This window comes from Polypterus senegalus, chromosome 11 (assembly GCF_016835505.1).
Source record: "Polypterus senegalus isolate Bchr_013 chromosome 11, ASM1683550v1, whole genome shotgun sequence".
NCBI lineage: Eukaryota > Metazoa > Chordata > Cladistia > Polypteriformes > Polypteridae > Polypterus > Polypterus senegalus.
In genome coordinates, this window is record NC_053164.1 from 51,580,307 (window position 1) to 51,724,485 (window position 144,179).

At 37.1% G+C, this 144,179-nt stretch overlaps 4 protein-coding genes across 7 annotated transcripts; 1 reads left to right on the plus strand and 3 right to left on the minus strand.

Annotated features, from left to right (window-relative positions):
* The first annotated feature begins 380 nt into the window (after nt 1-380).
* On the plus strand, nt 381-75,747 carry aebp1a (AE binding protein 1a). 3 transcript variants are annotated; one of them, XM_039768609.1, is made up of 19 exons: nt 381-453; nt 32,654-32,971; nt 33,208-33,267; nt 41,674-41,754; nt 42,986-43,066; nt 43,667-43,735; nt 45,722-45,811; nt 54,542-54,654; nt 56,765-56,922; nt 57,393-57,477; nt 59,129-59,273; nt 60,683-60,768; nt 61,378-61,501; nt 61,638-61,834; nt 65,070-65,249; nt 65,903-66,266; nt 67,397-67,536; nt 67,657-67,756; nt 74,789-75,747. In XM_039768609.1, the coding sequence occupies exons 8-19, from the start codon at nt 54,607-54,609 to the stop codon at nt 75,313-75,315; spliced, it is 2,154 nt and encodes a 717-aa protein (XP_039624543.1). In that variant the 5' UTR covers nt 381-453; nt 32,654-32,971; nt 33,208-33,267; nt 41,674-41,754; nt 42,986-43,066; nt 43,667-43,735; nt 45,722-45,811; nt 54,542-54,606; the 3' UTR covers nt 75,316-75,747. The 3 variants fall into 3 exon arrangements, with proteins under 3 accessions (XP_039624543.1, XP_039624542.1, XP_039624541.1); XM_039768608.1 differs by having other exon boundaries at nt 436-457; XM_039768607.1 differs by lacking the exon at nt 381-453 and adding an exon at nt 584-1,737.
* A 3,027-nt stretch (nt 75,748-78,774) lies between these two features.
* On the minus strand, nt 78,775-95,540 carry pold2 (polymerase (DNA directed), delta 2, regulatory subunit). Its single transcript, XM_039768610.1, has 11 exons — nt 95,398-95,540; nt 94,071-94,300; nt 93,352-93,473; nt 93,121-93,244; nt 90,782-90,896; nt 90,473-90,671; nt 90,124-90,204; nt 86,674-86,831; nt 83,120-83,247; nt 82,646-82,747; nt 78,775-80,732 (listed from the first exon to the last, which is right to left on the minus strand). Exons 2-11 carry the CDS (start codon nt 94,288-94,290, stop codon nt 80,575-80,577), a joined length of 1,407 nt encoding a protein of 468 aa, XP_039624544.1. The 5' UTR covers nt 94,291-94,300; nt 95,398-95,540; the 3' UTR covers nt 78,775-80,574.
* Nucleotides 95,541-105,269: 9,729 nt separating this feature from the next.
* myl7 (myosin, light chain 7, regulatory) lies at nt 105,270-113,708 on the minus strand. 2 transcript variants are annotated; one of them, XM_039768611.1, is made up of 7 exons: nt 113,605-113,708; nt 111,865-111,972; nt 111,424-111,499; nt 109,165-109,269; nt 108,708-108,786; nt 107,895-107,943; nt 105,270-105,503 (listed from the first exon to the last, which is right to left on the minus strand). In XM_039768611.1, exons 1-7 carry the CDS (start codon nt 113,605-113,607, stop codon nt 105,399-105,401), a joined length of 525 nt encoding a protein of 174 aa, XP_039624545.1. In that variant the 5' UTR covers nt 113,608-113,708; the 3' UTR covers nt 105,270-105,398. The 2 variants fall into 2 exon arrangements, with proteins under 2 accessions (XP_039624545.1, XP_039624546.1); XM_039768612.1 differs by lacking the exon at nt 113,605-113,708 and adding an exon at nt 112,755-112,779.
* Nucleotides 113,709-117,859: 4,151 nt separating this feature from the next.
* gck (glucokinase (hexokinase 4)) lies at nt 117,860-135,070 on the minus strand. Its single transcript, XM_039768614.1, has 10 exons — nt 134,951-135,070; nt 133,632-133,794; nt 132,978-133,132; nt 132,675-132,794; nt 130,909-131,004; nt 128,603-128,702; nt 126,340-126,523; nt 124,035-124,190; nt 123,663-123,896; nt 117,860-121,146 (listed from the first exon to the last, which is right to left on the minus strand). Exons 1-10 carry the CDS (start codon nt 134,996-134,998, stop codon nt 121,002-121,004), a joined length of 1,401 nt encoding a protein of 466 aa, XP_039624548.1. The 5' UTR covers nt 134,999-135,070; the 3' UTR covers nt 117,860-121,001.
* Between the last annotated feature and the right edge of the window lie 9,109 nt (nt 135,071-144,179).

The window sequence follows — 144,179 nt, forward strand, 5'->3', positions numbered from 1 at the left end:
ATTTATCACGTATTATGGTCAGGTAGACAATCTCATTTAATCTGTGGGGGTGAGGTGTAAATGTAAATCCTTCTTTATCCTTTCAGGCAAGTGGATGTGCACATCCCTTTATTGTTGGAGGCTTAAGTGAACATTATTATCCTTGGGATGTGCAGGTGAACATCCTTTATCATTTGAGAAGTGGAGATATAAAGGTATGTGTCCTTTCCTCGTTTTTGCAAATCCGAATGGCTACCATCCATTAATTTTTATGGGGTAAACAATAGGCACTCTCTTTACAACCCTGGGGTTGTGTTGGGGGGTAGGGGTAGTGGCTGTGAGCAATCTTGTTTATATTCTAGGTATCTGATGTTCATTCAGAATAACTGCACACTCCTCTGCTGTTTGGAGAGCCTGAACTTTCGCGCACCAACGCAGCCAAGTTTAAGTCGACGTATTCCATTGATTTACATGGTTGGTAAGAAGCCAAATGCACACATTTTTTTTTGGTTATTATTATTGTTGTTTCTGCAGTGCTTGAAAATATGGGGGGCGGGCTTCAGGTTTCTTCCACGTTTTATAAGAAATGAGAGCAGCTGTCAAGTTTGCACAGACAAGAGTTGGAGAGAGAGCGGAGAAACCCGACACGACAGCCTTATCAGCTCCCGAGCACTTCCCATAAACGTCTTCACTCAACTGGAGGTTTTATTAATTTTTTTTCCCTCTCCTCAAACTTTTTGAAGCTTCGCTGGGGGGAAATGTAATTTTCCTTTCGAATCCGCTTAATAGATACATTGTGTGCAGCTCCGCTGTGTCTTTCTCTGCGGATAGCAACCCGTCCGCCTCTTCTTCAGAGCAGCACTCGGCACTAATTTCACTGGTGGATTTTTACAGTCTGTCCCCTTCCCCCTACCTCCTCCGCTGTGTGGGAATAGTGCAACCCAACGTTTTTGTTAGTTTTAAAGACAATCTGTGGATTGAATGTGCCGGACCCTCAGGATTATATCATTCCAGCGTTTTCCATTTCACATTTGCCAGGAAATCAGTGGCGCATAACCTTTAAATTATCGTCATTCCGTTACTTTTTATATTTTCCGTTGAATGGACAAACTCAAGCAAAGACGTCTCTCCAATTTTACCAGATATTTCGGTTCTTTAGTTTTGTCGACGAGTGATACGGAGGATTCAGATTTTAGATGAATACCGTCAGAGCTGGGCACTCGAAAGTAAAACGGTGTAAACTAAAGTAAATGATGATTTAAAGTATCATTCATTTATTCTTTTGCTGTGCTTTATTTTGTGTAGCAAACGCAACTGGTCATGTTAAACCTGATTATTTAGAATTGTACCTTTTATGAAATGCAACTTTTTAAAAAAAAATTTACTTTATAAAGTTTCATACAAACTGTGATACAGTTAATTGTTTTTCTTACACATTAATTCAAAACACCCAGTTGTTTTAGAAAAAGAAACTGTAAGCAAAGATGGATGGAAAAATGGTGGCGTACACCTGCACATTCCTTGTAGCAGTCTGCCTACTTTTATGGGTTGTCCCCAGCAGCTCTAAGGCATTGGCTTTGGAGGAGGATGTTAGCGATGTTCAGCAAAGTCTTCTTCAAGGCAGAAGGGCAATTTCTAAAAGACATGAAGAGACTAGAGAAGATCCAGCTGGCTTATTGCCTGAAGAAATTTCTGACACTAAGAAAAAATTGAAGGTGAAAGCCAAATCCAAAAAGTCAGTGGTTGAAAATGCAGAAGGTAAGGAGCAGAATTTCTCTCCATTTGACAAAGTAATGTGAGTCACTCACTTGAATTCTCGGTTATAAAATACTAGTTTTAAAATAAGTTTGACAATGCTTTTAAAATGAACATGGAAGACAAAAATGTATATTTTTGCAGTTTGGAGTCAAATATGCCAATAGCTCCATACAAACAAACAAAAAATAAATAAGTAATTATTTGAAACAGGTGATACAGCAGGTTAAAAGCAGTAATAAAATAGTCCACAGTGATGAGTGAAATGTATTGCCTGACAGTCTGATGTTCTTAGATTGTTGAGGTCAATGCTTTCTTGTTGCCTGCAGCATAGCAGCTTCTTTACAGGTAGTGCTTTAATACAGATCTATTAGGATGGAGTGGTGGGGAGGGCATCTTTCATTAACCTGTATGTCAGAGGGGTCAAGAACTTTTAAATCAATTCTTACAATTACTTGAGAAAATAATGGATAAGTCAAAAGAAAGAAAAATGCTCCAAGGAACTGTCAAAGCTGCAGCTTTCAGTTTATCAGTCTTGTATGTTAGAGAATTTGTGTTGATGTAAACTGAAATGTATGCATTTGAACATTTGTTTATCTGTGTATATTGACGCATCATAAATACACACCAATATGGAGTATTTGTAAGGTATGTTCATAAATAATTTTTGATCAAACCAGTATTTAGAATTGTTCCACTTTAATAAAATATTTATGAAAATGAGCAGTAATGTGTATTTTACATCCATGTGTGTAGATACTTGTGTATCTAAGACTCTGTAAAGTTTTTAATTCTGTCACGTAGATCAAAGGTATAAAGTAGCCTAACCTAAATTAACCTGTACCACTTGAACATGCATCTGAAGTACCATTATTTCCAGTTCACATTCACACGTTTCAAGTTTCAAGCAATATTATTAACAGTAGCCCTCATACAGTATCCAGAAGCAAGCTGATTGAGGTTTGAAGATGGCAAGGAACACTGGCAACAGCATTATCCTATAAGCCTGGTTCTCATTAAGCAGCAATGGCTTCTAGTTGATGTTGCTCAATTGATTAATGAATAATTTCTATAAGATAAACTAATTTGTTATTGTTTTGGTATAGATAGAGATAGAGCAGAGATAACCTTTCTAAGGAAACAGGAGATGGGTGAGACAAAAATTGTTGTTAAAGTTAAGGTCTAGCTATTTTCAAAGATATACCGAAAAATGACTTCTTATGTATTACTATAACAATGTTGAGATAAAAAACGTTTTTATTTTCAGTCCATAATCTTGGACAACATGCAAGTGCACAAAACTAGTCACATAAAGCATTCTGACTTCTGAATTTCTGTAGTTAAGAACTAGGCAAGCAGCTATAAATAAAAATGCTCTAAAATGTCAGTGTGTGTAAAACAAAATGATACTGTGATGTAATAAAAAGTCATAAAACTCAAAGTGAAGATGGATAAAAGAATCTAATTTTCCATACATCAAAACCCATAAATTTGGTGAGACAAGTAAATTTTACAAAAATAAACATAGAAAAAAAAAGCTTTGCCAATTCATAATAGCTATATTGGAACTATTAAATTTATTTAAATCATACATATGTATGAAAAACAAGTGAGAACACAATCTATTTTCAGGTAGATCAAGGTTAGGTTAGTCTGGTTAGCACAGCATTGGCTACTGCCCTTCACTCTTCTAAAGGATTTCTTCACACAGAGGTCTATAGTGTTAGTCCTGCCAACTACACTGATCTGTGGGGACATGATGTTCAAAACAGTGTCTAGTGCCCCTTGTCAAATGAATACATTTCGGATAATTATAAACTCTATTAAAATTATATGTGCTTTTTATATAATTAAAATTATATATGTTAAAATATATGCTTTTAGTCCTTTTTGCATATGTTGAACTTTCTCATACTGCTCTGCCCCCTGTTCTCTTGAAATAGCCACCTGTAGTTTCAGTGAGAGAATGTGAGTGTAGATATGGCTTCTAAATTTCTCAGACTTAAATGTGGACTTTAGGATACATCATTTAGTTTCTTGCTTTGGAGTCTTGTCAATTTGTTTTTAGGGTTTCCTAGATTGTGTAAATCTGTCATCTTACTGTTGGGTGAGGAATTGACCACTGGAAATATGAGGGAGGTCATTGTTCCTTTGCACGCAATGCAGCTGTTTGTTGGCATTACTAGAAATTCAAAAATGAACTTTCCCTTCAGCCATTCAATTTTCACTGCAATCTTTGACTGCTTTCCGGTGCAGTAACAGTAATTTACAGTTGAGTGCAACATACTGAGAAAAAAAGTCCCACATTCAGTGTTGGCAGAAGATGAAAAAAGTCAGAATATAAAACCATGTCATAAATATCAAAGCATTATGTTCTTGCATTGTGCTGAATATTATGGATTACGTTTCTCTGATCAGTGCACTTTGGTGAGTTTAAATTTTAGTTCTTATATTGTATAAGTTTAATCATTTATTACTTTTTCAAATAAAAATTATTGGTGGCCTATAGGCATTTTGGCATTGATTTAAGGCAAAATGCTGTTGCTTCAGTCTCCGCCACTGACTCACTGTACCACATTCAGTGAGTCATGTCACTTACCAGATGTTCAACCTGTAAGGCTATGTCATGCCATATCATGCCATTTTCTAACCCACTTAATCCAGACAAAGGTCAGGGTGTGTTGGGCTGGAGCCTCTTTCAGATAGCATAAGGCGCAAGGCAGGAACAAACCCTGGACAGGGCACCAGTCCATCCAAGGGTGAGCATACACACACACAAAGGTTTATATGTATCTCTACAAACTGCAAGTAAATTCCAGTAATATACAATTTTAATCAACAGCAAACAATTAAGCCACTCCAGTGCTGAGAGATAGAAACAAAAGGCTAAAAAACAAACACTAGGAACAATAAAACTGTTTCTTATATACAATTTGACCCTGCTTAAAGTTTCTGACACTACATCTGTGCAGCATGTTGTAGTGAAATTCAGTTTGGAAATATACTATAGCAGCATATTAAGAATGCTACTTTCTTCCCCAACACTGATTTATGATGTGATTATGAGTCAGCCATGTCATCTGCCAAATGCAATATTTGTAGTAATAGGGAAACAATTGGACCGTAATCCATTTCAGCATATGACTACACTAAAATCTTTATGTTGTTAGGACCTTCCCCATCATTGACTCTCTGGGTAACTTTGAAGATGTATTGTCACCTACTAATGCTTTAGCTAGATACAACTATACTTGTGCCTTGAAATGGGTTATACTTTGAAAAGTTATTGTATAAAACTATAAAGTTGCTGGTTTATTTCCCAGCTTTGACTCAGTTTATGACCCTAACTGACTAACATTACTCTCAAGAGACCTCTATGGTAGAAATATTATATCTGACATTGGGAGGCATTATGATTCATGCAGTTAAAGACCACTGTGTCACCTGAATGTTTTCGTACTAACTTCACATAAGGAAAAGCCAAGGAACCTCAGACACAGCGTGCAAATAACAGAGGGTGAACAGCAAAGCTACTTCCAGACGGTTACCTTAAGAAACACTGCTGTTAATGCTGTCAGTTCAACAGAAAATTAGTTACAAAAGGAGACCTGAGGTTGCCAAAAATGTTTACACTCCAAATGGGCTGCTTTCCTTTCTAAGGCAGATGTGACCCCCATAAAAATGTGAGACAAGGTTGTTTCTGACCTTCTCTAAGTAGGCCCAGCAGATATTTTCTTTTCTGGACAGATTATGAGCATGACGCCTTACTTGATTTCTTCATTTCCTGCTAAGGCTGGTCCTGCTTTCTTGTTCCTTTATCCTCATCTTTTAGTAACTCTTTACAGCTGTCTGCCAGTCTCTGCACTAGTTAAAAGATATCTATGACATTGAAATTAAGAGACTAAAGGAATTGTTCATCGGATTTCCTGCAGGCCCAACCAGGATACAAAAAGACAACAACAACAACAACAACAACAACAACATTTATTTATATAGCACATTTTCATACAAAAAAATGTAGCTCAAAGTGCTTTACATAATGAAGAATAGAAAAATAAGAGACACAGTAAGAAAATAAAATAAGTCAACATTAATTAACATAGAATAAGAGTAAGGTCCAATGGCCAGGGGACAGAAAAACAAAAAACTCCAGACGGCGGAGAAAAAAATAAAATCTGCAGGGATTCCAGGCCATAAGACCGCCCAGTCCCCTCTGGGCAATCTACCTAACATAAATGAAACAGTCCTCTTTGTATTTATGGTTTTCACAGAAGGATTTGATGATGATGATGATGATGATGATGATGATGATGATGATGATGATCATGTGGACTTCTGGCTTTTAGTCCATCAATGCTGGGGCACCATGGTGCTTTGAGTAGGTTGGTGGTGGCGCAGGCCGCCACCACAGAGAAACCAGAAAAAGAAACAGAAGAGAGAGTTGGGGTCAGTACGGATTTTAGAGCCACCATGAATAGTTATTATGATGAATTGAACATATAGAGTATCAGGATTAAGATAAAGTGAAGTTATAAAAAGGCCATGTTAAAGTAGTGTGTTTTTAGCAGTTTTTTAAAGTGCTCCACTGTATTAGCATGGCGAATTCCTATCGGCAGGCTATTCCAGATTTTAGATGCATAACAGCAGAAGGCCGCCTCACCACTTCTTTTAAGTTTAGCTTTTGGAATTCTAAGGAGACACTCATTTGATGATCTAAGATTACGATTTGAAATATAGGGTGTCAGACATTCCGATATATAAGATGGAGCGAGATTATTTAAGGCTTTGTAAACTATAAGCAGAATTTTAAAGTCAATTCTGAAAGACACAGGTAACCAGTGTAGCGACATCAAAACAGGAGAAATGTGTTCGGATTTTCTTTTCCTAGTTAGGATTCTAGCAGCTGCATTCTGCACTCGTTGCAAATGATTTATGTCTTTTTTGGGTAGTCCCGAGAGCAGTGCGTTACAGTAATCTAATCGACTAAAAACAAAAGCGTGAATTAATTTCTCAGCATCTTTCAATGATATAAGAGGTCTAACTTTTGCTATATTTCTTAAGTGAAAAAATGCTTTCCTAGTGGTCTGATGAATATGTGATTTAAAATTCAGTTTACAGTCAACGGTTACCCCTAAGTTTTTTACTTCCGTCTTAACTTCTAATCCTAATGCGTCAAGTTTATTTCTGATAACCTCACTGAATCCGTTTTGCCAATCAATACAATTTCAGTTTTCTCTTTATTTAACTTTAGAAAATTACTATTCATCCACTCAGAAATACCAGTAAGACATTGTGTTAGTGTATCGAAAGAGTCGGGGTCATCAGGTGCTACTGATAAGTACAGCTGTGTGTCATCAGCATAGCTGTGGTAGCTCACGTTGTAACTTGAGATAATCTGACCTAACGGGAGCATATAGATTGAGAAAAGAAGCGGACCTAGGATAGAGCCTTGTGGAACACCATATCGGATATCATGTGTCTTTGAGTTGTGATTACCACAACTAACAAAGAATTTTCTCCCTGCCAGGTAGGATTCAAACCAATTTAGGACATTGCCAGAGAGGCCCACCCATTGACTAAGGCGATTTCTAAGAATATTGTGATCAATGGTATCAAATGCGGCACTCAGATCGAGGAGGATGAGAACAGATAAATGGCCTCTGTCTGCATTTAATCGCAAGTCATTTACTACTTTAACAAGTGCAGTTTCTGTACTGTGATTAGTTCTAAAACCTGACTGAAATTTATCTAGAATAGCATGTTTACTTAAGTGGTCGTTTAACTTCATAATTACTGCCTTCTCTAGAATTTTACTTAAGAAGGGCAGGTTAGAGATGGGTCTAAAATTTTCAGAAGCAGAGGGGTCAAGATTATTTTTCTTGAGTAGGGGTTTAACTACAGCAGTCTTAAGACAGTCTGGGAAAACCCCCGTATCTAATGATGAGTTTACTATGTCAAGGATATTATCAATAAGCGCGTCTGATAATTCCTTGAAAAACCTTGTTTTCACAACTCTTTATAAAGTAAAAACAAATTTCTCTCCTTGGAATTTCTCTAGGTCACTCATGCCTTCTGGATTCCTGCTGCCTTACACTTGGAGTTTATGTTGTGTTGTGATAGTCTGTCCACTGCAGGGCACATTCATGCACACACTACACAGACATAACCAATTCAGGATCTGAACTTACTCTCATGATTCTGTGAAGTAACTTCAACAGCTATTACACCAACGTGATATGCAATGAGTGGATGAGTATGCATAGCTGTAAACTCTTTATAGAAAAAATGTGGTGCGAATGTGAACTCAAAAATTGTTTCCAGTATTCTTCCACATTCTAATCTGAAGTTGTCTTTAACACCTGGAAACAGCGTTGCTGTACGTACATGATGACACCAAGCTTATCATTACTGGTAATTTATTCCATTGATATTTATTAAGCATTTTGAAATTGTAAAAAAAAAGTGAAAAGATAACCCTGTTTCATGGAGCAATATTTTCCAATTTTATGAGCAGTGAAATTTTTAGGCTTCCGAATATTTGACTGTGGTGTAGTATGGAATAATTTGAACCTTAAACATTACAAGTGTCAAGCTGGTCTAAAACCATCATGTCCTAACCGATAATAAACCATGTAAGAAAAGTGTAATATGGAAGATGTATAAATAATTTTAGTGAAAAAGATACAAAAAAAGTGGCCAATTCAGTTTCGCAAACAAAACGTTACAAAGTAGCTGGGTCAGGTCAGGGTGAGTCAATGTAGGCTAAAAAAACTTTCCCTTTATTACACTTTTTATGTGTGGTGTGTGCATTGTAACCCTGAGCCTCATTATGAAATGATTTGTTTACATCGTCAGCGGCCATAGTGAGTATTCACTTTCTTTGAACTTCTTCATTTTTTATTATGTTAAATTCTGAAATTATATTTAATTTGGATTATTTTTATAAATTATCAACACAGAACAAACTGTCAAAGTGAAAGCAAAATGCTCCATCCACCTGTAAATTTCCATGCCTGCTTCATCCAGTTTTAGAGATGTGAAGAGCCACAGCCTATTTTGACAGGAAGGCTGGAACAAATCATAGGCCAGGTGCCTACCATAGCAGTGAACACTCATATATACCTCTGCCCTGACTTTGATACAAGGATGACTGCGTTAAAATAAATATTCTCCTAAATTAATTATTAATAACAAACGAAAATGTTTTAATGTTTCTATGACATCTCTAAATTGACTCTGGTGCAAAAAAAAAAAAACACCTGTGTCATAAGGGTGTGGAACCTGAGTTACATACCTATAAATAAGTACGTAAGTAAGTCCTATAGTCCTACAGTTGGGTATTATTTCGTCTGATAAAGTGGCAGAGCCAGTAGAAGGGTGGGGTGAGAAAATGCAGAAACGCAAAAATGAAATGAATGTAACAACATTCTCAAACATTCTAATATAATGGCTCATATAAATAATACATACAGAGTGTAGTTCTGAACTTAAAAACGCACATGATTGCATTACCACACCACATCACACGTGCATGCCATCATGGGTAAGCACTAGTTATGAATTTTAGGATTCACAAAAAAACAGCGAGAAAGGCTCTCTTTGTCTCTTTTGTTTTAATTTTAATTAAACTCATGCACTCTTTTGCTTGAAGCCAATGAACAACTTTATCTGGTCAAATCTGCAATGACAAAGTGCACAAAGAAGAGCAAAATTACAAATGGGAGAGAGACAAATCATCTTAATTAAGAAAATGACTGCGTAAAAAAAACAACCAAATATGTTAGAGGAAGATGGGCAGCTGAAATGATAAAGATTTAGTAAAAACAAGTAGCACTGAAAACAGTGCAACACATGCAGATGGTAACTTCAATAGCAAGAGAGGTGAATATTCTGGTGATGAAAATGATGGGGTCAGTGGCCCATCAAAATTTATCAGTACTAAAAATGTTAACTTAGAACTGTGAATGCTCAGAAAAGTTACTCAGATGATCTGAACTGCATTTCCAAAATCAGATGCTTACTTGTAATGTCGCAAAAGGTGTAAACCTCAGCTGGTACTACATTAGCATTACTTGTTAAGTGGCCAAAAGTCACTATCAGCAACTAACTATCAGCTGTGACAAATGATGCCAAAAGACATGATAAAGGTTAGGGGCAGCCACCCGTATATTGTATCCTGGCTTTTAAATTGCAAAAATTGAACAAAGATGTTCACACGACTGAGTCCAAAACAGAACTGATCACAGACAGTCAAGATGGCGGCTTTAAAGGCCAGTTGTGGAAGTGACGTCATCTTTGGGGCTGGAACCGTAAGTGATGTTGTTGGGGACAGGAAGTGATATCATCTCTATTACCGGGACTGGAAGTGACATTATTTCTGTGGGGCCAGAAAATCAAAAGTGATGTCATCCCGGGAATGGTCTGCAAGTAACTGAGAAAGACAGTTAGCACACCCCGCCACCCCCTGGTTGTAGGTGAAATTACCATTACTCAGGCCCTTTAGCTGCCTCCAACTCGTACGTGTGTAACAAGGCCCCGCCTCAGCCCAGAGCCATCAGGTCGGGCATCCTGCACCGAGAGATAGTGGGCAGGAGAGAACCCTTATGATGAATTAGCGAAAACTTGTACGGTTGAAGGTCAAGAAACTACCTAATGACCCCTGGATTTGACTCCTTGTGATGGGCCATCCACTGTAAAGAGTCATGGTCTGTCATCAGAGTGAACTCCTGGCCCAAGAGGTAGTACCTCAACTGTGTTATCACGAGTGCTTCCCTTTCCACTGCAGCATACATGGTCTCAACATCCAACAGTTTCCAACTTAGGTACATAACGGGGTGTTCAACACCATCAACAATTTGGCTCAGCATGGCCCCCAAGCGTGTGCCTGAAGCGTCTGTCTGGAGAAAAAAGGGAGAGAAAAATCAGGAGCTTTTAAAATTGGTGCTGAAGTAAGAGCCTGTTTCAAGTCACAAAATGCAGCGTCTGTCTTGTCAGTCCATACCAGATTGTTAGGAGCTCTCTAGTACCCGGCAAATCCGAGAAATGCTTGGACTTGCTGCTTGGTTTTGCGGACAGGATCATTTTAAATTGGCATCTATTTTTGAACACTATTATTTGGCATCTTTGGATTGATACAAAGCCCGGCTTCTCCTAGTATCCGCAATACCACTATGACCTGCTGTATGTGTTCCTTCCTTGTGCTGGAATAGATGACAACGGCATCCAGGTAGGCAGCACTATACGCATTACGGGGGTGGAGCACTTTGTCCACCAGACATTGGAAAGTCACAGTAGCCACGTGTAACCCGAATGGAAGGACATGATACTGCCAGTGTCAGCTAGGGGTGCTAAACACGGCTTTGACCTTTGTGGAATCCATTAAAGGAATCTGTCTGTACCTTGTAATGTCAAGCGTGGTCAGAAATTTTGCTTGGCCAAGCCTTTCGAGGAGGTAAAATTGGGAGACCTGGTTATGCTGACGGAAGTCATTGCAAAATCTCCAACTTCCATCAGGCTTACTAACGAAGACAATTGGACTAGACTAGGAACTACAACTTTCCCCTGTCACTTCTAGTTCCAGCATTCGCTTGATTTCCAATTCCACCTGCTTTCTTTGCCTCAGGAAATCTATAGGGATGCTCTCAGACTATAACCACCAGCTCAGTCACTATGTCGTCTGCAATCAGAGAGGTCCTTCCAGGATTTTCACTTACCACCTCCGCGACAGACAGGATAGCTGATTCCAGGTCCCGCCTCTGTCTAATAGTTAAATCCTTGCCGAAATTAAGGATGTCTGCATGAGCAAAGAATGAGAAAGGCTGATCAGGATCCCTCTCCTTCCACGGCTTCAGCAAGTTCACATGATAAATCTGCTCACTTGGTCAACAATTGGATTGTTTCACCAAATAGTCAACAAGTCCTTTCCTCTCCTTAATTTCATAATGACCTTACCAATGGGCGAGTAGTTTTGAATGGGAGGTGGGATCTAATACCATGACGCGATCTACCAGATGGAATTCTCAGAGCATTGTGCCATGGTCACAATAGCAGGCCTGTACTGATTTCCCTTCTTCCATATGACTTTTTAGAATAGGTCAGATCTTTTCAAATCTATTGCGGAATTGCGTGATATATTCCAATATATTTGTAGAGGGAAGAGTCTCTTCTTTCCAGCATTCTTTCAAAATATGTAATATCACCCAGGGCTGTCATCTGTATAACGAATCAAATGGTGAGAACCCTGTAGAGGCTTGTGGGACCTCCCGATAGGCAAAGAGAACGAGAGGAAGGAATTGATCAGCAAAAACCCCCACCAATTCTCGTGCGATTGCCTTAGATGCAGCTGAGCATAAAGGAACAGCTTCCGGGTATTGGGTCACATAATCTATGAGTACTAATATTTATTTGTGTCCTAACCAGGGTCCTACTATATCGACCCCAATTCTTTCGCAGGGGACATCAATTAAGGGAAGTGGAATGAGAGGAGCATAGTACCTACTAGGTATTTGCCGCAATTGACATTCTGGACAAGAATTACAAAAATGGTGAACCTCCTCGTTAATTCCCGGCCAATAAAATTGGAGCTTGATCCACTCTAATGTTTTGCTGGAGCCTAAGTGGCCTTCAAGGAGGTGGGCATGTGCTAACTCACAAACCTGCTGCCAGTAAGTTAGTAGAATTAACAGCAGTTTCCAGACCTCCCCCTAATACTCTGTGACCTGATATAATAGATCATTTTCTATTACAAAGTGAGGTCCCTGTGGTATAGGCTGTTGTGTGTGTTGGCCATTGACTAGAGCCACTGCATTTTTTGCAAATTTTAGGGAGTCATTGTTCCACTGCTCCTTGTTGACAGAAGCTGGCCTTTCTCTAAACTGAAAGTGTATTTTGGAGAGAGGATCCAGCCGGACCTCAAAGGGCAGAGATTCCTCCCAACTGGTCGAGGCACGGGTGGATGACGTGTTTGCTTGCGACAGACCAGGAGCCTCATGTATAACGCTGTGTAGAATTCACACTATAACATGGCGTACGGATGAAAGTGGAAATGTGCTTATGCACAAAAAAATCCAGATGCATAAATCTGTGTGTACACCAACTTCCACGTTCTTCCGCTACATAAATCCTAGTCAGCATGAAAAGTAACGCACGTGCACGCACCTGCTGTCCCGCCCCAACTCCTCCCAGAATTACACCTCTTTGAATATGCAAATCAATATAAATAGCCCTTAAGCTCAGCCTTTTGTGAAAAGGCAATGGCAAAAGCAAGAGGGAAAATAGAAGAATTTCAGCGAATACCAAGTGGAGGCAAAAAAAGTCCAACCATTTGTTGGTTTAAACAGTGACTTAGCGTGTCGGGGAAACTCGAAAGCTCATGTTCACAAAGTCGCACAGTGCCCGAAATAAAAAAGAAATTGTCAGATATCAAAGTCACCGTGAAAAGGCGAGTCATAGCCCACCGTCTGAGTGTCATATAAAAGCTTATTAGGGTACAGAGAAAAAAAGAGGCACACAGTGGGGAAAAAGCATAAAATGTCAACTTTAATCTCTAAATTTCCACTTTAATCACGTAGTTTATTTTGTCATTAAAGTAGAACATTATAAATTTAATCTTAAAATCATTTAATTTACTAGTTTCTCAATCCCATCGTAACTAAAGTAGCACGTTAAATGCTTTGTTTTGTATTTAATCTTCTATGTGCTCTATGTGTGTGAATTACTATGTGCTTCCGGGCTTTCTCTTCCTCCGACAGGAAACAGAATCCATTACATTCGTGATATTACAGCTCGCTGAATAATTAAAATATTGAGATGTATACGTGATATCATTTTCATGATGATAGGAGTTAAAGCATGTTATTAAACATGAGAACACGGTGGCGCAGTGATTGTTCACACATGCTTGCTGCACTGTGTGCTACCTTCGATGAAATACTTTATTGTAGCTGTATTGCCTCTTTCAAACGTACTAACCTCCAATTCCTGTCCTTATTTTTCTTTCTCCAAATACCCAATCGCCACACAATCAGCTCTTTAATAGACGTTAAGCCATCTGTAAGCGTAAAACGCCGATTCTTCAAAACTTTTAAGGAACATCGAAATATCTTCGTAGTACATGTTTAATTATTCTATCCATCTATCCTTCCAGTGTCGCGTCAGTACCAGCAAGAATACAGCGCGAGGCAGGAACAATCCGTGAACGGAGTGCCAGCGGCTCACGGCACCGTTTAGTTAAAGTTAAGTTTTATCTGTATAATATAGTAAACATATTTTGCTGCATTTCATCTTCAAAATGATATCATCATCATATGTAAATATGCGCTTTATAAAGTGGCTCAGGTTGTGCAATATTATAACTAGTGCAAGTTTACAGTGAGGTGATTGTACTAATAAGTACAAGCAGTTCTACAAGGAGCACTTGATGGACTGATTAAGTGTGTTTAGAGTTCTTGGGATGAAACTGTTTCTGAACTGCGAGGTCAGTACAGGAGAGGCTCTCAAGCGTTTGTCATATGAGAGCAGTTCAATAGACAGCATGGCTGAAGCAGCGTGTGCTTGATGCTTTAGGAAGTCACTGTGCACTGGAGAGATTCCAAAGGACTGGAAAATGGCAAATATCATCCCATTATATAAAAAGGGTGACAGGGCAGATCCAAGCAACTATAGGCCAGTAAGCTTAACAAGCATCACAGGAAAATTAATGGAAGGAATTATTAAGGATAAGATTGAGCAACACATGGCAAAGACAGGAGTTATTCTGAACAGTCAGCATGGGTTCAGAAGAGGGAGGTCGTGTTTTACTAACATGCTGGAATTCTATGAGGAGACAACAAAAGCATACGATCAAAGTGCAGCTTATGATATTATTTATCTGGACTTTCAGAAAGCATTTGATAAGGTGCCACATTAGAGGTTGGGCATCAAGTTAAAAGAAGTGGGAGTTCAGGGTGATGTTTTTAGATGGGTGCAGAATTGGCTCAAACACAGGAAGCAGAGGGTGATGGTGCGAGGAACCTCATCAGAACTGGCCGATGTTAAAAGTGGTGTTCCACAGGGGTCAGTGCTAGGGCCGCTGCTATTTTTAATATATATAAATGATTTAGATAGGAATATAAGTAACAAGCTGGTTAAGTTTGCAGATGATACCAAGATAGGTGGATTAGCAGATAATTTGGAATCCGTTATATCATTACAGAAGGACTTGGATAGCATACAGGCTTGGGCAGATTTGTGGCAGATGAAATTTAATGTCAGTAAATGTAAAGTATTACACATAGGAAGTAAAAATATTAGGTTTGAATACACAATGGGCGGTCGGAAAATCGAAAGTACACCTTATGAGAAGGATTTAGGAGTCATAGTGGACTCTAAGCTATCAACTTCCCAACAGTGTTTAGAAGCCATTAAGAAGGCTAACAGAATGTGGAGTACAAGTCCAAGGAGGTTATGCTCAACCTTTATAATGCACTGGTGAGGCCTCATCTTGAGTACTGTGTGCAGTTTTGGTCTCCAGGCTACAAAAAGGACATAGCAGCACTAGAAATGGTCCAGAGAAGAGCGACTAGGCTGATTCCAGGTCTACAGGGGTTGAATTATGAGGAAAGATTAAAAGAGCTGAGCCTTTACAGTTTAAGCAAACGAAGATTAAGAGGTGACATGATTGAAGTGTTTAAAATTATGAAGGGAATTAGTACAGTGGATCGAGATTTGTATTTTAAAATGAGCTCATCCAGAACACGGGGACACAGTTGGAAACTTGTTAAATTTCGCACAAACATTAGGAAGTTTTTCTTTACACAAAGAACGATAGACACTTGGAATAAGCTACCAAGTAGTGTGGTTGACAGTAAGACGTTAGGGACTTTCAAAACTCAACTTGATGTTTTCTTGGAGGAAACAAGTGGATAGGACTGGCGAGCTTTGTTGGGCTGAATGGCCTGTTCTCGTCTAGATTGTTCTAATGTTCTGTATACCGATAACTCTCATTCTGATCAGCTGCTGTACAACTGTGATTCACACTCAGATACAGTGATATAAATACTCCGAGAGTATACAGTGAGAGTAATATGGAAAAAGATGATCCAATGTGGGATCCGAGGTGCAGTGAGAGTACCACTAAAGCAGTTATGGTATTTGGAATAGTTTGACCATTCTGTGGACCATTATATTGTTACAGGTTAATTACAATTAGATGCATTAAACTAATAAACAATATGCGGTTAATTTCAATGTATTTATAAAGCCGCATCAGGGATGTGGATCTAAAAAAGAAAGGGAAACCACACAGGAACAGTAGCACTGCTTTGACGCTGGGTGCCGCCAGTCTGCAAAACCGAGCAGAGAACTTGCATATGACAGGATATGAGCTACCATGGAAATGTGCGTGGCTTTACAACAAATTTAGGTTTTATACATCGTGATTTGAACATGGAAATGCTCTTACGCAACATTTTTGTGCGTATGCACCGTTTATACATGAGGCCCCAGGAGTTTCCCCATCATCCTCGTGGGCTTCCATACCTCTCTCCGCCAACTGATTACACGGCATGGAGACAGCTTGAGACTGTTCATTTCCGTCTATCACTAGGCCTAAGCTTTGAACGGTCCTGCCCCAGAATTACTGGAAAAGCTGGATTGGGGAGGATCACTATAGGAAATTTTTTCAGCGATCCCCCCTGACTAACGAAACATAGGGCGGTTTTGTATTTGCAGGTTTCACCATGTACACATGTAATACTGGTCTTTATTTTAATCCATTGTTGCAGTAGGATATATAGGCAATCAACAATGGAAATGTTGCTGCTGGAGTCAAACAAGGCTTCAAGTTTATAACCATTAATGATTACAGGTCCCTTATGTGACACCTTCAGGAGGTTTTTAAGTGAGCATAAACCGCCTTTCCCCTTCCACCTGCATTCCTCCTTGCACCTGGGCTGATTGCATGCCAGCAGCTCAGACACTCTGGAACAGGCTCTGGTTTATGTGGAAGAGACTTACGTATTAGGACATAACCTCTTGAGAATCCACTAGAGGACCATTCTGCTCTCCTACATTTCAAGGCTGGCTGGTTTTATAAGCCTTACTAATTCATTAATTAAATGTAAAGTTCCCCACACCGGCTGAGAAAAGTTTCTGTGGAGGCACTGTAATAATAAGTAGCAGGCTACTTGCTGCACTATCTGGTCAGAGGTTAGCTCAGTTGGCCGTAGCCATAATGCCACCTGTTCCCACAGGGCCATAGCTTGCCCCTGGATCAACCCCTCTGGATCAAATTCCCACAGTTTCATTTTACTTGCCTTCTGGTCTGGGGACAGCCCATCTTTAGCTGGGATCTTAATCCCAATGGGCAGCTCAGCTCTCTCCTCAGAGAGAACATAAGAAGCCCTTTTCGTTTCATCCCCAGAAACCAGCCTACATTTGTATGTCTCTTCCACACTCTCCCTTTGGTTAATTACCAGCCCGGAGTTACTATATGGAAGCAAAACATGTCCCAAGTCGTTCCTGAACCCTGAATGAACTCCCCACCCAGGAACTCAGTCTCGGTACTTTCCCACCTAGTTAGATCTTTGTCCTGGTCCCGGTTTCTTCAGGGAACCCATCCTGCCGACTACAGCACTGTGACAAATAATGCCAAAAGACATGATAAAAGTTTGGGGCAGCCACCCATATATTGTATCCTGGCTACTAAAATTGTTATAATTGAACAGAGATGTTCACATGACCAAAAAGTCCAAAACAGAACTGATCACAGACAGTCAAGATGGCGGCTTTAAAAGCCTGTTGAGAAAGTGGCGTCATCTTTAGGGCTGGAACCGGAAGTGATGCTGTTGGGACCGAAAGTGACATCATTTCTGGGGCTGAACCGGAAGTGACATCGCCTCTGGGCCCGGAACCAGAAGTGACATCATCGAAGGTGCCGGAACCTGGTGGGATTCCCCGGAATGGTCTGCAAGTAACTGAGAAAGACAGTTAGCACCCCCACCATCCCCTGGTCGGGGGTGGAATTACCACTATCTCAGGCCCTTTAGCTGCCTCCTACTCGAAAGTGTGTGACACAGCATAAGATCTTGTGCTTTGTCACAGTGCCATTGACATCCCAGGCTGTGGTGCAGCATGCTTTCTACTGCTCACTTGTAGAAGTTTTGTTTCTTGGGACACGGATTGAACTTCATCAATATTCTCAATAAGAAATGTCATCTTGAGGGTTCTTGGCATTGATTTGATTATTTGGACTCCTTAGACTATAAACTTTCTTGCTCTTCATACAAGCATGCCCAGTGATGTCAACAAATAATATAACCTTTTCCAAGACATCATAAGTTGTCCCTGAGCTTCTTTGCTTTGCTGATGTTATATGAGGCATATTGTTGTGACTTTTTATTGTCAATGATAAGCAAGATTTTTGGCTCAGGCATCTTGAGGAAGCCTTTCTTACTGTGAGCTATGGTGGTCACAGCATCCTGGAGCAGAGGTGGTTCAATTCATTGGACCTTAAAGATCTGGGGATGTAAAAGACAAAATACATGTATTAAAGAAAACAGAAATCTTGGAGAAAACTCAACTAACTCTGACATTTTTAGAACTTTTGTGAAGATTAATCTTCCTGCAGGACAATGACCTAAATGAAACACCATTGCCACAAAAAAGTAGTTAAAAAATGAAAACATTAACATTCTGGAGTTAAATTATCAGATCATGGATGTCACCCCTGTCTACAATATAAAACACCACATAAGAACTGCTCTTCTTTAGTGGACTTTACGTAAATTCAAGGAGTTTCAGCAAAGCAGAACAGTCAGTGCAGAGTTAAAATGTACAAAGCTGATAGAGGCTAGTTTTAAACATTTTGCAACTATAATTTCTAATGAAAAGAAGAGGCCTGTGGCAAATCTTGAATAAAAGGGGCTGGATACCTTTGGAATATGTTATTTTCTTTTCAGTTAGAGAAGCATGATGGAATAATTGTTAACAGTGGGCTCTCACAGCATCAGCAACTTTCTTTCTAATCCTGGTTCGGTCACTGTGTTCACTTTGCACCTTTTTCTTGTGTTTGTGTGAGTTTTCTCTCTATACTCTGGTTTTCCTCTCACATCCCAAAAATGGGTGTATGGTGGTGGATGTGCTTTGTGATGAACTGGTGTCCCATTCAGTATTGGTTCCTACCTGATATCCCTGCAACTGGACAGAGTGGCTACGGAAGATGAATCACTGTTTTTAATTATATTTGACCAGTAATGGCGTACTGCGCGATAACATGCAGTAAATACACTTGACTTGAGCATTCCTAGTTTTCATACTCTTTCTCTGTATCTGTTTAGCATTCGTTTGCTCAGATGTTGATGTACTTGCTGCTTCCTGAGCAGCTCTTCTTTTCTCCACCCTAGCGGCCCGCTGCTTCTCTTCTTTCGTTGGCATCTTTTCGTGTTAAACCTTATTAAGTTAGTTTTTGTGTTGCAATTACATAGAAGGTTTTCTTTTAATTTTTCGCGTAAACTGGCACTTAAGTCTTCAATCTGCCTCAAGAATGATTAGCGAAGTTGGTAGGGAATGAGAACGGGGCCCATACGCATGCGCCGTACGGCCGCCGTGCTGTGCACTGCCGGGAGTTGATCTATACTAATAAAAGGCAAAGCCCTCACTCACTCACTCACTCACTCACTCACTCACTCACTCACTGACTCATCACTAATTCTCCAACTTCCCGTGTGGGTGGAAGGCTGAAATTTGGCAGGTTCATTCCTTACAGCTTCCTTACAAAAGTTGGGCAGGTTTTATATCGAAATTCTACGCGTAATGGTCATAACTGGAAGCAGTTTTTCTCCATTTACTGTAATGGAGATGAGCTTCAACGCCGTGGGGGGGAGTTTCGTGTGACATCATCACGCCTCTCACGTAATCACGCAGTACGTAGAAAATCAGGAAGACCTCAAAAGCGCTGAAGAAAACATGCATTATATAATTGAGAAGGCAGCGAAACAATAAGAAGCGAGCGAGTGACATATACAACCATATTGATGAGTTCTGCTACTTCGGAAACAAAGCACGATGTAAACCTACACTTTAAATTAAGTTCATAGACAGGCTGCCGCTGGCGTTTGTAATTTAGTGCCTGCCCATATAAGGCCGTCCGTCAGCGGCAATCCAATAGCAAACTCCCACTAAATATTCACGGGTTAAGGACTGTGCTTATGGAGAGGAAGATGAGATGGTCAGGGTGGTGTTTGACACAAACTCGAGAGAAAGTTTTAAGTGTCAGGACTAAGGTAACATTAAATACAGCCATGGACATAGCACGAGATGGCACCAGCACAGCTGGGAACTTCGCTGCATGTACACCGAGCGGCTCACGTGAACTGATGCAGTGCACAGATAAAAGGCAACAGTTCCAAAGAGCACTGAACAAAAACCGAATTACACAATTGAAAAGGCAGCAAAAAATATGAAGCGTCTGATAAGCATATTCATAAATCCAGCTACTGCGGAAACAAAGCACACGTTGGAAAAAGTCAATGTCCCGCTAAAGGAAGACAGTGTAAAAAACCCGTGCATGCAGTGTGTCAGGTCTCAGATAAAGAAGAAGACGAGCTGTTTATTGATGCAGTAAGAAACGAATCGATGAATGAAACCTGTTATCTTTACAACAATTGACAAACACGGAATGTAACTTGAACACAACACATCCTACAAATACGAACCTGATTGAAAGAAATAATGATAATCAAATCCTTGATGACAGCAACACTCAGTAACACTCACAAAACAAATACTGTATATTGACAGTCATGTTACGTTATTTTTTAAATGTTCCCTTTTCTTTTTCTAGCTTTTTAACACACTACTTCTCGCTGCGATACGCTGGTATATATATATGTATATATATATATATATATATATATATATATATATATATATATATATATATATAACCCGATCTACATACTCGAATAATGGATACTTTATTCGCCATCAGTGATTGTTTTGGTAAAGCCATACTCAGTGTATTCATTCGATGAGCGGTAAAAAGTAAGGGCAAGGGAGGATGACTTATTGAGGCATGCAGGCTGTAGTGCGCGTCAACTCTATCTGAATTGCATTTGAAAAAATATATCTTTTCAAGTTCTATTTAGTCCATATGTGTCAAACTCAAGGGCCAGGGCCACATCCGCCCGGCGTGTAATTATATCCGGCCCGAGATCATTTTATATACTGTATTATTGTTATTAAAGCCCGGGTATATGAAGCGCTGGTAACACAATAAACTACAGATCCCATAATGCAGCGCTTCAGCTGCCTTGCCGAACAGTTACTGCGTTAATCAAGTCTACCTTAAGATGCTGCAAGTTATTGCGAAGCTAGCTCACACGATGCTGAAGAGAAAAGTTGATTCTGAAAATAGAGCCTTTAAAACCGATGGGAGGCTGAGTATATGTTTACTGAACCCGTGTGTCTCATTTGTGGAGCTAATGTGGCTGTAATTACAGAATTTAATCTAAGACGGCACTATAAAACAAAACATCAGGGTAACCTGAAAGACCTGAATGCAATGCAGAAGATACAGAAAGCAGAAGAATTAAATAAGAATCTGACACTTCAGCGGACGTTTTTACCGTGCACAATCACAAAGTGATTTCAATTGAGGCTGCTTTTATGGGAGACACAACCACTTGCCCCACTTTCCCTGTTGCCAAGTAATGTTAAACCAAGTCGTCACTACGGTGTTCCCAAATCGCACTTTGCTGATAAACTGAGCGCACTGAGTTTGCACGGCGCTTTGGTGACTTTGAAGAACAAAAAAAGTCCGTCTACATGTGGCTCGAACCTTGTGCATGTTTGGTAGCACATATCTGTGTGAGAAGCTCTTCTCAGTGATAAAGACTAACAAAACAGCACACAGGAGTCGCCTCACTGATGAGCACCTGCAATCCATCCTGAGAATCTCCACAACACAGAACCTCACAGCAAACAGAAACGAACCTGTTGCCAAAAAGATGCCAGGCGTCCAGCTCTAAAATGACATATGAGCAAAGACAACTGAATGATTTGATTTGTTATTGCTGAAAGGAACACATTTTATTTATATTTCTAGGTTTTGTTATGCAGCATGTTCATATTTGAATTTGTATAATTTTGACAGGATATATTTTTATGGAGAGCAAAATCTTTTGGGATATTTAAAATCTAAGTTTATTTTTTATAAAATTTAAAATTACATAAGAGTAAAGAAATTTGAATGTTTGTTCTTTTAATGTTTACTTTATTTCTAACTTGTATAATTTAGACAGGATATATTTTTATGGAGAGCAAAATATTATAAGTTGTTTAAGGTTTGAGTTGATTTATTCAGGAATAATATTCCTGTCTGTTTTACCATTCCTACCAAAGATATTTCTGTCGACTAAATAAAAATTCCTTCTATTTAAAATTTAAATAGAACTTGAACAAATCGATAGTTCATAATATCCACGCAGACTTGCATGTAAGAGCGGTGTCATCCGTTTTAACAAACAGCGTATTGCACTGATACTGAAATAGCTGTGTGTGTATATATGTAGATATGTATGTATATGTATATATATGTTTATATATGTGTGTGTGTATGTATATATATATATATATATGTATTTGTGTGTGTATGTATGTGTGTATGTATATGTATGTGTATATGTATAGATATGTATATATATATGTTTGTGTGTGTGTGTAAATATATATATATATATATATATATATATATATATATATATATATATATATATATATATATGACAACAACACTCATCACTCACAACAGTGACAAAACAATAACATTGACAATCATGTTACGTTATTTTCAAAATGTTTCCTTTTCTTTTTCATTGCTTCTTTAACACACTACTTCTCCGCTGCGAAGCGCGGGTATTTTGCTAGTTCTACAATAAAATAAAATAAAAATAAAAAGAATAACAAAAATCATCACCCTGAACCCGGATAGTAGACGCCAAGTAGTAGGCCTATGTGTGTACCAAAATTTCAAGTCAATAGGTGAAACGGTTTGCAAGCTATAGGTGATTTAAAATCCTGGACAAAACAAACGAGAAGCCACAGTAAAGTATTATATAAGAAGGTTTGGATAATTTGCTTGCACTTTAATAGTATAGAGTTTTATGTGTTGATCACTGGCAAATGTCTGTATTCAGCACATTAAGATTCCATATTGTTTAACAAAACAAAATGTAGGAAAGTCTGAAGGGGGTGCTCACTCATTCCATGCAAACAGTCACTCATTGTGTTGTCAATTTCTCCAGAGGCTAAAGGAACATTTGGTTCCATTGTACACAGCTCTGGAGGCTAAAAGCACTCTGAGAAGGCTATGCAAGCACATCATAATTGTGAGCAAGGATGTCTTACTCTTCACTGACTTGTAATAGGGCATGGCTGGCATCCAGTCTGAAGGGGCCAAACCACTGAGCTGTTTTTTTTTTTTTTATAGTGTAGAAACAAAGGAACATCATATTTTCAAAACCGAGCATTTGGCGGCCTTCACTGAGTAAGAAGCAAATGTTTGCATTTAGGTCAGGACCACCACTGATTGTAATTATCAAAGGAATGATTGGTTTCAGAAGAAGAGAAGGGGGATAATTTCTGACAGATTGGCTTTCAGGTTGAGAAACTAATATACTGTTATTTTACTTATGTTTGCCACAACAAACAGTAAACACTCAGCACACTGATTAACCTCTGAAGGGACCATGATTTAGTTTCTGTGATCTTCCCTTTTTAAACACTTTAGAACACATGACACTAGGATCATAGATCCCATTAGAAAGTCAGCATTTTAGACTATTTATGTAACAGAAATATTATAAACAAGACAATAACAGTGAACATACTGTACAGTTTTACTGTAAGACAGAGGCAGAGGGCAAGGTATAGAGTGCAGTATTAGAGCAATTCAGACATTAGTGAATTGTCATGTACTGTATGCTGTCTTGTAGACAAGAATAGTCAGAGCTGTCTTGGGTGAAGTCTAGCTTATACTGTGCTCTTTTGCCATGCTTCCCCCGGGACCACCACTTGGGTACATCTATTACAGATGAATGGATGTATCTAAGAAAGTGATGCACACACAGAATTAAAAGATCCTAGAACTTGGCAAAATAAGTTTACTTTCCATGCATTAAGGTCTATCTTTATTTAGTGATTTCTGTTTGAGCAGCAGTTATTGCCATAAGTTCCAAGGACCTGGTTTTAAATGCTGATTCAGACACTGTCTGAGTGGAGTTAATTTGATCTCTTCAAGACTGCGTGGGTTTTCTCCAGTTGTTCCACTTTCCTCAATCCTGAGACATCAGTAAGACATTAGGTCCAGAAGGGTATATGTGTGAGTGGGCTTGATGTCTAGGGTTGGTTAATACTTTAAAGCCAATGCTTTTGGGATACGTATGTGACCTTGTAGTTGACAAAGCAGGTAAACAAAATGGATTGAAGTTTTTTTTACTTAAGATTTTTTTTTATGGATTATGTGTGTAATGAATATAATAATATAATATAATATAATATAATAATGTAGTTAATGGGAGGACTGAAGAATCTGTCATTTAGTATGGCACTAATTATTAGTCACCAACCTGGTAGAAAACAGTAGGTCTTTGGGCTGTTACTGTGCAGGTTACTTAGAATGTCAATCCCAAATACATCTGTAACAATTCTTTTTGTTTCATTAGGTTCTTTTTTTACTAGTTTAGGTAAGATTTGCTCATACAGGACTTCCAGCTGCACCCCTGTCTCCTTTACAAAAAAAAAATTAAAGAAAGTTCATTATTGCTAAAAGAAATGCAGTGAAGCATGTTCACATCAATCATTCATTTATTTATAGTGTACCATTTATAGTATGTTTTATCCCAAGGCACAATACTTTACATAACCAAATGAGTCATAGTAAATTATAGTCATTCTGTTGATTAGTAGATTTAATGTTTTTATAGCCGTAGGTTAATCTCTATGTAATTATGACTTGCAAGTAAATTTCAATAAATACATTTGCGATAAAGGTGATGGTGATGCAGTTGGTAGAATTTCCAGCAGTACTTGAGCCCATGTTTGGGTGGCACTCTGCCTCTATTACTGTGCATATATTAAAACACCTAATTTCCTGCAGAATTATAGCAGCCTCACGTACACTCCCACACTCACTCAACTGAACCAATTAAGACTCGCCGATGAATCCACCATGTACGTTATCATTGAAAAGCTTGGAATTACTGATAACGTTTCATGTTTTAATAGAAATTTAAATTGCTTTTTCAAGGTACCAATAAATTAGTTAAAATTATAGACAAGACATTTTTATTATGTTAAATTGCTATTACTGCTTGAAATGATAAATATATGATTATTATAAAGGTAATAAATAAATAAATAAATAAATAATAATAATAGTAATAATAATAATAATTTACAAAATGCTACAAACTACAAAGCCCCTCCCTTAGCTCACCCGTAACTAATCATGTTTAAATGTTAATTGACAAATAGAGAAACCTTTGTAATTGTGTTAACATAACAGAACCCTGTTATTCTGTTCCATAAAGCAACAAATTGTATTTCATCGGATTGTAAGGCATTGGCGTTTCTAAAGTTCAATTCTGGGTTCAAAAATGGCCAAAATGAAACAGCTTTCTCAAGAAACACATCATCCTTTTGCTATTTTTGTGAAATGGAAAGTATTACATGTGACAGACAGCCAGGAAATTGAAGTGTTCATACATTGGTGTCCACCACTGCCTTGAGAGAAGAGGGAAACTGGATTTAACCAGGACAAAATTGAAGCATAAGACCCAAGTGCCAAGTACCAATGTTATCTGCAGGGGCAAAAAGGAAAGTTAAAATGGCAAAGAACACAGACATTGAACAGTGGATTACTGGCTGATTCCAAGCTTTTGCTCATTTTAACCTTTTGTTTTTTTATTTGGCAGTCTCAGATTATGTCTTTTTCTTTAAAATTCTGGTTTTATGGCTTGTATGCCGGAGTCATCTCTTCACTGTTGCAGAAGACTCTGATATTTAGCATGTGGCTCTTACACTTCTTTTTCTGTTCTGGTTTGATATCCAAAGAAACTTAAGTACCCAGAGGAGACCATTGTGAAAATGGAGAGAATGTGCATTCTCCACACAGACATTGCCTGAAACAAAACTTGAAGTCGCTAGTTTTTTTTTTTTATTATTATTTCATCCATAACTATCATGAATGTGAATTCCAAATAATGTTTAGTTTGTATTACAAAAAGAAAGGAAAGATGAAATTCTAAAACTAGTTTTATATACTGATTTTTTTTTATTCTGCTATAACTGGAAAACTTACATTTTTCTTGTGAAGAGAGATCATCATGTTATGAATATGATTGAGACAGTTTTTTTTTTTAATTTCCTGCAATTAAACTGGAACAAGTGAGCAAAGCAGAAAGAGCAAACAGACAATTTTCATTAGAGTAAGTTTCTTTATTGTTCTTATGACTTCCATCACTACAAGAGCTAGCTTTGTAGTATTAGGAATACTAAAAAGAGACAATGGAAAGTATAGACACTCCATGATTTCATTTTATTTTCACATTCTGGATATGTACATTTCCAAAATATTTAAGCTGACAGGTGACATCATACCAAATAGCACCAGTGTCACATTTACAGATTATTCATGATATTCTACTTCATAATGCTTTCAGTTAGCCCTGTACCATCCTTTACTCAAGTGGTTACTCACAGTATAACTTAATTTCCAGCACCATTTTGTTTCCTGAAACGCAGAAAGCATATTTTATGAAACCTAAACCTTTTCTGCTTTGAAGTAAACGTCATTTCTGTTGGCTCCCGATTTACCACCATTGTATAATCGGGCTCAAGGTTTGATCCAGAGGATTAACTTATGGTTTTGTGCTTTCTTGTAGCCGTGTCTGGGATGCTCATTTTTGAAAAAATGAATCCTTGATTTATACTTCTTTTTTGGGCATGCGTTGCCTTGATATTTTGTGTATAATATATTTAATCTTTGGAGCAAAACAAAAGAGTATGTGCTGCTGCACATAAATCATTGGAATATTTTTTCTCCTTTTCTTTCTGCTTCCTGCAGGCATAACAGACACTTAATAAAAAACACAAGTCTACCACTTTATGTGAATAAACAGTAAGAGTTCATTGGGGTGATGTCTTTCTTATAGACTTCATCAGTCTGTGCTACTCCTCTGCTGCTTGCTTCTAATACCCAGATCAGGTTGTGAGAAATACATGGGAGTACAGGGTTGTTCTCTAGTGGTATGCTTTCATGGCATTTAATGTTAATTTGATACTTATTTGAGGTTAGTTGTTTTAGGTTTATGATTCTAAACACCTCTAATGTTTGGATTCCTGAATTTTTGCCTTCCCCGAGTGTTTTTGAATACCTTGGCATTGTAATCTTTGTCATTTTTTTACCTTCTACACATTTCTGACTTTAATTTTAAGTTTGCTTTCACTGTGGCTCCTCTTTCACAGTTTGCCCAGGTATCTTACTTGAATACAGCTGCTCGATACATTTTGTACAACCGATGAAGCATAGTTTGTCTGTCTTGTCTTTTATTTAGAGAGGTGCATCTCTCTTCTAACTTCCACAAAAGCATCAGTTTTTAATCTATTAGTAGCTAGTGCAGTTTAATTACTGTTATTTCCTTGAACATTCTGAGAATGCCTGTATCTCCCCTTTGTTAGTCATGAGGGAATGTCAGGGTTAAAAAAAGAAAATTTTTCATATCCTTTTACCATTTATATGCCATTTAATGAAAAAAAATACTAAGTCACTATAAAAAATTGTTGTTATATATTGCTTGTAGCATTTTTAGCAATTCACATAAATATATAAGAGGCTGTTTTATCACAAAATCTAACCTTCACTTAAACAGCAGTAGCTTGATTGGCAACAATTCAAAATTAAACCTTTAAACTACATTGTAAGGCAAAAGTGCTGAGTGTGCAAGTCAAAGATAAATCTCTCATCTAGTTTTCCATTTAGGTTTTACAATTTGAGAAATTACTTAATAGTCATTGGGTGGTTATGCAAGAATTCATTAGGGCGGAGACTGGAAAGTCTGCAGTTTTGTTTTTTTTTCACTCTCATCTTGATGCAGCACACACACTGAGGGAGGTGAAATGGAATAATTTTATACAGGCACAAGCATTTCCACTGAATGAAAACAAGATGAGCAATGTCTGCCAGTTATGAGTATAAGGAAACAAACCTTCATCTGGGTTATAAGTGACCCTTTTTTGGAGCTAGTTTATCTCTTATTCACTAGGTTTTTGACAATTTTGTGACAACGCTTGATGGAAAATTATTAGTTTCTTTACAGTTTAGTTTTATTAAGTCCTTCTTGAACTTGGTCTTGAATTTTTTTCTGGCATCATGTAATGCTGATTAAGAAGTGTTTGTATAGTTAGCGATATTCTGTTGGTAAGACAGACTTTAGTATCACCCCAGTACCTGCCAGTCATTAGTTCATGCTGTTCTATAATAAGCTGGCAGTGTCTTATTGGTTATATGTTTGTCTTTCATATCATGTACTTGCATCTGGACAGATTCCAATGTAATTATTTATAACTAAATTAACTTAGGTTAGATTATACGTAAATTTGCAGACTTTGTTATGTGTGCAGGTAATGGCAATGATCCTCCAAGAGCAATGTTTTCATCTAAGGCTCAGATGCTGTGGTATTTGACATTCCCTGTGGACTACGCAACTAGAACAGGAGATCAGTATTGAAAGAAGGAAAGTGGTTTTATATTTTGACATGTAATTCCACACATGCTCACATGAACCAGCAATAGCTAGGCATCTAATGTCTTCAAAGCCAAAAAACTTGTTGCATATTTCAAAAATGTGTAGAAGAGTCACACGCTGACTTGTATGATTCGAATGTTAGTGAAGAAATTTGTCTACTTTTTACTTTCTTGGGGTTACAGATCTTGTTATACTCTAAATGTGGAGACAATACTAAAGGACTTCTCCTTGCAGCAAGACTACTAACTGTCATAGATTTTTCTCATCATTACATTCCTGAATTTTTAGACAATTTCTGGTATTTCTATTTTGTGTATTTCAGATCTATAGAGGAAGATTGCCAGTACAGTGGCATGTTGTTATACTTAAAGTTTAAAATAATGTATTTTAATTTTATATGTTCGGCACTTAATTGAGATTGTAAATAACCCTACAGTAGCAATCCCTTCAAAACAAAGGCAGATGGAGTGGCACAGCAAGTGCCTTCCCAGACCCTGCAGCCAATTTTAATTCTCAGCTGTGCTTCTCCCTGGTAGATTTAATAGGTTGTTTCTCATGGGTTTCCTTTGGGACATTCATCTTGTCATTATTTTAACTGCACAATGGACCAGTATGTATTATTGTGATGAACAGATATCTGGGTTCTGCATGGTATATCCAGGATAAATCAGGCATAGAAAATGGATAGATGGACTATTTCGAAGTTTTATAGTGGATGCTTGGCTTTTTATTCATATAGACCCATCCTGTGTGTAAAAAGATAATTAATGTCTATCAAAACTATAACCTTTAACGTAAGCATTAGAGTTTACCTGGGGATAATATAGGGATTTTTTTTTTAATCATAGTTATTCTACTTCTCATCATTTTACTTTTCCTGGGGTCCTGGATATATAAGCTATTAATTACTAATGAGCACACTAGCTATAAATAGCTGAGCCTTTCACTATTCTTTCCCTTTGCTTGTTGTTAACTGTCAGATTACACGGTAGGAAGCAAAGTCTCTAAAAGGTAAAAAGTTGAATTAATGGGAGAATGACAAAAAGAGTTAAGCATGTAAAACTACGTCAAAAAATATTCCCAAATTCTATAATTTTCACTGATTGTGAAAATGGTTAAAACAATAAACTGCAGCCATAGTGGATTCCAGGATTTAAATAGTGGAAAACTGATCTTACTGGTCCCATGTACAACTGTGCGTGCTCATTGTAATTTGATATGGCTGAATCAAAGCACTAGGATGCCATAAGTATTAAGCAACAAGTTCCACTATCAGCAAATGTTGGATTCTAATTAAGTAATTGGGCTGAAACAATAATCTGCAGACCTTCAGTGCCCAACTTGAGCAACACTTTATTTCAGTAGTAACTTTTACTTCCATGGTGTTTCTTTATGTTCCAATCTTGTTTGCTCTTTGTGATTACCCCACAGCTTTCTCTCAATCAACATTTTTCGAAAGTCTGTCTCTCGACTCTCAAGCCTTTATTGGTCACTGTATAGGTCTTTCTTTTAAATTCACTTTGATGTCATACTAGATAACCCACCTTTGTCCATTGCAATCCTTTAATTTCTTGAATCTGGTCACGTGTGCCCACCACTGCTGTCATGTTGATTGCTGTTATGCTATCTTCATGGCCAAAGGGTTATTATGGATTATGGTTGAAATCTCTGGCTTAGAAAAGCAAACCCAGCTGCAATGTATTAGAATTTTAGCATTTTTCTTTCTCATAAATCCCTTTAGAAAAATAAATGTGTTAACTGTATAGCAGAATTACACTAACAGGTGCCTGTTGACCATGTGTAGACTGACATAATAAAACATTTTTACTTTAGGCTTTCACCTAAACAGTATATTTAACATAAAATGTTGTGCCCTACTATATATATATATATGTGTGTGTGTGTGGAGTAATTTTCATTTTGAAAATTATGCAAAATAAAATAGACTGGAATGTTAATAAAATGGTAAAAGTAAGGATTGACAGGCACAAATTCTGTTTACTGTGCAGCTGGATGGCCTGGTCAAACCTGCCTTTCATAATAAGAGTTCTAATTTTGGATTAGAATACAGCAACACCTGCACTATGAATGTTTAAAAAGAATGTTTAGTTTGACTAGAGTGTCACAGAAGCTATTAATTTACTCAAACAGTTTATAATGTATTACTCATGCATTCAATGTTCAATGGGAACACAGCCTTTTCAGGGGATATTTGCCTATACAATCACAGTCAATCATATTATTTTAGTGTTATCAATTAACCTACCATACACATCATTGTGATGTGAGAGGAAAACTTAAGTCTTGAGAGAAAACCCATGCAAACAAAGGGAGAACATAAAAATATAATACAGAAAGTTATCTGGCTCAGAATTCAGTCCCTACACTCTGGAACTGTGAGGAAGCAGCACAAACAACTGCCCAATTGTGCTGTTCAGTATTACTAAAAACATTATTATTTGTATTTTTGGCCGAAAACTTTTTTGGTACTTTTTTAGATCATGATAGGTAACACTTTTTAAAATAATTTGTTTACAGTCTGAGCAAAGGCAAGCAAGTGATTTGCTAAACTGAGTCTTTTGGGAGGGGAAACCTGGTGGTTTACATTCTTAGCTACTAGGACATATTGCTTGCCTATATAGTTTCATTTATTAGTTAATATGTTTTAGCAACATGATTTCCACAAGTGAATTGTACAAAAACCTAAGGTCTAAAAAAGTTGGAACAGTATGTGAAATACTTACAAAAACAAAGCAGTAATTTTTAAATCCTATTTGACTTGTATTAAATTGAAATGAGTAAAATGACAAATAGTATAATATTTATCACAGAAACATTTATTTGCTCATTGTCATGCGCATGTGTTACCACGGTGTTATATTCCCTTTCCTTTTTTCTTAATACTTACAAGACTAATTCAGTGGAAACTGAGGACATACATTTTTACGCAGCCACGCTGTTATGATCAATGTGGCTTTTCTTTGTCTTGTTAAAACAATGTGGGGGGGTGTCCCTGAAAAAGACATTGTCTAGGAGGCAGCATACATCGTATTGATCCAAAATGCATACATATTCTTCACCATTAACAGTAACTTTGTAGTTGTGCAAGTTATTAACACCATAGTTGCTTACACACCATTATATCACAGGTGGTGTTTTTTAACCGGGCATCAACAATAAATAGGGATGGCCTTTTTCCTCACAGGCCCATAGACCACAACTCCATTATTTCCATAAACAGTTTGAAAGGTTGAGGTGTCAGATCACAGTGCATATTTCCACTATGCTTAATTTATCTCAGATAAAATCAAATTCAGAGAAGTCTGCTGCATTTCTGGGTATTTATGACATTTGTTTTCTATTGTGCATAGTTTGGTCTTCACTTATACTATGTAGTAAGAAATGGCATTTATTGATAAAATCAATATTCCTGAGTCCATGTGCTTATATCTGTCACAGAAGCATGTTGGTTTTTAAAGCAAAGTCCTCTGAAGGATTGACGATCACAGGCACTCAGTATCCGCTTTTGACTTTGTCCTTTACAAACTGAGATTTCTTTTGATTCCTCTTTAACTGATAATATTTGGCACAGAGAAAGGTGAAAACCCTTAAATTCCTAGCAATTGTACATTGAGAAACATTTTCTTGAGCTGTTGAATTATTCGATATAGCAGTTGTTTTGCAGAGTGGTGAATCTCTACCTGCACTTGATCATAAATGACAAAGATATTCATGGATTTTTTTTATACTCACACATTACAGTGTCACCTCTTCAGGACATTTTTCAAACATTTCACAACATTTATGGGTCATTGGGGATTTAAACAGCATCTCTGTTTTTTTATTATGAATGTTCAGCATTTTGCATACTGGTAACATTTTTTTGGAATTGAGTATTGTATGTTTTTTCTTACTTTGGTTCTTCATGTCATGTTCTATGATAGCCTAACTGGTTTTTAGCCTTGTGAAGACACCAAATGTACATGGTGATCAAATTTCTTAACAGTAGTTATAGAGACTTGTTTTGTTCTAGAAATGAATGTATTTTGTATTTTCTCCCTGATTTCCTGAAAAATGCTACACTAAAATACCTATTTTTAGTGGCCGTATTTCTTTTTTTGTAATCCTTTCTGCAGCAAAGGAAAAGAAGAAGGAAAAGGAGAGCAAGCCCAAGAAAGAAAAGCCACCTAAGCCCACCAAGAAGCCCAAGCCCACAAAGAAGCCTAAGCCTCCCAAACCAACTAAGAAACCTAAACCATCCAAGAAACCAAAGGAGAAGGTAGACAAACCAGCCAAAAAACCTAAAGACAAAAAGACAAAAGAAACAAAGGCTGACACAGAAGAACCAGCTGAAAAGATCATTGAGGAAATCAAGCCTAAAGAAGATGAAGAGAAAACGACATCTCTGGATGAAGAAGAGGAGAGGATTCTGATTGAACTGGGATGGGGCAAATGTAGGTATTAGTGCTGATTAAACAGTTATATTGAAATATATTTGGTAGGAGTGGACACTTTGTGTCTCTCTCTCACGAACTCAAGAGACTGCTCATTCAACAAATCATTTCAGGGTTTCTGAGACTCTGCATACATAAAGCATTGTGAAAATTCTGATTTTTCAACAGCCTTGTTCTGCTGATATGCATCAATTATATTTTTATCTTGTATTGATTTTATGTTATGTTTCTTGTAGATGACTTCACACAGTCTCCCACAGAGCCACATAAAGAAAAAGAAATTTCAAAAGAAAATGGTAAGAGGAGCAATTTACAAATATGCTTTAGGTAGAGTTGAAATGTAAAAAATATTGCAGTTATGTTACTTGTCAATTATAAACTATTGGTATATTTTGTATAAATTGTAATAAGATAGGGCACTCTTATGTCATTTCTCCATGCACAGAATAAAGCCAAGGAAACCAAAGATATCAAAAGAATAGTGTTTATTTAATTCAATAAAAATACAATGGAAGGATAAATAGAAAGAAAACACAAGATAATTAAAAAACTTGTTTACCTCCTAAATACCAAACTAAAGGACTCCCTTCATCCCATCTGTCCAACTCTCTGCCATGTCACTGGGCTTTCTTTCTCCAAGAGTTGATTGTTCTCCTCACCTCTTCTCTAACTGTAGACAATACCAGTGGTTTGAAATAATTTTACTTCTGGGATCAGGAATTGCCACTCTTTGTCTACAGGTTTGCTTTTCTTTCAGTAGCGTATCTATTCAAATATGTAGTATGTCTTTAAGGGACGGGTCTCATGACCCTCTTTACATATACACTTTATAGGAACCACAAGCTCCTCCTTATCCTAGTCTGAGATACATATATATCACAAGGCAAAAGAGTGTGGGCATTATGCTCTTTGCCTTTTCTATGTCTCCCTTTAGTGGGCTCTGGGGAAAGTATTGCTGAAGACAGTAGAGGGCACTGCTCTCTAAGTCTGGTGCCCTGTCCGTTTGAATTATGGGGCAATACTCTTGACAGGATCTATACACGCTGGTATTAAAAGGGCTTTTCTTTTTGCCAATATGATGTTTGCTCTGTTGTTTGGGAGAGTTGCTACTGGATTTCTCTCCATCCTTTAACTCATCAGTTATACCTTAGCTAGTCAAGCACCCTCTCACAAAGTATATTCATATGATCATAAGATAGCAGTTTTGGTAATAACAATCCACGCAGCCAAACATTTGTTACCAGTCCTTTCTAAAACAATACTAACTTTATTTCAATGTTTTTGGTTTCTTGCCTGTATATAGTGTAACCACTACATTCTCTCAGCAATCTAAGAGATGGTATTTAAAATAATGAACTATTTCCCATATTTATTTCTTTTGTTTGGAATATTTGAATTTAAATTAACTTTAACTTAATTCAGTTTATTCTCATTAAACACACTTGTGTGTTCTATTGTACCATACAATTAGAAATATAAAAAATGGATAATGGATGAATGGAAATGCAACATAAACATAAAAACACAATGCTGAAACTGAAAAAGGAAAAGATATATATGTGCTGAATAGCCTTGTTGGAACTGTAATTGAAAGGATAGTAACATAGTACAGAATACGAGTCAGGCCGTAAGACATCCTGGTGGCAAGTTAAACAGTAATTGTAGAGTTATTAGTGAAAGGTCACCACCAATTGTGAGAATTATGGTGCAATATTTTGAATGGAGCCCGGAGATTGCTGCTCCAGGGGGACCAAAATAGGTCATGGGAAGTGGGGAATTCTGGGAATTATTTTAGGAGTTGCCCATATTGTTCGGTGGCAAGAGGAAGATTTAAGGTAATCTCACCAGCAATTCTAATAAGAACATGTTATCCTGAAGTAATGGTTCTTCTGCTTTGATTTAAAGGATGTGACTGATGAGGCTTTTCAAATATTTGTATGTAGATAATTAGTTTGCTTGCCCAAAAGCTGAAGTCTCTTGCCATTTTATTGTAGTTTTATAAACTTTGGAATTTTTAAGAGTCTTGCATGTTAAAATCACAGTGTACAATAAATGCTTAAATAAACTACTGTACAATAAGTTCATAGTATGGATAAATACAATACAGTTTGTTATCTGGCCAGGTTGTAGCCATAATTTACAAATGAGTACAATTACCAATAATCTTCAAACATCCTTTTAAACCAAGGATGGCCAGCTCTCATCCTGGAGAGCCACAGTGGCTGTAGGTTTTTGTCTCAACCCTGCTGCTTAATTAGCAGCCAATCCTCACCAATAACCAGTCTTATTACATTTCATGGATTGTTAGGGTTAGAATATTCCATGTCAGTTCATTTTTAAATCTTAGATTTTATTTCCTTTCTAATGATACGTGTATCATCCAAGTGATTTGAAGCCTAAAACGGTCGTCTTAAGTACTTTAATACTCTGAGTACTTAATTAAACCAAATACTAAATGATGAACACACATGGGTGGAAATGGAGACAAGCTAGATATAGATCTGATGGTTTCTTTGTTATTTGCATCTTACTACTAATAAGAAGCATACAGCTGTTTAAGACTAAAATAAGAAATTAAGGGTTCAAAATCTTAACAAGCAAAACAACTAAAATGAGCAGAAAAATGTCACTTGAGTAATAAGTGCTTCATCAGCAATGAATGATTTCTCATGGAGCAACTGGGTTGAAAAAAAAACCTGAAACCACTGTGGCCCTCTAGGACTGATGTTGCTCAGCCCTGATTTAAAGGGTTTGAGTCTTAAATAGCAAATAAATTAAATGGAGTTAGTAGCAAAAACTACTCACTAATAAGAAAATAGTTAGAATGAAAACCTGTAGCCACTGTGGCTGTCCTGGGACCATATGTATAAATGATGTATATGCAAAAAATGTTATGTTCGACTGTTTCCATGCTCACTTCGAGAGGTATAAAAACTAAACTTGGCGTAAAGCTATGCACACCATACGTACATACATTTCTGCTCAGTTTTGCAAATGGGTGGCAATCAGTATCAAAGTAGTGCTACTGTTTCCCTTTCTTTTTTAGATTTGCATCCATGATGTGGGCTTTATCAAATTTAAGCCACAGATTATAATCATTCTGTAACAATATAATGGTGCACAGAAAGATCAAACTATTCCAAATACCATAGCTGCTTCACTGTTGTTACTCCAAGTGCACCATTGAGAGTACTTTAACCCATTGTATCTGTGTGTGGTATCACAGCTGCACAGCAGCTGATCAGAAAGCCTCTTCAGTGGGTTGTGTCAACAGGGATACAGCTTCCAGACTTGGAGGACATTTGTAGCACATGCTGCCTCAGGAAAGCCCCCAGCATCTGCATAGATTCCACTTACCCATGCCACAGTCTATTTGAACTTATCCTATTCAACAAATGCTTCACAGCCTTGAGGCTCAGAAACATTTTCATCCCAAGAGCTATAAACGCACTCAATCTGTCCATTAAGTGCCCCTGGAAGAACCATTTGTATTTATAAATTCAATTACTTCACTGTAAACTTGCACTACAACTGTAATATTGAACAACCTGAGCTAGTTTATGAATCATTTGCACTATTTGAACTATATGTATGCGTATATTGTATCTATGCTTTCATATTATATATTTTTCATTTTTTTATCATATTATTACTATTATTTATCATTTTATAGTAAAATAAGTTTATACAGGAGTTTCATGTTTAGTCTCATTATACCATACAATGACAATAAAGGAATTAGATTAAATTCAGTTGAAGAGAGGGCATATTTACAGATGATTATGACTGGATTCTAAGTCGATCTAGATTTCCAACAGCTATCCTCTTGGAGCTGTGTGCTGTTAGAATACTAGGAGGTATACTTGATGTAATTTTTATGATGAAATGCATTAAAGTATGTATATTACATTTTACAAATAAATTGTTAATTTAAATAATGTATACTGTTGATAATTAAACATGTGGGGGCGCAGTGATGCAGTGGTATCAATGAGCTGCCATTCTGGCCAGGGATTGTTCCTACCTCGCACACAATGCTACCTGGGACTAGCACAACCCTTGATGGATGGATGGATGGAATAATTAAACATGTACAACACAGATTTTTCAATATTCCTTAAAAGTTTTGATGAATTGATGTTTTAATCTTACAGTTGGTTTACCATTTGTTACAGACACTAGTTGTGTGATGATTGTTTACGTGAAAAAAGAAAACAGAAGGACAGGAACTGGGGGTTGGTATGCTTGACAGAGACAGTACTGCTGCAATAAATTATTCCATCCAGGGTCACGCGTGCTCCAGCAAGCATCATTTGCAGCAAGAACAATCCCTGGACTGGGAGGCAGTTCATCGTTACTGTGTGGCAATCGCTGCCTGCACACTCCTGTCCGCGTAAGAGAAAGCCCAGTTAAGAAGCACATAGCGATTAAGGACTGGGTTGGGGAACACGTAGAATATGAAGCATTCCACATGCTGCTTTAGTTACAACGGGATGTGAGAAACCTTAGTAAATTAAAGTCAATTTTAAGATGAAGTGTGCGACATTCTACTTTAATGACAAAATTGACTAAGAGATTAAAATGGAAATTTCGAAACTAAAGTAAACATATTGACTTTAATCTTGACCTTTTTTTTTCACTGTGTCCCTATTTTTTTTCTCCTCTGTGGCCCTAATACGCTTCCATATGACACATTTGCCTTTTTACATCAACTTTGACATCTCACCAATTATTTTTTCTTTCGGGCACTGTGCGGCTTTCTGAACTTGAACATTTGAGTGCCACTCCATTGATTTCCTTTTTGTTGCTCATGTTACTGCCTAAGCCACCAAATAGTATATTTTTGCTTGCCTGCACTTTACTGAGTAGGACATCCGTTTTGCATTTAGTGAAATTCTATGTTTGTACATGTGCTTTTATCTTTGTCTTTCAATAAAATACTGAATGGAAGGAGCTATTTATATTGATTTGCATGTTCAAATAGGCAAAATTCTGAAAAGAGTTGGGTGGGATTTTAGGCATGTGCACATGCATTAAAATCACGTTAATTGGGGTTTATGAAAGGGAAGTGCGTGCAACTTTGCTTACACATAGTTTTATGCATCTGAATTTTTTTGTGCATATGGGCATTTCTCTTTTTGTCTGTAAGTCATGTTTTAGTGTGAATTCTACGCATGGTGTTATGCATGAAGCCCCAGGATCAGATTTGGCTAGTCCTGCTCTAAACAATTATTGAGCCCTTTTTGCTCCTGTAGCTTAGTATGTTTCAATATTGCATGCAAAAGCCTTTCCTTTTTCCAAAGTTTGTGTCTCAATCCTTCCAGATAGTGAATTAATGAGTTTTCCCAGCTCAGATTTTCCTATACTGTTAATTAGGCATGCTCTTTCTGAACAGACTACCTGTTTTTGAACAGATTTCTTGACCTTCTAGACTGTTTAGCCTAAGGTTGTAAAGAAAATAAATTCTTTGAGGCATCATTTGCTCTATGTGTCTCTCATGGCAAAAGACTCTGCATGGCAGTACCATCCTCAAGAGATACAGTAAGCAGGAAGACCCATGACAATATGTATAATATTTTGCACATCTTACCTCTACAGTGATTATGTATTCACTGTGTCCACACATTTTGCTTCTGATAATGTAATAAATATACCATATAGAGGAGGTATGCTCAGATTCAGCATCTTCTGAAACACTGAGCTGGAGCTTTTTGTATAAATTGTTGCCATGCTGGTCAGTTTCTCATGATCTCTATCTAGACTACTGAATATATTCATCACTTGTCTCTGTACTTGCATGTCACTTATCCTTGCCACATACTGTTTGTGCAGTGGCAGCTACCCGTTTCAATTTCTAGACAACATGGATAGAGAACACTTACCATCCTTGTTCCAAGGTGAGGTAAAAGTATTGTTTTTTTCTGCATGGTGGTCATTATTGTAAAATACTGCTGACAATGTAGGAGTTCAATCCATTCATTGAGCCACCAATGCAGCACCTGGAACTTACAAACTGCTGTGCAACTTGAAAATGATCTTGGCCTTTGGTGCCGACTGTGATGCTGCTGTGAATTATTCTTAGCCAATACTGAGTCTTCACCACCTCTTCAGCATTACATGTCTCCTTTACTTGGGAATTTAATTTTAAGTGTGTGCAGGGAACATACTTCAAGCGTGATTAGATTTGGTTTGACAAGGGCATTATTAAAAGCGTATTTGAAAATGTTGTCAGTTGTCTAAAGGTCAGTAAATAATTGGGTAAAAACTGAAATAAATTAGGAAGTAATGAATTTTTTAAAAATAGGTTATTCATCAAATGCAAAATGAAATATAGAAAGAAATAATATCAGAGATCATTATAATTAGTAAAAATGTCCAAATGTATTACTAAAGACTGTGACTCAAAATGTGACTCCTGAATAATAGAATAAACCTGCTTAATTAGTGTATAATTGGGCTCAGGTTATTGCAGAGTAAGTGTAGTTTCTAAGCTACAAGTGAGAGTTGTAGTTAAGGGTGTGAACAGACATGAGTCTTGACAGACATATCAGAATCTGTAGTTTTATAGACATAGAGAAATACCTGGGAGTTTACATATTTTTAAGTGCTGACCAATTGATTTACTAATGAATGTGATTATTTTTTATTTTGTTTATCCCCTAAAACAGAAGTTATCGAATTTAGTCCTGTGTTCCCATCTTGTTCTTCTATAGTTAATTAATCAAGCTGTTATTTCTCAGTTTTTATGTTTTCTTGTGTTACTTAAGAAATTCAAAACCGGACACACTGAAGAAAATGGCATGTCAGATTAAAATTAAAAAAACTATGTACACCTGTTGCACATAATAAAAATGTTTTTATCAAAAATAACTTATGCTTAATGCACTAAATGAATATATCCTGAAACAACACAGTGTTTTTTATATAAAATGAATGAAACTTTTTCATTCTCTCTTAGATTAATTATATTATGTCAAATGAACATGTCAATAAGGCATAATATTTTAACAATTGTTTTGTAAACTTTTTAAAAAATGCACCTCACCGAGTTACTTAGCTATAACCTTTTTAGGTTGTAAATTATTCTTGATCCAATATCATTTTGTAGTTCATGGTCAAAGTTATCAAAAGAAATAAACAGATTTGCTTATACCAAAACTAGTTTTATTTGGTGAAAACAATACAAACCAAAAAATACAGTTGTACAAGAACATTGCTTCTTTGGCTGTGCCAGAATGCCATGACTAATGTATAACTAAATATGAACACAAAATGCACCTTGGATAGAGTGTTATATTATAAAATACATTTATCTATATTTATGTAACTGTATATATTATAGAATAAATGTTAAATACAACTTCTTTCACAAAATATATATTTTTTTTATTTTCAAATGAGCAACTTCCGCAACTGCATTGTATTGTATTCGGGTATACAGTATTATTTATTTGTCTGTATTAATAGTGTTTCAATGGTTGAGCAATGTTATGATAATACTAATGAACAGCAATGCTGAAAGTAGTTGACCCCGTTTTCCCCCCCCAAGTATGTAAACGTTACCTGTACTGAGTAAATCTAGACATCTTAATAGTACATTTACTGACTTGTGACAGTAGTTAGTGAGCACAGTTTAATAAAACATTAAAAGAGAATACAAGGAACAATGCAAAACAGAGTAACATTAGTCTGTGTGATTATGTGTTTGAAATGAATATCTGAATTTTTCTCTTGTGTGTGTGTGTTTTTTTTTTTTACTTTTATTTCACTAATCTGTTGCTCTTAACCAGTGACAATAATTCAAACCCACAACCTGTTGCTTCTTTGAAAGTCATATGACTTTACCGCCAAGTTATCCAACCTTCTCTGATGATGAATCCACTTGGTTCTTATTAATTTCCGGTGAGGACTAAATATAACTATTTTGACATGCCTAAATGGGTGAAATTAGTATATTGTACATCCCACAAGATTCAATAAATTAAACACGATCGAGTTATGTTCAAAAGTGGAACATAAACAATACATGTAATATAAAGTAAATACATTTTTGTAAAGTAACAACCTGCCATTTCCCTTTTTTCAGTGTGTAATAAATGGTTACTGAATGAAGAAAGCATTTATGTGGGTTAGATGAATTCATTCTTTTTAATTTCCTATTTTAAATTGTGTTCTTTGTTAATGTTCCAGTTGTTTAAGTCATTAGTTTCTAATTAGCATACAAAATGGATAACACTGAAGTAACTACTGCCCTTTAATATTCAACAAAATTTGCTTCTGGATCCATTGATCATTAATTGTCAGTATTAGGTCACATTTAAGCAAGCAAACTCCATGGGAAAAAGGTATTTTAAAAAGTGGCAAAACAAACCTAAGAATTCAAAGCTATGGAAAGAAAAAAAATCTTACAAATGCAAATGTTACACTACTGTACTTATGAATGCAAATTTAGAAAAGGAAATTAAGGAAAAAAATAATTTTATTATAGAATGAGATTATATGAAATTAAAAAAGACTCACTGATTATGATATTGATTGGAACAAAGAACTTCAGCTACCAGGGGCCTTCAACTTGAGCTCCACAGCTTATCATACCCTAATTGCCACTCTCTGTATATGAGGCATAAAGGAGACACACTTAACACTTAATAGCTGACTTGTAAATGTTTGACATATTTTATGAATTGCCATCTTCATCTCAGGAACCAAGAGCCCACTAACACCCCTGACAGATATTGGACAAGATGTCAAAAAAGAAGATGAAGACTACTGGGATGTCAAATGTAAGTTTATTGGATTATACTGTTGAAAGCGTTCACCCTTATTATGCCAGCTGCTAGTTTTGTCTAGTTCTGATTTTTACTGCCATCTACTGATTTAGCAGTTGTTTATGATGTCATAAATGGAAGAAACGTCTAAGTAGTTGTCTTACATATAAGTATTGAGGGAAGTTAACTGCTGAAATGCTTTTATTTAATAGTGTTACAAAATCATTCTCCAGAGCAGTGTAGAGTATTGCTTGAATTCTAAATTCTGGTCATTGAATATTGCTGGTTCCCTTTACTGTGCTTCCCTTTGGATGAAGCACCAGCCAATCACAGCACACACTCACACAGTATATCAATTTATATTTGCTAGTCAAGCTGACCTGGACGTTTTGTGGATGCAGAAACAAAGTGGAGTACCTGGAGTAAAAGTCACACACATACACACAGATACTGTTACCAGGGTCCAAGTTAAGCCAGGGTTTCTGGAGCTGCAAAGCCACAACATTAATCACCCCATATTTTCTTATTGTTTCATGTTCAGTTTTATATATTGCTAGGTTGTGTAATGATGACTCAATTGAAAATGCATGATTCTCTTAAAATAAGAATGCTGTTCTTGAGAATGATCTAGGCAGAGAGCACTCCAAATATTTTGTATTACTACCTGAAAATTTTTGGATTTCATGTATCATGGAGCCATAATGGTGGTACTTTTTCACAGCTTTAAGGACCCTTTCTTCATTCATAGGTAATCCCTGGATTATCCCTATATGTTCATATACATATTTCTTTGATTACTCTGGTTTCCTCCCCCACCCCAAAGATATGCACAATATGCACAGTAGTAGGTGAATTGGATGAACTGTAAACTGATCACGTGTTGCTGTGTGTTTAGGCCTGGCTTATGCTGGACTGGTAACTAGTCATCTTGCCTGCATAGGCTTCATCTCCAAGCAACTCTATAATGGAAAAATTGGGTTGATTCCAATATTTAATAAAATAGTATTTATGGAATGGCATTTGCATAGGTTAATATGATTGTCTCAAATGTGTATTATTACTGAGACGATAATGTCTTCCATTTGATGAATCTAAAATTGAACTTTTATTTTTATTTCTTAATCTTGCAAATGATGCAATAGAATAGTATTCCAATCACAAGGTTCATATTGCAAATTCTTTTGGTTTGATGATGAATATTTATAATTGGCGCTCCTTTGAATTATGTGTTTTATATTCACATTAGATGAACTTCCAGAAACAACAACAGAAGAGAAAGAAGACTTTGGACAGCCAGTCACTGAGGACTGGAGGATATACCCTACAGGTACACTTGACTGACTTCAAATGAGTATTGAAAACAGCTGTTAATAATCCGTAACTGAGTGGATGTGCCACTCATACAAACTGTAATTTTTACTGTGCATAGGATTATGAGGGAGTAATTATAATAACAGATGTCATATAAAGTAATAATGTATTGCTTCCTAAATAAAAGTTTATTCATGCTTAAAGATGTTTTACTTAATTAATTCTGAAAGTTTTGCCTACATATTATGTTGTGTAGCGCTTGGAATTCATCAAAATACATGTGTGGATGCATTCATCTGTCTATTCATTTTTGAAACCATTTAATCATGTTCAAGAATTCAGAGGGCCATGGATAAAATCAAATTTCATTTAGCAGCCTCGGGTGAACACTGCATCAGTTGCTTGAAGTAGTATTTTTTAGAAATAGACATACAAATATTTCTACAAACGTTTGATAAATGAGGCTTATAAACACTGAATAGTCTTTTGATAGCTATAGTGTAAGACACATGTCCTTTTCAGAATGTTTCCATCCCAAATGAAGGAATAATTCATGCTAAACAATGTTATGCATGAAATGCTCATTACTCTTACTTTTATACTTGTTTGTTTTCAGTGGAAGAAGAGGGCCCGACTGCACCTCCAATTGAGGGAACATGGTTTGATGACTATGACTACCCATTCCGTATGTATTAAACTTAGGTCTTTACTTTTATTTTGTGCATATATTATAATAAATAACATTTATTCAGCAGTGAAGATGATGTTTCAGACCATCTTTCATGGCAGGTACTTTAGGTGAACTTAGCACTATCTGCCTGAGAAAAGATTTGAGGCAAGCAGGCTTATTGTAATTAGAGAGTGTGCTTCTGTATGGCCAAGCACCATGTAAAGTCATATACTGTACATATAAGAAACTGTAGGATAGATAAGAGTAGGCCAAACAAATTGTGGGCAGCTAGGGACTGAGGCCGATAAGAGAAACGATGGATAACAGAACAGCTACTGTAAGATATATATAGTAGAATAGTTTAGTGAATTGTCATATTTATTTACAAAAAAAAACAATTTTTATAAAATATAATATAGTATTAACAAAATTAATCAATTTATATAATATTGTAACAACCAGAATAATAAGAAAACACAACTCGGAGGTACTGGAGTTTTGTATGTTTTACTTACTCCGTTATCTGAGTTACGGAATACACCTCCAAAACAATTATAGAAAGATTTCCCTACCAATCAGTTTATCCTCTGCCACTCTGTCTTTCTGTCTTTCTATATACCACAAAAACTCCTGCTTATTGTCTCCTGACTCCCTACTCAAAAATTTCTTCACCTTCGTTTTTCTCCTAACTTCTCTTGTCACTCATCTCCTAAGAGGCATGTCCGACCCTTACAGAACAGAAGCCCTTCACCTAGTCCCATCACTTACCACATTCATTCCACCCTTTCTTTTCACCCACAGCACATCACAAGCTGCCTACACGTCACACTATATTAACAAACAATACAGAAGAGCGTTAACATTAATACAGAATAACAATTTCGTCATTGGTTTCCATTTTCGATAAGTTTCTCAATTTAATCAGCATCACACTTTATAGCATTCATTTATGTTCTTACTACTCCTTGAAGCACTTTAGCCATTTTGTAAATGTTTGATAATTTCAGTATTTTGCGACAATTCCAACACTACACTCTTAGGTTTATTGGCAATAACAATGTATAGCAGAATAATTATAACAAAATTGAAAAGTTATGAAACGCTGTTAAGACTGAAGGTGTGTAACTGACACTGTGATTTCAAACTGCGGCCTGACTCGTGGTGCTGGGGAAGAACACTACACGCTGGCACAAGGGAGAGTTGTTCCAGTGTTCATACCTCGTAGCGTACTACATGGCAGTAGTAGTACAATAATAAATAGGCACTTGTGTGCATAATTTTTTTTCTTTTTGGCCCTGACACTTATGCAGTGCTTCCTGTATGCAACCTTAAACACCCCATGCCTTTTAACTTTGTATTCATCCAAAGTAATCTAAAAGGTATAAATGCCAGGATGATCTCAATGATAACTGATGTACATTATTTAGGTGTGTTTAAGTGCACAAGATTTTTACTTGCTAAACTGGTATATAACTGTACTTACAACAAAAGAGTTTATGTGGTATGAAATAAAAACCCTAAAATGTAAAGACAAAGAAGTCAAAACATTTGTCAGGAAGCAATATTTCTGCCAAAATACCATCCTGCATCTCTTTCTTGGCTCACTATATGGTTGGCCATGTCTTTTATATGCTCAGTCAGGAAGGAAGATAGAGGTTTACTCAATAAGGATTCTTAAACTTGACGTAGCACTCCTAGTGACATAACTGAATAGGTCTCTACACCCAGGAATAAAACAGGAGACAGAGACAGAGACAGAGAGAGAGAGATACTTGCCTTTGTTTACACCTTGACAAGACATCGTGATAGCAAGTGTGTGTTAGCAAGACTTTTTAATATATTTATGTATATTTAATAGGAATGTTTTACATGACCCTTTAGTGTTAATTGTTATCCAAATGCTGTTTGCCCAGTGGTCAGTCTATGGTTAATTGTGCTTTTGGTCTCAGTATTGACATCTAGTAAAGCATGCTTAACTGGTCTATTTCCTTATTAAAATAGTCAAACCAACCAAACCAGCACCAAAGAAAAAGGAGGAAAAGGAACCTGAAGTGACAACCGTAGAATACAGCCCTCCTCCCAAGGTTAAAAGTAAGTTGATTTTTTATGTTGCTCTGTAAAGTGGCAAACTATGCCAAATCTTTGGGAGACATGAGGAAGTTTGTCAAGTAAGCACATGTGTGAATACCTACATATAAATCTATGGTCAGGCTGTATTAGATAAACATATCAATTTTACCTGTTCTCATTATGACAGAGATAGTCATTCTCAATGTTAACCTAATATTGCTACCCCTGTGCAGTTTGCATGTTCTCTTTGTGCTGTTTTTGGGCTTTGTCTTTTTTCCTTTTACAGTCCAAAGACATGCATTGTCTTCTGGTAATTTTCAGTAAATGTGTGTCCATTCTTGCTGCCTGTGAATGACTGGGCATCTTAAAGGCATTAATCTGTCACCCTTAATTTCATAATCAGTAAGTAGAAGATGTGCAAAACTTTGTTCATGGCAGAACAGCACTTAACTTCATTTTCATGGTGTTTATCCTTGTGAGGGCTGTGGTGGGTACTCTAGGTCATCCTCAAAAACTACTTCCAACTTCTCCTAAAGAGTTCCTAGATGCTTCAGGATAATAGAGGGGAGGCAACCCCTCTTTCAGGACAAAAGCAACAGTTATGCAACTAGATTTACATCCATTTATTTTAAACCAGCAAAGCCAGTTCAAGGTGGCAAGAACATGAACCATGTTTAAATGATGTTCTACTTTCAACACAGTGGACACTGCGATGCCCACACTCACTTATACAGATCCAATTTCGAGTCAGCAATCAATCTAATATGTAAGTCTTTGAAAAATTGAAAAAGGCCCACTGTCACATAAGGAAAATGCAATCTCCACTAGGATAGGGACTGGGCTGGGATTTGCACCTTTCTCTGTAGAGCTTTGAAAAGAGTCAAGTTCACCATTGGACCACCATGGTATCATTCTATGTTGGTGTCAAGACAAAAATCAAAAGAAAATGCTGGGGTCTAAGTGAGCTTCAAGGACTGTACTCTGAAGTTACTTAGGCTGGTAATTGGAGACCACTTGTGCTTGAAAAAATTAGGCAACTGACAATACAGAGACTAACACAACTGTAAATCTCAAAGTCAAAGAAACAACTTGTTACAGATTTTCTGATACCTCAGATCATAAACATGTGATTCATTATTCATAAGTAAGTTAGAAAGTATTAGGTGATAAACAAACCTGCTTGCATACATGACTTTATAAATTCACTTGTGTCACCTTCAAGCATTTTATATTCTTTACTTATTGTGACTTTCACAGAGAGGTGAATATCAGGCTTGTACAGCCTCTTGTCGACATTTAGACATGTATGTATTTTTCATACCCCTATCTATTCATAATTTTTCAAGCACATTTGTAGCTTCAACGTCTAAAGCAACAGGTCCAAGACAAGAGTGCTAGTCAGATATGCCTTCTGTTACCCACTTATACAGAGCCAATTTATAACCCTCAATTATTTTTTGTTGAATTTATTAAAGGCAAGTAACATTCCATACAAACAAGTCAAAACTGACACATCTAAATTAAATTCAACCCCTTCCCATTAGGAAGAGGGGAAGGCCAATAGCCAGAGCAAAACTTTAAGAGTAGAAAAGAGGAGAGAGAATCATTTTCCCCAATATAAATACTTGTTCTAAAATGTTATTAATTAGATCCTGCCAGGTTTTAAAAAAAATTTGAACAGATCCTCTAAGTGAGAATTAGATTTTCCAATTTAAAGCACTATATAACATCAGTTACCCACTGACTTAAAAGAGGTGGGCTAGCATTCTTCCAGTTGAGCAAGATAAGTCTACATGCTAATAGTGAAGTAAAGGCAATTACAGTTTGTTTGTACACCAAACACATTGTTAATGGATTAAGAGTGATTGTGACACCAAGGCTATCTGAAAGGCATTTAAAGATTTTGGTCCAGAATGATGTTAATTTGGTGCACACCCAAAACATATGATCCAATGAAGCTGGAGCTTGATTGCAACGTTCACAGGTTGGATCTTGCTGTGGAAACATTTTGGACAATTTTAAACAAGACAGATGTGCTCAATAAAAGATTTTAAGTTGAATAATTTTACAATTTGCACACATGGAGCTAGAGTGAATTCTGTGCATGGCTGCCTTCCACTCCTTTTCTGAAATGTTGAGTAGGAGATCCTTTTCCCACTGTACTCTGGGATCTTTAAAAGGAAGGGACTTTAACATTTTTTTATATATTATAGAAATGCTGTTTGAATCATTAAGACTGATCAATATTTCTTCCATAATAGAAGTAGGTGGGAAACAGTGGAAAAATTGTGTTGATGGGAAGCTAAATTTGGAGTATAAATTGTTTGTAGGATGCAAAGACTTTATCTATGTACAAATCTCTAAGTGATTTAATCCTGTACATTTTCCAAACATTAAAAACTGTGTAGGTGTGAGAAGGTGGAAAAAGGTTGTTATCATGCAGGGGTGCCACAGATTTTCTATCTTGAAATACTTCCTACATTGGTTCCATATTCTGAGTGAATGAAGCAGAGTTGGGTTGTTAATATATTGACGATAACCTGTATTTACTAGGGCACAAAGCAAGGAATGTAAAGAAGTACTGCAGGATTGAATTTCTATTGTGGACCAAGTCTGTGTGTGTTCATCTATTTGTGTCAATGTCCAGTAATAAAATTGAATGTTAGGTAGACCCATTCCACATTCTGTCATAGGTCTTTGTAGGGTTGTCCTTTGGATATGTGGATTTTTTTTAATTCCAAATAAATGAGGTTATAATAGAATGTAATTTCTTAAACATGATTTGTTAATGTATATGGGGATGCTTTGAAATAGAAAAAGAAGCTTAGGAAGGATATTCATCTTCACAGTGTTTTTTCTCCCTACTAAAGTGAGATGGAAATAGACCATCTATTCAAGTCTTGCTTACGTTTTTCCATGAGAACAGAAATATATTGTTGAAAAAGAGCTTTATGTTTACTTGTGTTGTTAAGTATTTAAATTTATCTGTGATGATTAAAGGGAAGGTGTCCAATCTAATATTGTGTGCTAGAGAGTTTACTGGAAAGAGCACACTTTTATTCAAATGAATTTTCAGTCCAGATATCTTTTAAAAAAGTCTACTAGTGCTGTTAGGACTGCAAGCACAGTATTTTGCGGATCTGAAATATATACTACCATATAATCTGCATATTTTCTGTTCAAGCCTTTCTCTAATAATCCCCTTTATGTCAAAAGCATTCTGAAAATGAACTGCAAATGATGATTGCAAATGCAGTAGTGACAAGGGGCATCCTTGTCTAGTACCACATTCTAGTCTGAAGTAGTATAAAATAATGTTAATACAAACTGAAGCTTCTGGACTGGTATACAGTAGTTTGATCCATCCACATATGCTCTGGGCAAACCCAAATTTGTGCAGTGTAGTGAATAGGCAGTCCCATTCAATCATATCAAATGCTTTTTCTGCATCCAATGATAATAAGATCACCGGATTGTTAGACTTTGTGAGTGAATATATTACATTAAATAAGATTGGAAGCTAAGTGTTTACCTTTAATAAATCGGGTTTGGTCTTGTGATATTACCGAAGGAAGCACTTTCTCAATGCTTCTAACTAGAACTTTGGAGAGAATCTTAACATCATTATTTAGAAGTGAGATTGGTCTGTATGATGCACATTATAATAAGTCCTTATTTTTCTGAGGAAAGATGGTAATTAATGCTTGGGGGAAAGTTTGAGGTAGAATTTTATTGTCTCTAGCTTCTATAAATGTTCTAATAAAAGGGGAGCTAACTTAATTGAAATTGTTTTATAACTTATGGCAGGGTAGCCATCAAGGCCTGCTGCTTTCCCACTCTGAATTGAGTATTTAGTATCTATTAATTCTGAAAGTGTCAGAGGTTTATCCAATTCCTCTGCACTGAGAGTATGTAGTCGTGGTATCTGTAATGCATCAAAAAATGCATTAGATTGTGCCTTATCTTCTTTAAAATGAGTAGATTATACGGACTTATAGTAGTCTCTAAATGTGTGCATTATATTTTTATGGTCAATGGTTTTGTCTCCATCTGTATTGGTAATTACTGGTATTGCTTTGCAAACTTCCTGCTTGTGAATTTGTCGAGCTAAGATCTTATTAGCTTTCTTTCCGTGTTTATAGTAATGATGTTGTGATTTAAAAATGAGTTGTTCCATTTCTTTTGTTGTCGAGAGGTTGAGTTCTGAATGCAAAGCCTGTCTTTTCCTATAAAGTACCTCATTTGGCAGCCTTGCGTGTTCTTAATCTATTCTGGTAATTTCACTGATTAGCTCTGAGGTCTTCTTGGTTTCCGATTTATTTTTGTGTGAGCGATATGAAATAATGTGTCCTCTTAAAAATGCCTTCAGTGTTTCCCATAGTATTCCTGCAGAGACCTTTGAGGATGTATTTGTCTCTAAAAAAATAATTTGCTTGGATATAAATTCAGTACAGTTCTTGTCAGTTAATAAAATTGGGTTGACACCAGCTATGAGATGAGTATGTGGGGCGTAATGATTTGAGCTCCAAGATCAAAGGGGCGTGGTTGGAGATAACAATAGCGTTGTACTTGCAAAATTTGATCGTGGGCAAAAACTTGTTATCTATAAAGAAATAATCAATTCTTGAGTAATGATGTACTGGTGAGATGAAGGAATATGCTCTTGAATTTGGATTTAGAAATCTCCAAGGGTCTGATAAATTGTGATCAATTACAAACCGTGTAATTGTTCTTGCAGTGTTAAATGTTATCGCCCCTGTGGCAGAAGATCTATCCACACAATTAAAGTCTATGGCCATTATAATGTTATGAGTGTTCACATTAGGAATGGATTTAAATACGTTCTGGATGAAGTCCCTGTCATCTGAATTGGGTGCGTAGATATTTAAAAAGTCACTTTACTACAAGTGATAATACAGGTGATTTTACTACTACTGATACTATAAATGAAATTGTTCTATTTATAAAAATTCCCACACCTCTAGTTTTCTTTGTATAGCTAGAGTGGACTATTTGCCCAGTCCATTCTCTTTGCAACTGAAACTAATCCTTGCTTAATAAGTGAGACTCCTGTAAATATAATAACTGTTATTTAATGTGCTCTCTTAGTGGAAGGTTGCATGAGTACCATTAAGAATACCTTGCCAACATGGAGAAGATGCAGATTTCTCACAGTTAATGGCCAGAACAGGATTTAAACTAGAAAGCTGCAAGCGATTTCTTATATGCGTGTTGATATGTTGATGCACTACAGTAACACCTGCGAAGGAGGGTGGTGTTGCTTGGATAAACTAAGGTGCCCCCAAGTCATAATGTTTCTATGCCATTGCCAACTCAGCCTATGCCTAGAGCTAGCCTTGCCTGTTACTATATGTTGCCTGGGGTAACAGCATTTGCCAATTAGGCAATAATAAGTGGTATCCAATCTCTGACCACAACTCAGAGCAGAATACCCAGGATGTTTTCTGTTTAATTTGTAAAATATTTTATTCAAGGCCAATCTGCAGGGAAAAGCCTGGGGGTTGGTGACAGGATTGGCACTCCAGCCACCATAAAAAACCTCACATTGGTTCCATTCTATTTGGACTAGTGTGGTGCTGAGGTGTCACCCGTTGCATGGCTGCACCGGTTCCTAATCTGGGATCCTGAATTGGTTTGTCACGTGGTGAGTGTGGCAATGCGTTGTATCAATGTGTGCTACTAACCTCTCTCTCTCTCTCAAGTGACTCTTCTGCAGTCACTATTTCTCTGCATGATTATCTGCATTCTTTTCTCCCTCATGGCTTTTTGTTTTAGTTCGCCATCTGCTGGCGTTGTATATCATTGCAGTCTGATAGTGAGCAACAGCAAGCTCCTTCCTGCCAAAAAGCACACAAGGCCAGCACTGAAAGAGTGAGTTGCAGTTGATGTGATCCAGCTGAGTCATTTATTTGAATATTTACAGCCAGCATCACAGGTGTATAACAGCTGCTATTGTGCACACAAAAGATCTTCTGTGACAGAATTCTGGCTTAAGCTCTGTCATGCTCAGTAGTGGAAGATGTTTCATTTCTTCAATGTGATGCCAAAAAAAAGCACAAACAAGGTCTGGCTTTTAAGGACACAGGGCTGTTGATTTTGGCATTGACTGCTGCCTTTTGGCAGTTCCAAAAGGAAATTGAGTCAGCTGCATTTGACTCCAATCAAGAAATGTCCAATAAAGTACATCTGCTATTGTTTGACAGTTGCCACTCCTCTTTTTGCACACAATGTTGCTGCAGGGCAGATTATTATTTGCCTCTTGTTGATCATTTTCATTGTTTTCAATCCTGGAGGCCTCCATTTTTTCATTCTCCATCTGATCAATAATAAATTGCCTGATTATAATTAGTGCAGTCTTCAGTATTGTTATAGTCTTGGTGTCGTGTCTCTCAAACAGTTCTGCTCTGCCTCAGCAATTTACTGTAGTCAGTTCAGTTTACAGGAGTAATGTAAGTCACTATGAACATTTTTGCCATCCAAATTCTTTATACTAAGGAAACGTAATTAAACAGACTGGTTATAATGTAACTCCAGCTGTGCCAAAATGTTTTTTGTGCTAAGCCACACATATAGCACGTGTTTCTAGACAATGGCTGGATATCAGACAGGACTGTTTGACATAGTTCTATAATACAGCTGTTCTTCATGATCATTTTATTGAGATAACCAGCAGTCCCCTGAGTTACTCCACAAGTAACATAGGGCAGGTACACTAGCCACTGTGGATTGATAAAACATCACCCGACGCTTGTCACATACATTCAATTTGCTGAGCCTCCTCAAAAGGAATAACTTGCTTTATTCTTTTTATGTAAAACGTGTCTGTATTATCTACTCAGTCCATTTATTGTTCAGATGAATTCCCAGGAAATTTTAAGACTGTAGCTCTTCACCCCCCAGTTTTGGTAATTAATCTCAGAGATACCTCGTCAAACAAAAAATTCACTTCCAGCTGCTTTTTAATTTTAATCTTCAATTGCTGATGGCTGATAATCACCTATCATCCCAATCATCCCAATGTATATGTCATTGGATTGTGGGAAGAAACCAAAATACCCCAAGAATGCCCACTTGGGTGCAGGGATAACACCATGTAGGAAATGGCAATTAAAATTCTACTGACATTACAGCCATCATCAACAAGGTTGGTCAACACCTTCAAATCTGTGGACATTTTAATAAAGCCTGTGTGTCTCAGTCTATGTTCACTAACTTCTCTAGGCACACGGTCAAGTCTATTTTCGCTTGCTGTTTCACATCCTGGCACAGCACCTGCTCAACTCAGCACCTCAAAGCACTGAAGAGGGTGGTGAACTCAGCATATAATATATGGGGTGCTATGTTAGGTTTATATATGTTGGGTGCTGTGGGCTCTACTGGGGGAGCTGTAGAGGAGAACTATCCAAACTTTGAGGGGCTTCTGTCTGACCTGACAGTGATTCAGCCACAAAATACTGAGGCACCTGAAATACTCCTGGGTCCTGCATAAAAAGGGCCACCTCACCTCAGGTGGTATGTCAGAGTGAGGAGGAGAATGACACATCTTGCCTATAGAGAGAGGAATAAAAGGAGAGAAGAAAGGAAGGATTACATTATACTCCATTGTGTTGTATTGTATTGTGTTGTACTCAACAGAGTGAGAAGAAACCTGTTAAATTACTTTTGAAACAATAGAACTTTATTTGAATTTGTGACTTTGCAGCTTCTGATGTGTGTGGGATTTGGGGCTTGGATGTGCCTCTTAGTGGCCACAACAGATTACATATATAGTATGTATGTATGACTTGGACATATGGTACATGTGTGTTTTGCTGGTATTATAGCATAATCCCTAGATTTTTGGAGATATGCAGGTAAGAATTTAATTGTACCAACTATATGTGACGGTAGACTTGAACTGTGTTAAATGTACCTGGTGCGAAGGTCACACAAGATTGCATTTTTGCTTCAGGAACGTTTACTGGACTGTACTTTAAAAGTGCACATAAGCCAAATGGGGTGAGAGCTTAGCTCCCCCAGTTAACTGTGGTAGCATTGTGCTGATTTTTTTTTAGGTTGTCATGACTGTTTATATAGCAACCTCAAAGTCTATGCTGTCATATATGACTTCTGCCACCAGCCTGTTCTTTCACATCTATAATTTGATCAATTAAAACCTGAAAATTTCATAGGAAAAAAAGTCTTCTTTTTGTATTTCAAAGGTAATTTATGCCATAATTCAGGGATTCATTTCTTACTGAGTCATTTTGTTTCACAGACCCTTTAAGGGATAGTTAGTTTACATCATACTGTATACTTCATTAACCATATCACTTTCTCAGTCCAGTCACTGCCAAAGACTTTATTTATTAATATTAACTTTTATTTCAAATTTTTTACCTGATAACCTTATCTTAGGAAACAATGCTCTAGCCTGGTGCCTATCAGCAGCAGGAGGCAACCACAATCCAGTCCTGGGCACATTCTCACACACCTAAACACACCTACACATCCAAACTCACACATCTCAAGCACATTTAGAGACATTAGTCAACATAATTTGCACGTCTTTCTGATGTAGGGAAAGATTGGAAAATCCAGAGAAAAAGACGAGAGCAGGCAAGCTCCATGGAGGCAGTATGCATGACAGGATGTTGTTTAAATATAGTTCTAAATATCCTAAACAATGTGAACAATCAACAAACACTTGGCCTGAGAGTCATTAACCTCTTCTGTTTTTTCTCTTCTTAGAAGAATGTCCTCCACTTGGCCTGGAATCCCATAAAGTGGACAATGACCAGTTGTTGGCTTCCTCCATGTTACGGTATGGGACAGGTCCCCATCGTGGCAGACTTAATATGCAGGTATGTATGTCACTGGGTAACAGCATTGTGACAAGATAACTTCTGAAGAGAGTGGAAAAGACATCTCATTAATTAAGAAATTGTATTTTTCTATATGCGATGTTTTTGTTGGACATACAGTATTGGGCATTCTGTTATGACTGTTTCCTTTTCCATTTACTACTGAGAGTGCAAGCCTCTTTACAGACTTACGATTTTGTGAGGGAGTGACACAAAGCATGTGTTTTTCAGTCCTTATCTCTAAGGAGAACAGAGAATAGAGAGAGATGAAAGAGGAGAGAACAGTTGTGTTTTCTCCCTTTTCTTGTAGTTTCAGACTTTTAAACATAGAAATCAATGGCATAAATAACACCATTATTTAAATTTGGCAAATGAAATTTGAATTGTAATGCTATTTTGTTATAAGCCCATCTATTTTTCTCTTTTTTATAAGTTTAAACAACACATGTTTTTGATCATGTGTATGTATTGTATACAGCAAAATACAGAACTTGTAAAATGTGCAACTTTCTGTTCTTTTGTGAGTAGGCCAGGTCCTCATTGTTAATTTAACACCTAACCATGCTGGTCAAAGTAAAGAGAAAGCATAGTGTCTTACAGTTTTCTGTCTCTTTTGTGTATTCTGATTAACTGCTTTCTAAAAATAAAAAACAAAAAAAATAAATGGCTTGTCAGAGATTGCAAGCCAATATTGAGAAACTGTATGTTTGAAAAGTTTAATGCTCCTTCTTTTATGACAACTAGGGGGCTTTGCTCGCCAAACAGGCAAGCTCTGCCACCTGCATTGTGAAGCAGGGGGTTGAATACACCCCAAGGAGACGTGGTCACTCCTCCAAAACCCCCTCTTAAACGGTGATACAATGGGAAACAAATACAGTTGTTTTTTTTTTTTACCTCCTCTTTGCTCGTTCAGCTGCTGGCTTGCTGCTGCTGCTGCCGTGCCTTGTGATCTGCATCTCACACGGCGCTTTGAACATTTAAAAACCTGTACAGCAGCTGTCCTTTTGTCTCACTGCCTCGTCTCTCTTCTCCACCAGACAAGCTCTGCTCCTGTTGGGGGTCCCACTCTCGAGTTACGCCCCTATGAAGAGGAAGATTTTCTATTCTTTTAATTGAGAGACGAAACTGTCCCCTCCAACTACACACGGAGCTCGATTCACTCCTGAAAGAGATTTATGTTTGTTATGAATTGTTTGAATAGCATTTCTGTCTCTAATATCTCCTGTGTAGCTGTGCAACTCTGCGACCCAAATGTAGTAGCGTATGTGGATTTCACTTTCACCAAACAATAAATCTTTTAATTCTTGAGGATACACCTCTTCATTGGGAAGAACGACTACTTTTCCCTGATGGCAACATGAATTAGATGATCTACAAGTCTCTGACTTAAAGTTTAAATCTAAACAATATATTTGATCTCTTTTCGCTATTCCGTTATTTCACCAAGTAATAATTTCCGTTTGTTTGCGCTAATGCAATCTTTACTATCATTTTTTTGAGACTTTTGAATTTTTGTACATCCATCATGTCTAACCTGCTCTGCATGTGTATCGCGCCAATGTTTTTGAATTCTTTACGATGTTCTACTTTGTCTTCTACTCTTTGTCTTTTATTATATTTAGTCTCATCTCATGGGACGTGAAAGTGTCTCTCTCCCCAAGATTTTTTTTATTTTAATAGAGAGATATAAATACTGTAGACCTGAAAATCTCCAGTGGAATGAGGACATAGATTACCAGTAGCCAGTACTGGCTAAGGATGCTGTTTCTAAAAAATTAGGTTTTGCCGGGTGCACCCCATTTGTGAATCGGGTTGCTTTACCTGTAGCTAAGTTTAATAACCTAGTTGGGAAGGGTAAGGGATGAAGTCCAGACTTAGTCAACACTGTTCTGTCAACTCCAGCTACACCTGACTCTGCAGCATAGAATTTCACTACTGGTTTTAATAGGAGGAAAGTGTTTCTTCGTCATTGAAGTTTAATATATCTCCTGCTTTCATGTTCTCCTGCATGGTCAGCAGAGTGAGCTGAATTGAGTGTAACTGTCTTCCTAACACCTTGCGTGTATCAAACTGATCTGAAGTCAGTGCTTATTACTGTATGTATCTTAAGTCTAATTACAAGGCAGACCAAGAGGAGGAGGATGATGACTTTTATGATGGTGCCTGGTGTGCAGACAATGAGGAGACCCAGCACTGGTATGAAGTAGATGCCAGGAGAGAAGTAGAATTCACTGCAGTGATCCTACAGGGTCGAGATTCACCAGTACAGTAAGTCTGCTTAAGCAAGAACATAAATAACTTGTCAGATGAGAGAAGCCTATTGTTTAGTTAAATCTTGCTCTTTAACTTCAAATGCACGTATTTCATCCAGCCACTTCATAGAAGGAAGCCAGGATATGAGGGATCTTACAGAAGTAAAAAGGTGTTTCTTTTTCAACTTCCCCTTAATTCCTACTAATATTCCTTGTGGGTCACGTGGAAGAAATCCATCACATTTTCAGTATGGTGTGGGACATGACCAGTCCTTACTGTGCATATAGTAGCATCTTGAAAGTGAATTTAGCGATAATGACATAAGAATGAATGGGGTACTAGAGAGCTGTTTGCGACTAATTGTGGGCTATGGTGTAAGACATTTACATTAAAATGAATCATTTGCCACTGACTTAATTGATTCACTGTCCTTTGCACAGAATGCCATCATAACCAAAAGTCTCTCTTTTTATTTTTCTTTTAAGTAATGATTTTGTCACTTCCTACTTTGTGGCCTTCAGCAATGATAGTCGTACTTGGACTGTGTACCATGATGGCTATGCTGAGTGGGTAAGTGTAAAAATAATATCTAGTCAATGCCATTGCTTTACATCTGCAGTTGAACCAAGCCCAAATCACTATTTTTGGCATACCTGTAATTATTTCAGGTATTGCTCTAGCTATTGAAAATTTTTGAATTATTTTAATAAGAATTCTCTAGTGAGCTTTAAGCCTGCCACACTGAAGTTATGTGATCTGATGAAACACTTTGAAATTCTCTGAGACAAATCTAGTCTTGGAGAGCAACAGCACCTGAAGGTTTTCATTTTAACTTTCTTCTTCTTCTGGCTTATGCAGAGAGTTCAGAAAAGTACACAGAATTACAATACAGGTATATATAGTTAAAGCTTCTTTAAGAAATGCTGTTGATCTCTGTGTTTGCCAGATGTCCATATGTCAGTAGATCTCCATATTTGATCTGATCACTTTACAACTGTATGTAGAAAGTACTAGTTTAAAGCTCTGTTATTACAGTATATATTTTTATGAACAAATTTGATGGCAGCTTCAGTGGCCACAAGACATCATATTCTGAGGCAAGTATTTAGAGAAACTGAAAGGTTTGTTTGTAAGAAATGACACATTTTGCCAATAAGAGAGGTAGAGCTAATATCAAAAATCACCAAATTTACGGCTGCTGTCTTTAATTTACTCTATAAGTATATAACTCTATTCAGATTTATGGACTCAGTTTGTTTCTGTAAATTTCTTGTAGGGTTCAGCCTAATTAGGTTGGTTAGAAAAGGGTGGAATATTACTATATAAAATATATAACACACATATAAAATATATACACATGCATAGCGGCAAAAAATGTTACACCAAGGAGAATTACTTAATTTTGTAATACAAATGTCAGCTTGATCAACATGTCCAAGTGTGCATGCTCATAACGTTAATGAACACTATTAGAGAGCAGGATATTGGGCTCACCATAAAAAGGGAGTATTTGAACAGTACAAAATCATGATAGCTATGAAACACATAAAACTGCTGATACTATACGCCAATAATCATCAGTAGAATAATAAAATAAACAGTTAACCCAGTTTGATAAGATATTACTCACTGCTGTTCATGAAGCTGGATGATGATGCACACTATTACACTGTTGATCTTAATGGGTTGTTTCATTATGCACATTCTTAGGTTTACCAAGCAATACCTTGGTAATTGTCTTGCCCATGTTGTACCAAATGTTTCTAAAAAATGTTTCATCACATAAATTAACAAGATATAGAGTAGTGATTTCTGAGTGGCAGCATAGTCTTTGTTCTGCATTCTTTATGAAAAACCGACTATACACCTTATCATATCTATAGCAATATATTTCACATTACCAGTAGTATACAGTATTTGTATGTAAATATTGTCAACTCTGAGTTTATTGAAACATTAATTTATTGAGCATGGTTTCTATCCCTGCGGTGGGCTGGCGCCCTGTCCGGGGTTTGTTTCCTGCCTTGCGCCCTGTGTTGGCTGGGATTGGCTCCAGCAGACCCCCGTGACCCTGTGGTTGGGATATAGCGGGTTGGATAATGGATGGATGGGTGAATGGATGTTTTCTATCCATATATTGTATCTGTAATTCTATTCACAGAAACATTTCCTTAGTGTAAATAAGAATCTTTTGTTTTCTTTTTTTTTTTAAATATGAAAGCTGTTTTTTGGCAATGTGGACAAAGACACCCCAGTCATGTCTGAATTTTCTGAGCCAGTTGTGGCTCGGTATATAAGGATTCTTCCACAGAGTTGGAATGGAAGTCTGTGCATGCGCCTGGAGATCATGGCCTGCCCTCTGTCATGTGAGTCTAATAAGAGTTTTGAAATAAATTGCCTGTTCTCCTAAAAACTGTTTTTATGTTGTGATTTTGGGAAACATCTAGCCAGTGAGAGACAGTAGGTATCCTCCTGTATCTAATTACTAAAGGACCAACTGGAACATTACATGCAGTATGTGAACTGTGCAAGAATCACTGTTCTGAATGTTGCTGATTATTCCAGAAATGAATTTTGATGTATTTAAATGCATGTTATTTATATTCAAAATAGCGTATGATACATGTTTTGTATTGTTTCCTAAATAAAACCACAATGTATAAATCAAACATCTGCACTATCATCTGTTCATGATTTGCTCCTTGAATTTTTCTCCCTCCACTTCTCTCCAAGTGTTTGTGAAGTTATATTGATTATTAAAATACACACATTCTCAAACCATTCCTTGTCTTGGGAACAATTTCCACCATCTCATACCTTCAGGATTGAAACAAAAACACTAACACTACCTCCTGGTTGTGCTGCTGAAACGCAAGCCTAAAGCAATATTTATAAAATATTTAAAGACAAACTCATATGTACAACCAGAGATGCTTGCTGATTACTTATATACAGGGCATGTGAATATTCTACAGATGCATGAAAAGCTCAATGATGTACTTAAGAAATGTCTGTTTACCCATCAAATTTGTGATCTGCATAATTCAATTTTCGATTGCAGTCAAAATATCAAAATTAGATTTCTCTGTCTCCATGTTCAGGATGCCATATTAATGAAATTGTTCCTAACACCCCTGTAAATTAATTATGATGAGTGCTTCTCATCAGGACTCAGCACAACTAAAAAATAAATTCTATTATATTTGACTCACTTGATTCAGACAAAAAAAAAATATGATAACAGGAAGTAACACTTTTGAAGCCACTGTAATAATATTTTCAAAAATTAAAGGCAACCTGTGAAGCAACAGCTGAAGAAATATTTTTGCAGTCACAAGAGAAAGAAAATATTGTTAGATTAGTGTTTCCATTCTAGAAAAAAATAATGCTGTCCTAGTAAATCAGCTGTTAATGCCAAACTACTTTAGAATCACCAGCCAGAACTTCCTTGGGTGGAAATTGAAGTATCAGGAGAAATTTCACGCAGACACCCCCATAATGTGCAAACACCAAAGAGGCAGTTGTTCGGCCAGAATGAGAATCCAGCACTGTGGAATTGTGTGGCAGTAGTGTCTTATTCCTTTAATGATGTCTAATATTTAATCTTTTCCTAAAATACAGTATACCTCTCAAGTTATTGTAGTCACTATTTGAAAAGCAGCTCTTGAATTGAGATTTGAAGATCACAGTGCATTTGTGATTTATTACACTTCTTTCATAAAATTATTCTGTAGCAATCAAAAGAAACATCCATGTAATTGGCCATCTCCTCTAGCCCTAAACAGCTATTCCTGGCAGAACGAGGTGACATCCGTGTACGATTTGGACTTTCGGCATCACAATTACAAGGACATGAGACAGGTCAGTGGGTTATATTTATAATGGAATTCAGATCATATAGCATTTGATGAAGTCAGCATCATCCCAAGCTGTTTTACAAAGTAAAGTAGCAACAGTAGGTAACAAGATACTGTAGACTTCACAATCATTTCAGTACAAGGTAAACATGAAGAAAATACTCAGATGCTGTAAATAGTGTGCAAATGTCTCAGGATCACATCTCATTTGTTCTGTGTAAATTAAAGGAAAAAGTGAGGTAAGAAGGTATGGTCCCAAGTAGGAAAAACTCTCAACTGAACAATGTAGGCGGTTGGTGATGGTGCATAAGCACAATACCAAGGTGGCGTTTACGCGTTATTTATCAAAGGTTGTTGTATTTCCCATCCAGATCCAAACAAAAGTGAGAATGTTAAGGGGTCTCTATTATAGATTGTATATTAAGTAGTATGATCTCCATAAGTCTACCAGAATGGTCACACCCTAGACAGCTGTTAAACAAACATTGTGAGTCCATTGCCCATTGGCTTACTGTTTTAACTTGTAAAGTCACATGGTTAGGTAAAGTGGTTTGGGAAGGTGGTTTGGATTCACGGCACTCAAGATATTTATTTCCTGTCTCTCAATCCCCAGATGATGAAAGTAATCAATGAGGATTGTCCATCTATTACACGCATCTACAACATTGGCAAGAGCTTTCGTGGACTAAAAATTTATGCTATGGAGTTTTCAGATAATCCAGGAGAACATGAGACAGGTAGGTGAGAGCTGAATTTAGAAATAGTGACATAAGGTATGTTGTTAAAATATTTTATTGTTTCCTTTCATTTTATTCCAGTTTAATCCATCTTGTCACCACATTTTGGTCTTTCTTGATGTCCATTTTATTGCAGGGGAACCAGAGTTCCGTTACACAGCTGGACTACATGGGAATGAGGTGCTGGGACGGGAAATGCTCCTTTTGCTTATGCAGTTTATGTGCAAAGAATATAATGATGGCAACCCACGGGTACGTCGCTTGATAGAAGACACTCGTATCCACCTGGTACCATCTGTAAACCCTGATGCCTATGAGCTTGCTTATGAAATGGTTAGTACATGTTTTACCTGAACTTTAGTTTTGTATTTAACCTATTAATCTTCTAGTGATCAGTTCATTAAAAATTAAACACATGAAAGATTGGCTAAAGAAAAATAAAGTCTATCAAAGTGAGAATCATAGGGTCTGAGTTGCTAAGTTGCCAAGTGCACTGTTCTGTTTAAATTAAAAACAAAATGAAGGATGAACAAAAGGAAAAGGATAATGTTTCAGATAAACATAAAGTAAACAAAAACATGATCTGACCAGGTCTGTGTAGTATAGATTGTGTTGTGTTATATAGGATAGTGTTACTACTTTACTGTCTCAAAGGTACTCCACAAAACCTCCTTTCTACCCAGCAATAAGGCTAGACTTGTCAAAGACAAGCTTTGCTCTTATGGCTGGGATATCTTCCGAGGTTTTCGGCCTCTCTCCTGCTCTTTTTTATCTCTTTGTTAGTTCTGATTTCTGTAATTCCTTGTAATAACCCAGTTTCCTCCAAACGTACATCTCAGCTCAGTAATTTTGTAACATGGAGTGGCCTTTTAAGTTATACATGGGGTTCCTTCTTTGTTTTTCCTGAAATCACTTTCAAGGTTGCTCCTGTCCCATAAAATTCAGGCTCTTACAGTTCACAGGGACTGCTATTAATCCCTAGATGAACTACAGTACTACCATGAACCATTTTTTAATTACAGGGCAAATATACACAATGAACTCTGGGCTGTTTGCCATCTACTGTAAGCATTTCTTTCCTCCTAGCCTCTTTTTGGCATCGACAGCCACTGTTTAGCATCTTGGCGGATTACTGTTAGGGTATTCCCAGTTCATCAGTCTTGTGGTTCTCATGGTGAACAATCATGCTTCAGGATATCCTTTATAATTGTTCATCCACAGCATTGTTAATCTCTAGCGTTGATATCCCCCACATCGTATGGCCTATATTTTCAATCTGTATTCCCTCTAGCCTGCCAGTTAATCATATACACATATCAGAAATATTAAAAACTGAAATGGGGGCTGCAGGGTCTCGTGGCCTTGGCACTCCTGCAGAGTTTGTTTTTTTTTCTTCAGCCCTCTGAGTTTTATTTTTTTTCTGTCCTGCAGGCCATCGGACCTTACTTTATTCTTTGTTACTTAGTATTGCTTAATCTTGTTTTTATATTTTTTTCTTCATCTTGTAAAGCACTTTGAGCTACATCATTTGTGTGAAAATGTACTATATAAATAAATGCTGTTGTTGTTGAAAGATTACTCATTTATCCACCCAACCATCCATTTTCACTATTTTCTTATTTCATTGCTCGGTTGTGGGTGCTGGAGAATGTCTGTAAAAGTCAAACAGCAGATTTACTTAGCACTACATTATACATTATTAAACATTATTACACTAGCACTGAATGTGCATTCACAAAATAATATAAATTGCAATAAGGAAATAATAACCTCAAAAGTTTAACATTTAATCACTCTTGAACCCTCAAAGTTGTTTTACTATAGGAGACTCTAGGTTTCTTAGATACATACCCAGCTGTTAAGGTTATATATTTCTTGTGAAACCCTGGAGCAACTGTTTAGAAGTGCAGTAGGACAATGTTGGAAAGATGATGGCCTTTAGAGTTCTGTATTGCATCTGTGCTCTTTTAAATACATATGTACTTGAGCGCATGCACAATGAGAATGTGCTCTCTTACGGTTACAAGCACTCTTAAAGTAAATAGTCCTCACCAGTAACTGAAAGGAGAAACATTAAGACAAGGAAGTATGGCATTCTAATAATGATTCATTTAATTTATTTTTACTGTGACTTACATTCCTAAATAGAAATAGCTATTAGGCTGACATCTTCATCCAAGGAAACTTACAATATTTGAAAAATACAGTTGGTTACTTTTCTTTACTTTTTCCAGTCGGGGCACAGGAAGATAAAGCGACTTGCTCATCGTTGCACAGTGTCAGTGCTAGAAATTGAATCCATAACCCCGGGATTTAAAGTCCAAAGCCTTAAACACCACACCACACTGACGACCTTGAATTTGACGAAGGTGCAAACTGAAGCAAGCCCATAAAACAGCATGATATCTAAAAATGTTTTAATGAGACCTGCAACAGTATACTAGGAAAAAGATTAATAAAACCATAGGGATAGGCTTTAGCTTCCTTATGACCCTTCTCAGGATAAATGGGTTTGAAAATGGATGGATGGACACTTTGAGAATAAACAAACCTCGGGCAATCTATAAAACACGGTCACTTTGACGTCATAGGCATTGGCAATGCTTAGCATCGTAACAAAAGTTTCTCAAAGTGGCACTGATGTCATTATATTTAACATTTTTTATATTTAAAATATACATGAAAAATAAGTTAAGAATTGAAAACCACTTAAAGACTGGCACATATACGATCTATACTTCAGATACAAGTGGACAAATGCCATTTGATTCCTCTGCTCCCTTGATCTTCTTTAGATATGTCCTCAAAAATAAAACTCAGCTTACTTGCAACATACCAACATCTCCTGCTCTGGATTTGAAAGGCAGAAATGATAAATCACAGCCTCTGCTCCCTCTTCTTGCCCAGTTAATATGGGAATCCCTAGCTTGATGACTATAGGGAAGAAGATATTTTTTATGTTATAGCTACTGGAAAACATTGGCTGAGAAAACAAATGGATTAGTGACTGCAATAGCAGGGTCTACTTGAAAATCCATGCTGTCTATTTATTTTGGTTTTTCTCTAGACAGAGGCACGTGTACAAATCAGAAAGATGGACATCTGTCTGAATCTACTTCTAAACGTTTAGGGTTGTGTGTAGTCAGAAACTATTCCACGGCATCAGGGGTATCAGTGTTCGATGGGGCACTAGTGCAACATCAAAATGGACATTTCTAATATGCCCAGAGGGGACTGGGTGGTCTCATGGTCTGGAATCCCTACGGATTTTATTTTTCCTCTCCAGCTGTCTGGAGTTTTTTTTTTCTGTCCTCCCTGGCCATCGGACCTTACTCTTATTCTATATTAATTAGTGTTGTCTTATTTTAATTCTTACTTTGTCTTTTATTTCTCTTTTCTTCATCATGTAAAGCACTTTGAACTACATTATTTGTATGAAAATCTGCTATATATATATAAATGTTGTTTTTGTTGTAATACACATGCAGCGTCATATTACAGCATGTCTGTTATAGCAAAGAAATTGAAATTTATTTCCTACTCATTACCTTATTTTTTTTTTTTTTAGGGGTCTGAAATGGGCAACTGGGCTTTAGGCCACTGGACTGAGGAAGGCTACGACCTCTTTATAAATTTTCCAGACTTGAACACCATATTGTGGGGTGCCCAGGAACGGGGGTGGGTCCCCAAACTAGTGCCCAATCATCATATCCCAATTCCAGAGAACTTCCTTTCAGAGAATGGCTCCGTGAGTTCATAAACTGTGAAAGTTTGATAGCACAGACAGAAAATGGCACTGGTTCCTAAATCGAGACATCTAATGAGATTTTGTGCATTAGGCAAGTTGCAATGCCTCATTGCACAAGCTATGTTTCTGGTCAGAAAGAATAAAACAAACTGACATTGTTTTGTGAAAATACATAAGTTATAACTATAAAAATGTTTCTTTTTTCCTTTTAATTTCGATGTATGTAATTTCTATATCTCATTTAATTAAGCCACCTGTATTTGCACATTTAAAGCTATCAGGGACCTCCATATTTATCTACCCAGAGTGTGAAAAACAATATTCATTTTAGTTAATGTAATTAGTTTATGCAAGGAATTTGTATTTTGAAAGCATTGTTCTTTTTTTTAAATGGTGTGCCATAAACTCTCACCAATAGTAATGACATTTCCTAAAACATGTTGCTCTATGTTGGTGAGACATTAGAATTAAGATCCAGGAAAAGAACAACATTTTCTGATCTCTGCATAAGTTGCCCTGATTTATTTCGAATGTAGGATGCCTTCCATGTGCATTTCAGTAGATTTTCAATTGTATTGGAAATCAAATCAGAAAGATGGACATGGAAAGAAACTGAAAACTTATGTCAACCTTATAAATGTTGCTCCTTTCAGGTTGCTATAGAAACCCGAGCAATAATTGCCTGGATGGAGAAGATTCCATTTGTGTTGGGGGCAAACATCCATGGTGGGGAGCAGATGGTAACATATCCCTTTGATATGGTGCCCACAACCAGTGAAGGTGCTGTAAGGCGTCAGGCAGAAAGTGAAGAAGACGAAGAGCAGCGGCACCACAGGCAAGAAAGTGTCCCAGAACCCCACCAGACTCCTGATGATTCAATCTTCCGGTGGTTGGCTATTGCTTATGCTTCAACCCACCAGACTATGACAGAGACTCATCGTGGAATGTGCCACACTGATGACTTCACTTCTGGACAGGGCATCATCAATGGAGGCTCTTGGAAGTCCACATCTGGCAGTAAATATCAATGTTCAAATTTTACCCAAGCCAGAAATAATGACCAGTGTATATGAACAATACTGCAGTTCCAAAATTTAAATCATACGCATGGCTATACAATTTCTGAATATCAAAATCCTCAAGGTAGAAAATACATTCATTCCTCAATTTTTTTAATTGTTGTTACTGTTAGGATCAAATGGCGCCCCAAAAGACACAAGTCAGAAATCACCTACCTGTCCACCAGAGGGTCCACTCACTCATCTTAGGGCAAAGGAACAGCCTATCTTTAGACTAGCAGAGGAGACCAAAATGAATGCTCGAAGATCATGTAGACTTAAGGCAAAGCTTTGAAATGCAGCCATTCTACTCTGTGTACATTATAAGCCATCTTAGATTACTCATATTATTGGTAAATATTTAGATAATTAAACATTCACTTCAGTCTGAATTGAGTGTACAAACTTTATTTTCCTATTGCTTTATCAGTGTGGCAGAGTTATTACTGCAGACTCTGATCTCTAACAGAATGGGTTAAAATCCTGAGTTTTCCTCCCATTTACTGAAGATGTGTGTGTTAGGCTCACTCAAAATGCTGCTTCTCAGCTAACAGTATAAGCTACAGCTAATGTGACCTTGAATTGGAATGGATGGATTTAGAAAATCAGTGGATTGTTACAAATTTATGAACTTGTCACATAGCTAAACACCATTCATTCTTTCATTTACTTACCTTTCTTTATTGGATTGTATAGTTTTGGGGAGAAGATACATATCCCAGCAGCATTACTCAGGACACATGAACCAACCCTGGGTGGAATGCTAGTTCACTTGTAAAACACTCTGACCCACAGCAGACTGATTTACTGAGGGCACATGATGTAAGGATTTGACAGGAAACCATAGTACCCTAGAAAAAAAATACATTTATATCGACATGCAAAACCCACTTTGACCAGGTCAATCGCAAGAGCTGTGAGACAGCAGAACTCACCAAAGTCAAGTATGAATTAAGAAATGAATTAATGAAACTCAACCGATGGAAGTATACATAGGATATGCAGTCGGTGCATTAATAACCTTCAGGCAGGATGAGCACAGCTTTCTTTTTGCTTCTTCCTAATGACATTCGCTTTTTCCTCCTCCAGGCATGAATGACTTCAGTTATCTCCATTCCAACTGCTTTGAGTTGTCGCTGTACTTGGGCTGCGATAAGTTTCCACACGAAAGTGAGCTGCCACAAGAATGGGAGAACAACCGAGAGGCCCTCTTAGTTTTCATGGAACAAGTAAGAAAACTGGATAAAAAGTGCCCAACTCCCAGAACTGATTTCTCAGGGTAGCATTCAAGTGTCCATTTTCCTCTGAAGACATTAAAATAGACAAATGTTCCTTGTTTTTTCCTGTAGGTGCATCGTGGAATTAAAGGAGTAGTCAAGGATCAGGAGGGTAACGGCCTTGCCAATGCTACTATTTCGGTTGAAGGGATAAACCATGACGTCAAAACAGGTAAGACATGGTCTTCAGTGGCTGGTCAGCCTAGCCTTGTTCTGTGGATACCTTATATGTATTTGTATATCTCGCAGAAACTCACAAAAGCAAACACCCATCTGAGCATACAAATATTAAGCCAAGGTCCAGATTTATGCTGCAAAACTATTTCTGTTGAGGTTTCTATTTTTTATGTGTTTTAAACCATCCATCCATAGTTAGAAGTGCTAAATTCAACATAACCAAATAAGAACGGGGCACAAGTACTTTAAACCTTGAGTGCTTATGCTTAGTCCACTGTACCCAGGGGTTTTGTGTAATTGTGTTTATTAGTTAAGGGCCAGCTCCTGCTTCTGTATTATTTAATTGTTTTAACATTTATTATTTTTAATGCAGTATATCCCAATCAGAGTTTACTTTAGTAGGGATGTTTGGGTTTTATTCATAGGCACTGTGACATTGCATGTTAACGTTTTACTGTTTTATTTCTTTGAGGACACCACAGTGGGTAGTGCTACCATCTCATTGATCCAGCATCCTAATTTGAACCCTGCACCCGGGTATTCTCCGTGTTGCACATTCTCTTCATGCCTGCATGGCTTTACCTCTCACAGCCCCAAAGACGTGTGTGTGTGAGTGGAATCCTGTCCAGGGCTGTTTACTACCATGTGCTCAGATCTGTAAAAATATACTAAGACAGTTTGATAATGTTATCACAATATCCTAGACTTGAACATTTTGGAATGAAGGCTTTAGTTATGGACACATCTTATTTCTCTTCTGTTTGCTCATGTTACTTCTAATTTAATTAATTTAGAGATCCTTAAATTTAGATTAAATCCGAATATCTTTGGGCCATAAGAAGAAAATGCATACAGATGGTGCATAAGCAGGATTTAAAATCCAGTTTGCTGGACCTTTGGGACAGCAAAATTAACCAGTGCACCATCTACCACAAACCTTACATAAATGGCATCCTACATTCGAAATAAATCAGGGCAACTTATGCAGAGATCAGAAAATGTTGTTCTTTTCCTGGATCTTAATTCTAATGTCTCACCAACATAGAGCAACATGTTTTAGGAAATGTCATCTAATGATACTGAACATGGCTGGGATATACAAACTTGTTTATTCAAGTAAATGTATGGCAGATATTACTGATAATTATAAAGGTTCTTCAGAATGTTTCTGTAGATCCAACTTCAGTCCTGCCTTGCAAAGTTTTAAGGTGGGTCATCTTTGTCCCAAAGTAATACATGCAAGTGTCAGTTGAGTGGTGCATAAACTCAATAAAACCTGCACCTGATGCCCTGCCAAAATGTCTTGATATCCCAAGCAGTAAAATTAACATTTTTAAGTCACTTTGTAAGTTTATTTGTTGCGAAAGATAGTTTAGTTTTAACTTTGACAGAAGTGCACAATGAGTGAACACTCAGAACAAAGGTGCTTGACTGCTATCTTTTTCATGATGGGTTGCATACTGTATTTTTCCCAAACCACCCACTGCTGAATCACTGCAGATCTCAAGTCTTTGCTACGAAGCAAGTTATGCTCCATTTCTTTCACCTGGTAATCCCCTACAAATTACACACCACTTACGAAATCCTTGAGGCAAGCAATCAGATGAAAAATCAAAAAGTATCAGGTCCAGACTGTAGGCTGGGTGGTCAAAAACTTCTCATTTCACATTTTGAAGGGCATTTGTGGTGTGCATAGTCATACGAGGGCAAGGATTGTACAACAGAACACCCTATGGTGAGGTTTAGCAGGTTATGTCATATGACACGTTTGCAATTGCAGCTAGTCAGAAACCTTCTTGCGCCCATGGATCGGCGTAGTTCTCTTATAATTCAACCTTCTGACTTGGAGGCCCATGGTACACAGCCAGCTTAACACTGTGACAACACAAAGCAGGCCTTGAGTAGTTTCCCGACAGTGACACATCCTTTAACAGTCTGTCTCACAGTCCCCGGCATACTCTGTTCATCAAATCTGTCCTACAGCTCTATCCACTTTTATAAAATTTCTGCAAGGTAAAACATTGTCACCAGTTTATGCATCATTAATACCTTTTTCCTACAATTCGGTGTAAACACACAATGAAGTTTACAACTTGGCAATAACTCACACTAGAAACACAGTAAACATCAGCAGGATATCAGCCCACCAGAGAGCAGTTAAAATTTTACGAAGCGTCAGTGAGCTGGGACACAAAATGTATAGAAAACCTTGTGAAACACCATTGCCTTACACAAAGTAACTTCCAAAATTATTTCTGTACTATTAGAATGAGTTCTGGTTTGTTAAGTGACCCATTTTGGGGCATACAATGAGTAAAACATAGGCTTCAACTAGCAGTCCAACAAATTAGCTACTAGGCCGCTTGACCAGTTTAATGAGCACCTGCATGCAATGTTCTATTACATATTTAAAATCCTCCTTACGAGTAAAATGGATTCTGTACATTGTGAATGGCAGTATGGTGTTAGCCAGCATCTCCAGAGACCTGGGCCCAGACGTTGGGGTGCTGTGTGTGCAGCTGTAACATTTGAGGTTTTCTTCTGTTACAGTTGCCCATTTTAATTTGCCCCTGCAATGGCATAGCATATCATCCTGGTTTGGCTCTCACTTTATGCTCAATGCTGCCAGGACAGACTCTGGCTTTCTACAGCCATAAAATGGCATAAGCAGGTTCAGAAAATAGACTGGTAGTATACTCTGCCTCACATGCCCAGAGATCTGCCATTGATGCACATCCCAGTGTGGTTGGCTTTGTGGAGATTATATGGACACACAAAAGGGTTTTTGACTTATTCTAGAAAAGGTTCAAATTAACTGAAAATTGCAAATTGAGCCAGTATGAGCATATGTGTGAATGTGCATACCTGACAACGCATCCAGTGATAATGGGTGAGGCTTCAGACCCATCTCAAAAAATGCATAAAACATGGTATTGTACAGTATATCCAGAGTAACCACTACGTCAGAAAAGTTAATAAAGCAGATTTATTCACTGTGATATTTTATATACATTGGAAGCACTAAAGTTTATGGCTCCGGTACTTTTTTAAAAACTGGAACAATAAAAACTTTTATAAATCACAAGTATTGTGGTTATATTGTGCTGCCTCTTGTGCAGTGCTCTAAATGCTTTTAGATATTGTTTTAAATTATATAGCAAAGATCTGTGTTTAAAATAATCCAAACAAGTACAGTTATACTGCACTTGTTTATATGTACTGTATTTTTAACAACTAGCACACAGCTAGGTTAAGCAACTAGGCACCTACGCTGTCATAGGTGTATTGTGAACCAACACAATTTGCGTTCATCGTCAAATCCCTTAGCTACGAGAGTCTATTAACTCACTTTATCTAATGCAGCACTGAATGCATGGCAAGAATATCAAACCTGGATACCTGCTCATTCTACTGCAGAGCATATGTGCACAAAAGGCCAATTTAGCATTGCCAAGGGACCTGCCAAAATTTCTTTGGAGTACGGAGAGAACTTACCGAGATACAAGTAGAACAAACATACATTACACAGAAGGCTACTCAGTACAGAATGAAAGCAGTCAGGTTCAATACAACAATGGAGCCCCTAAATCTAAGACTCATTTCAATATCAGTGTAATTGTTAAACTTATGAAATATTAATCTGTCCATCAATCTCAAAACTTACTAGACTGAATGTAAGGCAGGAACCGGTGCTGGATGGTGTGCCAGCCCATCACAGGGCATACTCATGCTGTGGGATAGATCTCTTGCTCATATCAAAACTAGGATGGCAGGAATATGCAGAGATATAGTTCAATTATATTGTCGATGGTAAACCCAAATATGTTCACTTTCTCAGTTCTATGGCTTGAATGTGCTGATAGACTACTTTTCAACAACTAACCCAAACATACCTGCGATAATAAAGAAAGAAAATGCACTGCTTTTTCGTAGCACATGGATAAAAGAAGATGGATACAGTATATAAAAGTAGATACAGATGCAGTTTTTTTTTTTAAATAAGGAGGAGCCATTCCTGTATGAATTAGGTTTCCCTTTTTGAATTCTGTTTAGGGAAACATTGTTTTGGGACTGGCTTTTAAACAGTTTTGTGTGATTTGTGGCCCATACGTCTATTCCTTACCTTCCTCTAGTTAGAAGATTTTTCAGCACCTTAGTGCTTTGAAACATTGGCACTGATCTTCTTCACAACTCTCTGAAGCGTGTTTTTTGTTAGAACTCTTTGAAGTGGCTGTGAGTTTTATTAGAAGGAGATTATACACTTGTGAAATCTGGTAGGAGAAATGTATAAAAGGTAAAATTTTACACAAAATACAGGTTGTTACTTTCAGCTACAGTAATTACCAGTAACCACAATTACACAACCACATGATAAACTGTTTGCTGCTTTTACTTATAGGTTATAAGCAACTTTAATTTCTTAAACAATTATGATGAGATTTTGTCCTGTAGTCTGCAGGGTTCACGGTGAGGGGTTTCACTGACACGTGAAATAATAAGGAGTGTGCTTTATGTTTCTTTGTCCAGATGGTTTGGAGGTCGGCTGTGAACTCCCATTGCTTTTATGCACAGTCTTTCCTGCTTGTGTACCTTGCTGTCCATTAGGCTGAACTCAATACAAGACCTGCGCCCAACTTTGTTAAAGATTTTCTTCCAGTCTTGTGATATGGCATTAGATTGCTGTTCACTGTAGAAAGCAACAGACGGTCTGCTCAGACAAGTAGTTGCTGACCCACACTAACCTGGCACAAAGAACAAGATGCTAGTGATAACACGGAGTTAAGAAAGAAAGAAAGCATTTTGACATTTGTTTTTTGGGCGACAAAGGCTCAATATTTTGAATGATAACAGGTGCCTAGGTTTGTTGAATCATTCCTGTTCATTTGATTAAAAGTCTGTTTTATGGTTTGCAAAGTGTCCTTTGGTTAGGACTGAACCAGTCTTATCAGATAGACATGCAGTGAAGCACACCGGAGGCTCAACCTCTTATTTCCACAAAGGAAACTCTTCCTTTGGCTTGCTGTGGTGGTGATTTTGATGTTAATTTTGCAGGGCTGTCTGTTTAGATCTGGAGATCAAGTGAAAGCCTCACCCTGCAAAGTTCAAATACAAAAATAGAGCATACAACACATAAACCCAAGTTCTGTGCCTTCAGAAAGTATTCTTAACCCTTTTTTTTTTTTAAATGTTGCAGCCTTGTGCTAAAACAGTACTTAATACTTCAGAATGACAGAGAAAACAGGATTTTAGGAATTTGTGCAAACTTATTAAAAATAAAAACCGGAAATATCATATTGACACAAATATTCCAACAATTGCTATGGCCCAGGTGCATCCCAGTCTATTGATCATCATAGACATGTTTTTGCATCTTGTTGGGTGTCCAACGTGTGGTCAATTCTATTGATTGGCCACTATTAGGAAAGACACACACCTGTCTACAGAAGGGCCAATAAATGACAATGTATATCAGAGTGAAAAACAAGCCATTCGGTCAAATGAATTGCCTGTAAGCGTAGAGAGAGGATTGTGATGAGGCACAGATCTGGGGATAGCTACAAATAAAAATTTCTGCATAATTGAAGGTTCATAATTGCACAGTGGCCACCATAGTTCCTAAATAGAATACATTTAGGGTAATACCGACTTTTCCTAGAGCTAGCTCTTCAGCCTTACTGGACAATTGAGGGGACCAGAAACCATATGGCTCCTCTGCCTGAGCTCCAGAAAAAGTGTGTAGAGATCGAAGACACTTCTAAAAGGACAACCAGCTATGCAAGACAACACATGAAGTCCATTCTGAGTTTGCAAAAAGGCACCTAAAAGACTCTGAAACATTGAGAAACAAGATTGTCTTGTCTGACAAAACCAAGATTGAACTGTATGGCCTCAATTCTAAGCATCACATCTGGAGGAAACCAGGGACTGCTCATCACCTGTGCAATAAATACTATTCTACCGATGAAGCATGGTGGTGGCAGCATCATGCTGTAGGTTTATTAGTGAAAGGGACTAGAGGATTAGCCAGGATTAACTGAAGGCTGAACAGGGCAAAGTACAGTACAGAGATATCCTTAATGAAAACCTATTCCAGAGCACTCGGGATCTCAGACTGGGCCAAAGCTTCACCTTCAATAAGACAATGACCCTAAGCACAAAGCAAGATCAATACTGGAGTAGGCTTAGGAACAACTCTGAGAATGTCCTTGAGTGGTCTCTAAAGAGACGTGAAAATAGCTGTTTACATGACAGAGCTTGAGAGTATCTTCAGAGAAGAATGGCAGAAAATCCAGGTGTGGAAAGCTTGTTGTATCAGACCCAAGACGACACCTGCCTCAATTTCTACCAAAGGTTCTTCAATGAAGTACAGTACTTGGTAAACGGTCTGAAAACATTTGTCAATGGAAGAGCTCAGTTGTTTATTTTTACTAAATTTGTCCTGAGGTGACATTGTCATTCTAGGGTGTTGCTTGATGAGGTGCTGTATGTTAGTGCAATTTAGAGTGCCAGCATAGGAGTACATGAAAAAATCCCACACAAACATAAAATTAATAAAATTCAAACCCTGCATAAATATTAATTAGGCTGGTATTTGAAAGCAAGGTTGTGTAAGGCAGCTAACCACGACATTCCCAGTTCTAAATACTGTAATTATTGATTAGTTCTGCCACTCTGAAGGTGTATGGGGAATATTTCATTGAAAGCTGACAGCCATTACTTAGCCACTTTAATACTGGAGAACTGCCAAGAGTTATCTGGCACACCATGCAATTATTAGCATATGCAAGTAAGACCTTGTTCTGTACACGTGACAGTAATAACCGTATAAGCCATGAAATAAAAGACACTGTGGATAAAGGTGGTCACCTCAATTCTGATAGAAGACCAGGTATCCAGAACAGGGAAGTAAAACACATTCATAGTAACAAACAAAAAAGTACAAATCCTCAAATAAGCATCTGAATACAGACATCAAGTAAACTCAAAGAAAGATGACTGATATCTTACTTTACTTTTTCTTTCACAGCTGTCAATGGTGACTACTGGCGTCTCCTGAACCCAGGAGAATATCGAGTAACAGCTCGTGCAGAAGCATTTTCTCCAGCAACCAAAATTTGTGTCGTTGGCTATGAAATTGGTGCAACTCGGTGCAACTTTGTTTTGGCCAAGTCCAACTGGAAGAGGATTCATGAGATCATGAAACTGAATGGCAACCGGCCCATAAAACTCTCATATGGTGGCAACGGCGGGAAATGGAACCGCATGGAAGGACTGAGCCCGGAAGAGCGGAAGAAAAGATTACGCCGCTTGCGAATCTTGAGGCTGCGCAAGCTGAGGCGGCTGAGATTGCAGAAAGTACAATCTAACAACACTACAACAGAGGCTCCTACCACTACCACTACCACAACCACCACTACCACAACTACAACCACAACTATACCACCCACCTTCGAATTGGAAACAGGCACTTATGAACCTTGGATATATGAGGATGCTGAACCAACAGAAGAAAACTACTCCTTTGGGTTAAAGGAAAACTACAATTATTCATAAAAACCTTGATGTTCAATGAAGGTCTAACTGGACTGAAGCACAAGCAGCTGAGCATTCCAAGATGGAAACCAAATTAAGAAATCAAGTGGAGCAGACACCCAAGTCAAATTGGACTCCACAAATCCAAGCCTGTTAGAAAACAAAATAAAGATTGACATGTCTTTGCTAGTGGACCTTGTTGGAAAAGTGGAATGTACCCATTGTAGTCCAATGGATTATATCGTGTGAAGAAACATGGCAACTGTGTAGAAATCCTGCTGAAAAGTATGATGGCTCTAGTTTGACCCTACAGAATTTGTCTTTAATTACAATCCACAGTGAGCACACTAAAAGCATTGCATCTCCTCACATGAAATGTCTTATGTCAGCAGTTATTGTTTCCCCAGGACAGCAAAAGACTTTAGAGGCCATGCATTATCAACCAGTCTTTCAGTTCTTGAAATGCAACATCATATCATTCTTATTACATCATGGCATTCCAGAACTAAAACTGGGAGTTTGTGAACCAAAATATTGTGAATGGCTATACTTTACAAAATTTGCCCAGTTGTTAAAATGTCAATTTCTAGTGATTATCAATCCAATTTTGTTGTTTTTTTTTTTTGTTTTTAAATCAAACCAAAAATGTTAAAACATTTATTGTAACATTCTTGGATATTGTACTATAGGAAAAGTTATTAAAAAGTATGATTTCATGAATTATGTAATAAAAGGATCTATTATCATATCATTCAAGAGGAAAATCCCTTCAAGATAGTTAGAAACAGCCACAGCAGCATTTAAATATGAAAAGCTTAAAAGTAATGGCTAACACAATCAAGAATTACCTATTAGTTCAACGTCAAGTATGTGCTGGGGCCATGATGTGCAAGGCAAGGAGCAACCTATTGGACAATCCCATCACAGGCCTCACACATACATACGTTCAGTCATACAGGCACAGGCATTTTTGGCATCATGGAGCTAGGACAGCAACAATGTCAGTAGGCACCAAGCCATTCTGGGAAGCCATGCAATGTGGGAAGAATGGCTGGATAGATACTTTATTAATCCCAAGGGGAAATTCACATACTCCAGCAGCAGCATACTGATAAAGAACAATATTAAACAGTGATAACAATGAAGGTATAACAGACCGACAATAACTTTTTAACATTTACTCCCCTGGGTGGGATTGAAGAGTCGCATAGTGTGGGGTCTCCTCAGTCTGTCAGTGGAGCAGGACAGTGACAGCAGTCTGTCAATTAAGCTGCTCCTCTTAGTGCTGGGGAGGCAACATAAAGAAGAGGGACGCCTCATGCCAGGACAAACTGTTGAGGAAGGCAGTCTCTATTGTAGGCACAGAGCTGGACAGTTTGACATCTGCAGCAGAGCGATGGGCGCCGAGCAGGCTCCTGTCAATCATGGAGAATCCACTGCATGTGACAGTGTGAGTGAGATGACAAAGCATTTATAGTGCAAAACATACAAAACTTGCTCCTCTGCTTAAATCCGTTGGCCTGTGTACAATAAGGCTGCCAACGAGCCTGAGGATGAATTCTGGCATGGAGTTATGAAAAGCAAAAGCAGATGGTGTTGCCTTTGACCCCAAGGTGAGACAGAGGTGGGAGCATGAATATGCAATCAGGGAATAAGGCAGAAAGAGATCAAGAGAGCGGCATGGAAGGAGCAATGGAACAGCCCTGGAGGATGATGACCTTCAGTAAACCTCACATGGCGCAGCGAGGAACTGACACTGTGTTTCAGAACGTATTAGGCTATCAGCACCAGTGACGACAAAGTTTCAGCCATTTAAAAAAATAAAACACACACACAAAATGAACAATTAACATATTAGGTTGTCACACTGTACAAGAACAAAGGACATTAAAATATTTAACTCTGAAAAAAGGAATGCAAAGGAATATTAATCAAAGGGTTGGATTGTATTTTACATTACTAATCCATGTGATTCATAAGAATGATGATGACTACACCAAAATAGTGAGTTGCCCAAATCTTCACACCTTATAAATTACATCATAAAAAGGGAAAAAAAATATCAAAAAGGACTATAGCTTTAAGTCCCAAGGCTTCTCTTGGCAAGAATGAGCAAAAGGTGAACCTGGAACTCCAAAGGGGCCTGCCTCACCAAACAAGAAAAGGGTACAAAGAAAATGTCACATACTCCTACTAAACAACATAACTGCATTAAGCATATCTTAGAAAATGTGATATTGACAACAAACTAAACATATTAACAATACGCTAAACATCTGAGGCAGTTTGCCACAATACTTATTTAATTTTTGCACAACAAGTGCCATCTGCTGGGGATAGGAAATCAGTGACCCACTCACCCCTGATGCAGAGATGTCACTGGGCCAATTTAGTATTACCATTCAACTTAACCTGCACATCTGTGGGTTGTGAGCGTAAAATACACTTGACACTCTAGAGACTGGGCAGGAAAACGGACCTAGGGCACAGATTCTTAACTATGGTTGTGTTTTGTCTGAATTTGGGTTGCACAGAGTTGAGATTCACATTAGTACTTAATGGATAAGAGTCATGTATGATATTCAGTGTCTTCCAATGGCGCATTTAAAGCAAGCAGTGCAGTATTGTTCTGTTACAACCCACATCCGTGACTCTCCAAGGCAAACCTTATTACCCAAGGGGAGGATGGATGGATGGCGGCAGCACATCTCCAAGGGGGGGCTGTCCCAGCTGCAATTATGGGACTCAAAGACACAAAAAAGTTAAAATTGGGATGTGAAAAAAAAAAAAAAAAAAAAAAGGTTTACAAACCACTGACTTTGGGTACTGGAGCAGTGAGGCAGCAAGCTAACCACTGTACCACCACGCAGTCCCAGTTAAATCCCAGTATGTATATATGTATATTACAGGTAAGAAAGTTAAAAATGACAAATAAAACAGATCCAGCTTCAGTTTAAGTATAACGGTTCTGAAAAAGGCCAGCACTGAGCAGCCTCTTACCCCTACATCATGTGTCAAATTAATTTCTCACCAGAGGATGTCTAAGTTGGTGAACCACTCTCAATACATCCCTTAATGGTGCCTCATGAAAGCCACAGCCACATTGCTGTTGCTAATACATCCATTTTCATGGATAAAAATTTACGAGCTGATGAATTCACAGTGTCGGATCGGACATAAGAGAGGAGCCACACAGCAAGACTGTCTCAGACAAATACACACCTGAGGCACAGCGTTTCAGAGAATGGGTAGCAACTGGGCAGTACTGGCAGGCATTGTTTGTTTTTCACCTCTCTCTAAGAGACTGAGTCTGAACAGCTGCCAACAGGGCAGCACTCTGTTTAGCCCCACAGCCTAACGGGCAGATTGAGTGTACTGCAGTTTTACCATTCAGCCCCATAAAGATATAAATTAAATTTAGGTATGTGAAGTAAAGTGAGAACAGAATTCAATGAAATCAAAGCATAATGGTTGTCATTAAACCTTACAAAATGATTCCTGTTTATTGTATGCTCGAGATGTACACAAAGAATGCAATTTCACCATTCAATCAATCAATCAATCAATCAACAAACAATGTCAGTTTTTCCAGGTAGAGACCGACTATGAAGAATTTATATATCGAGCCAGGAGGTAATGTGAGGAGTGTAATCAGTCATATTTTAAGATGGAGGTGAACAATGAAGGACGATACATTTGCAGAGTTTTAATGCAAGCCCATTTGACATATGCTTAGAATTAAATGGGCTTTTAGCAATGCAGTCACCGAGAGCTGCAGTCCTTATGCTTTACCAGCTTGAGGATCGTTATTGGTGTTGGATTATTATTTGTGTTTCAGCCCCCCAGTGGTTAGGACAGGTCAGCACCCACATTCGTGTCCTAATAGACACCACCTAAAATGTTTATTCTTGCCCACTTGCCTTAGTCAGTTAAGGGGAACCCTACTCTGTGGAGAAGACTGTAGCTGAATAGATTTGGTCTACACTGAAAACAGTTAAGTGGAATAAGATAAAGTTTAAATGTGAAATATTAAAAATGAGCACTAGGAATTCTTTTCATGTATAGTAATGATATACACACACAAATACAAATACAAACTGTGTAAGCCTCACTGTAGAAAAAACGATACATTTTAACTCTAAACCATTGACAGATTCAACTCCAGAATATAATCTTATATTTCAATGCATCTCACAAACAACTCCATATTTCTGAAAGCCTGCATAAAAATCAGATATAAAAATATAGGATCTGTTTGACTTAATTACTGGCCTATTACATTTGCTTTTAATCCATAAATGACGATACACAAGATGGCACATCAAAGAAAAAAAAAACTAAACAACATCTATTAACAACAATGGGAGAATTTATAAATGGAAAGATAATAAAAATGAAGGAAGGCCCCCAATGATGTGATGGAAGAAAACAAAGCAAAATGCCAGGATGTGCTCTGTAAGATGACAACACCGCTTTTAAGGAACACTTACCCATTTCTTTAATGGTCTTATTCAGTTAGGAAAGGAGAAACTGAGGAGAATAACTAATTGGGTGCATTTGAATGAAACTTATTTACTCTTTTGACCTTTCACATGGAAATTAAAATCTAAAAATCTTTTGGTTAAGTGACAGGGCAGGTAAACTGTAACTAGTGCATTGTGCCGAACGTGTCCACAGACACCATCCTGAATATTAACAACAGCAGTTACGATGTGTGTGCATTTGAAACTTGGAGTTTGATTGTCAAGACAATGGAAAGCGTCACTCAAAGGAAGACCACCAAAAAGGCCAAACCAGGCTACACAGATTAAAGCAGAATAACAAAAAATGTACTGCATACAGAATATCTGAGCAGCGAGTTATTCAGCTGTATGGGGTAAGAAACAACAACAACCTGCTGCTATACAGAAGTGCCACTCACCATCACAGACAGACAATGCAGATTTTCTCTAACTGGTCAATAAGATAAAGATATTTGAAAAGACCCTAAAAGTTCAGTGTCTTTAACAGTGTTTTGGGGGGCTGATAAATCAGACACATTTCCAGACTACAACCTGCTATTCTGGTGAAGCCGACAGAAGAATATTCTGTACCTGTTACTCCATTTTTCCTTTTAACCTCCTGCATTGTGTGTTTTGCCCTAAAACAGTTGTCCACCTCTGTTCACAAGAACTTTCCAATTAACAAGCAAAATCAGCACCAAATTCCAAATGTGACTCCAAACTGCTCACGTAGAATTGATCTTTCATGTGTGATGTGGTTTGCTGTCCTTCTAGTAAATCAGTGACTGATGTCCATTTCCCCTTCCTCATCCTCGGTCGAAAATGCAGAGAAGCTTATTGGCTCACATTCCAGGGTACGAAGGTTAATGAGACAGGCAGTCTGGGTCTTGCAGAATTCTGGTACAGCAACTAGCAAAACTTCCTGACCATCAGCACCTAACAAGAGAACTGCAGAGTTATTAAACCAAAAAGAAATGTACGTGGTGCCCTTACTTTATTACTGGCGCCATTGAGAAAGGTGGGAGAAAAAAAAATAATAATAATAATAATAATAAACAATATCTTATGCCAGAAGGACCAAATACAGATTTCTTCTTCTTTCGGCTGCTCCCATTAGTGGTTGCCACAGCAGATCATCTTCTGCCATATCTTTCTGTCCTCATCATCTTGTTCTGCCACACCCATCACTTGCATGTCCTCTCTCACCACATCCATAAACCATCTCTTAGGCCTTCCTCTTTTCCTCTTCCCTGGCAGCTCTATCCTTAGCATTCTTCTCCCAATATACTCAGCATCTCTCCTCTGCACATGTACAAACCCATGTAATCTCGCCTCTCTGACTTTGTCTCCCAACCGTCCAACTTGAGCTGACCCTCTAATGTACCCATTTCTAATCCTGTCCATCCTCATCACCCCCAATGCAAATCTTAGCATCTTTAACTCTGCCACCTCCAGCTCTGTCTCCTGCTCTCTGGTCAGTGCCACCGTCTCCAACCCATATAACATAGCTGGTCTCACTTAACCGCCCCTATAGACCTTCCCTTTCACTCTTGCTGATACTCGTCTGTCTAAAATAACTCCTGACACTCTTCTCCACCCATTCCACCCTGCCTGCACTCTCTTTTTCACCTCTCTTCCACAATCCATGTTACTCTGTACTGCACTAAAGAATCCCAAGAATTTAAACTCATCCACCTTCTCCAATCATTTCAAGATGAATGCTTTTAAACAAGTAACACCCTTTCTTTCTTTTTATTTGTTCACAACACAAGTGTCACAATTATGGTATTAAAGATTTTTTTTTAAGAAAATGAAATATGCTTATTTAAAATAAACTCAGACCTACAATTTTTTTTTGTACTTCACTAATTTAGCTAAGACAGAACAAAGACGTGACACACACTGGGAAGACATTTGTCATCCACCAAATGAGAAAAAGGAGAAAAAAAAAAAAAACCCACAATCCCAGGGTCAGACTTTGGGTCTATCACTGAAGTCCCCAAATCAATTATTAGGCAGTACACATGCGACTATGTCAAGGGCTAGCCAGAAAGAAAAAGCAGCTACTAACGATAAAACCAAACTGAAATGCTTGGCTTTTATCAAATACCATTGGAACCTTGAGCTGACTTGTATGCTATGCACAGATATGACCAAATACAAACTATCTGGCCACTGACATATACATTGAGAATTAGAAAATGTATGCATGTAAACAACAGAACCTGCCATAAAGATATGATGGAGGACTGTGAATTGTGTGGGTTTATTCTACCAACTCAGGCCCCCTGGGGCTTTTGTTAAGGTTAATAACATGAACTTTTCTAAGTATTGGGATAGTCTGACTAAAACCTTAATTATCTCTGTGAAAAAGTTGGATGTGTGTGACAATAAATCTATACACACCCCAAAATAATCAAAACAGACAAATTAAATATAAAAATCAAAATTGGTTTATGTATATAAACCATACTGAAAGAATATAGTCTAAACTGAAGAGGGCAGTCCATCTGCATTGTAGACCTAAGGACATCAAAAACGTATTTAACATAACAAAAATGTGTACCTTTCTCATTTTCCTCTTATTCTATAGTTCATTATCAATGAATGTACCCCAACAGCTTTTAACACATTTCTGCTGACCAATTTGTTGGCTAAAACTGGACAATACCAGTTTCACAGAGAGGATGTGCAGCACTGTCTATAAATCTCTAGACATGACCACAGAGTAGGAGATCATTTGTGAAAAGACTAACTTCATAGATCACAGGTGACTGAAATGGAAATGCAGAAAAACATGGCATCAGATTATTTTAATGAAAATAATGAAACTTACTAGCAATGCTCACCTGTTATTAGTTTGGACTGAAACGTTGGTGCATTGCCACAGAAGTAGATGTATGGACATTCTTCTAAAATAAACGGATCCTTATTATAAAAAGGGTAGCAACCTGGACAAAACAAAAAAAAAAAAACACAACTTTTGAATTATGACTTGTGTGGCCAACCAATCAATAAATAAAGATTCCATTAAAGTAGTTATTTCTTTTCCTTCCCACCACTTTCATCTAGCTCACATTCAACTTCAAGTTTCAGTTCAAGATCAACTTACTGTCGGAATAAAGAGAGTCCAGTGAAATTCTTAAATGTACATCTGACCACCGTGCAGCATATAATATAATTTGACAGATCGAAAATTCTATATAGGCATATCACTGCAGGTATAACAAGGTATATCTTTTTTTCTATTTTTGTCTTTATTTGCCTAGCCAATTGTCAGTGACAAGCTGATTCACCTAATGGTCGCCCCTTTGCAGTCTTACCGAGTGTATCGGGAGCAGTGGGAGCCAAATGGCTTAATCTTAAAGTGCTTTCAAGTATGTCTAGGTAATCCTTCATATTGCTGTATTTGTAGATGTCACTCACGTTCTGCCCAGATGTACCAAGTAACCTGAGTGGAAAAATATTTAGCTCCAATTAAAACACATGAAATGGGTAAGTTATAAGTAATGCAGGACTTAGCATTCTAAAAAGCTGAAATGAAAAGAACATTTAATTTGCTGGTTTAGCTAATGACTAAAGTGATTTCCCTAAGTCATTAACTAACAAAAAACAAATTCAAAAACATACTAAAAAAAAAAAAAGCATAATATGAAGTTAACCCAAGGGTTTATCAATGTTGCTCTACAAAGTGCGGGGAAAAAAATATTTGAGTATAATAACGGGGAACAGTGCTGTAACTGTAGAGTCAATACAAACACAATTCAATGTATTGCTATTTTATTATGCTTTACTGTACCGTGAAAAGTATATGTTGCTTATATGACTGGTGTAGAAACTCCAAAAATCCAGCACTAAAATAATAACGGTACAACAAACATTCACCACTAAATAAAGCAATGGCAATAAACAATAGCAACATATATTTAAGATAAAAATATCATTTTTAAACATACTTATTCTGTCTGACATATGGTTTAACAAAACAAAGAATTCAAGTAACTAAGCTGCAGAATTATCAGTAAGAATTAATGGAATCTGATCGTGTAACAGGTATTAACAAAACTCATGAACAGGGAATAGTAATATGAAGACAAGCAGACCATGGTAGCTTTCCAGTAATCTCCTGTTAAAATCCAAAATAAATACAGCACTCCTTGTATGAAATGGGTTTTTCCAGAACTCTTGGCAAGAAACCAGTGTCCACACCTAACACTACTCTAGCTGAAGTTTCCTATTGCTGCCTGTGCTTTGTATGGCCTCTCAACCTTTACTCTGTTTCTTTGTTGAGCTAGAACAAAAGGTTTAAGAAGAATAATAATAACTAGCTGATTACCCAGTGGCTTCGCTCACTGAGTGCAAGGGAAAAAATTAAATGGAGTATATAAATTATTAAACAGTAAAACATTAACATGTAAGAAGTAAAGATTGAGCAATACTGGAGTGCTTTCGGGTAAAGTACATTTTAAAGGCGCTATAACATAACAGGTAAGTAGCACTAACAGCAGCTTAAATGTATTTGGATCATCTCTCGGTAGCAGATCCCTTGTGAAAGGCGCTACACGACCGCTGTGGTATAGAAATTACATTTTCTATGTGATCCTGCAAATTTCTGCCTGAGAGAAAAATTATTCTGAGAAATGTGGACACTGCCATTCCGTGCTTAACGGGCAGAAGGTCCAAACAATTCCCAAGTCCAATACTTTACATGAAGAGGTCGGTACATCTTCTTAGATGTAAACACTCCATCGTCTTAAGAATTCATCAAAAAAGCAACCTTGAATGTTGTGGTGTTTTAGTGACCTGAACTCACCTTAAGGGATAGTAAGTAGTCGTGCAGCGCAATTTACAAAGAGAGTTTTGCTTCGATTGCACCAATGACACTCATTCGCAAAGATTTTCCGTCTCCCAGGAGCCGAGGGGGACTCAAAGTGTCACAAACAGTGCGTGAAGAGAGGACGGCGCCCAAAACTGTGAAGCTCTCGACCCAACGGAGCAGCCTGACATGCCGCGCCTCTCAGTGTCCACTTTGTTCTCACGACCCCTCGCCACGGAAGGTGGTGTCGTCTTCACATTGTTTACAGCTCGGCGCAGTTAAAAAGTAGAAAGACGCAAAGCTGTTTTCTTCATCTCTTCTACTATCAAGTACTGCCGATTAAAAAAAAAAAGTTATAATGTGGTAGTTTCCGCGACAGACACGTGGGCGAATAAATAAAACTTCTCTGTCAGAACGCGTCTGGCGGCAGACGGATAGGTAAGGGCGACGCGGGACACACTTCTATGAGATAGATTGGCGTGTTTGCGTTTACTTCTTTTCAATATTAGTAAAATAACTCACATAAATAAAAACAATTCGTAAAAACGATATAAAAATGGGTGTCCACAAACGAAGTGATTAGTTCCTGTATTATAATATTTTTTGTGGTCATACGTAATTTCCATTTCAAACGCGAAAAGAATTTATATATATATATATATATATAATAACAATGAATTTTATTTATAGGGCACCTTGCATTAGCAGTAAATCTCAAAATGCTACATAAAAAGTTTAAACAAAAGCAAAGCAAGATAAAAACAGAGATAAAACAACAATAATTATAGCATTCTTGTTAATAAGATTTCCTAAACAGAAAAGTCTTTAACTGTTTTTTAAAACAGCCCACAGTCTGCTGTGTTCTTAGGCTCTCTGGTAGGCCATTCCAGAGCCGTGGAGCAGCAGCTGCAAAGGCTCGGTCACCCATTGTATGAAGTTTGGTCACAGGGGGGCGAAGGCGGTAGGTATTTGCAAAACTGAGGTTTGTAGTTTAAGGAGTTCCTTCAGATATTGTGGAGCATTTCCATGGATGCACTGGTGAGTAAACAAACAGAGTTTGTATTTGATATGGAGGTGGATAGGGAGCCAATGAAGTGACCAAAGGATTGGTGAAATTATTAAGAATATTTCTTAGGACTTCAAAAGTCCTAACCACCAACAAATTCAGTTTAATTTGTACACGGTCTATGTCTTACCTTACAAACATGTTTTGCCAAGGGATTTTACTCTCTCTTTGCTTATTTATTCACATATTTTGGAACTATCCCCCTGTTGCTTCCTTCTGGTCCTGTTTCCAGCTCTTTCTAAGATTCTGCCCTCTGATATTTCTCTTCTAGTTCTTCTTTTAGATACAGCTATGTTACCTTTTTACATCTACACCAAGCCCCGCAGCAGCAAAATTGTTTAGTTTGAGGGATTGGCGTCATGTGGGTGGGGTTCTTTATATGATTTTTAATTTGTATTTTTGTTAATAAATTTCAGAAAATGCATGAACCAACAACAACAAAGAATCATAATAGTGTTTCTATTTTTATACCAATTATTAAAAAAAAAAAAAAAGTTCCTTGAATGTCACACACATGAATTTTGTTTTATGGTCATTAATACTGTATGTCTTTAAGTGAACAACATTTCAGCAAAAGACTCAAGAATCTAGAGAACTATACCTTATGCATTAAAAAAACATAAGGGGATTAAAAAATATTTTGAATGATGCTAAAACATTAAACTTCAAAAAAATAAGGTAAAACAAAAAACAATTCTCATAAAATACAGTACACAGATAATAAGCTTGCCTTTTTATGCAGTATTCTTTAAGTCAAAATTGTGTTCATTTTTAAAATAATGTTAATCTGGTATTCAAAACATGAAAAGAATTACCTACAGTATATAAAACATACTCTGAACTATCCCGATATTAGCCATATTTATTTTTGGAAAATGTCTGAAGAAGTGAAAATATACTAAAACACAATTTCAACTGATTTCAAAAGGAAGCTATGCACATTAAATTAATCAAAACTGGAGACCCATTCATTATCAGCAAGGGGAGTTGCTCACCGAAGTCCATCAAAGTCTGCCTGAAACGGATTGCTGACCAGGTGTAGTGTGGGGTAGACAGAGGACAATGGAAACATGCATCGATGAAGAGGCTGTTGGGGCAGGGTGTAATTTGTTGGATCAAACTGACCTGGCATAACGCTAACTGGAACAGAAGCCTTAAAAAGGGGAAAAAGAATAAAAAGGAATTACTGGAGTGTAAAACATTATGTACTTGGTATATACTGTACATAATATGGTAATTTGAAGAAAAATGTACACCAGCTTTTAGTTCTCTGGTTTTACAAACTGAGACGTAACAAAACAATCATGTAGTCCCTCCCAAATCTTTAAAAAGGATTAAATGTAACCTTAAATGTTAAGCAATACAAAAAATTAATTTTACTTTTGCTTTATATCATCAACATACACAATGTTGGAACCAATCCTGTATATGGCACCACTCTCTCATATCCCATTCTGGCACACGTTTGTATATGGTCAATTAGGAATTGATCATTAAACTTATATATACACACACGTCTAATTAAGGGATATGAATTCTGAACTCTAAACAGTGACCAGGGCAACATTCAAACCAAGGATGCTGCCTCAGTGCTAATATCAAGTCCATCATGGTACATCTATAAAATAATTACTATAGTATGAATTCTAGAGAAGGCAGTCATTATGTAGCTAAATGACCACCTCAATAAACATGCTGTTCTTGAAAAGTTTCAGTCGGGTTTCAGAACAAATCACAGCACAGAAACTGCACTTGTTAAAGTAATAAATGACTTGCGGGTAAATGCAGACAGAGGCCATTTATCTGTTCTCATCCTCATAGATTTGAGTGCCGCATTTGATACCATTGATCACAATATTCTTAGAAATCGCCTTAGTCAATGGGTGGACCTCTCTGGCAGTGTCTTAAATTGGTTTGAATCCTGCCTGACAGGTAGAAAATTCTTTGTTAGTTGTAGTAATTATAACTCAAAGACACATGATATTCTATATGGTGTTCCACATGGCTCTATCCTCGGTCCGCTGCTCTTTTCAATTTACATGCTTCCGTTAGGTCAGATTATCTCGGGGCATAACGTGAACTACCATAGCTATGCTGACGACACACAGCTGTATTTGTCAATAGCCCCTGATGACCCCGACTCCGTTGTTTCACTAACACAATGTCTTACTTGCGTTTCTAAATGGATGAATAGTAATTTTCTCAAGCTAAATAAAGAGAAAACAGAAATTTTAGTGATTGGCAATAATGGATATAATGAGGTTATTAGAAATAAACTTGATGCATTAGGATTAAAAGTCAAGACGGAGGTAAAGAATTTAGGGGTAACTGTTGACTGTGACCTGAATTTTAAATTGCATATTAATTAGATCACTAGGACAGCATTTTTTCATTTAAGAAATATAGCAAAAGTTAGACATCTTTTATCATTGAAAGATGCTGAGAAATTAGTTCATGCGTTTGCTTTCAGTCGACTAGATTACTGTAATGCACTCCTCTCAGGATTACCCAAAAAAGACATAAAACGTTTGCAACTAGTGCAGAATGTAGCTACTAGAATCCTAACTAGGAAAAGAAAATCTGAGTACATTTCTCCAGTTTTGACGTCACTACACTGGTTACCTGTGTCATTCAGAACTGACTTTAAAATACTGCTTATGGTTTACAAAGCCTCGCTCCATCTTATATATCGAAATGTCCGACACCTTATATTCCAAATCGTAACCTTAGATCTTCAAATGGGTGCCTACTTAGAATTCCAAGAGCTAAACTTAAAAGAAGTGGTTAGGCGGCCTTCTGCAGTTACGCACCTAAAATCTGGAATAGCCTGCCAATAGGAATTCGCCAGGCTAATACAATGGAGCACTTTAAAAAAACTGCTAAAAACACATTACTTTAACATGGCTTTCTCATAACTTCATTTTAATTTAATCCTGATGCTCTGTATATTCAATTAACTATCATAACTATTCATGGTGGCTCCAAAATCCGTACTAACCCCTAGTCTCTCTTCTGTTCCTTGTCCCGGTTTTCAGTGGTGGCGACCTGCGCCGCCACCACCACCTAATCAGAGCAGCATGATGGTCCTACATTGATGGATTAAAGGTCAGAGGTCCACATAACCATCATCATCAAGTCCTTCCATGAAAACCCTGAATACAATGAGGACTGATCATTTATGTTAGGTAGAATGCCCAGAGGGGGCTGGGTGGTCTCATGGCCTGGAACCCCTGTAGATTTTATTTTTTCTCCAGCTGTCCAGAGTTTTTTTTGGTTTTTTCTGTCCTCCCTGGCCATCGAACCTTACTTTTATTCTATGTTAATGAGTTTTGTCTTATTTTATTTCTTACTTTTGTCTTTTTTATCTTTCTTCATCATGTAAAGCACTTTGAGCTACATTATTTATATGAAAATGTGCTACATAAATAAATGTTGTTCACTAATAAATCTATTCTAGTCTAACTTCCCTTTGCTGTCTTTTTCTTGAATGTCCATTACCTGACCTAAAACAGAACAAAGTACGTGATCATCTGTTGGCCCCATGTTACACTATAGGGCAGCTCTACAACACAGTCTGCATATATGCCACTTGATGACAAGCCCTGTTGCAAGATACAGTAAGTAAAGAAAGCGAAAGCATTAAAGTTCCATACACACAGCTAAAGAAGCACCAGTCAGCACTTCATGTTATTCTGTTATTTATTTTTTCTTAACATTCATGCTCTATCCATCCATCCATTATCCAACCCGCTATATCCTAACTACAGGGTCAACTCACGAGAAAATTTGATATGACGTGCAAAGGCCAAAACCTATTTCAATATGTACATTTTTTTTCTGCTATTGATCATATTAGCTGTAAACTACAGACAATGGGGATGTTGAAAACTATCCCAAAAGTCCAAAGACATGCAGGTTAGGTGCATTGGCGATCCTAAATTGTCCCTAGTGTGTGCTTGGTGTGTGGGTGGGTGGGTGTGTGTGTGTGTGTGTCCTTCGGTGGGCTGGCGCCCAGCCCGGATTTTGTTTCCTGCCTTGCGCCCTGTGTTGGCTGGGATAGGCTCCAGCAGACCCCCCATGACCCTGTAGTTAGGATATAGGGGGTTGGTTAATGGATGGATGGATGGATAATATTAGTGCATAGTGCCACTTTTTTAATTAATGTAATTTTTCTTCCATATTAGTATATCCAAAAACTAAAAATAAAAAATATTTGTCTCTTTGGCAGGACTATAAAGACGATACTACTCTGCAAACCAATTAACCTATCAGAATTCCAAATGTAGAAATATGGAAGGAAATACATCAGTGGGGTTTTTAACTGGTACTACATAAAGTGCTTGCTAATAATTTTTAATTAAGTAAAATATGCTTTATTAAAAAAAAAAAAAAAGTATAAATTCATTCTTTTTCCCCGACTCAGCAAAGAATTTGGAAAAACTCACAGCTAATTGCACTAAAATTTCATCTAGCATTCGGACTGCCTCAACACTTCCAGCTTGTGTCTTCTTGGTCAGATACTTAGCCTAAAAAAATAAAAAATACAAATTTGAACAGGCAAATAACTTTAGCCTTGGACTATGAAATAAAGTAAAGCCGTTTAAATATAAAAAATGTTATTTTGTCAACAGCATTCACTACCACAACCTTTTCTGACTCATTCCTGTGTGAAAATTCCTTTCTATAAATAATTTATCAATGTTTGCTGCATATACAGAAATAACAGACTCATGTCATTTCAATCTATTAAACACAGATTATCAAGTATTTATTTGCATCCATTATATTTTTTACCTTGCCAAGAGACTCTTTTCCCTGAGTGTTATGGCTCAAAAGATTGCCCGCCAGCACAACGTGTGAGATTTTTGCTGCTCCATTCTGCTCACCTTCATCCCCCAACTGCCCAGTCACCATATCCACCAGTAGCTGAAGACCCATTAGGGAGTCTGCATCACCACCCCCTAAACCAAGTCCTGAGACCATAAGAACAAAACTAGGGAACAGAATAATGATCCAGGTATTACTTTACAGATATGCAACAGTACAGACATTCATTAAAAAGTATATTAAAAATATACCCATTGTCCATCATATCTTCGTTACCTGTCTTTACATAAATCAGGCCGGATCCGTTGTGGTGGAAGGTCTGCTGTGCAGTAATCTTCAACCATGAACTTTCCATCATTCTTTTCTGATCCAAATACTACAATGACACTTCCTTTAAAAAAAATACAGAACATCAACAAAAGACAGAACTTAGATATAAGCATATGTTCAAAAACAAATAAAGAGAAACAATTTCAAATACATTACCAATTAAAATAAAAGCTATTTGTTTGAATTACGTTTGAAATTATATAGTGAACACCTAAACAAGTTTAATGTAGAGAAAGGAAGATGATCCATTCTATAAAGAACTACTTTAGACTAAAGTACAAGACCTTGACTGGATTATGCATTAAAGGGTTTAAAGAGTTTTACTTGCTTCTTATATACTCAAGGACTGAAAATTCTGCAGTTGACTACAAATACCTCACTACAACTGAAAAGCAATAGATTACTGGCTTTTAAATAATATCAACAATACATTAAGAAGAGTAACGTGAAAATGGCCAAGAAGTTATACAGAAACATTTGTGTAAAACATGAAAATAAATAGTACTACTGGCAGTGAAAATGGCTAGGTGTGTATATACATACTGTATGAATGATTTAATTGTATTAAAATTAACTATAATGATGATGTGTCAAATATTTTAGGTGGAGTTAATTTCTAAAAAGAAACAGACTAATATGTATGGCAAAAACAAAAAATTACTATTTTAGGAAAATAAATTATTGAACAATAATTTGAAAAATACTCATGTTTTTGTGGTCAGTGTAGAGCCCATCAAAACAGGTATCCATATATTTTTATATCCTAATTATACTAACAAAATATAAATGGGAGAACAATGTAAAGTGCAATATGTGAAATGAAGAGTCCATTAGATGGAAAATGAAATGAGTAGTTTACAAATAAAAGTGAAAAATTCAGAAGATGACATGGGATAACATGTCTTTTTATAAAATGATTACAAATTCTCATCCATCTATTCTTCTGTTTTCAAACCCACTTATCTTGAGCTGAGTCATGCAGAAGCTGGAGCAATCCCAGTCAGCATTGTGCACAAGGCAATCTTCAATGTAACTCATAAGAAACAGCACTGCAAATATTTGCAAGTAATTCATAGTGTTTCTCATGAGATAAGTCTATTGAGTTTCACAGTTTTTAAAGTCTCTACAATATTCCCAGTATAAAGGGAGAATAGCCTCTTCCAATTAAAAGTGAAATTTGAGCTTAATTTATTTTGTTCAACACAGCAAACATACTTAATAGTTCAGATACATTCAACAAAATGAGCGGTATAATGAAGCAGAAGTAAGCATATCATTATTTGCTCAATCTTGGGATACTCTTTTTTGCATGTTTAGAATTTAACACAATATTACTCACAATAACTTTTTTGCATGTTTAGAATTTAACACAATATTACTCACAATAACTATCTGACAAGTTTTAAGGTACCAGCTTCAGCCCTCCTTGAGAGCGGTGTATTTCAAAAATAGCTAAAAGGGGCACCAGTATTGTGATATTTTGAACCAATTTCTCAGAAAGCAAGTGCTAGGAGCTCAGGAAAGGTGCTAAGGAAAATGACAAGGAACACTAGAAGCTTGACAGCAAGCTATTTTCTCTTTTAGAGGAGAGCCAGAAGCATTTCACACTCTTCTTAAGATAAGATTAAAAAAAAAAAAAAAAAAGAGGCTAAGAATGTTATCGTGCCCAAGACAGTTACTACAAGAAAGTGGACCTCCACTTCCGGTCAATTTACTCCAGTATAAACTTGAAAGTAGCCAAAGAACAAAGGAACAGTGAGTCACTTCTGGTGTGCCTAGGGGGAACTTTGCCCTGGACCATTCTGAAAAGTGTGACCTGCTGAGATGGTCCCTGTCACTGCAAAACTATACAAAATGACAGAAGAAAAACAATATTGGCTTTTCTTATGAGAATTTTTCTAGATTTGTGAAAAAAATTATGTCTCTGCTTAATTCCAACAAAAAATTATCTATTTCATCTCTGTTCATTTTTATACTGCATAATTCCATTATGAGGAATTGAAAATGTATTTTAAAAAGCTGTGTGCTGGTGAGTGGAGCACCCCCATGTGATCACACCTAACAAAACTACTTAAGTTTAGTGATCTAAAAATAAGGCAGTTTAATGTTCAAAAATTTCCAAAACAATTATATAATTAAAGGAGAGCTTGGGGCTAAAAATTATACAATCAACAAGAACTACCTATAAAATATGAATCTTTTGACAAAGCCATCCTAATTACAGCTATACAAACAATAATGTAACCTTTATATAAAAGAACAATAAAAGGAAAGTGTATTACAACCTGTGAAAAACTTCTGGACATCAATGGCTCCCTCCAGTTTTATTCTCTGTAGTTCATCTTCTAAAATTAATTCATCTGACTGGTCGATATATTTTGCTCTTGGCGGCTGGGGCAACAGGTTATGCTGAGGAACAAACAATAGACTATATTCAAACAGATTAGACAGCAATAAATATCTGAAGAAGTTGTCATCATCTCAACATGTACTCATTTAACTTAAATTTTTTGTACCTCCTCACTGATCTCTCGAAGGATTGATGGCTGAAGTTCCATGTGCTTGAAAATGGTTCCTACTATACAACACTGCTCACCCATTTGGATGTCACAAAGTCTCCGCACTGGCACAGAATGACCTTCAGAGGTCATTCAGAGGGGAAAAAAGAACATTTTACATCATAAATATTTGAGGTTCTGTCCATTTTCTTGACAAATCTGCGCAAAGGTCTAACAGGAGTATTCTGAGCTTTCACTTCTGAACAGCAACTCCAATAAAAAATAAACTGTATTTGCCCATGTTTAAATTTAAATACCAATTGCAAATCCTCACAGAATTTCTGTCATTACACTCCAGATCACTTGAAATATGGATTTTCTTCACTTCTAAAAGTGAATAATGCATTTACAATTTATGATTTCATTTTATTCATATAAACTGAATTTTTTATATAAAATACACTATTAATAAAATACTTTTATTAATAATGTTTACCAAAAAGTGTGAAGCACATTTTTTCACAATGTCAAGGTGTTAGTGCTATTTGTAATTATAAATACTGTAAAAATAAATGTATTCAATTTATACAGTAAAACTAATTTATTTTTCAATATACTGAAAACATAAGTAGTTTTCTAACTTGTCACCTTTGAATATTAAAAAATGTCACAGTTTGCTTCAAGGAAAAATTAGCAGAATAAGCACCGAACACAATAACAGAAACTGGACAGCTTACCCCACTTCTGCTGGGCCCGCTCTGTCAGAATTGGACGCATCTGAATAAGTCGTGTTGCGTAGATATGGGCATACTGGCGGTTAAACGTTCGGTCACTTGACTTGTAACGATCTGACTGGTTAACAAAGGAGGAGGAAATTTCCCTGGTGAAAACAGGTCCCTCTGTTGCTGGCATGGATAATAAGGTCAAACCTCTAAGAGAAGAAATGTCTGAAAACATGGCTGAAACACTGCAAGACAAAAAAATTACTAAATAGTTTCTTCATACTTTTTTGCTGCATTAAATAGGTACAACAATGTATTGGCAATCTTATAAAAAAAAACAATTTCTTAAAGAGTAAAAATGTTCAAGACTAATGGACTTTAGTCTTGGACTTATACTAGCTTAATAGCATGGTGGCTGAACAGTCCGCAAAATTAATTCTAGCCCGAAACCTGCCTGAGTAGAGTTTGCACATTCTTCCCTATCAGCATGGGATTTTCCTGTAGATTCTCTGGTTTCTTTCCATACTTCCCAGAAGCATGCATTTAGATTAAGTAGCAACTCTAAATTGGCCTGGTATTATTGAGAATGGGTATGAACTGCAAAGAATTGGTTCCCCGAATCCAGTGCTGGTTACGTCATTGTACCCCGTTCTAGCTTCAGTTCCAACAACCTTTATAAGCAAGTTAGAAAATTAATGACTGGATGTTCATAAATTCAATAAACCAAAGCCATTTCTAGAAAGGGATACTGCCTTATTATTGTAATGTACACACACAGAGATATATATAAAAATGTGTATATATATATATATATATATATATATATATATATATATATATATATATATATATATATATATATATATATATACACACACACAGTACATAGATAGATAGATAGATAGATAGATAGATAAAAAAAACATTGCTTAAAGCTGGAACCGGCCCCTTAGAGTTGCTCTGGGTCATCGCATGGCATATTTGGACTCGCCCCTAAAAAAATGTAAAAAAAAATTCTAGAAGATCCCTAAACTGTCCACACTGTCAGTGACGGTAGTGGGATTTGAACTCAATTCCACGGAGCTGAGGCACGTTTAACCAATATTACTGATGTTTCTCTTCTGGGCCTACAACAATTCTTTTAGTAGTGCATCGCCTAAGTATTCTACACAAACTAGAAAAATAACTCATATTTATAACAGTTTCTCATTAACGACTACAAGTGCACATTATTTGTTAATCTAGAGAGTAAAACAGAAATATAAGTGTAATGAACTTAAGCCGTTTATTTAATTTGAACCGTAAAACAGTCCCTTTCACTATGTTCATCTTTTAGTCTTACCTGTATTATGTACGTGTACGATATTCCCCTGCTCTTTTATTAAGACGTCTAATAAACTCCCCGTTGCTCGGCTCGCTTAACCTCAGTCACAACATTGAGTGTGCGCGCTCTCCCGCCATCCCATGCTGCAATCTTTGACATCCGGGACTTCCGGGAAGGTCAATGGCTGCCATGTTTGTGAGGTCGTCTTAGCTCGTGAAGCCAAGAAAACCCGACCTTTTTTAAACGAAAAGCCTGTTATACACTAGATCTACACTGGCGATTTTACAGTTATTTTGGTTTTAGACAATATTTTGTTTACGTTAGATATTTGGTCAGATATATGGCAAGTTTTGGTTTTAACATAAGATGGATAATAAGTCATACAAACATTTGAGTTGCTGGGAACAAAGTCCCCTTCCCACAAAGTGTGGCATAAGCTTTATTTAAAGCATCCATTCGTCCATTTCCAAATCCTGAGTTATTCTGAGCAGAGTCACAGGGAAATTGGGTCCTACACCAGTAAACATCAGGGCGGGTATGGCAGGAACACTGTATGGTCAGGGTGCCAGTCCATTAAAAAGTGAAAATATTCACACACCAACACACATACTAGGTCCAATTTACAACAGCAATTCATCTAACTTGCATGTCTTTGGATTGTTGAAGGAAAACAATGTAGACACTGGGAGAGCATGCAAACTCCACGCAGGGAACACTCAGGACATGAAGCCTGGTATCCTTGTTGTGAGGGAGAAACACCTCCACTGCACCACAGAGCTGCCCATTATTTGTGAAATTTTGTGGAGAAGAATTAGTTTACTTTGATCCAGTTTAGGTTTTGGCTTGTCCTGGCGCATCTGGCTTAAGGCGAGAACCAGCCCTGAACAGCATGCCAGACAAATGTAAGGCCCATTCAAGTGCACATCCTCACCACACCGACACAGGGCTTTTTCACCATTTAACCTAATAAATGAACATGGAGAATGTACAGCACAGTATCCATTTGGAAACAGAGCACTAAGCACATTGCCACCATAACTCCGATACTGAAAATGAAACATTTAAAATATAATAATTTATAATAATATTCAATTTCAAAACACACTACTGTTTTGACACATTATTGATGTAGGTTGAATTTCCATTTCATTTATGCTATGCATGTATTAAATATAAAGCTGTCTACCCTCTATGTGACAATGGTAGTGGCTCTTTCTTAAAGTTCCATGTGAAGTGTACTTAAATTAAAAAGTATTCCTTGGTCAAGACTGGCTCTACACCTCACCAGCCTACCTTATGTCTTGGTCACAAGATGTTCCTAACCCCCAACTTACAAATGCCACATCATAATTCACATCCAGCAAAAAGAATATAACTATTAAGTCTAAATTTGCAGGGAAAGGGTGGAAGTTAGAAAGTACAACTTATGATTAAAAGATTTGGAGGCTTAGTATTTTCATCACCATTCTGAAGCAGACAATGTATTGAAGTGATTAAAAATACTAATAAAACATTTGGTGCAATGTATGTGCATTTGGTCCAATATAAGATTATGGGGTGAGCGGGAAAGGCATGTGGTGCAAACAATGGCAGGACCACTGTGAGACTGACAGAGGGACGACTGTAGCCGGTGATATTACCGTCGTGAAAATCTGGTTTAGTTTATGTATGTCAATAAGAATATGTAAGTTGCTGCTTCTTTATAGTTCTTCCATAACATTTGATAACGTTAAGTATTACTTTGTAAAGGGGATAGTTGCTAGCTCTGTTTCCTGATTCACAGGGCATTTCCCACTGTCGGTAATGCAAAATTAACTTTGGAATTCTTAAATGTTAAGTTATTAGCAGTAACATACAAGTTATCTGTGTGGTTTTCATGTCGCATCTGCCTACAACCGCCCCCATTACAACCATCTGTGGATTTCTAAATACAGTATGATGAGCAGGTGCCTGTGAGGGGGTTGGAGGGGTGCAACCGGCCTACCTTTTGTGCGACTTTCAGCACCAAAGTGTGTTAAGTGTTGGACAAGCATACAAAGAAGAATTTCATTGCAGTCTGTAAATGTGGCAATAAACAGAGGCCGGACTGATTATACAAGTCAAAGCCTTATAGTTTTTTTTATGGTGCCAGTGCCATTGACCACCTGCACAAGGTCACTAATATCATAGTACTTGTTAACTGTATTTGATTAAAAGATTTGGAGGCTTAGTATTTTCATCACCATTCTGAAGCAGACAATGTATTGAAGTGATTAAAAATACTAATAAAACATTTGGTGCAATGTGTGAAATATAAATCAAGACATGTTAAACTGGATAATACAATTAGCAGACCACATTTGGAATACTGCATACTGTTTTAGTCATCTTGCTTACAAACCCAACACTAAGGCTTAACCCCATCACATTTCCACTCTTAAATGAACTTAATGCTTGCTAAACTTACTTCATCACAGGAACAAAGTTGTTGTTGTAATGTAAAATGCAGCAATTCATTGACCCTTCTCTGTTTCTTTGGATGATGTGGGGTGGGGGGGATTTTTAAACAAATCAACATACACAAGGAATCTGGTTCTCACAGAATTTTTTTAAATGTTTTAAAAAAAACTATACATTACTGAGCTAGCATTTTCCTTATTTTTCTTTTTTTCACAGCTACACCAGAGAGGATGTCATAACCTTTGCCATTCATACCATCCTGACACACGTGCATAAGAGAAACTGATATGCCAGTGTTTTGGGGTGTCACCATTATATTCTCTATTATGTAGACCATAACAAAATGTCTTAAATCCCATATACTTAACCACACCATCATTTACTGTAATTCAGCATGGACCCCCTTTCCCTTTTATATCTATAACCTCAGGCAATTAGATACAGTAAAAGAACAGGCAGGAGAAAGATTTAAACATTTAAATATTTATTACAGATAGTATGTCCAATAAATATTAAACAGGGTTAAAATGAATGTTCTCAAAATAATATTAATAAGATCTGGATGACATGCTACCAGGTGGCATGTTATCCTATTTGGGTTGGTCTTTGGATTCAGCATAGCTTCCTATTGAGCAGCAGAGACTACAGCTCTTCTATATTGGTGGCACTGATAGTGAAACCAGAAGAGACACGAGACTGAGGTTGATGGGGGAATTGGAGCCTTGGTTTATACTGGACCAACTTTGTCTTTGGTATACCTCTGGGCCAGTAGATGCGGGTGACTCTTTTGGTTCATCCAGTCCTAAACTTCCTTAGAAGGTTGGTGTCCTTCAACATCTGCAATAAGATGTTACAGATGTTCTACCAGACGGTTGTGGCGAGTGCCCTCTTCTACGCGGTGGTGTGCTGGGGAGGCAGCATAAAGATGAAGGACGCCTCACACCTGGACAAACTTGTTAGGAAGGCAGGCTCTATTGTAGGAATGAAGGTGGACAGTTTAACATCTGTGGCAGAGCAACGGGCGCTAAGCAAACTCCTGTCAATCATGGAGAATTCACTGCATCCACTGAACAGTGTCATCTCCAGGCAGAGGAGTGGCTTCAGTGACAGAGATCGTTCCTCCCCCACACTATGTGACTCTTCAATTCCACCCGGGGGGGTAAACACTAGCATTATTCAAAGTTATTGTCTGTTTTTACATGCATTTTTATTACTCTTTAACTTAATTTTTTTTTGTTTTTTGTATCAGTATACTGCTGCTGGATTATGTGAATTTCCCCTTGGGATTAATAAAGTATCTATTTATCTATTTTAGAATGACTGGTCCAGTGGCTGCACAAACTACTGTACCTTACCAAACCTGCCCTCAAGTTTAGGCTTTCTTCCTCAGCAAATGGGCATGTAAGTTCATATAAACTAAAAGAATGTAAGTGCCCCTACACACTCCTGGTCAAATTTGGTTAACTCACCCCTCCCCACCATAAATAGCTCAACAAAAATATTATCTGATCTATATGGGTCCTAAATGAAACATTACACAAATATATAGCACATTTTACAAAAAATGACATGCAAAATATGAGGGATGGTCAAAAACTTTCTGCACGTTTGTTTTTAACTCTATTTATTAAGAATTTGAAAAAACAAATTACATCACTTTTTTACATAGTCACATTCCTTTGCAATTTTCCCAGCATCGTACCAACTTTTTAATGCCATCAGCAAAAAATGTTTTTGGTTGAGCACGTAGCCAGTGATGCACCGATGCTTTTAAATCAGGGTTCTTTCTTCATTCCTTATGGTCGTGGCTATAACTGGACATCCAGAGCAATCTGCATCCGTCACACTACTACAGCCATTTTCGAATATTACAATCCACTCATAGCTGACTCTATGAGTGAGAACTTTATCCCCATACTGAGCACACATGCAGAGATTAATTTGTGTTCCTGGCACACCTTCTGCCCACAACAAGCATGTGACAGAACACTGTTTCTTTTTTCTGCAATTTATAAGTTTTGCAGCCATCTTCACCACAGGGTGACAACTCTTATACTAAACTGCACGGGCAGGCGGCTTGCCAGACAGAACTAGTCACATGACACTCTCAGACACGACCAATTACTATTCGTCCCGCCTTCACCGTTTCGAGTGAAAATATAAAAGTGCGGAAACATTTTGAACAACCCTCGTATTTATCAACCTGTATGCCACATATTGTTCTTTTTTTTTTCTTTACACTCAACCACTGCCAGAGTCCTGCTTATGGAATACACCTCAGCATTTAACACTGTCGTACCATCAAAGTTGTTCCAGAAACTCTTACTTTTAGTGTCATACTCTGAAACTAGATTTTGAACCCACTAATATAGGCACCCCTAGATAATGTTCTGAGAATCCTACTATACTCATTGTTCACACTTACCTGCTTGGTGAGACACTTTCAATTTGACTACTTTGAATTTTTTGGTTCCAAGTGTGAAAAAATATTTAATTACTTTTTCCTTGAAATGTACACAACTTATATTTGTGCCTCTGTGGTCTCGTTAAAATATAACTTTAAAGCAATATCTGGCCTCTTACCATGCAAACTCCTTACACAATGTAAAACATTTCTGTTCCATCCCCTGTTAATCTCGATTGGTTTTAATTTGAAACGATTAAATTCCCTCAATCTCTCATCCTAACAAGTTTACCTGCAGTTCTGGAAAAAAAATCCACTAACTGTTCTCTGGAGCATTTCCATTGTTGTTACTTATTTTTCATCAAACATGAAGATAAAAACGGCACATGGTATTCCATGTGTGATGTTAGACAGGCGGTGTGAAAACGACCCGCAGAGGATTATGGGGTGAGCGGGAAAGGCATGTGGTGCAAACAATGGCAGGACCACTGTGAGACTGACAGAGGGACGACTGTAGCCGGTGATATTACCGTCGTGAAAATCTGGTTTAGTTTATGTATGTCAATAAGAATATGTAAGTTGCTGCTTCTTTATAGTTCTTCCATAACATTTGATAACGTTAAGTATTACTTTGTAAAGGGGATAGTTGCTAGCTCTGTTTCCTGATTCACAGGGCATTTCCCACTGTCGGTAATGCAAAATTAACTTTGGAATTCTTAAATGTTAAGTTATTAGCAGTAACATATAAGTTATCTGTGTGGTTTTCATGTCGCATCTGCCTACAACCGCCCCCATTACAACCATCTGTGGATTTCTAAATACAGTATGATGAGCAGGTGCCTGTGAGGGGGTTGGAGGGGTGTCGGGGGCTGCAACCGGCCTTCCTTTTGTGCGACTTTCGCGGCGACCAAAGTGTGTTAAGTGTTGGACAAGCATACAAAGAAGAATTTCATTGCAGTCTGTAAATGTGGCAATAAACAGAGGCCGGACTGATTATACAAGTCAAAGCCTTATAGTTTTTTTTATGGTGCCAGTGCCATTGACCACCTGCACAAGGTCACTAATATCACAGTACTTGTTAACTGTAAGCGTCACATGTTTTACCCGGTGTGGCGTCGCCTAATAAACACACTAAGGAAAAAATGCAGAATACGAAATTTAACTAATCCGCGATTACATATACAGAGTCAAGCGCCACAAAACAATTACAGATTTGTATGGTAAATACTGAGTTGCACTTCTTGAGAAACTGGTAGGAAGAAAAAACTATTTGGGCGAATCTGAAAGCGCTATCACTATCATGTTCGTTCAACACTCAGACCTCCAGACCCTCCACAGTTCGTTTGGTGTTAAAAAAAAGGCACAGCCAATCAAAATTTGTATATAGCGGAAGCAGCTTTGACAAGTTGAATGAGCGTTCAGCGTGAAGTAATATACCTGTAGGAAGTCCGAGTTACGTATCAACAATACAACTTAATGGCCATTTTTGCAATGCATTGTTGCTTTTAAACATTTAATTTAAAGTGCCATTATTTTGTTTGTGTCTGAGCTACGAATGGTTTACTCTTAAAATTAAATGGATAAAACGGCAAGATGCCGAGTTCAACATTATAGAATTTGTTAAATCTGAACACACCGAAAATTACTCGGTTAGTCTTCATTCCTTTTGTGACTGTACAAACTAAAAAAAGCCTTCTTGAAATGTCTTTGTGTTTTTACCGATAAAAGTTTTTTCTAACTCTTCTATTTACCGTTATGAAGATAACACACCATTTGCCCAGTTCGTTTAGGTAAGTGTGAACACGCCAGCAGTACTTTATTGGTACCAAGCTATGAATGTGATCCGGCACGGGACTATCTAACATCTCGTCCTCCTCCTTCTCCTTCTTCTTCTACTACAGTTGGCTTTTTCTGGCAGACCTACTTATGATACATTACTTGGACAACCTGGACTGGAGTATGGTGCAGAGCATAAAGAAAAAACAACTCCGTTTGCAACTCAAAGTAAATCACCCCCATAAAGCCCTATAGATTTGAAATACTGAAAATCAACTCATTGACACACATTTCATAGCTAATCAAAATATTTGGATTAAAACTATTAATCCCTATTTCTTGAAGTGCTGTATGAAATTGTATCCTTTCCTCTATATGCTTCACAGTGAAATATTACAAATTCCACTGTCTCTTGCTGATCACAGTTCTGACAAAATCCAGATATATGTTTTCCTATTCAATATAGGGAATATTTTAGCATGGTGTGTCCAATTCTTAATCTCATCAGAATTATTTCTTTCCTACTTCTTTTTCCAGGGACCATCTAACTACAGGAAATAGTGTGCATTATTGGAAACATTTCAGCTGGTAAATATTAGGTAATTTTGGCATAAAAATACATACATGCAGACAAGTTTGCAGGAAACACCTTGCAAATTCAGTCGTATCGATCCTGAATTGATTTGATTCATTCTCAGAACCAACTGAACTCTCTCACTATTGAATAGTAGTTGAAGACTTTAAAAGCGAGGTTTAAATGCACTTGTGATGGAGTAGATCAAACTATATACATAGCTGTTTGAAAGAGAGTGCCCTAAATGACCGATGATTAAACTCCCTAATCTGCGCCACAAGAGCAAGAGTGATGATCCACTAAATGTGATTGTGCTTCGGGCATGAGGCGGATATTGGAAATACATTTTTAAATTATGTAGTAAGTTTTAATGAAGCATTCTAAAGTGTACAATTTTAAGGCAAATTTGCACTAAATTTTACTAAAGACAGTAGACATATGATTTGAAATTAAGTAGAGGTGACATACATATAGTATGGAGAGTAAATATGCAACATTATACAGAGAAATTAAATTTACCAAATACTTTAATTGTCTAAATAAAATTGTGGCATATCACTTTATGCCCTCCCCAGAGCTTGCCATCTTCTTTACTGTTACCTACATAAAACATGCCTTTTTTGAAGGATGCAAAGTTACACATTATTTTCATGTACTTCTCTAATTATCAGATGATATTCATTCTACGCACAGAGCTGTATTTGGTAAACGAAACAAACCTGATACATTATAGTTAATGCAAACGCGGTGGTACACAAGGATAGCTTTTGCTGACCTTTCATGAAGATTTTTCCAGTGAAAATTATTTTTTGCCCAATGAATCAAGTCACAGTGCACCCATGGGCCATTTAATTGGTACTTCTGGTTACTAACTGTTAAATGGTTAAACTTTTAATTAATCATCTTCTGATTCGCTACAAAGCAAACGAACTATGAGTGTGAAAACAACTTGAATGAGTAAAAGTAGGCAGCAACTTTTACTCTTTTCTTAGCAAGTCCTCAATATGATACGGCAACTCTGTTTTAGGTTTCAATACCAATATATAGTTGTGATTCATAGTAAATTTACATCAGCTTTGAATGGTTTTAAATTATCTTGATAATATTGCCAATGTTGAAACCTTTAGTAATGATTACTCAAGCAGTCTGTGTTTAAGCCCCAGTCCCAGGCTCCATAGTGACATCATGTTGCAGGTGCAACCACAGTCCTTGTGTAAAAGTACAGTTAAGGACTTGGCTTTTCAGCTTTTTATGGTTGTGTCTGATCCTGCAGGTGACCTGTAAAGGTTAATTATATATAGTATAGTACATTGCATATAAAAGATGGTGACAAGAGAATGAGTCCATGAAATGAATGGCACTCCTGAACACTTGCAAACACATACACCAACATCTGTGTTACAGGAAATTTTGTTCCTGTATTTTGTTTTTCCAAAACATAAATAATGAAGCAGTTAGTTTGCCAGGTCAGAGACACACATGTAGTGTTAGAGGCTCTGTTGAGTAAACATACCTTCTAATTTAATTGTATTTATTTGTGTTCAACTCTAAAAAGAAACATTAATAATTTACCTATGTTAATTTAAGATAAATGATTTAATCATCTTTAAATTTCCCAAGCTTCTTAGCTGCTTATCCCATACAGTAATCATTGAGCAAAAGAAAAACTAGGGTGCCAAAGTTAAAAAAAAAGTAACTACTTAAATTTCTTGGAAAAAAAGTAACTTTTGTAAATGTTATTAAAAATGTGAATTTACTATGGGCTCTGCTTGCAGATGAATTTTGGAGACTTTAACTGAAGTATTAACATCTCATTAGCAGAAAGATAGCCATAAATACTTGCTCTTGTGACTAGGCTCAACATCTTCAGCTGTCCAGCACTGCCAGCATTCCTGACTGCATACTCCAAAATGGTAAGGGGGTCATCTGAAATACATTTACATGATTTGGGCGTGAGGGTGTAAGAAACAGTCCCGAAAACTCACCAAATGATAGTATCCCAAACAGTGTGGCAGGTTTAGCCTGGATAAATGACCCCCTGGAGCTGAGCCTGACAGCTAGGCCTAAATTTTAGTCCTGACCAGCAATCAAGACTTGGTGGATGTGGCAATTTTTTGTAATTTTTTTGAAAAGGAGAGAGAATTGTATTTTTTAATTGTTAATACTTACAGAAGCCAGCTATATTGGGACCCGGTGAACAGCAGGAGAAGGGGACACAGATACAGTACCCGGAGAACACATCGATCAGAAGTGTCTCCCCGGTTGCTTAATCTCATTGTGTTGAATACTTGGTCACTGGTAATTCTTGGATTGGACTCTGGGCTTCAGTTGGCTCACAGAGAGCTGGGGGAATAGTGTGGTATACTGGATGTCTCTGACCCCAGATAAGGTTGAGCTGGGTGGTGTGTGTGAATCCCAGAAAGGAAAAAATAGATAGCAGCATGCGTCGCCCTTGAACAATGGTGGGCAGTAACAGCTCTAAAGAAGCCAAAGTTCCTTTTAAGGGCCACTCAGCAGTAATCAAAGTTAAGAGGCTAATTCCCTTACTTCATCTTTCACATATCCTAGGTTGTTACAATATGTAAGGTTATAGTTTTTAACCTAAATGTAAAAGAAGTAAAAGAAACAAGAGAAACAAGCAAAGTAATCCAACAACATTTTTTTATAGATTACATGGTATTTCTTATTGCAGTACAAGAGGAAACAGAGTAAGTGAAGGGAGGTCAGGGGGGCAGGAAAATCACTTTACAGAATCTGGCTAATTAAAGTGGTATTTAAGATGAATGTATTTTTTGAGCGCTGACATGTCCAATGGTGTTCCATGGGCTATGACTCTTCCTTCTCGTCTCCATGAGTTATGATGTAGCAGAGTGATTTGTAATCAATATTTCCAGCAACATCAATGGGGGCAACAGAAAAAGCCTGCTCCACCTATAGGAATAAAAAAACAAATAGGATTGTGACAGATGCATTTTAGCAACATGAATCACTGACAGTATGCCTGAAATTATATATTAAGTCTCAAAAATTCAGTAGTTATTATAGATGCTTTACTCATTAGGTTAACCAGGTTCAATAAATGGCCAAGTGCAACATAGATGTACAAACTGAGATAACAGGCACACAATTCAAATAGCCATGTTTGTTTTTATAGTTTTTATCTGTTTGCTTTTATGTCTTTTTTGAGTTAGCATTTATATTCCATGTAAATTACTTTCTGAGTAACCAGTTAATAAAAGTGACTGGTAGGAGATTCTATAAGGACAGGTTGTAACTGTCCACAACCCTGAATTGGATAAGGCTAGTTTAGAAAACAGATAAAAAGTGTTAAAAATGCTTCTTATTTTTCTTGTGTGTTTCTGTATATGTTGGGCCATTCTGTTTGTATCTTCATACAGAAATGCTAACAATGGGTGGTACCGTAAAGTGGTCTACACTAATATTCATTAAATCAGCTTATGTTGGTGAGAGTGGCAACATTCAGACCTGAGTAGACCAAGCCAGCCTATTTCTAGTAACAATCTTCAGATATTTCTGAGTAATTCTAAGACCTACCAAAGTCATTTGAGGAGTGTAATCCATCCAACTCCTGAGCCCTGAATCTGCCACTTGCCCAGTAGGCCAATCCTGGTACACATACTGTGGGAGGCATGCACGTTTTCCTGATCCACCTTAACTTGCTCTACTCAATTGAGAGAAGCAACAGTTCTATACTAAGGCCTTATTGAAATAGGTTTTCAGGCAGGATTTAAAAGTGACCAAAATTGGTGCTGACCTAATAGAGATAGACTGTTCCAAAGCTTAGGGGAAGCTACTGGAAAAGCACGGTCCCCACTAAGATTAAGTCTAGAACTTGGCACGACCAAAACCTTCTGCTCGGAGCACCTCAGTGACTATGAAGGAGAGTAAGGGTGTAAGTGGTCAGAAAGATAGTGGGCTAAACCACTCAGGGACTTAAAGACAAACAGTAACATTTTGAATTCAATCCTGTAGCGAACAGGAAGCCAGTGAAGAGAAGCTAAGACTGGTGTGATGTGATTCTGTTTTTGTGTGCCTGTTAGAAGCCTGGCAGCAGCGTTCTGGACTAGCTGAAGACAAGCAAAGGATGATTGATTAACTCCAATGTATAGTGAGTTGTAATAGTCAAGCTGAGAAGAGACAAACGTATGAATTAGTGTTTCAAAATCATGTACAGAAAGAAAGGGCTTGACCTTAGTCAATAACCTAAGCAGATAGAAACAGGCGTTAACAACTGAGTTAATTTGTTTATCTAATTTGAGGACATTATCAAAAATCACACCAAGATTTTTTGTGAAGTGTTTACAGTATATTGTCAAAGGGCCAAGATTAATTTCTGTACCACAAGTAAGATCAGAAGGTCCAAAACATACAATCTATTTGTTTTTGTCATTTAGACTAAGAAAATTCAGTGACATCCATGTTTTAATATCTTCTAGACATTCCAATAAAGGTTTATGAGAATTTGTTTTGATCTGTTTCATTGGAAAATATATCTGTGCATCATCGGCATAGCAATGGAAAGAAATATTCTGTTTTTTTAAAAATGGATCATAAGGGCAACATGTACAGTGCAAAAAGAATAAGCCTCAGAATAGATCCTTGAGGGACCCCACAGGTGATAGGGGCTGAGGATGAGGAGAGATTGCCCAGGCTGATTGAAAAGCTTCTGTCTCTGAGGTATGACCGGATCCAAATCAGTTGCTTTTATACCCACATACTGCTCAACATGGGTGATAAGGATGTTATGATCAACTGTATCAAATGGAGCCAGAAGCTGTCCCAACAGTTAGCAGCTACTTTACCCCTGAACAAAGTTTAAATTTAGTTAATTTCAAATTCATCAGTACTGAGTAAAAGGCAGAAACCAACCATGGACAAGTCTCTAGCTGATCATTGGGCACTCTTACTTACACACCCATATTCACTTGTAAGGGACCAATTTAGAATCTGAAATTATTCCAACATGCATATTAGTATTAATCCAGAATATCTAGTTCAATGAGTGGTACACATAGTCTGAGGACGTTTTTCTTTTCCTTTAGTGTGTTATCTTTTGGGATGTTATCTCTGGAACTTGCAGTTTGTTTTCAGGAATACAACTGTACTGATTGCAGCTTGAAAGATACGTAGGCATGTAGTCACCAATTTAAAGCTACACAATGTACATGTTTCTTATCACTGACGTGCAACAGGTAATTGCTTGGTACTTTATAATCTCCATATCAGTCTTTCCTTAATTATTCCATATGTGTGGTAGTGTTGGAAATGCTCATTCTTACAGCAGTTACAATTAGCACTTACCTCATCTTCTGTGAATTTGTCTGCTTGTGTTAGGAGCAACCGTCGGAATCTGCAAAGAAACATTTTTATTTGAATGCAACACTGTTACCTTTTTGATATTTTTTAAAAACAGTGTATCCAGTAGTTTAGTAGCTGTAAATGTTAAAGATCAGAACCCTTTGCTATATTAACCTTTTCATACAGTTTTGCCAAGTGTTTGTTGTTTCACTTTTTGTGATGTACTGCTCAGTTATGTGGTCTGCTATGAATCCCATATGGATTACATGCCTTTTCATATAACAAGGCATAATATGATATTTAAAACCTGCTTAATCCAATTCAGGATAGGCAGGAGGCTGAAGCCTATCTTGACCACTTGGGGCTCAAGGCAGGAAACAACCCTGGATTGCCTGGTCCAACACAAGGGCCTGCTCATGCACACATCTAAATAGGGTCAATTTGGAATTACCAGCTATACCAATTCAGCATATTCTTGGAAGGATGAGGAAGGAAATTAAAGCACCCAGAGAAAAACCTATGGAAAATTTTGAGATACCCCTAGTCTAGTAATTATAGCTCTTATGTATTGGATAATCTTATAGCGGGCAAGTCTCTTTTGTTTTTTAATGCTGATTGACAAGTTTGCTACACACATGTGGCTTCTGTCTGGCATTACTGCAATAAATCTGCTTCTTTATATCTTATTCCTTTAAGTCTACATTCCCCACTGGAGTGACTAGGTTCATATTGTCTACCCTATCTCACACCTACCAGAAGACAGGGCATCAAACACTGAAGATGCAATTGTAATGGTTTTCATCCTGAAAAACTTACTCATCTTTCTTCACTAAGCCAGTGCCATGAGGGTCAAATAGTTTGAAGGCCTGAAGTATTGTGTCCTCGGGGTCAGTGCCTGTAAAGTAAGCAAAGCTGAGCAGGTTAGTAGAAATTACATTCTTTACTCTGTTTTCCTTATGTTGTTATTGGCACATTGTATTTTGCCCTTTTAGCTTCTCATACTGTATATGCTATCACATAGACACTGCAAAACAACATAAGTGTTTCATGCTACTGGATGCAGCATAGTTGAAATGCTTTGGTCATGGATGTGTGAGTTAAAGTGTGGTTCTTTACAGTATGGCACAAGGCAGCATGCAGAGTGAAGTACTGTTTGGTTTATGTGTAATAATCATCAGCCTATATTTACAGTGAGACTTGCAGTGATACAGTGGTCTGGACTGTCTCATGTAGATACTCCAAAGTGAGCTTTTCAAGCTTTAATATCACTTACCATTGAGTTTCTCCCCAAACAGAGTGAGGAAGACTGTGAAATTAATAGGACCTTTTCCTTCCTTCAGCATCTCCTCTAGTTCCTCATCCTTGACATTCAGCTTGCCTGAGAAAAAGAAAGACTCATTATGTCTGTAATAACTTTCAAAGTCATTCACAAGCTAAGGCTGTTTACTTTTCAAAACTACAGGAACCAGGGATTTGAACATTAAATAAATTCTAGGTTTACATTCTGTATGAGTAAAAGATATTCAGTTCAAGTGTCACGGTACCCTTGGATCTCTTAATAAAATACCAAGTCTTTTGGGTGCCAGAACTCTAATTCAGGTATACAGATTTATTAAATCCGTCCTGGCTGTTACTAGATTAACTAAATTTAAATGTCTTCTCCAGTCTTGGAAGGTAGTAAACGGGGCAAGTTTCCTGAAAGCAAGTTTACTAATTTCTTAACTGCATGTTGATATCCATCCATCCATTATCCATCCTAACTACAGGGTCAAGGGGGTCTGCTGGAGCCAATCTCAGCCAACACAGGGCGCAAGGCAGGAAACAAACCCCGGGCAGGGCACCAGCCCACCGCAGATGTTGATATTGTTTTTCTAATTTATAACCATTTACCAAAACCCTTTTTAGCTAAAATAGTGCATACATTTTTGCATAAATTAACAACATACCTGACCTAGTCATTATTCATAATTAGTTTCTTTATTTTCATCGGCAGTTCTACCCACAAAAACCAGTGGCCACGCATCATTACACAAGAAAATTTGCTGTCCCCCTCATCAAGATAGTGAATCTTTCAAAGGTGCACTAGCTGTAAAGTTTGCTGTTTATTCTATCAATTACAGTACTTGATCCCAAACCAATGAACAAGGTCTGAATCCAATTAAGGGTGAATGAGGTTATGCTACATATTGTACATTGGCTTGAATAAACCATCTACCAAATATGGAAATTACTTAATCCATCAGAGATCTTATTAGATTAATTTATATGATTTCATCTCTCTCATAATTGACAGGTAATGTAAGTGGAGAAATAAAGTCTTTATTTCTTACTAAATTAATTTAGTTTGTCAGGTCTTGCATTCCCACATTCACAGGAGGTCTAGTGTACAAAGTACTATGAACTACAGCTGGCGGATACTTTACTAGATTAATCTGTTGTGTTTCAACTTCTAATGCACTACTACTAAGAAGTCACAGTGCCAAATGTAGTAGAACGTTTGTGAGATTAACTCATATTATCACATCTAAGAACTCTTATTTTTGTCTGTGACCATATGTCTGTTAGATATTTCACTTGATAAAATTAAACTCTAAGTACTGAGACATGAAATTTAGAACTTTCAAGTATAGAAAGTGTAAATCTCATTCATCAGATCTTCTATTAATACAGTTAACCTAATTCAGATGTACCAAATATGCAGTGAGTTAAATTAAACAAGTCATATTAAAACATGTTAGATAGTGAGATGGAAGAGACACTATTAAGTTTTACCCTATAAACAGAAGTAGCAGTAGGTCTTTAAATATTAGACTATTATAGAATAGAATATTAGAAATCTCAGATATCTTATAAAGTCTTTTCAGAGACATTGACAGTACAGTACAGCTCATGAAATGAAAAGAAGTAGATTCATTTAGTTTATCCAGTCTCAGACTACAGAGAACTTGTTATTGTCTTAGAGCTGCTATTATTATTCATGAGTTGTACAGAGCACTAGAGCTTTATGATCTCTTCATACATTTACTTACACTTATCCTGCTTTTAGGTCTATTTCTGTTAAGTATACTGAAACCCACTAAAACCTGTCAAGTACACTGAGTGCTATATCTTTTATTTGAGCTTGTGAACCACTCAAATTATTAAATGTTCACTTCTGTGCTGTGAGGTGTTTATACATTAATTTACCTTCCACTCTCATTTCTTTTATTCAGACCTGTCAGGGATTATGATCCTCGGATCTTTTATTAGAACCAGTATTTTAGCCTTTACATTTCTATTTACACCTGTGAGAGACAATGAATGTGTTCTTTGTTAGTTGCACTAATTGTTTTACTCCTGTCAAGTTAATTTAGATTATCAGGCTATTACATATCGAATTTCTCACCAGTGAGAGTTCTTATACTGATTCTTTAATATTTCTGTCCTTTTCCCCTTTGTAAATTAAATGTTTAATCCATTGGCCCTGAAATATAGGTAGAAGACACAGACAAATAGATGGGTATCTAGTAAAGAATTACATTGGTAGACTTACCCAGCTGTGCGTATGTTTCTTTCAGGTCAGATTTATTTATGATCCCATCCCTGTCTTGATCAATGCAGCTGAAGGCCTAAAAATACCAGTCAAATTTTAGCATGAAACAGCATAAATAGACTCGATCTGTGGAATATTTACTTGGCTATCAATTAAAGTATGCATTATTGTTAAACAAGTGTTGAATCAAAAATGATCATGTCTCTCCTTTCATTTCAATGTGTCATAGGTCCTTGTTGTGATTTCAGAGTTCTTAAACATAACTTGTTTGCAAATATTCTAAACATGGCACAGACATACAGTATCTTGTATATTGTTTATTTTTCTCTTTCAAGAGCTATTTAGAAAGGCACCAAACTCTCACTGATATGGAGGCACAGCTAAAGTTCTGTCACATAAGCCTCCTGACCTGCATGTGAGGTCTGGTTCTCACTGTCTTACCTCCTTGAATTCCTGAATTTGTGATTGCTCAAACATACTGAAGACATTGGAAGAGCCCCTCTGAGTCCGCTTGGCTGCCGCCTTCCCCTTGGCTGCTTTCCTGCTAGCCTGTGCAAAATCAAGGATGTATGTGAAATAATGAACTTGCCTTCTGCCTTTGAAGCCTATTACATATTTGTTTGGGCACTGGCAAGGTGGCTTTGGAAACTGTGCAAACTTTGAACTCACCACTGTACACACGATTAAGTACATAACGCTGTTTTAACATACTGTTCCCATCTTACATATGATTTCAATCTTTGTAATTGGTTCATTCCTGGGTCAAGTACAAAGTATTAGTATAATTAAATAACAGAAAAATATTTCTATATTTTATTTACAGGCCTTAGTTTTTGGGCATGCTGGATAAATAGCCCTCAAAAGGTGTTCTCAAAGGATACTATGTCACTAGGTCAAAACATGGCTGACGTTCTGCCACTCAAATATCCTAACATTAAAATTTAAAAATGATTGACACCTGACTTGTACTCAATACTGTCATGACAAATTCCAGATGGATAAATGAGTTAAAGTTACACACAAGAAGTGCATTAGCATTGAGGAGATAGGGAGCAGAAGCTGACTGATTGCAGCTGTTAGCCTGAAAAAGGGGAACGTTTGAGTTTTTTACTAAGGTTTTTGCATTCGGCACCTGGTTATTTAAATGGATGCCTCTGAGTTTGTTAGTTCCTGAGTTTGTTAGGAACTGTACAGTAAATATGTGTTCAAGCCTGTTGTCTCATTTTCTCATGTACAGTTCTATTCTTCTTTACATGTCTAACAAACATGAAGCACATTGCCAGCGTCTGGCACCATGATCAGCAATACTACTAATGAAAGGAGGAACTTACCTTGAAATCTCAAGTGTGACATTGCATCCCTTCATTGTTCTGCATGTGTATTTGATGGAAACTGCACTAGCAACATAAATGAGTTGTTCAAAATGAATGTTTAAAAATTTTTTTAGTTGTTAAATATTTAGACATCTAAAAGTTAATGTTGAATGGGGTGTTACAACTAAGGTCACCTTTCACTGCTCTGAGTATATTTTAAATAAACAGTAAAGAGCAGTATGTAACTAAAACATTAATCAAGGATTGCCATAAAAACTGAAGGGCATCTTTGGGGGTGGGAGGGGCTTATGACTTACATTAGTACTGTTTGTTGTCTAGGTTAAACTTTTGACATTCATTTTCATCTTTCCATGTTAGACCTCCTTAGTGTATTACATTGTAATGGGAGGACTAGACCCATTTAGCTGTTGTAGCAGCTCCGGGCATAAGTCAAAAACCAACCAATGCCAGTCCAATGCATGGCATATTTACTCATACTAAGGCTGGTTAGAGAAACATATATCTTTAGAATTTGGCAAGAAACTGGTCGGAAATGGACCGCGACAGAACTTGCAAACTACACGTATAAACCCAGATACTTGTTTGACTCCCTGCTTATAAATGATAAATCAAATAGATCATTTTCGTATCAGACTGAATATCCCTTGACCAAGACACTGAACAGATGCAATTTAATTTGAAGGATAACTTCTTAACCTCAAACTCTCATGCTTTTTGATGAAAATTTAAAACTTTCTGAAATCATTTTTCAGCACAAGAAAAAAAAACTCTTCATATGTAGTGCAAGCACCAAGTTCCATGTAGTCTGCATCATCTGTTCAGAAAATAGTATTGTTGGCATACTCACCATCTGTCTGCTGGCTGCTCCCTCTGACCCCAGTACTACACTGGGATTTTCACATTTTATACTGCCCTCTTTATCTTATGCTGTTCCTCATTCAGGCAAGACTGGTAAGAATGTCCCTTACATGGAAATCTGCTGCCTTTGAGCTGTCAAAGTCAGATAAGCACTTGATAGCCAGGATTCCAGAAGCAGCAGCCACTACATCCACCATTCCCTGTAAGGCTGTGAGCTGAGAATATTAGCTACAGACTGAAAATATGAGGTGTGCTTGTATGTCGGTTTGTGAGTCCATTGCTGCTCCGATAGCAAGATAACTAATTCACTATGTGTCTTCATTCACCATTTGTCCTCACATTTAAACTAGTATCTCATTTTAGTTTTTGAGTTCTATGGCTGATCATTTTTTAGGAGAAAGCATATGAATTGATTTGGAAAAGCAACTTTTTTCCCTAATTTTACTTTATGCAAAGATAACATAATAGGATGTTTAAAAATACAGAATGATCATATACATGGTTGTGTGGGGGCAGGAGCCTGTGCCGTCGGCGGTAGGCATAAGCTGGGACAATTATTGCAAGGTATGTTTTTTCTGATAATGGTCAATTGCAGACACACACATGGCCACACATTTACTGGGAGAACTTAGATTCATTAACAAAAACTCTCTTGCACAAAGGGAGAATACATAAACTTTATACATGTAGTGATTGAGCCATAAAGTAATTCAAACTCAATCCCTCAGAACTATAAGGAAGCAGTGCTAACTATTCCTCCACTGTCTCTCCCAACTTAGGTTTAGCCAGGCTAAATTACTAGAAAGATTTGTTTTTTGGCACGATTTAAATATTATCTTGGATGTTGCAGACATCTTCTTATATAATACGCTACCATGTCTGTCCGTTTGTTTGTCCAGGATTTTAAATCACCTGTAGCTTGTAAACCGTTTGAACTATTGACCTGAAATTTGGTACATATATATTACATGACGTCTACTATCCGTTTTCGGGGTGCTGATTGACCTCCAAGGTTATTCCTCTTTTTATTTTTATTTTATTTTATTGTAGAATCAACTCTCAGCAGTTGCCAGCAGGGCAGCCATGCTGCACATGCGTATGGGCGCTGTTCTCATCCCTGCCACCTTCGCTGTCACTTCCCCTACCTCTTCATATTTTAAATCATTCTTGAGGCAGACTGAAGACTTAAGTGCCAGCTTAAGTGAAAAATTAAGGAAAATGTACTAAGTAATTTCAACACAAACACTGACTTAATCAGTTTTAACATGAAAAGATGCCAAAAGAAGTGAAGAAGCGGGCCGCTAAGGTGGAGAAAAGAAGAGCTGCTCAGGAAGCAGCAAGCGCATCAACCTCTGAGCAAATGAATGCTAAACGTACAGAGAAAGAATGATGAAAACTATGAATGCTCAAGTCAAGTGTATTCACTGCATGTTATCGTGCAGTGTACCGTTGCTGGTAGGAAAATATTATCAGGCAATAGGAGCCACAGAACAATATAGCACTCCTAAAGCCACATTGGTTAAAAGTGGGTAAGTGAATATAGTGCCCAGAAAGAGATGTTTTGTGGCACAATGATTCTTTGCAGGAGGCCAGCTCAGTTTGAGGCAACTTAATGGCTGAAGTACAGTCACTTGCCACTTTATTAGTTTCTCCTGTTCAACTGCTTGTTAACGCAAATATTTAATTAGCCAATCACATGTCAGCAACTTGATGCGTTTTGGCATGTAGTAATTGTGAATTTGACTTGCTGAAGTTCAATCCAAGCATCAGAATGGGGAAGAAAGGTGATTTATCTGACTTTGAATGTAGCATGGCTGTTGGTGGCAGACGGGCTGGTCTGAGTATTTTGGAAACTGCTGAACTACTAGCATATTCACACACAACCATCTCTAGGGTTTACAGAGAATGGTTTAAAAAAAAATAAAATATCTAGTAAGTGGCAGTTCTCTGGGCGGAAATAACTTGTTGATGCCAGAGGTCAGAAGACAATGGGCAGACTGGTTTGAGCTGACAGAAAGTCAACAGTAACTCAAATAGCCACTCGTTAAAACCAAGGTATGCAGAAGAGCATTTCTGAATGCACAGCTTGTTGAACCTTGAAGCAGTTGGACTACAGCAGAAGGAGACCAAACCAGGTGCCACTCCTGTTAGCTAAGAACAGGCAAATGAGGCTACAATTCACATGGGCACACCAAAATCAGACAACAGAAGGTTGGAAAAATGTTACCCGGTCTGATGAGTCTCGATTTCTAGAGTGAATTTTAGATGGTAGGGTCGGAATTTGGTGTCAACAACATGAAAGCATAGATCTATCCTGCCTTGTATCAACGGTTCAGGCTGCTGGTGGTGATGTAATGGTGTGGAGGATATTTTCTTGGCACACTTTGGGCCCTTTAGTACCAACTGAGTATCATTTACATGCCACAGTGTTTCTGCCTATTGTTGCCGACTGTGTCCATCCCTTTTATGACTGGAGTGTACCCATCTTGTAATTGGCTATTTCCAGCAGGATAACGTGCCATATCATAAAGCTCAGATCATCTCAAACTTGTTTCTTGAACGTGACAGTGAGATCACTGTACTCAAATGCCTCCACAGATACCAGATCTCAATAGAGCACCTTTGGGATGTAGTGGAATGAGAGATTCGCATTATGGATGTGTAGCCAACAAATCTACAGCAACTGCATGATACTATTATGTCTCTATGGACCAACATCCCTGAGGAATGTTTTCAAAACCTTGTTGAAACTGTGCAATGAAAAATGTCAGCAGTTTTGAAGGTAAAAAGGGGTCCAACCCAGTACTAGCAAGGTGTAAAATAGCCAGTGAATGTATATACTCGGCAGTGTAGTGAGTGTACACTGTGACTGTCTTTATATTCAGCTAAAGACCGCCTTTGACTGCCTTTCCCTTTATGTACAGGACTCAGGAGTTCAGAGTAACCCTGCACTAGAAAAGAGCTCTGTGATCTGTCACTATCGTTTAGATAACTCAATTATTGGGTAATGCAAGCTGTTTCTTGCCAGCACACTCTTGACTATAAAGCTGAAATGCTTCAGATAACCAAAGATTGGAGAGACAGAGAGAGAGAGAGTTTGGGAGGAGACAAAGCAGTACTTTTGATAGTGAACAATTTGGCCAGCTGCCTTATGTGGTCAATAAGAGGAAAAAATGGAGAGTTATAAGGTACAGTAGGGTTTTCATTTATTACAGTAATCAATAGGAGCTTCTGTCTAACTGAATTATTTGTCTTTCTACACATTTCCTAAAACTCATTCATCCACTATTGGCTTGTATGGAGTTTTTCTGCCTGTCCTTTCAACAGCAGGGTAAAGCGAGGAACTAAATCTAAACCTGATGCAAGGCCTTTTGTGAAAACACTTCTACTCACTCATACTGGTACAATTTAGAAACTAGAGAGCATTCAGCCTAAGAAAATGAGCAGGCCCAAATTAGAAACTGTGTCAATAAGACTGGCAGGCAATAACGGTAACTGCTGCATCATCTGTCTTGCAGCTCCTGTACAGGAAAATGTTGGTTTAAAATGATGGATGAGAATGACATGGAATTAACGAAATCTGATAAAATGCAGCTATTGAAAATGCTAAAATAATCACTATTTTTATTAGGATCTTGTTATCCTAAACTACATCGGCAGCTTTGAAACTTGATGGATAGATTAATAAAAGTTTAAAAAATGTTAATAAAGAGTATGACTTTCCATCTGAAGTGACATTTAGCTGTTACATTTAAAAATAGGAACTATCCATCCATTATCCAACCCGCTATATCCTAACTACAGGGTCACGGGGGTCCGCTGGAGCCAATCCCAGCCAACACAACTCGCAAGGCAGGAAACAAATCCCAGGCAGGGCACCAGCCCACCGCAGAAAAAGGAACTAAAAAAACAAAGATAGATAAGAATAAAAACAGTGTATAATGCATTCTTTTGTATCAATATTGATAAAACTCTTAAACACTAAGAAATAGAGTAATTACAAACAATATATGTTTAATGTTGTATGTCATGTTGATGGAGTAGACACTTATGTTCAAAAGTAATTTCCTTTTTGGATGATAATAATGCAATCTTGTTTATGTCTATTGTAATTTCTTACAAGAGATCCTCTTGCAAATCTGGTTAAGTCCATTTTATTGCTAAGCAGTACATGACTACAGCTTCACTTTAAAATTCACATTTCCATTTAAATGTAGCAATGCAGTCCTAATAACAAGCCAGAGTCAAGGTCAGTCATTCAGACTTTATTTCATGATGCCCTTTGCCCTGAATATAATTACAAAGAATAATAAGCAGTATATACAGTATACAAAGGTTTACTTTAATGCCATAATATCATCAAACTATTCTTTGGAAAATGAGGTGGTTGATAAGCTAGTTTTCATTCACTCCCCCCACCCCCCTTTACTTCTTCAGTATACAATTACTGCAAACATTTTAGATAGCTAATCAATTTATATTTAATGCAGTTTCATAATGAGCATCAACACAAGTACAAAACAAACATAAGAATGGGCTACATAATAACACATGACATGTTCAAAACTGTACATACAGATAGTACAATAACAAATGAGACAGAAGTACTAAAGAAAAGCTGGGTCAGAAGAAGCTTTATTGTAATAGCCACAAAGCTTCAGACAGCAGTAGCTACAAAGCTGCATAATCATTTGCTATATGATAATAAATGTACATATTGCTAAAATACATTCAGGTTGTATTGTACAACCTACTAAAATTTAGCAGCATGAAGTCAATCGTCAAAAGCTGTAATTTTGATCTTTTTTAGAATAATTATGGTTCAGCTTTAGGTGCGATTTAAACAAATTGATACATTTTGTGAAAACCAAGGAGTACTCAGAAAGTCAAAAATCCAGAATAACGCCAAGAAGGCCAAAATATAAAAAAAGTATATATAAAAAGTATACAATTAGAGACAAAACAACATGAGAAACACAAAAGTAACAAATAAAACCATAAACAAACCCAGCAGTCTCCCTGGGCCTACACATTCAGATTCAAGGCCTTATCTTTGAGGTAGGATGGCTTGTCCACTTGCCCACTTTAAAGTGCCTATTCACATATTTACTTTTCCTCTTCCAAGTCATGGCTTTACCTTTTTGCTCTCATTACCCTGGCTTCTTTGACTGCAACCAGTCAAACTCTTACCATAAACCATCACTTGACTTCATACTCATTGAGTCGTTCCCCTGATTTTAACCTTAGTATTTTTCCAGGTCACACCTCTGTCTCATTAGTATTGTTACCAGGGCACTTAACACACACTGACTGTTTTCTTACCCTGCTGTCATGTAATTCACATAATTCACAAGGGCATTGTGCGGTCCCATCCCAGTTCTCCATAATATTCCCCAGCCTACAGTTCCCTTGCTCATCTGCATGTTTGTAATCATGCATATAAAATACATATGCTATGCAGAAAAATGTGAAAGTAAGCTTCAGTTAAAACTGAACATTTTATTTCTCAAACTATTAAACTGTATAGATAAATGGTGCCTTTTGTGGTTACATTTTTTTATTTTTTTCTTTAAATTTAGAATTCAACAGGACTTCTAATACAAATGTTATATTTTACAGATAGTGCAGGTTTTGGGGTTTAAACGTGCATTACTGTGATCTTACCTAAATGTGTCAACTACTTGGCCACTCTGCTTATGGTCATTAGTATCATTTGTAACGTTCCTTTAACAGAACAGTTGGAGCAATGCTGTTGCCAACTACATGTGTGTCATACTCATTCTGAATTTAGTGATTTGAAGTAATGCCCCTAAAAATTGCCTGTTGTGGCAGTTTTTACTTATACATAATAGAATAGATGTCAAGAGGAGGGGTCTCTTAATTTCTTTTGTATTTGTATCATTGTGAGTGGCTAATAGTTATTTTTATGACATGGATTCAATGTTTGATTAAAGGTGCTGCTGTGGATCATGATGTCAGTGTTTTTCTGCAGATAACATGATTATTCAATACATTTACTTATTTAATGCCTCCAAATGAACGATATTTATTTCACAGAACAGATTTCTGTAGGAAAGACTGTTCCAAACAGCTAAACAAATACAGTGGATGGTTTGTTTTTTTTTATTCAGACCAAAGACAAGTATACAGTTAATAGACAGTCAGGCAGGAGACCAAACTGCCTTCATGGTCATAGAGGTTTACAAGTCATAAGGGTGAAGTATAATTACTATATTTTCGTATTTTGACAAGGGGAGCACATGAAGTTTAAACAAATTGCTTAGGAATACATTGTGCCAGTACAGTCTAGTGGTATATGGTTCTACTAAGCCACACCACAAGCAGACAGTAGAGACTAATGCAGTGTTAGAATTTTTTGATTCAAGTTGGCATTTGCAGTTATGGATCAAAATCAGTTTTGTAGAATACCTGTAGGACCAAATATTTTTGAAACAGCAGCTAGGCGAAGTCTGTCTTTACAACAAGAACTTTACTGTTCTTTGAAAATTTGAATAGGAATGCAGAGGAAAGATAACATAATAGGCACTAGGAGTATTGCAGTAGATGTTGCAATATTTTTGTCTCTCACTTTAAGGGTGTGGGAGTCCTCCTTTGAATGGGCGGTGTACGTCACCATATCATTAAAATGAAAATCCTTGAACCATACTAAAACCTGAAGGGGTAGTCTGTGTCCATTTCTGGACCATATACAATGCAGCATTTTGTTGCCAAAACAGTCCAGACCTAAAAAACAAGTACTATAACAACAAAAATAGCAAAGAACAGTTTCTGCTAATGTGTCCTGGAAATTACTCAAAAAAAATCCAGTTTTGCCAAGTTTTTCCTTCTTTTAAAAATAAAATAAAATACAAAATCATAACAGTCTAAGAAAAGAAGATCCCTGCAAAATCAGAACGATTGCTCTGCATACTACACACTGTGCATGCCAGTGGAAAGTCTTGGCACTGGCAGGTACGCATGTAGATACAGTATTTATTGAGGATGTGTTAGACCAGTATGACAGTGAAGTCTTCTCTGTAATTTTCTGTTAACCAGGCTTTCCTGATTTGGAAATGTCTGAAAATGGTTATCAAGCAAAGACTGGTTGTGTGAGGTCTGTATGTTTACATTTGTGTGTTTCTAAACCTACATGTGCTTGTCAGTAAATAAAGTCACAACCACTACTGCAAGCATCCTTTCATCATCATGACATCAACACACCCCATTAGGTAGGGTCTAGTCTCTCCTTAGTGGTCTGCTGCACCAGATGAGACCACAAGGGTTTACAGAGAGCCATCATGATAATTCACCTGTCTTAGTGTAGTGGTGTTGTAAGTGGAAGTGTTCCAGTACACCTTGATGGTTGCAGAGAATGCTGCGACACACTCATTGGTTTAACATGCAAGCCATTTTGCAAGCCACAGCTGAAATCAAGGCTGCTCCTCGCCCACTTCCTTCTTCAGACTGGATGAACGTGATATCACAATGAGGTGTTAGATCTCGTACTGCTTTCTGAAATTTGTGCTGGAAGCTGCAAGAGAAGAAAGGTAAGAGACTGATTAATCAGCCAGTGGAGCACTTCCATGGATTTCCAGTACATGCAGGATAGAGTGATATTATTCACTTTTTATTTTAAACGGTTTACACAGAAATACAAATAACCAAAGAACATTTATATGTGTAAGTTTGCTTCTGTTTCAATAACTGTAATATAAAGATTCAGAAAATTTGCGTAAAGTATATTAAAAATCAGGAGTGTATCTGAAATTAAAAAATAATTTGCACAATTTGTGTCATTTGCACAATCTCTCCTTCAGTGTGCTTTGGATATTCCTTCTACAGATCCAAGGGCATATATGTTTGATGGATTCACTGCTATACATTGACCAGATGTGGGACTGCACATGAGTGTTCCCTGTCATGGATGGACATCCAAAGCAGGATTAGTTACTTTATTTTGTGTTATGTTTCTTGAAAGAATTCCTCCTGGCATGTTTTAGGTTGCATCTGAACAAGCACAGTAGTACAGAGGCTTTACAAGTAATAATGAAAGTGTCTCACCATGAGGAAGGGACATCGATACTATGTATTTTAAACAAATTATTTGTACCTGACTGATTAAGTGATCTTAAATTGCGCCCCTTTTATGTCATTGTTTTAAACTTTTTGTTTCTGTGCTTTATAAACCACCTTCTAATTGCATGTTCTAAGAAGGGTTTTATATAAAATACAGTTTGCTGGATGGTTGATATACTGTATGTTACTTCTCTGCCAGATTTGTGTGATTTTTTCTTTCTGTATACAATAAGTTAACAAAAAATATATTTAATACTGTGCCTGAAAATGAAAACCCACTCTACACAACAGCCATTATGGTTAACCGTTGTCCACTTAACTTGCATGTGTTGTGAGATGGGGCAGGAATTGTATAACACCTGAATGAAAAAGTAGTTTCCTGGATTTGTGATGCAGTAGTACAAAGCAGTGAGCTACTCTGTTATAATTATCATCTAAATCTATGATGGTTTAATACATTTTCAAAACTGTTTGAAAACATTAGATAAATGGCAACTATTGAGAAGAAACAATTTCATATTGGTAGGTGAAAATTCTACAGAGGCTATCAAGATAACATCAACTTTCACTTACGATGGACTAAATATTGATTTTACAAAATCTGCATGCCATTTACATGTTATCTTTGACACTAGTCTGCTGTTCAGTGCTCATTTTACTTAACACTTAAAGACATTCCTTTTAACACTATGATCAACAGGAAAATATAGATATTTTGTCAATGCATAGGAAACAAGAAAGATAACAAAAATGTCAGTTTTTCAGGCAGAATAGCTGCAGTGTTTTGTTCACTGGTCATTCATTCTGACTTAAAGTTAGTCAAAAGTCTGCCACAAAGATTATTAATAGTAATGATTGTTTACATTTATATAGCACTTTTCTTACTACTCAAAGTGCTCAAACTAGATCTAGGTATTATGATTCTTTAACTCCTGTTGTTAAGTCCCTAAACTGGCCTTCATTTAAGTTTATGATTGGTTGTAAAATCTAACACACAAAGCTAGTATAAGGGATGTTTTATTGATCTCAACAATGACATCCTGGCTAAAAAGCACATTACATGACCACACAGTTCCCTTGTTAGAGCTACTGATTAGGCTATTCCTAATGACAAATACAGTGCTAGGTCTTTATATTTTTACTGCAGCTATGGAGTACAGTATGTACTTTATAGAAAGCAGATGGAGGTAGCCAGTTGACATACCGTAGGTCTGCTAAACTGACTTTGCTTGTGCTTTAATATCCTCATTAATTTTGTTAATAATTTTTTTTTCAGAGGAAAAAACATAGAACCTTCAGAAAAATCCATGCAGTCACAACAGAGAACTTGTAGACTAAATGCAGAGAGTGACTGGGTCAGAACTAGAACACAAGACTTGAGATCTGAGGCAGCAGCACTAACTACTACATCACAATGTTGAGTGTAGTATATAAGGTATGTCTATTCAAACACATTTCTTGCTTCAATTACTTGCAAGCAGTTAATGTCTTTTGAAAGGCATGCATGGCAGTGGCCATTTATTTATGCTTTTCTTACAGTAAAATAGTGAAGGGTGTTATTTTCCCATGGAGATTGATCTGTATACTGTATACATTGCATATTTTAAAATCCATCCATCCATTATCCAACCCGCTACATCCTAACACAGGGTCACGGGGGTCTGCTGGAGCCAATCCCAGCTAGCACAGGGCGCAAGGCAGGAACAAATCCCCGGGCAGGGCGCCAGCCCAGCGCAGATATTTTGAAATGCATTGCCTTAATGACTATAAACTGTTAACAGGACAATTTCACTAGTTTTCCAGTATATTCCAGTATAATTTGTATATATATATATATAACTGTCCAAAATTCCCATTTAGAGAGATAATTTAGTTCCAGGCTTTTTAGACAAGCATATCTAATGTGCCTATGGAATTCTCGTTAGCAGTAGGCTATATTCTCACTATCTAACCCAAAAATAAGATTCTTACCTGGGATGTAGTTTGTAGACTGAGCCATCCACGCCAACAGTGATCTTCAACATCTCTTGCTTGCGACGCTCTCTCATATGATTTATCACTCCTGCCAACCCAGCACCACACATGTGAGCAGCACGTGTTGACACACTTTCACATGCCAGTCTTACAATGTCACACTCAAGTTCAGTTGGCATTAAACCAATTGTTGTCAAAATGTTATATATCTGCTTGCGGTCACCAGTGTCACTGCATTGAAAGAAATATTTAGATTGTCAGGGTTTTTTGTCTTTATGAAACAGATTACTCTTCTTTCCCATGTACCACAGTGCATTTGACAAATAAGGCTGTGGTAAAATTAAACAAAGCAGCAAACACTCCTCCTACCTTTCAATCTGGGAGACAAATTTGGTTTCAAAGCTGCCCCTCATTTTGAGAATATCTGAAGCCTCGCCACCAAAAAGAAGATTTTCATTGACCAGTTTTAATAGCACAAGTCGGACTAGCTCACCCATGTATTTCCCGCTGATGATCTTCTCATAGCTGCATGAATGAAAATACATTACACCAGATTGTCACTAATCAGATATGCAGATCTCTGAATCAGCACAATGGAGAAATGCAGTATTTAAAGAAATGCAGTATATAACAAATGCAGATAAAAGTAAGTGTGATCTGTTTTTTCTCCCACAGCCCCAAAGGCATGTACTGTATGTGTGATTCCAAATCGGTCCATGTGAATGTGTGTGAATGGGACCTGTGATGGACTTGCACACTGTCCAAGACTGTTTCCTGCATTGTGCCCAGTGCTGCTGGGATATGTTTTACTGTATGTTCACCCTAATCTGTATTTTTGAGTGTGTCCATAAGACCACTATACAAAAATACTCTAAATTGGATTAAGCAGGTTTAAAAATGTTATGTATATACTGTATTTTCTTACTTGTGTGAAGTTAATTCCATGCTTTGAAAAATTTTGCATGGATATAATTTATAAATTAAGAACCTCATGTCTTCTGATGATTATTCCAGACACAGCAAATGCATTTTGTGTACATTTTATTAAACATTGAATGATCCTTTTACAGAGTTTAATCAGTCATCAATCAACATCTTGCTAAGATCCTAACAGGATAAACTCATTATAAAATTATTATAATTATTATAAGTGTGCAAAAGTTATTATTAATTATTATCAGTTAGTTATTAAAAATTATTATTATAAAATTATTATAATTATTACAGTATAAGCATTCAAAAGTTTGCTGACGACACTGCTATTGTGGGCTGCATCAGGAGTGGCAGGAGGAGGAGTATAGGAACCTAATCAAGGACTTTGTTAAATGGTGCGACTCAAACCACTTACACCTGAACACCAGCAAAACCAAAGAGCTGGTGGTGGATTTTAGGAGGCCCAGGCCCCTCACGGACCCCGTGATCATCAGAGGTGACTATGTGCAGAGGGTGTAGACCTATAAATACCTGGGAGTGCAGCTGGATGATAAATTGAACTGGACTGCCAATATTGATGCTCTGTGTAAGAGAGGACAGAGCCGACTATACTTCCTTAGAAGGCTGCCGTCCTTCAACATCTGCAATAAGATGCTGCAGATGTTCTATTAGAAGGTTATGATGAGCGCCCTCTTCTATGCGGTGGTGTGCTGGGGACGCAGCATAAAGAAGAGGGATGCCTAACGCCTGGAAAAACTGGTGAGGAAGGCAGGCTCTATTGTGGGCACGGAGCTGGACAGTTTGACATCTGTGGCAGAGCGACGGGCGCTAAGCAGGCTCCTGTCAATCATGAAGAATCCAATGCAACCACTGAACAGGATCATCTCCAGACAGATGAGCAGCTTCAGCGACAGACTGCTGTCACTGTCTTTAAAGAGATTGTTCCACCCCCAAACTATGCGACTCTTCATGCGACGTTAACACTACACAAGATTATTGTCTGTTATACCTGCCTCACACTCTCCACCTTGCATTTTTTAACTTGCACTGCATTTTTATCACTCTTTAATTAATATTGTTTTTATCAGTATGCTGCTGCTGGAGTATGTGAATTTCCCCTTGGGGATTAATAAAGTATCTATCTATCTATCTATCTATCTATCTATCTATCTATCTATCTATCTATCTATCTATCTATCTATCTATCTATCTATCTATCTATCTTTGCTGACTCCATATAATATATGACTTCATGTATACAGTAATTGTAGATATGTTGTAGTGAAGTGCTAAGTAAATGTACACCTGCAGAATTTATTGTAACTTTCTCTTAACTTGACACGTGTTCTTTGCATCAGGCTCCTGCGAACAGCTGCCAGGGAGCAGTCTGACGTCGGCAGTAAATAGTCATTAGCTACTGAAGGCTAATGGAAGGCACAGTAGCTAGAAAGAAGCCAAGTGATTCCGCGACATTACCCTCAGTCAGGAGTGAGATTTATGGGTCCTTTATAAGGCTAAATTCACAGAGGGTTGCACAAAAACAAGCTGCTTCCGAAAAATCAGCATTAATCTGCTATCTAGAACTCCAGCATTTTCAAACAAGCCACAAGAGACCTGATACTTTGGCACACTTTCCGTCAGCACATATAATGCTACTCATGTACAGAGAACCTTTCCCTTATTTAAAATCAACCCAAAGGCACAATGTAGCTTTGATGGATGTTTTGAAAGTTATACTCACAGCTGCTGACCAGGATTGATGGACGTTTCATCCACAACTCGGTCATACTCAAGTCTGAAATCTTCCAGCTCTCCAGTGTCTCCAAATGCTCCCCATTCAGTGTTGACACACATCCGACCCTCCTCTCCTTCAACAAGCTCCACTGTGCGCATCTCCTCCATGTAGCAGGCATTACAGCCAGTTCCTAGAGATAGTAATAAGGAGACAGAAAAGAAATAGTGTGAGCAGGATACAGCATACAAACTGAAGCAAGCCACAACACAATAATGATGAAATGTTTATCCTATCAGTGACCTGTATAAAAGGTCACCTTTAAAATACTGTTGCTGACATACCAAACCTGGTTTCTTCTTTTCACAGAACACACTGGATTGTATGCTCTGGGTGGAAGATATTTTATTATATAATTTAAATAACTAGATGTTCTGATAAATTGGATTAAAAAAGTGGAATGGCAACATAGCCTAATCCTACCATTTCTGTATATGGGCAGGACTTTTGCACTTGTATGGGAGCTTCCCTGCAGATACACCAACTCCTTACTACTGCAGTCTCTCACAATACATTGTCTGTAGCATTATGTTTTTACTTGCCAGTTTCTTTAGTCAATTTGAAATGCACTATATAGAATAACGTCTACTTAAGTAAACCCCAGCAACCCTAGTAAAATACTAAACTTTTTAAAAATAAGACCATAATGGTCTGGGGAGAGGAATGAGCCTCTGTGTTCTTCAAAATATTCAATTACATTAGTTTGTTCAATGGGCATACATGCTGTCTTGGAGACAGTTGAAGGATGATCACTAGTCATTCTTGTAATTGTTCTGTGACAAAAATTCCTGAACTTGACTTTATGTGTGGAAAAGGAGGCAGGGTATAGCAAATGGTAAAATGATTACAAGGAATAAACATATATATATATATATATATATATATTGTGTCCTGGATTCTCTTATTTTCTTCACACCCCAAAACATGCAGGTTAGGTAAAACTCTAAATTCTGTGTGTGCGTGCGTGTGTGTGTGTGTGTGTGTGTGTGTTGTGTGTGTGCCCTATGATGGACCAGTACTCTGTTTAGTTCTGATTCATGCCTTGCACTTTTTTCAAAATAGGCTCCATCCCGCCTGCCTTGACCATGAATTGGATTAAGCTGGTCTGCAAATGATTGGGAGGATATATGTACTAGACCTCAGAGGTAGCATCATTGATTTCCACAAGCAGCACCCAGAAGCACAGTCTAATAGACAGGAAACAACTCTAGGTGGGTAATGCAAAACACATTCACTTACACACTAACACCGTGAAGCTTTACTAGTTAACCTTGTATGCAATTTCTCAAGAAACAGGCCTATATTTTGAAATCCATTTATCGTAAACAATACATTCTAATTACTTGTATATCAGAAAATATGTGAATACATATGTGAATACATGAAAATGTTATTTCAATGAAATGGTTACCCATGTTACTATGGTTAAATGCTGAATATTAAATTTTTTCTTAGCAAGCTCTGTCCATTATGGGCTAGCAGAAAGCAAGAGCCCATCCTGGTAGCATCATGTGCTGAATAATCAGTGTTAAGTTTAATCCTAATGCAGATATGGCAGATAAAGGCAAGCCACAGAGGGCATTAGCTGATGTCCTGTCCAGAGGACCTGAATTGAATCAATTGGGTTTAAAAGTAGGGATATAACACAGATAACAATGTCAAGACAGAATTTAGTTGTATGAGGGTTAGAGTCTTTTAGTCACCAATTTATGAAGTGAATTAACTAAAATATCAACAAAAGTGATGTCCAGAAGCTGTTTTGATTGCTTAATGAGTATATTTAGTCACAATATACCATCCTGTTGGATCTTTATAAGGTTTCAAATATACAATTCTGTAGTTTATTCTATAATCCTTTAAGCAAAGAAGTAGGTTCTTGTGTTTCCACTTAAATTAATTTCCTCCTAATTTCTGCTGGTGTCTTTGAGTATATTTTACAGTTGAAGTTCTACATAAAACATTTTGTTAACATTTCAGTACCACCTTCTCCAATGTATTTTGCTATATCTGGTAAATTATTGTTGAAAAGTGTACTACCTTGGAAAATAAACACAATTTTATTGTGTTTTATTGTATGTACAGTTTACTGTATGTATGTAACATCTTGCAGCATTGTTGAAATATTTCCTGAGGAGCAATGGATACTAGTGATTTCTGGATACCAGTACACTGCTTATCCATATTTAATCATATTTAGTCATTAATGTCTTACCTACGATCATCCCAACTTCACAGCTACGGTCTTCATAGTAGCAAGAGATCATTGTTGCCACTGTATCATTCACCATAGCCACCACGTCCATTTCAAAGTCCTAAGAAAGACAGAAAAAAAATCATAGGAAACATTTAATTCTTGGTTGACCAATGCATGGTCATAGGACCAAGTTGTCACTGCTTTTTTTGCATAGTTATTGCATGTTAAAGTACTGGTCTGCAGTACAAAAATGTGCATTTTACATACATCAGGTAGATTGAAGCTAGGTTAAACTTTCAATTTTAAAAGGTACAGTCATATGAAAAAGTTCGGATTTTTGTTTATCATTGGCTGGGCTTTCAAAGTAGCAACTTCCTTTTAATATATGACATGCCATATGGAAACTAGCATTTCAGCATTGACATTAAGTTTATTGGATTAACAGAAAATATGCAATATGCATCATAACAAAATTAGACAGGTGCATAAATTTGGACACCCCAACAGAGATATTACATCAATACTTAGTTGAGCCTCCTTTTGCAAATATAACAGCCTCTAGATGCCTCCTATAGCCTTTGATGAGTGTCTGGATTCTGGATGGTGGTATTTTTTACCATTCTTTCATACAAAACCTCTCTAGTTCAGTTAAATTTGATGGCTGCCGAGCATGGACGGCCTGCTTCAAATCATCCCATAGATTTTCGATGATATTCAAGTCAAGGGACTGTGACGGCCATTCCAGAACATTGTACTTCTCCCCCTGCATGAATGCCTTTGTCGATTTCGAACTGTGTTTTGGGTCATTGTCTTGTTGGAATATCCAACCCCTGCATAACTTCAACTTTGTGACTGATGCTTGAACATTATCCTGAAGAATTTCTTGATATTGGGTTAAATTCATCCAACCCTCAACTTTAACAAGGGCCCCAAGTCCCTGAACTAGCCACACAGTCCCACAGCATGATGGAATCGCCACCAAATTTGACAGTAGGTAGCAGGTGTTTTTCTTGGAATGCGGTGTTCTTCTTCCACCATGCAAATTGCTTTTTGTTATGACTAAATAACTAAATTTTTGTCTCATCAGTCCAAAGCACTTTGTTCCAAAATGAATCTGGCTTGTCTAAATGAGCATTTGCATGCAACAAGTGACTCTGTTTGTGGTGTGAGTGCAGAGAGGGCTTCTTTCTCATCACCCTGCGTTACAGATGTTCTTTGTGCAAATTGCGCTATATTGTAGAACGATGTACAGATACACCATCTGCAGCAAGATGTTCTTGCAGGTCTTTGGAAGTGATCTGTGGGTTGTCTGTAACCATTATCACAATCCTGTGCATATACTGCTCCTGTATTTTTCTTGGCCTGCCAGACCTGGGCTTAACAGCAACTGTGCCTGTGGCCTTCCATTTCCTGATAACATTCCTTACAGTTGAAACTGACAGTTTAAACCTCTGAGATAGCTTTTCGTAGCCTTCCCCTAAACCATGATACTGAACAATCTTTGTTTTCTGATCTTTTGAGAGTTGCTTTGAGAATCCCATGTTGTCACTCTTCAGAGGAGAGTCAAAGGAAGGCACAACTTGCAATTGACCACCTTAAATACCTTTTCTCATGATTGGACACACCTGTCTATGAAGTTCAAGGCTTAACAAGCTAATCCAACCAATTTGGTGTTGCAAGTAATCAGTATTGAGCAGTTACATACATTCAAATCAGCAAAATTACATTACCCAAATTTTGAACAGCTAGTTTTTCACATTTGATTTAATTTCATATAACTAAATACTGCTTCACTAAAAATCTTTGTTTGGAAAACACCCCAGTGCTCAGATGTTCCTAGGAAATGAAAGACATATCACTTTTATCTTTTTTGTTGAAAGTAGAGTAAATTATTATGCAGGCTGGAAATGTTGGAAATTTCTTTATAATATTCTGGTTCAATAAAGTGTTACTCTAACTTATAATTTGCCTTCTGACTGGCACCCAGTCACAATTTTACCATATAATACAGTTGCTAATCACAATAATGCAATGTTTTAGTACTCACTAAGGTGCCTCACAGGTTGACTAGACCAAAGTGTGTATGTGTATATATATATATATATATATATATATACAGTATATGTATGATTTATCCTTGACAGCATAGCTTTATTCATTCCCTGAACCTGCCTATTTTAGGATAGGGTCACTGGAAAGACCAGAGTCTATCTCAGCAACAGACACTTCAGTGGTAGCATTATGATATGAAGATACTAAATTAGAATGGTAAAATGAAACATGATTTATTCTATCATTACTCTGCTACACACAAAACAACTCACCCCTCGTCTTTTGATGGCATCACGAAGCAAACCTACTACATTATTCCCTTCTGCTCCAGATGCCTTGAATCCCTTGGTCCAGTTCAACAGGATTCCCTGTGAATCAAAGGAAAAGTTTGTTCAATATTTATAATATGCAGGATGGCATTAATTTATTATGGATTAACTTGTCAGCTCTGTTATTCTCATTTATCTTGTAATGAATGCGTAGTTTCAATTAAGCTTATGCATAATGGTCCAGGTGTGAGACTACAGGCAAGGTTATGAGCCTTAACGTGTTTTTGTGAGATATACCACCTGATCTCCTTCTTGTTTACTGACGCTTCCTTCTAAAGAACTTATTCTATTCTTTCTCCCTATATATGAATATTTATATGGCCTCTGGTTATGACTTTCTCTTGTTCTTAACTAATCTATTCTTATTTCTTCGTTGGCAGTCTCATTATTTATCAATGATACATCTTTATACACAAACTCTAAATGTCCAGGCAGTGGTCATATAAAAGAATGACTTTAGTGAGTTCAGAAAATGAATGAATGAATGAGAGAAAGTTATCACCAAAACAACTGGAGGAAAGCTGAAGCAAAGCAATATTATTAACTTATGATACAGTTTAATTCTGATTGAACTTAGACTAGATTCGATTAGATAAATGTTTTACTCCCATGAGGTTTATTATGCTTTTGCAGATTTTGCATTTTAGGGATATATAAGTTTGAATTGATTTGATGTATTTTTTGCTCTCTAAGCATTGTGAGACTCACAGAAAACTCTTATATGTGATACTACTGTATTTCGTAAAGCATTCATACGTTGTTGGGATATGAATTCATGCCAGTCATTTTGCATTTGAGTAAAATTGCTACATGACTTCCTTTTTGTGAAGTTTCCTGTACAAGGGGAGGGAAAGCATTTTTTTAGGACAAAGAAAATAACGTAATCTTCTCAAATTTTTTTAATCGAGTTCATAACTAAAGTCATCCCAGCAGCATGGGGACAAGGAAAAAAACAAACTTAGATGGGGTGCTAGTCTGTCTCAAGGCGTAGTCATCCTCACACACCCACCCACACTCACACAAGCCAATTTAGAATCTCCAGTTAACCTGAAACACATACAGCTGTGGATTCCAGCTTGTGCTGTACTAGGATGTTTGCTTATTTCAAATTCCATGAATCATGCATTTTTTTCCTGGACAGAAGTTTTTGATTTTCTGTAAACTGTGGGGCCCCATGCTAATATATGTATGTTGTGACTTGCTGAGTGGTTGTGTAGGTAGGGGCCCCAATGCCTTGCTTTTCCTGGGGGCCTATAATGCTGTTAAGGTGGCCCTGCGTGGACAGGTAAAAATTTAGAGTTGTCATTAAACCTAACACATATGTGATTGGGAAGCCAGAGGAAAAAACTGAATATTTAGAGAAAAACCCACACAGACATGGAAAGGATATGCAAATTTCCTTAAAATTAAAACCCAGGAAAATAGATTTGTGAGGTAGCAGTTCTAACCTGTGCACCATTGTACTACCTCCAAAGAATATGAGAGATTTATTAAAGTTCCAATGATTCAATCAGGAATGTGTTTTAGTTTTGGTATTTTGGCATAATAGGGCTCATTTTAGTAATTATTGATGACATATTTGCATAGCGTTTAGGATTAAATGTTTCTTTGTCTGCTCTTGCATAATAGCTAGGTCTAACAACTGTTTACTCCTCTGTCAAATCATATCAATTAACAAATTAAAAAAATTAGCATAGCAGTCTTCCTACCTTGTCAATGTCTTCATGGCGCACAGGAAACGAGAAGGTGAATCCCAGAGGGAGTTTCTTGTGCTTCATTTTGTGCTTGTCCAGGAAATCTGAGATGCATTCAGCAATGTAGTCAAAAAGCTGGAAGTAGATACAATGAGAATTTACATTATTCTGCCATGAAACAGCAGTCCTGTGTTGCTGTAGTAAGTGTAATCCTAAATTAAATCCTTTTTAAAATAGTTATTTGACTAAAACAAGGAATCTATTGCTGACTTCAAAAAATAGTATTATGAATGTAAATCCAAAATGTTCATTCAGTACCATTTCAGCTGTGCCAGTCATAGCATCCTCTGGAATGGAATACATTTGATGTTTTGTCTCTACTTTCCATCCTCTTTCTTCATCCTCTCCTACTTTGACCAACATCACCCGGAAATTGGTGCCACCCAGGTCAAGGGCCAAAAAGTCACCAACCTCTAAGGAAAGTAGAAGGAGAAAACATCTTTAACAATGAGATATAAGCAGATTTAATTTTTAAATTCTTTATGAATACTTAATATTACCAAGGACATTGAATAATAGCTATCTCAGCTACAGAACTATACCTGTATAGTGTCCTCAAGCTTATAACCTAATTTGGCATTTGCTCATAAGTGCTCATTCATTTAGCCATTCATTTTATTTCTTAAACACAGTTATTCCATAGTTCCATATCAGTAGAGTTTAGTCTAATGTCAGGGTTCAATCATGACAAGAATCAATTATAAATAGATTGTCAGTTCATTGTGAAGCATTCAGAGAGGGCCAGTTTACAGTCTTTAAACATCTTAACACATAGGTCTTCAAGATGTGGAATTTGAGCCCAGTCTGTTAATTTAGTAGCAGCAAAATGCTGAAGACCAGATTTGACACCAGATAAGAACCAAAATAATTAAAGATTCTGTGTCCACACCATATATATAAATATAGTCTTACCAGAGCCTTCAGGAGTGGAGCGCACATAAGTGGGTAACATTTTCACACTGGCGTCCTCGTGAGTTTCGAGTCTCAGGCCACGCTCCATCTCGTTTTGCATCCGCCTCATCACTTCCTGTAGCTCTTGTTTCTTGAGTCGGAACTCAGATAAAATTTGATCCACCTGAGAGCAGACACAAAAAATACACTGGGTGAACAAATAACCTTTTTATTTCCAGAAATCTCGATGAAACCACCAATTCACGTAGCTGATGAGACACGATAGCATTTGGAGCATATCTAAATGAGATATTAGCAGAACTTTGCTATTAACTAAGCAGATAAACATGATGAATGAAGTGGTCTCCTCTAATTTGTCAAAACTATTATGCTGTTATTGCTTGGAAAAATTAGTTAAATTAGTTAGTTAAATTAACTAAATTATGACATTAAATTTGGTCTCTTTTAAATAATTTAAGCAATACTTGTTCTGTACTTAAATGATAGAATCTTTCAATTCTGTAGATCTGTTATGATGACCTCTGTAAAAATGGCATACAGAAATGGAACAATATGCTATTTAAGCACTACAAGTAAAAATAATCCTGGCCACAACTGAACCATTTTTATCACCAGAAGTAGTTTATCCCTGGCTGAACCACTATCCCACCAAATATCCTTCTTTTAACTTAACTCCAAATTGTAGGTCTCCGACCTCTTATCACACAATCACCTCTGTAGCCAGGGTAACCTCTAAACTGTCAAATCTTCCAGGTGACATTACATCTCAATCTTGTACTATCACATTTATGAGTACATGGCCAGAATCCCAGTACTACTCCTGGATAGCTTGATTTTCTGAATAAACTGTCTTATATAATCCTAGGTAATAAGGAGGACAGTGTATAGTTCAAAGTAAGTATGTGAAGGTAAAGTATGAGGTTCCCTCTACTGTCATGTGATTCTAAAGTTTGCAAAGCATTAGCTTTCTAGGATTTTGTTTCCAACTGCACCCATGTATAGCCAGTTGCTGCTCACCACTTGTGCAGACGTGAAATATGTATTTCCCACATGAACATGAACTATTGAACTTGAGATAATAATTTTATATTAAATTGCACAGACTGACACCTTACTTTTCTATTCTTTTCCTCTACTTCTTGCTTGAAAACCACTGTCGTGTATGTTATGGGTATGGGTTAACTTACAATATACTATGCTTGATCTTTCTTAAATTTTTAAATGCTGCTTAAAGAAATTATAATACAGTGGAAGACTGGACACCATTATAAAATGTCATATTTCTCCAAGGTATAATATAATGGGTGAACCATGCTTACCTGGAGTATCTTCTGAAACAAAGATGTGCACTTGTTATCAAGCTTCATGACTTCAGATAGCTGACACAAATACTAGACACTTTACACAAGTGTAGGTTCCACATGCTTTGGGGACAGAAGCTGGCTGATTTTTATGCACAATGTTAGGGGCTGGACAGTGACTTTCAGGTCAAGGTCATGGTAATCATACACTGAGTAACCTTGAAAATTCTTGTTATCTCTTCTTCAGGATTATTTATAAATTATGTACAAACCTTGTGGTCTATGGATGTTAAAAGCCTTAAAATAGCTCTGAACTTGTAATTTGTTTGAATGTCAAACAGACTGTTCTAATAAAAGTAAATCAAACATTACAACAGGAAGGCTCCACGCGTGCATAGTGAAATTAATGTGTACTGTCCTTGGGGAGAACACTTATTTCATTTGCCCTTGCTTCACCTTCTTCTGTTTAAATTGCAGCACAACTAATTCTTCCCCATTTCACAAGTATTACTTTTATGTTCATTTCAGATTTCCTTTAACTTCACAATAAATGTGTCTATTTTTCAATCTAAAAATTGAGGTTTTAGTCAAATTTTGGGTCCATCAGCTATCATGTCAAGCCTTTAGGAATGGTGGAATCTTAAGCATATTTGTGAGCTTTAGTGAACCCTTGACATTAACCAAAATGTATAAAAAAATATTTGTTGTTTTTCAAAGAAATTTTCTTACTGCTAAACTGGTCATTCCAGTCCTTTTTAACCCCTTTATTGTTATAGCTGAGTCATACACATACTGTCATATCAGAGCTTACATGTCTCCAGTGAACTAAAGGTAGTGATAGTGACTACCAATACTGATACTCTGTGCAAGAAAGGACAGAGCCGACTATACTTCCTTAGAAGGCTGGCGTCTTTCAACATCTACAATAAGATGCTGCAGATTTTCTATCAGGCGGTTGTGGCGAGCACCCTCTTCTACGTGGTGGTGTGCTGGGGAGGCTGCATAAAGAAGAGGGACGCCTCACGCCTGGACAAACTGGTGAGGAAGGCAGGCTCTGTTGTGGGCACGGAGCTGGACAGTTTGACATCCGTGGCAGAGCGACGGCTGCTGAGCAGGCTCCTGTCAAGAGTGTGGAGTATGTGAATATCCTCTTGGGAATTAATAAACTATCTATCTATCTATCTATCTATCTATCTATCTATCTATCTATCTATCTATCTATCTATCTATCTATCTAAAGGGTGACTGTTGGAGAGCATTTTGCAGCAGCAGGAAAGCTGAATACAGCCTGTTGGAAAGGAAGGCGCAAGCTGAAGGAAGTGATTTGTTCTGTTATAATACTGATAGTTGTTCAACAAAGGCAATTGACAGCATGATACATTCTAATACTAGTGATAATGAAGAATAAGAAGGTGATGATTTTTGAATAAATGGTAAAATGTGATGCCACTTCTGAATGCGTGTGGTGTAAAAAAAAGCTTTCAGAGTTGTCATTTAATGATCTCCAGGGCACAATGCAGAATTATCAAGTAGAGATGATAACTTATGGAATTTTAGTCTGTTTATACTGTAAGTTACTGCATGCTAGATGTAATTGCGACTGAGCCCAGCCCAAATTTTGCGGTGCTTATGTGATATGATATCAGCTGCTGAGTTTCTTTGCACTTATTGTACTCAACTCAACAGCCTGATGTTAAAATTTACTGATCAACAAAACCTTTATGTGAAGCACCTCTTGGATCATTTTAGATACTGATCACAAGTAAAACATTATTTTCCAGGTGTTCTGTTGACAATTTAAATGTTATTTTGCACAGCAGTCGAGAAAAGTCTATGATGCCAAAGTGAAAAGAAAATTATGCTAATCCTTATAACTACAACTGAAATGCAAAAAGTGACTGTCTAACTTAATATTCACTTCCTTTGCAATGACATATGTAAATCAGCTTGTCTTTTAAAGCTATACGGTTAGTTGAATGGGGTCCAGCTTTGTGCTTTGAGGGTATCTGACAATTTCAGGTTGAAGGAATGCAACAGTGTGGAAAGATGAAAATGATAGTGAGTGTTGTACAGGATGGCAGACCCTAGTGCTTAAAATGGGGTGTATCACTTTCATGGGTAGACAATGCTTATCTCTCCTAATGATTTTATGTAATAAATAGGGATTATGAATTAGCATTAAAGTTGCTCTGTGACATGCAAAAGGGATGTCTAGAAAACTGCACTGCAGTTCCTGTACTTTCAGTGACATTATATAACATTTTCCTACTCATTCTTTCCTCTCAGTGCTGTGCTGCGGAGTAGACTGTGGTTCTGTTGGAGACTGGCAGAATATTAGTCACCATTCAGCCTTTTTTTAATGTTACATGCATATAATGTAAAACTACTTTTAATAAAGGGCATTTTCAAAGTAAGTCTACAGATCAACTGTGTGCCCCTTAGTCATTTTTCTCAAGAAGATTGTACTGCTTAGCAAAACAACTGCATAATGGATAAAGGAACACAAAATTATGGATAAAATCATTGAAATACACCAATCAGGGAAGGAAAAGGTAAATATCCAATATACCAAAAATCTCCCCAAAATCAATTGTCTTTTATAAAGAAAATATGACAATAGCAATTAATCTGTACAGAATGGAGTATTCTTCAAAATTGAGCAACAAAATAACATATGCATTATTAAAAGATTTAAATACTTAAAAAAAAAAAAAAAACTGGGTTCTTGAAAAAATGACAAAAGAAAAGCCACAGTTGAAAGATGTAAGGAGACCTGGGTTTGCTTCCCGGGTCCTCCCTGTGTGGAGTTAGCATGTTCTCCCCGTGTCTGCGTGGGTTTCCTCAGGGTGCTTCAGTTTCCTCCCACAGTCCAAACACATGCAGTTTAGGTGCATTGGTGATCCTAAATTGTCCCTAGTATGTGCTTGGTGTGTGTGCCCTACAGTGGGCTGGTGCCCAGCCCGAGATTTGTTTCTGACTTGCTCCCTGTGCTGGTTGGGATTGGCTCCAGCAGACCTCCATGACCCTGTGTTAGGATATAGTGGGTTGGACAATGACTGACTGACTGACTGACTGACTCTGAGAACAAGAAAACAATGTTCTCTTTCAATTCAGACCTGAGCATACAGTACTCAAGATGTTCAATGCTTGTGCTAGGCACTACATTGGACTTCAGAGAGACTGCATATAGTATCATTTGCTCTTGGAATATCCATCAGATGACTTTGAAATTGGATGTATTTATTGTACTAGAGCAGTTTAAGTATTTTAGAGTATTAGTGTAGTTTAAGTATTTAATGAGTTTGGTTTATTGGACTGTATCAGTATACTGCTGCTGGATTATGTGAATTTCCCCTTGGGATTAATAAAGTATCTATCTATCTATCTATCTATCTATCTATCTATCTATCTATCTATCTATCTATCTATCTAAGTGTTATTTAATGTTTTTATATAGTCTTATTTAATTTACAGTAATTTTACACTTTATGATATTGGTCGTTTTATTTTTTATGTAACTCAGCACCATTGAAAATTATAATTAGGTTAGGTTAAGTAGAATTTATAATCCCAGTGGGAATATTTGTAGTGGGAGAGTGCAAAAACATTTGTCATTGTTATACTAATACAAGAAAATAAACCGGTAAGCATCATCTGACAACCAAAAATAAAGGTTAAATAAAAATCATTTATTGTTTTTATTTCCATTGTAATTACCGTAGGTCTCATGTTTATACTTTATAGGGAAAATATCGTGAAAAGGTCAAAATCATTGGATGTACATATTTCATGTATCCCTGAGTAATTTATCTGTGTGTGGATGTATATCTGTAGACACGATAACTCAAAAATTAATCACTCAATCTGAATGAAACTTGCTATTATTTAGTTAATACAAAGCCTACTGAGTTTGAAGAGACTCAGTTTAGTAAATTTAGCTTCATAAAGATAATAACAAAACAGGTGATGCCACTCAGAAATAGATTAGTCAGAAAATAAATAGGGAACCAGCAGAATAAATGCAAGAACATCTTTTGATTTGCAGAAACATGAATAAATGAGAAAGAAGTCAGTTACAAAGGAAGTGTTTAACCATGTAGTTAAAACCTCTAAAAATGTTTTAATTTTGTTCATAAGAATTACTTATGAATTCTTTGAAATCACTTCAGATTTTTTTTCTCTGGTGCCTTCTGTCTCACCAGTAAATACGATTTACCATTCAATTTGTCTTTATGTCAGTTTGTACAGGACATTGCTGCTTTTTGGGGCACCCCACTATTTTTGGTCCTTTAGACCTGATAATCCTCATTTTAGGCTATTTTTGCAATGTATTTATTGCATGAAATTCCAACATTTTGATAAAAAAATAAACCAATTGGTGTCTTCAGTAAAAATGATCAGAAGGACATGAAGTTGTGCATGCCACACCAACCAACCCCGGTTCACCCATTAATGGGATATGAGAGGTCAAAGTGATTCCTTTTCACAATACTTTGAAACAATGGAAATGGGTAATATGGGCATGTGGAGTGTCATCTTATGCTATTTCAAGGTTTGTGAGCATGAATATGGTAATATTTTCAATACTTGATTCTTGGTCCTATCCCTCTAAGCATCTCTCCTAGAAGGTTAAAAATGACAAATTTCCAACATATGCATGTGAGGTATCATTTTAGACTATTTCAGTGCCTCACTGTCTGTCTACTCATATATATATATATATATATCAGTGCACCATATAGATCCTGTCTACTGAGAACAATGCCTAAAAATAAACTGCTAACAATTGACACATGATGGGTCAAGTAACCAGTTACAGGTTGTAAGAGCCACAATATATTTGCCTACAAAGCTTAAAGCTTCAAGGGAGGGGCAACAATTCTCTATTGGACAGAACACTCAAAGGAGAAGTAGAGATTCATTCTGAAGACAAAGGTACAGTATGGAGCAGATTATTACTGTTAAAAAATAGAGGAAATGGGCAGCCATGCCTTGGGGGAATTAGAATCACTGATTGATTTAGTTAGGCCTGTCTGTCCGAACTAGTGTGGTGCTAAGGTGTCACCCATTGCGCGGCTGGACTTGGGTCCTAAATGGGATGCTGAGGTGGTTTATTGTGTGGTGGGTGTGTCAACATGCTATATCTGTGAATGATCTCATCCTCACCTCTAGTTAGGCCAGTAAAGGACAGGTATTTTGGAGATCATTTGAAAACTTGGATACTCACAAATTATTTTAATCACTATATTATATGCTTCTTATATTATGTGGACACAAGTTATATAATGCTTAGGTAAATACGTTTAACACTAACATACTGGGGGAGGTCTGTGTCTCTTTCACTATGCATTTTAAAGAGTTTCATAAAGTATTATACAGATGTTGTTCATTTGCATTATATTAACTTTTACAGGTTAGTTATTTTATCAAATGTGCAGAGTGAAAAGTCTCCCTATGGTGAGTTTCATCCTCTTTTTTGAGCTGGAGACCTTTATTAGATCATCTAACAGTGTTTGGACAGCAATTTGATTTGCATTGCCATGATTTCATATTGCACATGCACGCATTCTCAAACCTGATTAATATAGTTGGTCAGAGAGCCCTGAAGTCTGTCTCAGAAGCACTGGGTGCATGGTTGGAAACACTCCTGGACAGGGAATGAAACCATTACAAGGGCCTATTTCACACAAACACATTGTGCTCAACTTAGAGTCACCAGTTAATCTTAACTTGTTTATCTTAAGCAGATGTGAGAGATACATTGGATTCATGTTGCAGCAGAGCTAACTGCTGATTTATTATGCCAGTACTGTGAGTTCTACATGGTGTTTTCCTGTTCTCCACATATTTACTGTTGCTTCCTAAAGTATATAAAAGCTCTTTTAAGATCTGGAATCCATAGATATTTCACAAATCTGTTATCATGTATTCATGGTTATTTATGAAAGTTGTTATGGATCTAAATAAATAAAGGAATTTTCATGCAGATTGTTCTTTAGGGAACTAAAAATGTTTCCCTAAAGGCATCACTCTGAAAAAAAGAAGACTTTTGGCACCTTTATTTTCAAGTGTGCATGTGGACTTTGCACATTCTCCCCATGTCTGTAGGTTTTTTTCCAAATACTTTGTCTTCCCACATCCAATGTGTAGGTTAGGTTAAATGGTGATTTTAAATTTGCCTAATGTGAGTTATTGTGGGTGTGTACCTGAGTGAGCCCTACAGTGAAGTGCTCTGCTCTTCAAGGCTGGTTTCTACCTTACTCCTATTGCTGGTGCTAAAGTCTTTCCATAACCCAGAATTAGATTAGGCAAGTTTGTGAATGTTATAAATGGATGCATGAGTTGTTTAGGTACTTGGACGAAGACATAAATCTGAGGAGGCAGCATATGCAAGTATTTTTTTGTATAATGCTTATTACTTTTTTTTTTTTTACTAGAAGCAAATCTCTACCATGCTTCAGGCTGCTGGGTGACATGTTCAGCTGTCCTTGATATCACTTTGTTTAAACTGTGCCTTTAAGGAATGTGACCTTGCCCTAAATGTGTCTATTGGGACAAATCAAAGAAAGTTCAGTCTGTTTAAAAGTGTTTGGAAACAAAACCTTTCACTTAGCTCACCCTGCCTGGTTAAAATGTAAGCCAGTGCAAGAAGTCGACAGTCAGGTTCAAGCTAAATTTAGATTTCCTATAACAATTTTAAGGTTATCTTTTCCAGGCCAAATGTCAATATCAACAGTGTTGTAATATCATCATGAGACAGACCACATGCTCACTGCAGGATCATGGTGTAATTGGCAGGAAATAAAAAGATGAACAATAACATGAGGCAAATTAGAAACATACATACTGTGATCCATTTGATTCTGACATATTTTAAAGCATCTGGACATTTACTAGAAATGTTTAAAATGTTTTAAGGAAAATACTTAATACACATTAGGGTAGGTCTCTCTCTTTGTTTTTAAAACTCAAAATGGAAGTACAGCTGTAAAAAAATGTTATAACGTTAGAAAAATAGGAGCTTAACCATTAAGCAAGGTAATACATGTGTTTTTGCCATGGTTGGCATTCATGAGATCATAAAAAATCTTAAATTGGAAAAGTCATTTATGTATAAAAATGATATATATATCAGATCTGTATTTATTCTGTTTCAGTAATCCATTACTAATTACATAATTTACAGCTTTCTACTCAATGAGATAATACTACAATGCCATTCTACTGTACTGTCTGACTTTGATTGGTGGTGGTAAAAGTTCTACACAAAGTCTGTTATTTTATCAGGATTATTTGGTCTCACTTCTTATATGTATCTCTTTGTACTATTGTGTGTTTTTTTGTAAATGTGGAGTTGTGGAAAATAAATGAATGATAGGATTTTATGTTTGATACTGAATGTACATTGTAATCTTATTTGTTCTGTACATTTCCTTGTGATAGGTTAGAGTATCAATGGCTCTATACAGAATAAAGATTGAGTGATGTACTGTATTGCTTGATTAATATTCACACAATGACATGAAGTTGTTTACGGGCATCATATATTTCAGATTAATCACATGTGTCAGATACAGTATATTTTTAGATACACAAATACATCCTCATCACATGAACATTTACACTTGTATACACACAAAGAGACAATTTAGAGTAATGTTCATATTTACAAATCTAATGAATATAGGGTGAAGTTTGATGACCCAAACACCTCACACATTTAGAGAAATGTTTTGCAAGCTGCATTTAGAAAGTGACGAGCCAGGAGCTGAACCAAGATCCCAAGAGCTTTGAGGAAGCTGCACAAATATCTGTGCCACCATACCTCTTCACTATGATACATTTTCTACATGATATGAATAATTAAAGACAGAGCAGTCGGGGACAAAACTGTTTTAAACTTATCATCCCTGTACAGGTATGATGTGTTCACATTTTTCTAATACTTGGACCATCAACCAGCATTCAGCTTACTAACAATTTAAGCTAAAACACCTAAGAAAGAATAAGTAACAGTTTACACCAGAACCCATGTTAATTTCACACTAAAGGCATAAAATTGCTCTTCATAAGAACATAAACGGAAGAAGAGGAGATCATTCAGTCCATCAGGATCATTTGTTTAGCTACTAGCTAAGCTGTTCCAATATATCCTCTTCAGAAGCACATCCAGGTGCTTCTTAACAGTTTGTCAAGGTTTTTGCTTCAACTACAAGTATCAGTAGTGTGTTCCAAATTTCTACAGCTCTTTGAGTAAAAAAGTGATTCCTAGCTTTGTCTTAAATGCACTTCTCCATGATTTTCTTTACATATGTTTATATAACATCTATCAAGCTTCAGTGTTTACTGTAACTGATGCTTCATTTGCACAAAATTAACAAATACCGACACACAAATATTCTCTTTTAAATTAAATGAAATTAAATGTATTGTGAATAGCTTTCCAGTGTACGTTTTGTATTGATTAAAGCACAGTAGTTTTCATGTTTCCACAGCAGAGTAGCTTCAAGCTTTATGACCTACTTAGGGTAATATGGGAAAGAAGGAAAGAAATTTATCAACTAATTTGACCAAACTTTGCAGTTCATTATGTAATGAATATGAATATATTTCCCTGGGATGCACAAAATCTTGTTTTCTCGGACCTGCTTGTTTGAAAAGTGCATTTTATATAATACATTTTTCACTACTACTATATATAATGTTGCAATTGTGTTATGTATTGTATATTTTTATTTATTTATTTTTTTTATTTTTATTAATTTTATTACAATCCATACAAAGCAATCAAGATTTTACAAAAAGAAAAATTGAGTTAAGAACAGATCGATCATCACCCCTGAGAGAGAGAGCAAGCCAAATAACGTTAAATTTAAGGCTTGTAAACATACCTAATTTAAAAAAAAAAATTCTCTGTGCTTTATGAACTTATTTTCAAATATTACTGATTAGATCCTGCCATGTTTTGAAAAAAGTCTGTACAGATCCTCTAACTGAGTATTTGATTTTTCCCAATTTCAAATAATATAACACATCGGTTTCCCACTGACTTAAAAGAGGAGAGTTTGTTTACTGTATTATGTGTATGGATAAAACAGCAAGAGAAATTCCTAAAAATAATGTTGCCTGGCAATTAGATTCAAGTTCATAACATAATAGACTCATACACTGCCAGTTTAGAATCACCAGTTACCTAAACATGCCCAAAAATGTGCATAGACACGCTGAGAATGACTGAAATCCTCAT

Coding starts and splice junctions, on each gene's coding strand:
- gck (XM_039768614.1), bottom strand. CDS start 134,998: ATGAAGCTTGATAACAAGTGCACATCTTTGTTTCAGAAGATACTCCAG. Junction 132,795..132,977: donor TGACTGGCACAGCTGAAATG/GTACTGAATGAA, acceptor ATCTACTTCCAG/CTTTTTGACTACATTGCTGA. Junction 123,897..124,034: donor TTTGTCTCCCAGATTGAAAG/GTAGGAGGAGTG, acceptor CTTTCAATGCAG/TGACACTGGTGACCGCAAGC.
- aebp1a (XM_039768607.1), top strand. CDS start 1,464: ATGGATGGAAAAATGGTGGCGTACACCTGCACATTCCTTGTAGCAGTC. Junction 41,755..42,985: donor AGACTACTGGGATGTCAAAT/GTAAGTTTATTG, acceptor TATTCACATTAG/ATGAACTTCCAGAAACAACA. Junction 43,067..43,666: donor CTGGAGGATATACCCTACAG/GTACACTTGACT, acceptor GTTTGTTTTCAG/TGGAAGAAGAGGGCCCGACT.
- myl7 (XM_039768611.1), bottom strand. Junction 108,787..109,164: donor GTTTGGGGAGAAACTCAATG/GTAAGTGATATT, acceptor CTTACTTTACAG/GCACTGACCCCGAGGACACA. Junction 107,944..108,707: donor GGCTTAGTGAAGAAAGATGA/GTAAGTTTTTCA, acceptor GTTTCTTTGCAG/ATTCCGACGGTTGCTCCTAA.
- pold2 (XM_039768610.1), bottom strand. CDS start 94,290: ATGTTTTCAGACATTTCTTCTCTTAGAGGTTTGACCTTATTATCCATG. Junction 90,897..93,120: donor TGTCCAGAAGTTTTTCACAG/GTTGTAATACAC, acceptor TTTTTTTTAAAG/GAAGTGTCATTGTAGTATTT. Junction 86,832..90,123: donor AAATTTTAGTGCAATTAGCT/GTGAGTTTTTCC, acceptor CCCCTTTTTAAG/GCTTCTGTTCCAGTTAGCGT.